Genomic DNA, 144,179 nt, shown 5'->3' on the forward strand with positions numbered 1-144,179 from the left:
TACCCGTCCCCGTTAGTAGAGGTCCTGGATTCGGAGGGGGCGGGTGTTATGTTCCGTTATTAAAGTTGATCTTATAGGATATTTGTTTTAGGTCCCGGATTATTATTTCTTCAGAGATTATTATTGGTCTATGTATGTTTATTGATCTCATTGCTAGTTTCTCACTGGTTTCTAACCTAAATTTTGTGCGTTGTTTGCCTATTATTATAGTGTTTTCAAAGGAAGTTAGTTTTTAAAGATTGGTAGCTCACCAGCTTTGTCTAGGTGGTGAGCTACCAATTCAGAACTATTATTTTTTTCCGTTCGGTCGATTTTTACTTTATTATTTTCGGCTACTTTTGACTTGGATTATTTGCCGCTACTTTTGACTTGGATTATTTGCCGCTACTTTTGACTTGGATTATTTGCCGCTACTTTTGACTTGGATTATTTGCCGCTACTTTTGACTTGGATTATTTGCCGCTACTTTTGACTTGGATTATTTGCCGCTACTTTTGACTTGATTATTTGGCTGACAGATTGTACTAGTTCCTTTATCGTTATGCAGGGTTCGCCGCGCGAGGCTAACTAGCTTTTTACCCCTGGTGAGAGAAACATGCTTATTTGAAGAGCAAGTGTATTTGGTATGGCGCTGAATTTGAGTTTTGATAAGTCGCTTGCTTGTATACGTCAGAAGTTAAAACAGTTACAGTATCCATATCTTGGGAATGGAAGTGATCACTGGCTTGAGGAAATATTATTCTCACCTGGCGAAAACAGAGCTTTGCTGTTATACTGGCTATTGTGTTATGTTAAAGATAATATTAACGTTAGTCATCTTAACTATTCACAACTATTCGAAAATGCTAAAAGTAAGTATTACTAATAAAATAAACGCAACAAGGCGGAATAAGTTACGGATTGGTAATATTTATACTATAAAGATAGCAGTGATACTATAAAGTCACCATATATTTATCCGTAATGGAAAAAAACTACGAAAGTATAAATGGCGTTGATTTATTTGTATCTCATGGGTTGGTGTGATTGCAACACCGGGGTTGCTACACGCCGACCGAGGATAGGCCAACTAGCCTTGAAACGGTATCGCCTGGGTGGCGGTCTCCTCCGAGAATAAGTGACAATAGTCTTCTCCGCTATCCTCAAAAACATGGTGCACCTTCGGACTGCCATGGTCTTGGGGTGTTTATTCCCCCTCTTCCAGCTGTTTTAAAATAGGAAAACGAGTTCCTGATTTTAAAACAGCGGCAAGGATGGGATAAACACCCTAACTAATGCTAACCATAGCAGGTTAGGCACGTGATTTTCAAAGGGGCACCGTGTTCTGGAGTTTTACCGTCTTCTCTATTGGTGAAGCGTTACTTATTCGAAGTAGTGCAATACAATACATTTATCGTTATCTAGGGTTTGCCGCGCAAGGCTAACTAGCTTAAGGTTTGAAAATGGCAGAAGGTTATCAAATTGTAGCAGGGTGCTTAATATTGTTCAAGGTTTTGGGCCTAAACGGTTATCAAATGAACTAATGAGCTCGTGACAGAACAAAAATGCATGGGTTGTATATAAATTATCAAGCGACTCAGAAGCCTATGGCAGGTATAAGCTAGTCTGTAATCAGGTCATAAAGGAGGTTAGGCAGGCGAAGGCAGATTACGAGAAATCTTTGGCAAAGGATGCTAAGAAAAACAGCAAGGATTTCTTTACTTATATAAACTCTAAAAGAAAGGGGATGAATCTCATTGGTCCACTTGATATCGATGGTTTTACTGTTGATGATCCTGCCCAGATAGCAAACAAACTGAATGAGTATTTTGCATCTACATTCACACAAGGAATTATTAAGGTTTGAAAATGGCAGAAGGTTATCAAATTGTAACAGGGTGCTTAATGATTTTGTAATAACTGAGAGCAGAGTGGAGGAGAAATTGTTGAAGTTAAACATAAGAAAGGTACCTGGGATATCTATCCAGTTTTGACACTGTTGTGCATGGAAGACGATTGTACAAAATGGTATTAAGGGCAAGTTGCTACAATGGATAAAAGGATGGTTGAGTGGGAGAAGACAGAGGGTGGTAATCAATGGGTGCTGCCCTTCGTGGATTAATGTTATTAGTGGAGACCCACAGGGTTCGGCGTTGGGTCCACTGTTGTTTTGTATATTATCAATGATATTGATGAAAGTATATCAGGCTTAGTGTCGAAGTTTGCAGATGATACAAAGGTTGGCAGGGTTGTTAATGACAGTGTGCTACTGCAACAGGATCTAGAAAATTTGGGCAGATAGGCTAAGAAGTGGCAACTGAAGTTTAACCTTGACAAATGCAAAGTACTGCATATGGGTAGAAGTAACCCCAGAGAAATGTAACAACTGTGTGGTACTACACTTAAGGTGGTAGAAAATGAAAAAGACCTGGGCGTAATTGTGCAGTCAGATATGAAGTTTTCTGAGCAATGCAGTCAGGCTGCCAGGGCAGGTCATGGGGTTTTATCAGTGATATATAGGAATTTTGCTAGCAGGGAAAAGGAGGTGATTGTCCCTCTGTATAAAGAAATGGTCAGGCTACACCTTGAGTACTGCGTACAGGTCTGGAGGCCTCGTTTTAGGAAGGATGTAGATTTGCTTGAGCGTGAAGGGCAACAAGATTGGTGAGGGGAATGAAGAGATTCTCTTACCAAGAGAGGCTTACCAAGGTGAGGGGAATGAAGAGATCCTCCTACCAAGAGAGTCCTGCAAATTGCAGTGGCTGGAGACTAGGCACCATCACGTGCCACTACTACATGGTAATTCGTTTTGAAGGAGTAGTCAGAATATGAGATAATTAAATCGATGCCATTTATACTACTTTCGTAGTATTTTTTCATTACGGATAAATATATGGTGATATTTCACTGGTATCTTTATAGTAGAAGTAAGTAAGGTGAATTAGGTGCAGCAGTCTTCCATGTGCAAGTTTCAAAGGCTTTTCTAAGATCCAAGTATATGATATCCAAGTTATTCTTTGCATCCAGTTCCTTTGTGACTACATCATAGTATCCAATCAAATTAGTCAGACAAGAATTACCCTTAACAAACCCATGCTGTGTCCGAGCTATAACTGAAGTCTTGTCTAGATGATCCTGCAATGCTTCTTTAACCAGTGCCTCCATTAATTTCCCTGGAACAGAAGTTAAAGTAACAGGTCTGTAATTACCTGTGTCTCTCCTTGATCCTCCTTTGTGGATTGGGGTCACATTTGCACAACTCCAGTCAATCGGTACTTTCCCTAAGTCCAGGGAAGCTCTCATAATTATGGCTAAGAGTTTGTTTACTTCCTTTGCTGCCTCCTTTAATATAATTGGATAGATTGCATCCACCCCAGTGTCTTTCTTGTGTTTATCTTCAACAATTTCTCCTCCACTTTACTCTCAGTTATTACAAGATTATCTAGCTTACTGCCAGAATTGAATACACCTCTGGCATTCCCCTCGCTGAATAATTCCTCATGTGTGAATGTGGATGCAAAATATTCATTTAGTTTGTTAGCTACCTGAGCAGGATCATCAACATTTGAACCATTGATATCAAGTGCATAAAGGTCTTCTAAACAAGCTTCCACCTTATGGTTTGCCAACTGCTTTTTGTAATTGGTTATCCAGTTTTCTCTCTGATCATTCATTGAGGGTATGGTAGACGGCTCTCTGTCTTCTAACTTCTCCATTAATGCCGGTGTCCCCCGAGGTTCAGTTCTTTCCCCCACTCTTTTCCTCTTGTATATCAATGACCTTCTTCCATTGACTGGAAATCCTATCCATAGTTTTTCTGATGATAGCACATTGCATTCCACTTTCCATTTTCAGAAACCTTGCCCTGCTCAATGAGCTTCAACTTCTCAAAAACCTGCTACGAATTCCTTAAATGCCGATCTTCAGATAATTCTTCAGTGGGGCAAAGACAACTTAGTTGATTTCAACCCTTCTAAAATTAAGTCTTATCTTATATCTCTCAAAAAGGATTCTTCTGCTCCTATGCTTATCTTTGGTGACACTCCGATTTCTAGGCAAAATGATATATCTCTTTTGGGGATTACCCTGACTTCTAATCTGTCTTGGCACAAGCACATTACAAATATTGCTTCCTCTGCATCTAAAAACCTTGTTTTTCTCTTTCGCTCTCGACATTACTTTTCATCCAAACAGTATAAATCACACTCTCTGTATAAATACTTCACTCTGTATAAATCACAAATCTCCCCTACCATGGAATATTGTTCCTACAACTGGGGTGGTGCCCCCAGAACCTCTCTCAGGCTTCTTGATTCCATTCAGAAGAGGGCAGTTAAGTTACTTAATGATTCGATTCATCTCTAACAGTCTCTCCACTTGCTGTCTCATAGACGTACTGTTTTTGCTGCATGCCTCTTCTACAGATACTTCCATGGGCACTGTTCTTCTGAATTGGTTTCTGTAATTTCCACTCTCTCTTTCAAAACAGTTCGAACATGTGCAGCCACCAGCCATTTACTGTCCAACTTCAAACTCACAGAACCAACTTTTCATCTCCCTCGTTTATATGAATCAACTGCTGTTTTCTTGAACAACCTTCCTTCATATGTATTTCCTGAAAATTACGGTGTACAGAAGTTAAAGTCCAATGTCAACAAATATCTTCTTTCGTCCTTTCAACCTCCAACCCAAGCACGGTACTAAGTACTATAGGTTCTAATACCTCTCGTGTTTGGGGTTTTCATAAAAAAAAAAAAAAAAATAGACCAATCTGATTCATCCCCTTCCTTCTAGAGTTTACATATGTAAAGAACTCTTTGCTGTTTTTCTTTGCATCTTCTGCCAAAGATTTCTCATAATCTGCCTTCGCCTGCCTAACTTCCTTTGTAACTTGGTTACAGACCAGCTTATATCTGTCAGAGGCTTCTGTGTCACATATTAATTTATATGTATCCTATGCATTTTCCTTCTCTGTCACATGTCTAGTTAGTTCATCTGACATCCATTTAGGCCTCAATCTTGAACAATATTTCTTTGTTGGTCTGAAAAGATTGTTGGTAGCACAAAGATTAATTCTTTGAATGCTTCCAATTTTGAATTTTCCGTTGGTAACATCATCTGTTGGTTCAACTGTATAGAATTTAAATACTGTCTCAGACCACTGTAAAGCAAAAACCCTTCCCTTAACCCCTGATGGTAGTTACCTCTTGAAGTAAATCCCATTTCAGCACACTGTGATCACTGCCACCTAGTGGTTCCTTTATCTGCAGATTCTTGATGCATGAAGAACCACTACTGATAATCAGATCAAGAGTATTACTCTCTAGTTGCCTCCCCAACATGCTGCTGTAGAAAACAATCATCCAATAAATCCACAAAAGCCTTGCTACTCTGTGGGAGTGACCAACCCACAAATTCCAGTCAATAACTGGGAAATTAAAATCCCCCATTTATAAGACACTCTAATTTACTGGTCCACTCTATTTCTCTGCACAATTGCTCATTATACTCATCAGATTCATTAGGCCTATAACAGACACCTACTCTCATTTTTCCTTTCTCAGTGCTTATGTCACACCAAACAGACTCAACATTGCATTGTCCACCAACATTAATTGGATGCACTTCCATAGATTGTATGTTTCTCAACTAACAGCATAACCCCTCCTCCCTTCCTGTCCTGTGTCTCCTTTTTGTACATATTGTACTCCCCAAATTCCAGTTCTGCACTGCTTAATGCTGTGTGACACCACATCTCTGATATCCCAACAATATCTGCCTTTGATGTCTTGACTAGCACTTCAAGCCCATCGAATGTATTAACTATGCTCCTAGCATTGGTGTACATGCAAGTATACATGCACCTGTTTCTACTATTATAAGAATAGAAACAGGTGCATGTATACCTGCATGTACACCAATGCTAGGAGTTTGGTAAATAAATTTGATGAATTTGAGGTATTGCTCAAAACATCAAAGGCAGATATTGTTGGGATATCAGAGACGTGGTGTCACACAGATATAAGTAATGCGGAACTGGAATTTGGGGAATACAATGTGTATAGAAAGGATAGACAGGACAGGAGGGGAGGAGGGGTTATGCTATTAATTAAGAAACACATAAAGTCCAAGGAAGTGAAGCCAGTCGACATCGATGGACAGGGCAGTGTCGAGTCAATTTGGTGTGACATAAGCATAGGGAAATCAAAATTGAGAGTAGGAGTGTGCTATAGGCCTAATGACTCTGATGAGTATAATAATATATTGTACAGGGAAATAGAGTGGGCCAGTAAATCAGAGAGTCTTATAATGGGGGATTTTAATTTCCCAGATATTGACTGGAATTTGTGGGTTGGTCACTCGCACACTAGCAAGGCTTTTGTGGATTTATTGGATGATTGTTTTCTACATCAGCATATTCGTGAGGCAACAAGAGGGAGCAATACTCTTGATCTGATTATCAGTAGTGATTCTTCATGCATTAAGAACCTGCAGATAAATGAACCACTAGGTGGCAGTGATCACAGTGTGTTGAAGTGGGATTTACTCAAGGAGGTAACTACCATCAGAGGTAAAGGGAAGGGTTTTTGTTTTCGTAAAGGCGACTACGATGGTCTGAGACAGTATTTAAATTCTATACAGTGGGACCAACTGATGATGTTACCAACAGCAAACTCAAAATGGGAAGCATTCAAGGAACTAATCTTGGAGGCTACCAGGCGTTACATACCAACTAAGAAATATTGTTCAAGGTTTGGGCCTAAATGGTTGTCAGATGAACTAATGAGACATGTGGCAGAGAAGAAAAATGCATGGGATACATACAAATTAATGGGTGACATGGAAGCCTATGATAGATATAAGTTGGTCTGTAACCAAGTCACAAAGGAGATTAGGCAGGCAAAGGCAGACTACGAAAAATCCTTGGCAAAGGATGCAAAGAAAAACAGAAAAGAGTTCTTTACATACTTGAACTCGAGAAGGAAAGGGATGAATCAGATTGGTCCACTGGATATTGATGGTTCAACAGTTGAGGATCCTGCTCAGGTGGCTAACAATCTAAACGAGTATTTTGCATCTACATTCACGCATGAGGAGTTATTCAGGAAGGAGAATGATGTAGGTAAAGTAAACATTGGCAGTGAGCTGGATGATTTTGTAATAACTGAGAGGAAAGTGGAGGAGAGATTGTTGAGGATAAACATAAAAAAGGCACCTGGGGTGGATGGGATCTATCCAGTTATATTAAAGGAGGCAGCAAAGGAAGTATGCAAACCCCTAGCCATAATTATGAGAGCTTCTTTGGACTCAGGGGAGGTACCCATAGACTGGAGATGTGCAAATGTAACCCCAATTCACAAAGGAGGATCAAAGGCTGACACAAGTAATTATAGACCTGTTAGTTTAACTTCTGTTCCAGGTAAATTAATGGAGGCACTGGTTAAAGAAGCACTGCGGGATCATCTAGACAAGAATTCAGTTATAGCTCAGACGCAGCATGGTTTTGTTAAGGGCAGGTCTTGCCTGACCAATTTGATTGGATACTATGATGCAGTCACAAAAGAACTGGATGCAGGGAATAACTTTGATATTATATATTTGGATCTTAGAAAGGCTTTTGATACTGTTGCACATGGAAGACTGCTGCACAAATTGGAGCAGTGTGGCATTGGAGGCAAATTGCTGCTATGGATAAGGGGATGGTTGAGTGGCAGAAGACAGAGAGTGGTAATCAATGGACACTGCTCAACGTGGACTAATGTTATTGGTGGAGTTCCTCAAGGTTCAGTGTTGGGTCCATTGTTGTTTTCGGTGTTTGTGAATGATATTGATGATGGGATATCAAGTTTAATGTCTAAGTTTGCAGATGATACAAAGGTTGGCAGGGTCATTAAGGACACTACTGACGCTATGCTGCTGCAACAGGATCTGGAAAGGTTGAACAGATGGGCTGAGAGGTGGCAAATGAAGTTTAACATTGACAAATGTAAAGTACTACATATGGGAAACAGTAACCCCAGAGCAATGTATCAACTCTGCGGTACTACACTGACAGTGGTGGAGAATGAAAAGGACCTGGGGGTAATTGTGCAGGCAGATATGAAGTTCTCTGAGCAGTGCAGACGAGCTGCAAGAGTAGCTCATGGTGTCTTGTCAATGATATACAGGAATTTTTCTAGCAGGGATAAGGAGGTGATTATTCCCTTGTATAAGGCAATGGTTAGGCCACATCTTGAGTACTGTATACAGGTCTGGAGGCCTCATTTCAAGAAGGATGTTGAACTGCTGGAACGGGTACAGAGAAGGGCAACAAGATTAGTAAATGGAACAAAGGGTTGCTCTTACGAAGAAAGGCTTAAATTTTGCAAATTACAGAGTCTGGAGACTAGGCACCGGCGAGGTGATCTGATAGAGGTGTATAAGGCTTTAAATGGTTTGAGCATGCTCAATGCCAATGGGATTCTTCATCTTTCTCAGAATAATCACCTCAGAGGGCATAAATTCAAATTGAGGAAGGACGGATGTCGGATAGATGTGCGGAAATTTGCCTTTGGCCAGCGGGTGGTTGGTTGGTGGAACCGACTTCCATCACTTGTTGTTGAAGTTGATAGCCTAAACAAATTTAAAGCTCAACTGGACAGGTATTTCGAACGAACGGAGGGGTGAAATGGGAGAGAGGGTTTTTTTTTTTTTTTTTTTTTTTTTTTTGGCTGATGCTGAATAAGCTTGCTTTCTTGCATCATATGCCTCTACTAATGCTAATGCTAATTAGTTACCCTAACACAGCCCATGTATTTACTTGTTCCACTATGACTCCCAGCAGTCCTGAAAATTCCTCTTGCCTTGCTTTCCAGGCTGCTGCTCAATTGCATTTCAGTAGAAGTAGTGCAAGAATCACTTTTACCTCTGCCAGCGGCTACTGTTAATCTATTAATCTGTGTATCCCCCAAAGTTAGCAGTTTTCCAACCCACCTAACTCTGCCTCGATAGCATCAGCAAATATTCTTACACTCTTTCTATTTAAGTGTATTCCATCCCTGTTGAAGCAGTCTCTCCTGTTAACAAGCACAGACCAAGCTGAGAAAAATTCTACTCCTTGAGCCTTGCACAATCTCTCCAGGGCAGAATTGATCGACAAGGTTCTCATCATATACTCCCTCCTATCATGTCTGGTCAGAATTGCAGACACTTTCAAATTCAACCCTAGCTCACGGCTTTTTTTCAGCATTGTCTTGTACTTGTTAAGTAATTCTGTCGGGCTCCTACTCTTAATATCATTAGTGCCAACGTGTACAACAATATCACCCTTTGTGCCCTTAAAGGATGATATCTGCCCTACAACGTCATCAACCTTTGCCCCTGGCAGACATACCCTGGTGTTTATTGTGGTGCCAGCCTATATGATAGCTATGTATTATTATAATAATAATATAATAATAACTAGGTATTATTAATATTATTATTGACTGTATTACAGTAATTTGACTTGACTGTATTACAGTAACCGAAGTAAAGAGAAATAAAGAACAGTTCACTGTTCTCTTGGTGGAGCTTATAGCACGGATGATGGCATCAGTAGTCTATCCTACAAACTTACCTTCTTTTAAAATAATCCCTATATATAAAAAGGGACCACCTGATGACTTTTGTAATTATAGACCAATAACAATACAGTCAGTTATAAATAAGATAATAGAAAATTATATATTTACCCATATAAGTAAATATCTACATCAATATGGACTGTTAAATAACTCTATTCTCATATCAGAAGGGTAAGATCACACAGACTTTGAGAGTTTAGTAGACTCTTTTAACTTACATTTGAACAACAATAATTTCATAATGATCTTATTTATAGATTTGACCAAAGCATATGACTTAATTTATATCTCAATCTTGAAACAGAAATTACTGAAATATGGTATAAAGAGAACAGTCAATCAACTCTTAACATCTTATTTAACCAAAATAAAACTAACAGTACAAGTAGAGAATACAAAGGGAAAATCATATAATGTAAAGAGAGGAGTACCTCAGGGCACTCATGCAGGGCCAATCACGTTCTACATCTATATAAATGACATATTCAAAGAAATAAAGAACTCCTTTTTAAAAATTTATGCAGATGATATAATCTTATATACAATTGGAAAGAACCTGACAAAAATGGCAAAATATTTACAGCAGGATGTAATAAATTTACAAAATTGGTTGCATGACAATAAATTAGCACTCAGCTTTGAAAAAACAATTTTTGGTAATTAGACTTCCTCATCAAACCCTGGACATTCATTCCTCTATTAAATTACACGAACATAAATGCCTACATGTTCAGGATTTCCAGAATTGCAAATGGCTAACAGTGGAAGAAGTTTCAAATCACTGTTACCTTGGGTTATGGATTGACTATAGTCTAAGTTAGGCAATGCATATAACAAACTTGTACAAAAAAATGAGATTTTACGTTTACTTTTTTTATTACATTAAAAATAAGTTAAATCTAAGAACAAAAGTAACCTTATATTATGCATTAGTGGACTCCCAACTCAATTATTTAGTAAATGTATGAGCACGAGCAAATATAACTGAAATAAGGATAATAACTTACTTAACAGGATTCTGAAACTTTTAATGGGGACAAACTCTTGGAATGATCTGAATAAGAGAAGGCAGTTTTTGTTGAAATATAAAATACTTTATCCAAATCAAAAACTGAAATTAAATTTATTCTTGAAGAAGCTTAACACTATTTATGAAGAGTCAAATCTTCAAAGGAATGTATCACATAACTTTAGGAATCCAAAAGCAATTGTTTTGCCTCACCCTAGGGTACTAAATAGATTTGGAGATAGGCACACAATGAACATAATAAATAACTTGTTGGCTAGCGTTGATTTCAGGCTCAGGAGAAGTTATTCTATCTCCAAATTAAAATTCCTAATAAGATTTTTGATACTCAATGATACAGTAGATTAGACCTGATATTCAGATAAATTACTTTCTCTGTTTGCAGGGTGGAATTTACTATGTGTAATGACTTCATTGTCTTTTCTGTTATTAACAAATCTGTATGCAAAAACTGTTGTAAATGATGAATTACAACTTGTTGTCAAGAAATTCACTTTTCTTAACAAGTTCTTTTATTGTAAACAAATTCTCTTGATAAAATTGTATTATATTATATAATAATAATAACTAGGTATTATTATAATAATAATACCTAGCTATCATCAGGTGGTAGATGACTTTCATGAACCGGTGAAATACCACCACTTTGCTTATTGGAGGCTTGAAGTGGTGAAACCCAAGTTTAGTCTCTAGAGCAAAGTTTCCGGCATCCCCCTCCCCTCATACTTCTCCTTCAACCCATGCATGGTACTAAGTACTATAGGTTTTGATATCTTTCGTGTTTGGGGGTTTCATAAAAAAAAAAAAAAAAAAAAAAAAAGACTAGTACCACAATAAACACATGTGCTACTAAACTCATGTTTAAGGTCAGTTGACTATGGTTCTAGCCCACATGATTGATAAATATAGTAATAAGTATCTATGTTGAAATTACTAGTTGTAAACTCCTCTGACTTGGAAGTTGTACCAGATTACCAGATAAGTAATTAATAGTACCTCAATAAATTTGGTAATGATTATATCTGCTGCTGCTGCATTGCTAGTAGTAGATATAATCCTGTCTATCCTTTCTGTACACATTATACAGCAAGTAGTAGATATAATCATTACTTAGGTAATGATTATATCTACTACTTGCAACTTAGCTTCTGTGGACATGGTGTTTTCTACAACACAGTGCCATGCCATGTACAGCTAATGTACAGCTAATGTTGCATTAGACATTTTTTGCAAATTTGGCTCTTGCATTGTCACAACTAGTGATAATTAGGATAACAGTATGAGTATAATGAGTGCCAAAAATAATGCTCCTTCGGAGTCCAGCCTTGAACCTATGTGACTATTTCTTGTGGAATTTTTTGAAAGAACCATGATTGTTCATTTTTGTTGTAAAATTGATGAAGATGTTTTGTTGCATCATGACAAACTGTTGTATACTTGTTTGTCAAAATGTCAAACATACTGAACACATTCCAAGAATATGAGTGTGAAAATTCATAATGCTTGTAACAATTAATGAATAAATGAATCACTTAGGAAACATTTAAAAATGTCATCCTGTTCGCACATACACGATGTTTCTAAATTACACCAACAAAATTGTACGGATAGGTCTAAGTGCAAAAAAAAAAGTAAAAACTTGCTTAGAAATATGTTGGATTCTGAATGGTTATAAAACTATGCGTGTTTGAATAATAATAAAAAAGACTGCAATTTTGAATGGTTAAAAAATAATTTAAATAAGAATAAACAGAACGTGTGCCTGGTAAAATATTTATTCACATTAAGTACTTGTCTGATTATCTTTTTTTTTAATTTTTTTATTTTCCATTCAGAATTTCATTTGTGTTTATTAAAATTCAAATTGCTATAGTTGCATAATCATTCAGAATATGATGCAGATTTATACAAACTTTAGTTGTTTTGGTGCATAGAACTACATAATTTTCATTGTAATTTACAAAAACACACTCATTATTATGCATAAATTTTGGTATATTTACAAAAAAAAAAAAAAAAAAAAAAACCATCTGAGAAATGTGAACTGTATTAATAAAAACCTTTTTTGGGCAGGGAGTGGAGGCTAAAATTTTAATTGTGCCTCAGGCTTTCCTGTTCTTTAATCCTGTACTGCAGGTGATATTATGCAGTATGATTGAAATTGTAAATGTACATAGAAAATCTGCAATAAACAACGGCGAAAAAGTATATAACGTATATAAAAAGTATATAAATTCATCAAACATCAGATGGAACAGTATTTACTCTCACCTTTCTGATTATGAATGTGATTTGCAATTATTTTGGCTTGATCATTTTTATATGCATAATGATTACTTGCCTTATTACTAGGAAAAGCTAATAAAATCTCTCAATGTGTATTTATTGTTTGCTATATTTTTGGAATAAAATGATTCAACATTATAGTATGAAGCATTTATAAATTATAATTGCTTTGTAGAAAAAATTCGGTATTCCCGATCAGTGTGCAAACTCCCATAATTTGGCAAGTTTTGTTAAAAACATTTTTATTACAAATTGTATGGTTTTTTTATGAGCTAAAAAAAAAAACTGAGGGCTGGCTGAGGGGAGCAACATTGTTTATTATCTTCAGATATATTATGAAATGTATAGTTGATTGATGCTAACAATCATCAGTTAAATCCAATCATTAATTTTTTTAATCAGTTACTATATATTAGTTAATGTTTATTTTTAAGGGATGCAGGTAGATCTGATGTCTTTAGGTTTCTGTTCAAAGGATGAAAATTTTCTGAAGGTAAGCCCATAAAATTTTGAAAGTAATGACAATATTAAGAATTAACAGAAATTATTGTTGACACTAATTAAATTATATAATGATTGTAAAATGAATTTGGGGAGGAAAAATGTTTACCATTAGCTAATTAAAATATTCACACAATATAACCACTAAAAGGTTGCTAATGTTTGTCTATTGTGTGTTGAATTCTATTATATTAGCCTTAGGCTAGAAAGATGGATGTCTGAAACTATATGCACAGGGGTTAAAACATAAACAACAATATCCTGTCAACTCATCATTGCAAATATTCTGTATAGTAAAATCCCTGGACTTATCAGTGATGCTTGAATCATTTTGTTGTACTGAAATTTTGTATAATGAATTTTGGGTGATTCCATGTCAAGTGGCCTAATTTTGAAGATGGTACCTGCTCGACCATCTTAAATTTTGTTGAAACTTGGTGTAGATGTTTAAACAGGTTTCCAAAGAAGCTGTGCAAAAATTCAGTTCAAAATATAGTATATTATATATACTATATTTTGGTGCTGGTGCCTCTATACTACAAAATATAGTATAGAGGCACCAGCACCTATTTTGTGGAGGTCACTTGTGTTACGCAGAGCAAATCACAAAAAATTTTCAAAGTTTTAGGTGTTACAGTTGCACAACATTGAGAGGTAGTTGCACAACATTTGATACTCTGAAAACACGAATCTGTCTTGCATCAATAGGAATGAAGTGATGATTTTCTCTTGTTCCAGCAATAGTATGACCATCTATGAATCTTTTCTCTTGAAATGGCCTTACTTGCTCAAAACAAAACAGAATTTTATTCCAATCGCATGCCGGTCACAAAATTCAAACAAGTTTCTTGGTGTGAGGATTTGGTTTTAAATTTGGTGTTGGAGACTTGCATGTGCTGTCAATTGTTTTATTGTTCCATCAATTCCTCACATTGTGACTTGCCATGGCTAGTGCCAAAGAAATTCCATTCAGCACTGATATCAAAATCCTTCTAATGATGACACAAGTTAATAAAATTCTTGAAATTCTTGTATTCAGCTGCAGAACCATCACTGAAGTAATAAATGTGCCTGATTTTTGTCATGAAATTCTTCAAATATTCAATTAAGTTGGTTAGAAAAACATGCACTGCAATTGTGTCATGTTGAAGGCCATCACTGATTATGTAGAAACTTATATTCTGAAGTTCAAATGGATGCAATGTAGCCTGGCTATTCTCCCAGTGGAACTCTTGAACAGCATCTTGCACAACAAATGAATAATTTTCTGCAAAATCTATCAAGATGACCAATTCTCCTGTCATTAGGCCTTCCTTTGTTGGTTTCAGATGGTAGCTTTGATGTTTAGCAATGTAGTGATGATATGAAGATTAAATATCTTTGTACTCAACTCTTCAATAAAATCTTTTTTGTTAATTGCTGTATGTCCAGTGTATCTCTGGCAGTGTGTATCCATTGCTTGAATTCAATAATATCTTCTGGTTCATTGGTTTCAAAAATATTCTCTAGAAACTTTTAGTTTAGTTTAGTCTGGAGGCCTTGTTTTAAGAAGGATGTAGAGCTGTTGGAACGAGTACAGAGAAGGGCAACAAGATTAGTGAATGGAACAAAGGGTTGCTCTTACGAAGAAAGGCTTAAGTTTTGGAAATTATAGTGTCTGGAGACTGGGCACCTGCGAGGTGATCTGATTGAGGTGTATAAAGCCTTGAATGGTTTGAGCATGCTCAATGCTGATGGGATTCTTCCTCTTGCTCAGAATAATCACGTGAGAGGGCATAAATTCAAACTGAGGAAACAGTTTTAGGATAGATGTGCAGAAGTTTGGCTTTAGCCAGCAGATGGTTGATTGCTGGAATAAACTTCCATCTGTCGTAGAAGTTGATAGCTTAAACAGATTCAAGGCAGAACGACAAACATTTGGACTGAGTGGATGGGTGAAATGAGAAGGGTGTTTTTTTTTTTGGCTGATGCTATATTAGCTTGCTTTCTTGCATCATGTGACCTTGCTAATGCTAGTTCAAAAAATAAGATTCTAATTGCTCAGGAAAATTTATGCCGTCCTGTATGCTTTTTAGTGTAAAATTTAGAAGTTTAGAATTTTCATCTGTGCTATCATCCTCTGAATTGATTTGGTTTTACCTCCATTGTCATTTCCCCCAAATCCGCTTTGCCAGCCTCTTTTTCTACCAGTATTCTTGAACATCTTCAGTAACCATATCTTTTTTTATATTTTTAGGAGCATCGGCGACTAAAGTCATGTTACTCTCTATATATTGTCTGTAAATTGCGTGTGTTCTGTAGTCGATTTTCTGTTTTGATGGACGAAAAACCATGCTACCCTTGCCCGAGCCCGACTAACTCAGCTATTTTTTTAAAGGAACCCATAAAAATTCCTCCCATCATCAACTGGATTCAAACTTAGGTCTTTTCCACTCAGTGTGGGAAGAAGGGTGATTCTATCAACTGTGCTACCCACGAGGGCTTCAATAATCATATCATCAAAACCTTCACCTCCTACTGACGTAGCAAGTTCTGCTATCTCACCGATTCCATTTTCTGCTGGTTCTACCATATTTCCTGAATGAACTGACTCACATTTTTCCACATGCATTTAAAGTTGATTGTTTTACTTCTTTCAGCGATAAAGCTATGATTCTGATATAGTCCACAATTGAGAAATGTTTCCATGCCTCCATTCAATAGATTTGGAATAAATCTTTTCCAAAAGCCATTGTAATGATTTTTTGATGTAATGAGTTTTAAAGGTGGATATAATGCCTTGATCTAATGGCTGAATGAAAGAAGTATTAACCTAGTGCAACTGTGGTTGTAGGAACATAACTTGAACATTTGGATGACTTAAATCTTTTGGATAGCCTGGTGTTGCTATCCAAAACTTTGAAATCTAAATTTTTCCACAAGTTCAACAAGCCGAGCATTCTGGTCTCTTGCCAAAGCTATTGGCCGCAACTTTTGCCCATCTCTGTCCAAACCAGATGGTTCTGTTGTCACTTCAGCCAAGGATAAAGCTGACCTGCTAGCATCCCATTTTTCTTCCAACTCGTGTATTAATGATCTTGGTAAAACACCTCCCAACATTCCCAACATGCTCCATTCAATGCCTCCTGTTGTCTTCCGTCAAAAGGATGTCAGAAGGATTTTGATGAATCTTGATGCTAAGAAAACTCCAGGTCCCGATGGTATTTCTCCACTTGTTCTCAAAACCTGTGCTCCTGAAATTACTCCTATTCTTTGCCGCCTTTTTTCACTTTCTTATTCCAAAGGTGTTTTTCTTTCTGCTTGGAAATTTGCTCATATCCAGCCAGTTCCTAAAAAGGGTGACAAATCCCTCCCATCCAGTTATCGTCCCACTGCAATTACTTCTACTCTTTCTAAAGTAATGGAGAAATCAATTAACCGCCAACTCTTAAACTACCTAGAAACCTTCCGTCTGATCAACGATCGCCAGTATGGATTCCGTCAGTGTCGATCCACTGGTGATATTCTGGCTTATGTTACCCCATTTATGGACTAATTCAATGGAAAGGTTCGGTGAAACACAAGTAGTTGCTCTTGACATCTCAAAGGCTTTCGATTGTGTTTGGCATAAAGGTCTTCTAAACAAGCTTCCATCTTGTGGTTTGCCAACTGCAGTTTTCTCTCTGATCGCTCACTGAGGATGATGGTAGATGGCTCTCTGTCTTCTAACTTTTTCACTAATGCGGGGGTGTCCCCCAAGGTTCAGTTCTTTCCACCACTCTTTTCCTCTTGTATATTAATTACCTTCTTCCATTGACTGGAAATCCTATCCATAGTTTTGCCAATAATAGCACATTGCATTCTACTTTCCATTTTGAGAAACCTTGCCTTGAATGCTCCCATAAATTTTCTGCAATTATAGTATGTTCCCATACTTTTAATGTAAAAAAAAATTTAATTATTAATGGGGATTTTTATCAAAAGAAAAGTTAAAGAAGCTACGTATGCAAGACACTTTAGATAAGTCAATAAACAGAAATATAGGAAGGGAAATAGATACATTGTGGATGCAACAATTCCACAACAAAATAAATTGATAATAAAAAATCATTTTTTCTCCCATTTCGTTTTTAATTTTTTTCATGTTTTTATTTATTATTTATTTATTATTTTTTTTTACTCAGTGTTTCACATCATTACATATAAATACAAGAGAATTGATCTTTAAAGGGAAAGAGAGCTGACTGGGCCACTCTGATTTACCAATCAAGTTCATTTGCTCTCTTATGACATTGTCTCCCTTCTGTTACTTTCCTGGACAACCTGACTACAAGAGGAGTTATGATCAAAGAACCGTTATAAGTTTTGGAAACACTATACACTTTATAAAGATAATTATCGTGGTGTAACACTTTAAAGTGTAAGCTCTTAAATGGAAATAACATGCAAAAGCAATGATTGTTTACTTCATGCGTTATTTAAAAAAAGAGTTATGATAAGGGTTTTATTTTATTTTATTTAGTTTCTTAACATAATATCTGGTTTCTAGCCTGCATTCAGCCTTGCAAGTCGTATATCAGAGTTAGTTTTGTTTTCCTTTTAGGGTACAGCACTTAAAGAAAATCAGTTAGAAGATTGGAATTATTTGTTAGATATTGCACTGATGGTAAAAAGTTACTGTAAAGATGTTGACAGTAGTGCCAGCAGGTAAGAATCACCTTACTCACCTTGATTGTTCCCCATTCATTTGATTTACTTTGAATTCTCCTCTTATCATTTTTCTCAAAAAAAAATTACTCCCATTATCATGTCAAGTAGTCATATAAACCTAATGTCATTGTGAAAAGGTTGTGCCATACAAATTTCTGTATGTGTGTGTATTCATAATGATAGTGAATCTTTTCTTAAGACAGAGTCCATTTAGTCTAACAGTTATGAGTCGCTGGCTTCCAGCCACCCATTTACATTGCTTGAAAATTTCATGTCAAGTTGAATCAAAACATCTAAGTGTTTTTATTGTTGAATCACTTTTAGCTCCTTCCAGCTTATGCATGACTCCAGTTAAAATTTAATTACTATTTTTCAAACCATATATGAAACCAAACCAAGTCTTTTTGAAAAATTATGGCCTATCTCCAATTGTTAACCACCCTTCCCATTTTCAAATCAGCAGACTTTGACAGCTTCTTGTGGATACCCTCATCAGTATCACTTATGAAAATTGGAACTAGGAACGGATCAAACAATGAGCCAACGAGCAACACCACGTTCATGTTATGAACAACTTTTCTTTCAACATATTAGTTTTATTTTAAGCTTTAAGAACACATTTCTTTGTAAATAGAGTGCTACTACCAGCATTTCTGAAATAAGAATATGTGGAAAGAAAATATAGTTTTTCTTTAGCACTTTGTGAAATACACTCGGTGATCACTGAACTGTGACCACCTACCTAATATCATGACTGTTCACATGAATAACAGCTGCTATTTGCCTAGATATTAACTCCACTAGATGTTTGAAGACAGCCGTCGGAATCTGTAGCCATGGGTGTGCAAGGCCTTCACAATGTCGGAATAGATGACAGTTACAGGTCCATATGCATCACTTCCTGTTTCAAAATGTCTCACAGATGTTCAATTGGATTGAGGTCAGGCGAATTTGGAGGCCAATCAAGATGGGTGATATCTTCACTATGTTCCTTGAACCACTTGGAACCACAGTGCCGTACCATGTCCCGAGCACAAGGCAGATATTGTCTTGGAAGATCCAAGAACTAGAATCCACACCAGGGATTCTTGTTCTTTCCAGCAAAACATGCCCTATATTAAGCAACCGCTGCCACTTGCCTGGGTAGTGTATACCATACACTACCCAGGCAGTGTATACCATACATGATGGGTCCATGGACTTTTGTTGCTTGTGTAACATACGAAGGCATATTTTGGCTTGTCGCACCAGGTATTTGGACTCGTCCGGCCAACATGTCGACACCACAGCATTCGCTATTGACACTGATCAGCAGTAAGGAGAGGATGTCTCTTGGGTCATCTGCTGTGGAACCCCCATACATCTGAGTGTGTGGTGCATCGTCATTTGGGATTTTTTTTTTTTTTTTGCATTTCCCATATTATATTGCAATATCAACTGTTGCACAATGACCTGCCATTGAGCCCACACAACATGCTGCACCCTTTGCTCCCCACAAACATACATCTTTCATAATCCTTTATAGTTCTGTCGATTGGAGGTTTTTTGACCCATTCAACACCATTCGTTGTACACCTTAACCACAGTGGGCCCTTGAGCAACTGACAATCACAACCTTTTGAAACTCTATGATATCTTTACTGTGTCCCACAACTGCTGTTTTATCATTTTGACTTGCATGACCACATGCAAATTATCACTGCTCTAGCATATGAAGCCATTTGGCTTTTTGTACTGTGAGCTTTGTGACATACTTCATTATGAATAAGATGGTCACAATTCAGTGATCACTGAGTTACCCACAAATGGCTTTGCCAATAATCAGGATGATTAAAAAAATTTTAAACAGAACCGGTTGGTTGGGATTCCTTTATACATGAGCTACTTTAGTGATAGTGTGCCTGTATAAGTGTTTGTTCTTAGGTTGATTTGCATGCTGTGCAAGCTGAAAACCAGATAGGATTATTACAGCTCTGATTGAAGGAGATTTTAAGAATTCTCAGTTTCCAAAAATATTCAAACCCAAAACTTGCCATGTGACAACATGTATTATTAACACACTATTCTTCTGATTGTAGCTGTATCTTATGTAATTATTTGTATGCATCAAGGCTTTTCAAGAGAAATGTTGATAAAACACATCTCTTGAAAGTGTAGACACAATATAATTCTTTATATTGTTATTAAATTACAATTGGAATTTATGTACAAAGTATGGCAATTGGAAAACAAGACTGATGTTAGAAAAAAATAATGATCCCATGTATGAGTAAACTAAATCTTGGTTTATTCAAAGTAACTTCCTCTCACATCCACACACTGCATGCAGTGATCACGAAGTGAGTGGAACAAAATTGGTGGAAGGCTGTGACTGGTATACTGTTCAGTGTTCTTGTCACAGCTCTTTGAATGGTGTCGACGTTATCAAAATAATAGCCTTTCAGTGGTACCTTGAGCTTTGGGAACAAAAAGAAGTTGCACAGTTGATAAAACATTTCTCTTGAAGGTGCCTCCGTAGCCAGGAGGGCAGGAGCAGTAGTGCGTAGCACACGCTTCTTGATTAGACCGGGGTTCGAGCCCGTGACCACCAAATACGGAGGATGCGGAAGGTTCAGGGAATGACCACCACATGTCCACGGAGCAATATGGCCTTAGTTGCTAATGCTCCTAAAAACCAAATAACAACAACAATTTCTCTTGAAAGTGCAGGCACTTTAATATAATATTCTATATTGTTATTAAATTGCAACTGGAATTATATACAAAGTGTGGTAATGTTTGTCAGCACTTGTCTTATACGTTTTCTGGTGAATACGTGGGTGCAACAGTATGCAGACTTTTTTGCTAGCTAAAAACTCCTGAACAAAGAGCTTTGTGGCTTGGTGTGTTGTTGTGCAAGGGAATTAACTGCTTGCTTTTCCATACCAAGGCTGCACATGATGGATTCTCTGCAACAAATGTTTCAAAATGTCCAGATAGCAGGCAGCAGTAACACTTGTGCCATTGGGCACAAACTCTTTGTGCACAATTCCCTTGCTATTGTAGAAAGTAGTGATCGTGGTTTTGATTTTTGACCTTTCTTAATGAACTTTTTTTGGCTTTGGGAGAATTTGCCCACTTTCGCTATGCACTTTGTCGCTTTGTTGTGGATCATACTGAAAACACCACATCTTGTTGCCCAAATCGAATTCAGGAAAGTTGAGTTTGCTTTCAGTGGCCTCAGTGAGTTCTTTTCAGTGTTCCACATGTGCCTGTCATTGACTGTCTGTTAACAAATGTGGAATAAACTGTGCACAGACCTTTGCTTTCTTCAAATCCTGTGTTATTTGTTGAACGAAATCTTTTGAAATCATTGGAGTGTTGCACATTGGTTATGATTTACCTACAATTTTTCACTCAACTCTGGCGTTTGAACCGTTTTTACTAGGCCCAGTTGTTTGTCAGTTTCCAGTGATTCTCTTCCGTGGGTGAAATGTTTATACCACTCGAACACACGTGCACAAGACAGGAAATTCTCTCCATACACTTGCTTCATCATTTGAAATGTTTCCATGGTGCTTTTGTCCAATTGAACACAAAACTTGGATATTTGGTCTTTGTTCCATTGGTCCTCCACAACACAGACACAGGAGAGATGCTGTTCAGCTCATATTGCTGCCATTTCAGAATGTAGGTCACATTACGTTCTGAAATGGTAACAATTTCCACTGACCTTGATTGTGGTGCTTGAGGAACAATCACTCTTTCATGTTTACTTCTAGTAGATGGCAGCACCAGCACTCGTTTTATAAAGTGTGTCATTTTCCAATTGCCTTAGTGTGTGTGTGCGTGCGCACGCACGCACGCACTTTTCTTTGCTTAATAACAACAGTTTTATTTTTTAAGCCTATATTTTTTTTTATTTGTAGAGTCTGCTTGAAGGACACATTTGGAATTGACTGCCAGTATATTAAAGAAATAGCTAGGGATGCTGATGTGAAGTCCCTCTTTAATGGAAAAATAAATCTGATACCACCTGATATCCAAGAATGCATTAAAAATATGCATTTGCAAGAAGAAAAAGGAGAGACCAGGTGTAGTTTATTTATTTCTGTCTTCCCGCCTTCTAGTTGTATGATAATGAGTGTAACTCATAGTTCTTATGGCTTAAAGTTTTTTTTTTTCCATTTTTTTATTCTGTTTCTTAAAAATATAGTTGATCTTATCTTATATCTGATTCAGATAATAGAATTTTTGTATAGTAATCATTGCTTCATAATTCACCTCTCACCAGAAGACAGGTGTGACTTCTAGTGACTTCTGGTGGTTAGTTAACATTGCTTTGATAACAGGTTGATTTATTACACTAGCAGGTAATTAAATTTTGAAGAAATGTTAGTTTCCATGAAAGCTGTGGTAAATGGTAAATTTTAGATAAACAAACCACCTTACAAAAACGAGGAAGAAATAATGTTGATGTCAAACAAAAGTCAGCAAAAAAAAAAAAAAAAAAAAAAATTTTTTTTTTTTTTTTTTTTAATGTTATTTTTGATGTCTTTTGAGGTTATTTTTGAAAAATAACCTCAAAAGACATTATTCATACAGCATGGTGGAAGGGATTTGAATTGTTGGATTTTTTCTCTGGAAAATAAACATAGGTTTCACCACTTCAAGCCTCCAAATAAGCAAAGTGCTGGTATCACACCAGATGATGATCACTATCCCCTATTTCATGGTGACACAGAGAGGGTGTGGTGTGTCCTGCTTGTATTGGTTTACACCTAGGTTGTCACCTCCAGTATTCTGCATGCAATGTTTTTAGCCCTTGCACATGGGGAGTATTCCATTACTACAAGGGAAATTTGAAAAGTTCGTGGCCTTTCCGTTTATATGAGGAGTCTTGTAACATGTTGAAAAGTAACATGATCTTCTTTTCATTCAATACACTTCTGCCACAGATGCTCCTATACGTTGATTCCAGTTAAAGTTTTCTCTAAGGCCTCCAGTAATGCATCCACTGCAGCAGTCATATCATCAGTGGGATGATGACATCACTGCAGCCAGAGCAATGATAGACTATTGTTTTTCAAATTAAGAAATGGATGAAAGTTTGATGCTAGGTCTGGTGAATATCAGAGATGGTCCAAGATTTCAAAGCTGCACTCAGTGCAGCCATGCCAATGACAGACTTGTGAGCAAGCATGTTGTCCTGGTGGAACAAGACTCCTTTGCTGAGTTTTACTTAGTGTTTGTCTTTGGTGTTTACATGAAAATGCTTCACAATGTCTGCATAATATAACCATGTGATTACCTAGCCTTTCTGAAGGTAATCCACTAGCAACACTCCATCAGCAACCCAAAAAAACAGTGCCACCACCTAGCCTGCATAAAGAATCAACTTGGCTTTCTTTGGAGGTTGCTTTCTGTTTTGACTGCTCATTCTCTCTGGCTGAAATTAATGAACCCACGTCTCATCCATGATCACAAACTTTGCAAGGAAATTTGCTGGATCTGCTTGAAAACAATGCAGATGTTCACTTTACTTGAAAACTCTTGTAATTTTTGATCTCCTGTCAACACCTTTGGAATCCATCGTGCTGGCACCTTTTTAAATGCAAGAACCTCTATTATTATGTGGTTCATGTGAGATGCCCAAGATGTTCACATTGTACCGAACTGTCACTTGTCAATCACACATCACCAAATCATGTACTCTGCCAACAGCTTCTGGAGTATTGGATGTTGTAGGTCTTCTACAGCATGGACCATCTTCCAGGTTCTCCTTCCCTCATTTAAATTCTGCTGTCTACTTCTTCACCATAGAATAGCTGAAGTAATGTCTCGAACCATGGATATCCATGGTTAAGAAGTTACTTCTTAACCACGAACATCCTCCCCCAGTGTTGTAACTATATCCTCTTGAATTTCCTTTAACATTGATCCTTTTTTCCAATATTGGATGATTGCACGGTGACTGATGTTGTCTATCCCTCATCATTCACACAATTTTGTTGAATTCAGGACCTGCAATTGAAAGGAGACATTTAAACTGCATAAAACTTGGTGGGATACCATTTGAAATGTTAGTTAAGTTACAGAAATTTTTAACACTGTAGTGCTGTCCTTTCATACTTAGGCTACAAACTTTTCAAATGCACCGTCAAACAGTCCCACTATCATGGTGCAAGCAGAGTATTTGGTTGCTGTAGAATACTTAACTCTCATGAATAACGCTTCCATAAGTGTTTTAGACTCTCAGGTAGCAAACCTAGCCTGTCACATCTAGAAAAACGTTTATGACAAGTCTCAAGCACCGAATGTAATTTTGATCAGTCCCAAAGGCAGTTGCTTTCAACTTTGATTTAATTTGATTTTATGTTAAAGATTTAAATGTTCTGTTGTTAGTAGTAGTCAGTTTGAAAAAGTGTGTGGAATGATCTGTTCAAATGGGGGGGGGGGGGTTGTATCATCTTCAGCCATTTTCGATCCACTGCAGGATGAAGGCTTCTTCAACATGTTTCCAGCAACTGTGGTCTTGTGTTTTTTGTTGCCATTGTATACCATCAAATTTCATTGATCCACCTCATTTTGATCTTTTTCTGGGGCGTTTAGAGTCAAGTGGTTCCATTTCAAAATTCATTTGGTCCATTTGTCTTTAGTTATTCTTGATATGTGACCTGCCCATTTCCATTTTAATTAATTTGTCCTTTCGCTGATGTCACGGACCTTGGTTTGTTGCCACTCTGGCTTAGGTGGTAGATGACTTTCATCAACCGGTGAAATACCACCACTTTGCTTATTGGAGGCTTGAAGTGGTGAAACCCATGTTTAGTCTCTAGAGCAAAGTTTCCGGCATCCCCCTCCCCCCATACTTCTCCTTCAACCCATGCACGGTAATAAGTACTATAGGTTTTGATACCTTTCTTGTTTGGGGTTTTCATAAAAAAAAAAAAAAAAAAAAAAAAAAAAAAAACACTTGTTTGTTTGAGACAGAGTGGCAAGTTTGTATTGAAAAGTGTATAACCTGTGTTTTCTTCATATTCATCTTCAAACCAAACTTCTTGCTTTCATGCTGCAGTTCAATGTTTTGCTGCAATTCTTCTGGATCATTGACAAAGAGAATGATATCATTTGAAATTGTGAGTGATTCAGGTAATCTCCATTTATCTCGAGTCTTTTGTTACTCCATTTAGCTCGCAAAAAATTTCTTCTAAACAGATATAAAATAGTTTTGCTGAGATTGTATTTCCTTTTCTGATGCTTTTTTCTATGTTGATCTGAACTTTATCATTGTTGACCCGTACTGATGCAGACACCTTTTCATATATTGATGTAAGCTCTGTGTACACCTTGGTTGTTTAGGGCGTTGATTATTGCTTATTTTGTGATTGAGTTAAATGCTTTTCCATAGTTGATGTTGATGAAGGCTATACATAATGGAAGGTTGTATTCATTGTACCCTCTGTAACTTGCTGCACTGTTGGGTTTTATCCATTGTACTAAAGCTGCTTCTGAAACCTGCTTGTTTTCTCAGGATTGTGCCACATCAAGTATTGTGCCTATTCTTCTTGAAAGTATTTTTGTGAAAACCTCGTAGACTGGCAATAGGCTTATTGGTTAGTAGTTTTTTAAATCTGCCCTCTCACGTTTTTTTTGTGCAGTAGCATGGCTTCTGCAGTTTTCCATTGCACAGGTACTTTGTTAATTAGAAGGTATTTTTTAAATAATTTGGCTGGAGCTTTACATACAAGCTGGCCTCCAGCTTTCAATATTTCAACAGGGACTTTATCAGGTCCTGCCACTTTGCCATTTTTCATTGATTTTCTGGTATCTTCTGTTGTGTCATCCTCAAGCTTCGAAGCAAACATTTGGCTGTTGTGTGTAGCCATTTTTCATTTTGCTTTCTTTAGCCCTGAATGTTCTCATGTTCTTCTGATGAGATCAATGTTGAACTTGTGCATTTCTTCTTTTGTATGTCTTCTTATGGTCTTGCACATTTCTACATATTCTACCTTGTTTCTTATGTTACCATGTTACTTCATTTCTTGTTTCTTTTTCATCATGGCAATTGTTTTTTTTTTTTTTTTTTTTTTTTTTTTTCGATATTTTGATTAGTTTTTCTTGTTTTATAGTAGGTGCAAGGGCATAGGTAGTGTCTGCAATAGTTTTAATGACTTTGTCATTATCGCTTGAAATATCTGTTTCAAGAAGGTCTTGCAGCACATTGACTGGATAGTTCTAATTCAAAGTTTTGATGATTTTTCATTAGTTGGTTAGTGTCAATCTTCTTCACTTTAGTTGATTTGACCAATTTGTTTTGTTCTTTCTTGCAATCAATTTTGATTCTTTACTGTCAGTAAAGAATGGTTGCTTCCAACATAAAATTGGTTAAGACTGAGTGGTCAGCCAATATTGTTATTGTTTGTCTTAGTATTTCCAAGAGTGCTCTTCTACATCCATTTTTGATGGATCTTTTTCTTGAAGAATAAGATTGTGATGAACAAATTTTGTTCCTCCACAAATTCAATCAGTAGATTGCCTTTTTCATCCCATTTTCCAGTTCCATAAGGGCCAACAGATCTCTCCCCATTTTGGACCTTACCAATTCTCGCATTGAAATCTCCCATTACAGTTTTATAGTGGTAGTTACCCTGGTTGTAAAGATGCAATATATCTTCATAAAATTCTCCAACTTCATTATCACTATGGCTACTTGCAGGAGCATAGCATTAGGAGAGGTATATGATGCAAGAAAGCAAGCTTATATAGCATCAGCAAAAAAAAAAAAAAAAGAACCTTCCCATTTCACCCATCCATTCACTCCAAATGTTTGTCTAGTTCTGCCTTGAATTTATTTAATCTATCAACTTTTAAAACGACAGATGGAAATTTGTTCCAGCAATCAATTTTTCCCACTGGCTAAAGGCCAATTTTTCCGCATATCTATCATTCCTCAATTTCAATTTATGTCCCCTCAGGCGACTAATCTCAGCAAGAGGAGGAATCCCATCAGCATTGAACTTGCCCAAACCATTCAAGGCCTTATACACCTCGATCAGATCACTTTGTAGGTGCCTAGTCTCCAGACACTGCAATTTGCAGAACTTAAGCCCTTTGTTCCACCAATCTCGTTGCCCTTCTCTGTACTCGTTCCAGTAGCTGTACATCATTGTTTCTCAACCTTTTTTTAATTATTACCCCCAAAGGGCTTTTTTTAACAATTTTCTTCCTAATCGCCCCATATGAATGTGGGATCCCTGAGCCTGATGCTTTTTAGCTAATATTCAATGTTCAGTTATGATGTTAGTAAGTTTATTTCTAATGTCTCCTCTTGAACATATCGATTCTGTTTCTTTCCTTTGTTAATATTTTATTTACTGAACTAAAACCACCTTCAACCATATAAGACATTGAGGAAAAAAAAACAGTACTTGGCCATCACATTGTTGGATAAAGAAGTTTAGTTGTTTTTGATTTCCACAACTCAGCCATTCCACCTTTTTTGAATTTATATTTGCATTCTTCATTACATTTTAATTCAATGAGTTCTTGAATTTCTTCACTAGTAGATCCGGCATCACATCCAATTGGATCTAATGTCCATGGCTTCACTTCAAAAGAAAATAAATCTGAAAATCTTTTTTCATTTCACCTTTTAAAGAACACAAATGATCTGAATAATTCTTAAGATCATTCTCAGTGAGAGATTCATTGATTTCGTCTCACACTTGCATACCATGAAATTGTTTTCTCATTGAATTGCTTTCAAATATTTCCAGTTTTTCAGTGAGGACTTTTAATATGTGTTTGCAGTCTATCGCCGTAATTAATTTCCTTTGAAGACGAAGTGATACTTCATTAAGTTTTCAAAAAATCAAAGCCATATAGTATATGTTGTTTTTGTTTTTGTGGATCTCCTTCGCTTTCTAAAAAACTAATTTCTAAAAGAAGCCTCGCATATTGTTCTTCATTGTCAACACTAAATTTTCTGAAAAGGTGATTGTATTTGCTGTGGGTCTTTATTTTATTGATGGTTTTAATAACTATACTGAGAGATTGATAAAGAACTGGACTAATATTTTTTGCAACCAGATGATGTCGGTGCACAATGCAGTTTATTGCAAGAACTTTGGGACATAGTTCCCTTTAGGTGGGCTATAAAACCTTTTTCTTCCAGCCATGGAGGTAGCACCATTTGGCGTCATGGCACAGGACACCAAATTTTCCAATGGTACTTGTTTTTCATCAAACCATGTTTTTACAACAGCAAAAATGGATGCTCCAGTACAGTTTCTATAGATTTTATAAACAGCATCTCTTCTTGCAATTTACAATCATCATTGAAATAATGAATGTATGCCATTAGAAGGGCCTTATTGTCAGTAATTGTGGATTCATCAATCTGAATAGAATATTTTCTCGTTTTTAGTTTGTCAATTAGCTGCTCTTCAATGTTAACTGATATCTCATCGATTCGTCTTTCAATTGAATTGTTGCTCAATAGCAATGGTTTTAAAAATACTGGAAGGGGTTTGATGCATCACTGTTGAAATTAGCAACTGTATGAGCACTACCAGTTTTTGCAGTGATTTCTGCAATTTTATAAGATGAAATCATTCCATCGTCATTTGTTTGTGTTCTTCTTAAATAAGGAAATAACGGTGTTATGTTGCTCAAATTTTTGTTTTAAATTTTTAAAATATTCCATATGTTTACCAACTTTATCAGAATGTTTCCTTTTTAAATGATCTAAAGTCTTGCTGGTTTCATAACCTCATTTGAAAAAGAATTATTACACATAACAGACATGTTTTGAGTCGAATGGACTTTCAATAAAATCGTAAGCTACATATTCATCCAGATACTGTCGACACTTTTTCTTATTAGTACTTGACATGATTGATGATGGGTTGAATAACTACAAAGAATTAAATAATAAAATATAAACTATTTTTATTTAACTCTCATAGCCCATTTCACTCACAAAAGCACTGTGGATTAAGAATAAACAACTTCCACATAGAAACAATAAGGTAAGGTAATATAAGCAGCAGCTGTTATCAATCCACTGCATTGTTGAAGCCTCCTCAACAATTCATGTTGAGGGAAATGGACCGTAATCTACCATGCTGGGTCACTGCGGGGTGGCGCCTCCGTAGCCAGGTGGGAAGGAGCAGCAGTGCGTAGCACACGCTTCTTGATTAGACTGGGGTTCGAGCCCATCACCACCAAATACGGAGGATGCGGAAAGGTCAGGGAATGACCACCGCATATCCCGGAGCAATATGACCTTAGTTGTTAATGCTCCTAAAAACCAAATAACTAACTAACTAACTAACACTGCGGGGTTGGAATATCTACAGTATTTAGCAGTCAGGAGCTTGAACCAGGGCCTACTCAAAGAGCGTGTGCTACTGCAATCTCGCTCTTGACCACTAGGCTACATGGAAACAATAAATCAATACTAATTGTCGCTTAGAAAGTAGAAACAATAGACTGAAATATTTCCTCATTTTATTCATGCCTCATATATTTATTTATTCATAAAAGAATAAATAAACAATGCTAACCATGCCACTGCCAAGGTTGCAGTGGTCGGAAAAGTGCAAATGCTAAGGATTGCGGAGACATTACCTCTGAAAGCACTTAGGCATTTAATGCCTATGCAAAAGTGATTGAATTAAATCACGCCCACTATCTTCCTTTTATCAAAATTTCTAACTTACACCTAATATAATATACCTATATATTAAAAATCAGTTATCTCAGGGGAAACGAAAACCGAATAAGAGAAATTAAATATTAATTTCTCTTATTGGGTTAATAATAAGATGTCGTCGGGTAGGGTTGAACTTTGGAGAGCCACAAACCATTGTAATGCCCATGATTTTTTCTCCTGCCAAAACCAATTTTTGCCCCCGTTGAGAATCACTGTTCTACATCCTTCCTAAAACGAGGCCTCCAGACCTGTATACAGTACTCAAGGTGTGGCCTGACCACTGCCTTAAACAAGGGGATAATCACCTTCTTATCCCTGCTAGAAAAATTTCTGTATATCATTGATGAGCTACTCCTGCAGACTGTCTGCACTACTTAGAAAACTTCATATCTGACTGCACAATTACCCCCAGGTCTTTTTCATTCTCTACCACTCTTGAGTGTAGTACCACACAGTTGATATGTTACTCTGGGGTTACTGCTGCCCAGTGCTTTTTTTGTGACGGTACGCAACGGTACGGCGTACCAGCACCTTTATTAACATTGGCGTGTGACATTTGGATGCAATGCACTTCGAAATTTATAATATTCCGTAAATTTTTTCACATGTTTACCTACTATTCAAATAAGCTTAAAATGGTTTAACTAAATTTGCATTTTTTACTGCCTATTGTTAAGATATTTTCTATATAAAACTGTATAACCATTTTTATAATTCTAAATTACTCAGTCGGACCTCTGTTTAATTATTTTGAATTCCCCTTGGAAGTTACATTTAAAATAGTTTCGGTTGAGGGAAGAAAATTTTCATATAGCGAATGGATTAGGAGAGAATTAACTTGGTATGGCTTGTTCGCATTTCTGACCTTCAAGCAATTAGTGCTGCTGCGCGAATTAAGAGAGCTAAAGTGATTAGTATTGTATAACTTAGCGGTACCTGGTAAAACCTATCTGACCACCTGTCCCACATACGGAGAAGTCGTGCTGGTCAAGAGTGAGCAGATCAAGAAGCAGATAAAAATTTTAATTTAAGAACTAATGACAATACCTATGACTAGAGAAGGAAAACGAGGACAACATGAATTGCCGGCGTTTGGTGAAAATGAAGTTAGAAAATTGTCAATTAGAGTTAAATGCAATTTGTGGATTTCGGGGATACCTAATTGATAAGAAGGTTTCCGAAGAACTGAAGCATTTGATAAACGCTCTGAGTACGATACCAATTTCACCAAGTGAATGTGAACGATTTTCAGAAATAAATCTGATCGCCAACCAGCGCTTCGTTAATGACAAAAACAGTTTCTTCACTGCTGTTTCTTAAAATTGTGGGCCGTCTGCTGACCTGCTGCGATCCAGCAAAATATGTCGATTCGTGGCTGCTTTGGAAACGTCATTCAGCAACCAATACAAAGAGCAGGAAAAGAAGTCAGCATAGAGTGTCGGATGAGAACTTAATAAAAATTTGGAATATTCTACAATATCGGGGGGGGGGAGAATTAGAGTACTTTTCATATCCTTTTAATTTTAAATTTTTCCCGATAGCAAAGAATGAGTACCGGCACCTATTTTTTTTTTTTCAAATAAAGCACTGCTGCTACCCATATGCAATTCTTTACATTTGTCAATATTAAACTTCAGTTGTCACTTCTCAGTCCATGTGTTCAACTTTTCTAGATCCTGTTGCAGTAGCTTACTGTCATTAGTGACATTAACAACCCCGCCAACCTTCATATCATCTGCAAACTTGGACATTAAGCAGTAAGCCTGATATGCCTTCATCAATATCATTAATAAATACAGAAAACAACAATGGGCCCAACACCAAACTCTGGGGACTCCACTAATAATATTAGTCCACAAAGAGCAGTGTTCATTGATTACCACTCTGTCTTCTCCCACTCAACCATCCCTTTATCCATAACAGCAATTTCCCCTTAATGTCATACTGCTTCAATTTGTAGAGTATGCAAGAGTATCGAAAGCTTTCCTAAAATCCAAGTATATGATATCAAAATTTTTTGCGTCCAGTTCCTTTATGACCACATCATAGTATGCAATCAAATTGGTCAGACAACACTTCCCCTTAACAAACCCATGCTGTGTTCGAACTATAACTGCCGTCCTATCAGCAGTGCTTCTTTAACAAGTGCCTCCATTAATTTCCCTGGAACAGAAGTTAAACTAACAGGTCTGTAATTACTTGTGTCACATTTGATCCTCCTTTGTGAATTGGGGTCACATTTGCACATCTCCAGTCCATGGGTACCTACCATGAGTCCAAGGAAGCTCTCACAATTATGTCTAAGGGTTTGCTTACTTCCTTTGCTGCCACCTTTAATATAACTGGATAGATCCCATCCACCCCAGGTGCCTTTCTTATATTTAACTTCAACAATTTCTCCTCCACTTTGCTCTCAGTTATTACAAAAATCATTGGTGCCTCCGTAGCCAGGTGGGCAGGAGCAGCAGTGCGTAGCACACGCTTCTTGATTAGACTGGGGTTCGAGCCCATGACCACCGAATATGGAGGATGCGGAAAGGTCAGGGAATGACTACTGCATATCCCCGGAACAATATGGCTATAGTTGCTAATACTCCTAAAAACCAAATAACAATAACAAAAATCATTTAGCTCCCTGTCAGAGTTTAATAGACTTCTGGCATTCCCCTCCTTGAATAATTCCTTGTGTGTGAAGGTAGATGCAAAATACTCGTTCAGTTTATCAGCTACCCGAGCAGGATCCTCAGCAATCAAATGATCGATACCAAGTGGACCAATCTGATTCATCCCCTTTGTTCTAGTAAAAAACTCTTTGCTGTTTTTCTTTGCATCCTTTGCAAAATATTTCCCATAATCTGCCTTTGTGGCTTGATTACAGACCACCTTATATCTACCATAGGCTTCTGTGTAACCTGATATTTTATATGCATCCCATGCATTTTTCTTCTCTGCCAAGCATCTCATTAGTTCATCTTACATACATTTAGGCCTAAACCTTGAACAATATTTCTTAGTTGGTACAAAAAGCCTAGTGGCTTCCAATATTAATTCTTTGAATGCTTCCCATTTAGAATTTGCTGTTGGTAACATCGTCAGTTGGTCCCACTGTATGGAATTTAAAATCCGTCTCAGACCACCATAGCAGTCACTTTACAAAAGCAAAAACCCTTCACTTTACCCCTGACGGTGGCGCCTCCGTAGCCAGGTGGGCAGGAGCAGCAGTGCATAGCACATGCCTCTTGATTAGACCGGGGTTCGAGCCCGTGAGCCACCAAATACGGAGGATGCGGAAAGGTCAGGGAATGACTACCGCATATCCCCGGAGCAATATGTCCTTAGTTGCTAATGCTTCCAAATAACAACAAACCCCTGACGGTAGTTACATCTTTGAGTAATCCCACATCAGCACACTGTAATCACTGCTACCTAGTGGTTCCTTTATCTACAGATTCTTAATACATGAAGAATCACCTCTTTTGATCAGATCAAGAGTATTATTCCATCTGGTTGCCACTCGAACATGCTGCTGTAGAAAACAGTCATCCAATAAACCAACAAAGCCTTGCTAGTGTGCGAGTGACTAACCCACAAGTTCCAGTCAATATCTGGGAATAGTGACCATTTAGATTACTAGCACAGGAGGCAATTCTTTTTACTTTTATGGTTGAATCTGTTAGTCTTGTTGATCAGGAACCCAATTGCACTATACCATCCATTATTTATTCCTTTGTAGTACAGTCAATGTTAGTCTTCTAGTTTAGACCGGGGTTCGAGCCCGTGAGCCACCATTTACCCTTTCTTTTAATCTCACATAAACTGCTGATGTCTCAGTTTATGTTTTTCAGTTCTTGTAATAGTTTGTTGTGAGTCTGTACTCGTAGACCGTGAAGCATTCCAATTTTCTGAAGTCGAAAAACAGCCTGATTGAGCCTGGTGATTCTTAGCATCCTCTGCCATTGAGCTGGTCTTCCCACTGCCATAGGTAGTAGCTAGCATTCCTCTGGGGAATGAGGACTGTTTATTTTGTTTTGAAGCCATGTTGAGGGACTGGACCATAATTTGACACACTGGTCTAGTGCAGGTTGGCAGCTATTGGACCAGTTTCGTCTGTTGTCTTAGCTTTGATCTGTCCATCATGGGTAATCCTGCTTGGAGTATATGTACCAATGGCATAGGTTGATCCATGGGACTGCTATATGTTTGTGTCTGATGTATGCAGAGTGTATTAATACATGGAGAATTAGATTTTATGATTAAAGGCTGTGTGTGCTGTAGATATTTGAGCCCAGCAAATATTAAAGCTCTAAAGTTACAGGGGAAATGGTAAGGGTGCCTTAAGTTAAAACCAAAGAGAAAGCTTTAGGAAAAAAAATTATATATGCATAAAGTTAATTAAATTTTTGCCAATTTTTAGTATAAGGATACATTGAATCGTACATTATTAAGGGCTAGCATTTAATACATCCCAGTAATAATTAGCAGAAGCTATCCATTTCTGATTGCTATCTGCAGAAACTTAGAACCTAAAGATAGGCTCTTTAGGTTCTAAGTTTCTGCAGATAGGCTCTTTCCAATTTCCAGTTCCTTCTTTGCAACTTTCCAGTTCCTTCTGTTTTGTGCAATGGCCATCCATTTACTACCCACAAACTCACGAATTTCATCTATCCATCTCCGCCGTTGCCTTCCAGGTTTTCTTCTAGCTCCTCTTGGGTAGCATTCTGTTATTTTCTTAGTCCATCTGTCATCATGTCTTTGAGCTGTGTGTCCTGCCCAAGACCATTTTAGTTCTTTAGTTTTGATAAGAATGTCCTTTACTTGAGTTTGCTGCCTAATCCATGTGTTTCTCTTCTTATCTAACAGTCTGATTCCCATTGTAATTCGTTCCATTTTTCGCTGTGTAGTTCTCAGCTTCTCTTCCATTCTTTTGCCGAGTGCCCAAGTTTCACTTCCATAAGTCATGGTGGGGAGTATACATTGGTTCATTATTTTACGTTTCAGACAAACTGGGATATTGCTCTTTAGTATGTGACTATATTTCCTGAATGCTATCCATCCAAAATTTATTCTTCTCTTCACTTCAATCCATTTATCATTATTACAGCTAATAACTTGTCCCAGATAAGTATATGACTCCATCTTTTCAATTACTGCTCCTTCAATCATTATATCCCTTTCTATGGCATACTTTTTCATCATTACTTTTGTTTTAGCCATATTCATCTTTAGTCCGAAATCCTTACTAACTTTGCATAATTGATTAAGATTTTCCTCTAATTCTTTGGGATCGTGGCTTATGACCACAGTGTCATCTACAAATCGTAAATGGTTTAGGTACTCTTCATTCACATTGACTCCATTCTGCGACCAGTCTGATCTTCTGAAAGCTTCCTCAAGGGCAGCAGTAAACAACTTTGGAGATATTGTGTCTCATAGTCGAACTCCTTTCTCAATTTTAATCTAGTCTAATAAAGGAGGTAGCGTTCTCATATATTTTCTTCAAAATCATAATATATGGGGTATCTATGCCTTGTCTTTCCAGTGCCTGAAACATTGCCTTATGCTGTATGAAATCAAATGCCTTCTCATAATCCACAAATGCCAGGCATAATGGTGTTTTATATTCATTTGCTTTCTCCATTAGCTGTGATAAAAACAAATTTATTTACTTATTTATTTTACTTACAAATTTATTTATTTATTTACTTTACTAGAAGTATAGTAAATAAATTCGATGAATTCGAAGTGCTGGTCAAGACAGACATCAAAGGCTGATATTGTTTGGATATCAGAGATATAAGATATCACACAGATATAAGGAATTCGGAATTTGAGGAGTACAATGTGTATAAAAGGAACATGTATGTGTACCCTGTCTGTGGTGGCTCTCAGAGTAACATCCATCTCCACCTAGTGCTGTGATGAAATACAGAAACTCTGTAAAACCGGCCTGACATGTGGCTAATGACTGTATATGCAGTGTTAATGAATATTCTGTAGTATGTGTTGTGAGTGTCAGGCCTCTTTTTGTCACCAGGGAGCAGCCATCACCTGGACTACTGCTGCCCAGTGCCCATCCTCGGCACGTGGAGCTGAACCTGTTTCCTGTCTTTTATTGCATCCACTGGAGGTAGTGCAAAACCTGTGGATATGTTGACCCCAAACTCAGGTTTCCCAGTCTTGAATGCTGCACTGTCTTAGCACCATCTTAGTATTGAAATGTATGGGGTGCTGTTCTGTTTTCTAGTGCAATAAAAACACCACATCCATTGGAGGTAGGGCAATATCAATGGATGCACAAGTATAAAAGGAACAGACAAGATAGGAATTGAGGAGGGGGGTTATGTTGTTAATTAGAAAACATGTAAAATCTAAGGCAGTTCATCCAGTTGACATGGATGGCCAGTGCATTGGCTATCCATGTCACTGGGAAAGCATAAATGAGAGTAGGTGTATGTTATTGGCCTAATGATTCTGAGTACAACGAATAACTGTACAGAGAAATAGTGCACCAGTAAATCAGAATGTGTTATAATGGGGGATTTTAACTTTCCACATATTGACTGGAACTTGTGACTTGGTCACTCGCACACTAGCAAGACTTTTATGGATTAACTGGATGACTGTTTCCTACAGCAACATGTTTGAGGGGCAGATAACCTTGATCAGATTTATCAGCAGAGGGAGCAATAACCTTGATCAGATTATCAGCAGTGATTATTCATGCTGAATAATTAAGAATCTGCAGATAAAGGAACCATTAGGTGGCAATGATCACAGTGTACCACTGTGGGATTCACTTAAAGATGTAACTATCATCAGGGGTAAAGGGAAGAGATTTCATTTTCATAAGGGTGACTGTGGTTGTCTCAGGCAATTTTTAAATTCTATGAAGTGGTACCCACTGATGATGTTACCAACAGCCAATTCTAAATGAGAAGCATTCAAGAAATTAATCTTGGAAACTACTAGGCTTTTCATGCTGACTAAGAAATGTTTAGAAATGTGTTCAATGTTTAGGCCTAAATGGATGTCAGATAAACTAACGAGACTATTGGCAGGGAAGGAAAATGCATGGGTTGCAAATAAATTATCAGGCAACACAGAAGGCTATGGTACATATAAGCTAGTCAGTAATCAAGTCACAAAGGAGGTTAGGCAAGTGAAGGCAAATTACAAGAAATCTTTCGCAAAGGATGCAAAGAAAAACAGCAAAGACTTCTTTACTTATATAAACTATAGAAGAAAGGGGATGAATCAGATTGGTCTACTTGATATCGAGCATTAGTATTAGCAAAGGCACATGATTCAAGAAAGCAAGCTTATATAGCATCAGCCAAAAAAAAAAAAAAAAAACCACCCTTATTTCACCCATCCACTCGCTCCAGATTGTCTAGTTCTGCCTTGAATCTGTTTACGCTATCAACTTCTACAACAACAGATGGAAGTTTGTTCCAGCAATCAACCACCCGCTAGCTAAAGGCAAACTTCTGCACAGCCATCCTACAACTGTCCTTCCTCAATTTGAATTTATGCCCTCTCAGGCGATTATTCTGAGCAAGAGGAAGAATCCCATTAGCATTGAGCATGCTCAAACCATTCAAGGCTTTATACACCTCAATCAGATCAACTCGCAGGTGCCTAGCCTCCAGACACTGTAATTTGCAAAACTTAAGCCTTTCTTCATAAGAGCAACCCTTTGTTCCATTCACTAATCTTGTTGCCCTTCTCTGTACTCATTCCAACAGCTCTACATCTTTCTTAAAATGTGGCCTCCAGATCTGTATGCAGTACTCAAGGTGTAGCCTGACCATTACCTTATACAAGGGGATAATCACTTCCTTATCCCTGCTAGAAAAATTCCTGTATATCATTGACAAGACACAATGAGCTACTATTGCAGACCATCTGCACTGCTCAGAATACTTCATATCTGCCTGCACAATTACCCCCAGGTCCTTTTCACTCTCTACCACTGTCAGTGTAGTACCACAAAGTTGATACGTTACTCAGGGATTACTGCTTCCCATATGCAGTACTTTACATTTGTCAATGTTAAACTTCAGTTGCCACCTCTCAGCAACTTTTTTAGATCCTGTTGCATCAGCGTACTGTTATTAGTATCATTAACAACCCTGCCGACCTTTGTATTGTCTGCAAACTTGGACATTAAGCCTGATATTCCTTCATCAATATCATTAATGAATATAGAAAACAACAATGGACCCAACACTGAACCCTGGGGGACTCCACTATTAACATTAATCCACGAAGAGCAATGTTGATTCGACTGTTGATGATCCTACTCGGGTAGCTCACAAACTGAATGAGTATTTTGCAACTACATTCACACACGAGGAATTGTCTAGAGAAGTGGAGGCCAGAAGTTTATCAAACTCTAAGAGGGAGCTAATGATTTTGCAATAACTGAGAGGGAAGTGTAGAAGAAATTGTTGAAGTTAAACATAAGAAAGGCTCCTAGGGTTAATGGGATCTGTCTGGTTATATTAAGGAAGGCAGCAAAGGAAGTAAACAAACTCTTAGCCATAATTATGAGCATTTTTGGAATCTGGGTATGTCCCCCACAGACTGGAGATATGCAAATGTATTCCCAATTCACAAAAGATGATCAAAGGGTGACATAAGTAATTACGGACCTGTTAGTTTAACTTCTGTTCGGGGGAAAATGGAGTCACTTGTTAAAGAAACTTTGCAGGATCATCTAGACAAGACTGCAGTAATAGTTCAGACACAGCATGGGTTTGTTAAGGGGAAGTCTTATGACTAATTTGATTGGATACTATGATGTGGTCACAAAGGAACTGGATGCAAACAATAATTTTGTACAGTAGACTCTTGATTTTCTGGATAGGGGGTAAAAAAAAACCCGGATAATTGATTTCCCGATTAATTCAAAAATACAGAAATCCCCGACATACATATGTACGAGATACGTTCCAGGACTTCTTACGTAAGTCGAGTTTTACGTAACTCGGGAATGACTAATAACATATTTCTACTATATTATTAATGACAAATCTTAATTCAGCGTGATACTTATTAATGTTTGCATTTTTATACATCCTTATTGTTTTAATGTTCTGATCCAAATCAATTGCTTTTTTTTTTTTTTTTTTTTGTAGATTTACTAGTTGTTGTTATTTGGTTTTTAGGAGCATTAGCAACTAAGGCCATATTGCTCCAGGTATATGCGGTGGTCATTCCCTGACCTTTCCGCATCCTCTGTATTTGGTGGTCACTGGCTCGAACTCCGGTCTAATCAAGAAGCATGTGCTACGCATTGCTGCTCCTGCCCACCTGGCTACGGAGGTGCCAAGATTTACTAGTACTACTGTTACTTATTCTTAGTCGGCACCATGATAACGGTCAAAATGAAATTTTCTGAAAAGAACTTCACAGGGTTAAAGTGAAATCTCACTATTATCACCCCACAAGAGCTCACATTTCTGGAGGTCACTACCATAAAAACAGTTTGCACTTTCTGGTTTATTGGGCTTTTCTGTTAGCGCAATCTATTGTAAACAGGTAACTCGATCTTATTGCATTTGCGATAAAACCGATAACTATTTTATAACCGATTTTATGTTATTATGGTAAAATGTGTTCCCTTCACTGAAATCTTCAAAAAAACAAATAAATTTTAAGAATCTTCTCTTCTTTCCTATTTTCTTCCTTGTTACTCTGTATCTCACTTGTGCAGTTTGTGTTCTGATTGCTTATTATTATTTTTTTTTGTTTGTTTTAAATTTTACAATCATAAAAAAAAAATTTGAGTGAAATAAAATTTACTTAAGTATGAAGTTGCGTAAGTTGTCGGGGATTCACTGTAACGAAAAATGTTCAGCAACCTATGTAAAAAATATAGCGATAGATGAAAAAACTTACCACGCACTACTCTCATGTCCAATATGATGCTTCCCTTTATTTTTTATGATGTCCATTTTAAATCTAATATTTTTTACGATGTTGCGTATGGTTTGGTCACCAACATTATTATTATTAGCCATATGGTGCAATTAAGCCTGAGGCTACACCAGTCAAAAAAAAAAAAAAAAAAATCTGAATTACCCTTGAGAGAGTTAGTCACAAGTAGAACAGAATCTTCAAAAAAGAGAAGAATGATGATGATATCCAGCTCAGAACCCCGTTTTCAAGATTTTGAATAATTTCAAGTTTTGGTTTAACTGGAAGTGCAACTCTTTTGCATTTATCCACAATTTTTGCGATTTATAAACAAAAAATATATATATTTACTATAAAAAAAAAATTGACTTTCCTAACATAAATAACAAAACAAAAGTTGTCTTTTTGGGGTGCAACGGAACACAACAATCGACGTGATGCACTAAAACAAACTAAACATTTGTTCTTTTGTTCATTTGTTCATTTGTTCATTTTATTTTTTTATTTACTTATTTTTTTTGAGCGGCAGGTATGAAGACAGCAGAGGTTGCAAGATAATAGGCACACTAATCTCCCAATGACGACTTATAACATAAGTTGTCATTGGGAGACTAGTATACTTATAACTTACACCGCTTCTTGTTGCTTATTTACGACTTGCAAAACGTCTGTTTATATCTATTCTAGTTATTACTTGAATTTTATGATTTCCGGTTGTGTTTTTTTTTTTTTTTTTATTTGGAGTCTTGAACTGTCCCGGCTAATCAGCTTCCCGGTTAAATTGATCCTGGTAAATTTAGAGTCTGCTGTTCTTGGATTTCAGAACAGCTTTTGAGACTGTTGCACATGGAAGACTGGTGTGCAAATTGGAGCAGTATCGTGTTAAGGGCAAGTTGCTGCTATGAATATAGGGATGGTTGAGTGAGAGAAGATATAGAGTGGTAATCATTTAGCACTGCTCTATGTGGAATCCCCCAGGGTTTGTTGTTGGGCCTATTCTTGTTTTTTATAATTATCCATGATATTTGGCTTAATGTCCTATTTTGCAGATGATACGAAGGGGGGTAGGGTTGTTAATGACAGTATGCTACTGGAACAGGATCTAGAAAAGTTGGGCAGATGGTCTGAGAAATGGCAAATGAAGTTTAATATTGACAAATGCATAGTACTGCATATGTGTAGCAGTAACCCCAGAGTAACGTACCAACTGTGCAGTACTACACTCAGGGTAATGGAGAATGAAAAAGACTTGGGGTAATTGTTCAGTCAGATATGAAGTTTTCTGAACAATGCACACAGGCTGCCAGAGCAGCTTAAGGGGTCTTGTCAATTCTATACATGAACTTTGCTAACAGGTATGAGGAGGTAATTATCTCTTTGTGTAAGGCAATGGTCAGGCCACACCTTGGGTAGTGCATACAGGTCTGGTGGCCTCATTTTAGGAAGGTTGTAGAGCTTCTGGAAAGAGTACAGAGAAGGGCAACAAGATTCGTGAGGGGAACAAATGGTCGCTCTTACCAAGAAATGTTCTGCAAATTGCAGTGTATGGAGACTAGGAATATACGAGGTAGCTGATTGAGGCCACTCATATATTCCTATTCCTTATATAGGAATTTACGAGGTGGCAATTTATTACTTATGCTCAATGTTTTCCCCTCATCATATATACATAATTGTCCCAGTTGCTATCTCTTAGTTAGCAGTTATGCTTCCAGTAAGCTACCAAATTATTGAAAATATGTTTCATTTTCACTTTGTGGCCTGTCTTTAAGTTTTTTGTAAATTTCTGTTTTTTGTAAAACAGATTTCTTCTGTTAATTATTATTGGGATGTATTGAATGATGGTAGTCTTTGATAACATAACCATTAAATGTATTCTTATACTAATAATTAGCAATAATTTTAATTTTATTAAGTTTGTGTATATAATTTTTTGGTTTTAGTCTTCTCCCACTCAACGATCCTTTTATCCATAGCAACTTGCTTTTTATGCCATAATGCTCCAGTTTGTACAGTAGTCTTCCCATGTGCAATGTTTTACTTTGCATTTGTCAATGTTAAACTTCAGCTGTCACTTCTCAGCCCATCTGCCCAACTTTTCCAGATCCTGTTCAGCAGCATACTGTCATTACTGTTATTAACAACCCTGCCAACCTTTCTATTATCTGCAAACTTTGACATCAAGCTTGATATACCTTCATCAATATCACTGATAAATATACAAAACAACAATGGGCCCAACACTGAACCCTGAGGGACACCACTAATAACGTTAGTCCACGACGAGCAGTGTTCCTTCATTAACACTCTGTCTTCTCCCACTCAACCATCCTTTTATCCATTGTAGCAACTTGCCCTTAATGCCATACTGCTCCAATTTCTACAGTAGTCTTCCATGTGCAACAGTATAAAAAGCTTTCCTGAAATCCAAGTATATGATATCAGAATTATTTTTTGCATCCAGTTCCTTTGTGACCACATCATAGTATCCAATCAAATTCGTCAGACAAGACATCCTCTTGACAAAACCCATGCTGTGTCTGAATTATTACTGCTGTCTTGTCTAGATGATCCTGGAATGCTTCTTTAACCAGCGACTCCATTATTTTCCCTGGAACAGTAGTGAAACTAACTGGTCTGTAATTACTCGTCACCCTTTGATCCCCCTTTGTGAATTGGAGATACATTTGCACATCTGAAGTACGTGGGGGATTCTCTCCGAGTCCAGGAATGCTCTCATAATTATGACTAAGCATTTGCTTACTTCCTTTGCTGCCTCGTTTAATGTAACTGGATAGATCCCATCCATCCCAGGTGCCTTTCTTATGTTTAACTTCAACAATTTCTCCTCCACTTTGCTCTCAGTTATTACAAAATCATTTAACACCCTGTTAGATTTTGATAAACATTTGGCCTTCTCCTCCTTGAATAACTCATGTGTGAATGTAGATGCAAAATACTCATTTAGTTTGGCAGCTCTCTGAGAATGATCATCTGCAGTCAACCTATTGATATCAAGTGGACCAATCTGATTCATCCCCTTACTTTTAGAGTTTATATAAGTAAAGAAGTCGCTGCTGTTTTTCTTTGCATCCTTTACCAAAGATTTCTTTGGCAAAGGATGCAAATCTGCCTTCGCTTGCCTAACCTCCTTTGGACTTGATTACAGACTTGCTTATATCTTCCATAGGCTTTTGTGTTGCCTGATAATTTATATGCATCCCATGCACCTTTCTTCTCTGCCACAAGTCTCATTAGTTCATCTGACATCCATTTGGGCCTAAACCTAGAATAGTATTTCTTAGTTGGAACAAAAAGCCTAGTTGATTCCTTCCTTGAATGCTTCCCATTTAGAATTTGCTGTTGATAACATCATCAGTGGAGCCAACTGATGTTATCATCAGTTGACTGCAGGAAAAAAGTCAGAAGAAAGATGACTGCAGGAAAAAAGGTACTTCAAGGAAAACAGTCTGGGCAGCCTCACAAATTCAGGAATATGTTCAACGTCACATTCCTGAGTTTTGTTTACAGAATTTAAAAACTCTCTGAGACTACTGAAGTCACCTTTATGAAAGCAAAAACCCTTCTCTTTATCCCTGATAATTACAACTTTAAGTAAATCCCACATCAGTACACTGATCACTGCCACCTACTGGTTCCTTTATCTGCAGATTCTTAATGCATGAATAATCACTTCTGATAATCAGATCAAGAGTGTTACTCCCTCTGGTTGCCTATCTAATATGCTGCTGTAGAAAACAATTGTCCAATAAATTCACAAAAGCCTAGCTAGTGTGTGAGTGACCAACCCACAAGTTCCAGTCAATATCTGGGAAGTTAAAATCCCCCATTATAAGACACTGATTTATTGGCCCACTCTATTTCTCTGTATAATTGTTCATCGTACTCATCAGAATCATTAGGCCTATAACAAACTCCTACCCTCATTTTTGCTTTCCCAGTGTGTCACACCAAACTCAACATTGCACTGTCCATCTGTGTCAACTGGATGCACTTCCTTAGATTTTGTGTTTCTTAATAACAGCATAACCCCTCCTCCCTTCATAACCTGTCTATCCTTTCTGTACACATTGTACTCCACAAATACCAATTCCGCATTTCTTATATCTGTGTAACACCACATCTCTGATATCCCAACAATATCCACCTTTGATGTCTTGACCAGGGGATTTCAGGAACTGCTGGGAGTCAAGAAACAAGTAAATACATGGGCTGCATTAAAGTAACTAAGAGTAAGAACAAGTGCATGTACACCAATGCTAGAAGTATAGGACTATATTCCTAGCATTGGTGTACATGTACCTGTTCTTACTCTTAGTTACTCTAACCCAGCCCATATTCATATATTCCTATACTATATTCCTAGCATTGGTGTACATGCACCTGTTCTTACTCTTAGTTACTCTAACCCAGCCCATATATTTACTTGTTTCACGACTCCTAACAGTTCCTGAAATCCCTTGCAACTTGCTTTCCGGGCGGTCGCTGCTCATTCCAATAGAAACAGCAGCCAGGAAAGCAGGTTGCTGGGGATTTCAGGTCCTGTATGCATTATTGTGCATGCAGGACATCACCCTCAAATTTGTATGTAGCTGTGAATAATGAGTTTATGAGATATATCAGTGTTATGTATTGTATGCAAAACAATTTATGATATTTTATGAATGTGAAACTTTTTATAAAAGTAAATGCAATATAAATGCTAGCATTTATTGGATTGGAGAAGAGAGGAATGGGTGAATGTCACAGCTTTTTATTATTATTATTATTTATTTATTTATATATTTTTTCCAACATTCAGAAAAGAATTATCTACAATTATGGAATTACAGAAAATATTCTCTGAAGTTGAGATAATGACTGAAAGGAAGAAAGAACTGATATCACAGAAGGTAATGTTATTCTGCTTTAAGTAAAATGTCATTCAGATTTAAGCCTCAAACTGAGGATTTGGTTGGCATCAGTTCATATTTTATAATTGAAATTTTCATTTCTAGTCAGATAATAAAGAGATACTTAAAAAAAATTAAAAACACTAATTGAACATTACTTAATTGCATCGATATTTACAAATGAAAAGCCTTTTGTGGCAATGGGAAATTGTGGGAGCGAAGTTAAAAAAATATGTAATTAATGATATTGAAATTTCGCAAGATTATTTAATGAAAAAAACTTTCGAGCCTACAAACCAGTAAGTCTCCTGGAGTTGATGGAATATAATCTATAATCTTAAGGGAGGCAGCAAGCGAGTGCATTGAACCATTGAGGCTAATTATGCGAGCATCACTAGACTCTGGGGAGATTCCCTTAGATTGGAAAAGTGCAAATGTATCTCCCATACATAAGGATGGCTCTAACAGTGAAGTTGGAAATTATCGACCTGTCAGTCTGACTTCATTAGTAGGGAAAATCATGGAGGCAATGATCAAGGGTGGAATTCAGGATCATTTGGATCGAATTGAAATTCTCAAGGATACTCAGCATGGTTTTGTAAAGGGAAAATCATGTTTAACAAATCTGGTTCGCTATTTCAAAAGGGTCACTCACGAGCTGGATTTAGGGAATAATTTCGACATTGTTTATTTAGATTTCAGCAAAGCTTTTGACTCAGTCCCACATGAGTGGTTGCTTTATAAGTTGGAACAGGTTGGAATCACTGGGAAAATCCTTAGATGGATAGAAGGATGGCTTCAGGGCAGGAGGCAGAGGGTTGTGATAAATGGCTATTCCTCAGATTGGGTTGATGTAAGAAGTTGGGTTCCCCAAGGATCAGTATTAGGCCACTGTTGTTTTTAATTTTCATAAACGACATTGATGAAGGGATAGATGACGTGATGTCTAAATTTGCAGATGATGTTAAAATTGGTAGAGTAGTTAATGATCACCGTCAAGCTGAGCTTCTTCAGAGAGAGACCTAGATAGACTTCAGTAATGGTCAGAAAAATGGCAGCTATGCTTTAATCCAACAAAGTGTAAGGTATTACACCTGGGAAACAGTAATCCCAAAATAACTTATTCACTTGGTGGAGTTCAACTAAACCCAGTACTGGAGGAAAGGGACTTGGGTGTTACGATACGGTCACACATGAAATTCTCTGAGCATTGTAAACAGGTTGCAAGGAAGGCCCATGGTGTCCTATCGATGATCTATCGAACATTTGCAAGTAGAGATAGGGATGTGATAATCCCATTATATAAGGCTTATGTTAGACCACACTTGGAATACTGTGTTCAAGTATGGAGACCGCACCTAAAGAAAGACATCGAGCTTCTTGAAAGGGTGCAAAGACGGGTAACTCACCTGGTGAGATCGGCAAAAGGGCGTCCTTATGAAGAAAGACTTCGAATATGTGGGTTGCAGAGTTTGGAAACTAGACACCTTAGAGGAGATTTGATTGAGGTGTTTAAGGCTCTGAGAGGCATCAGTAAAATAAATGAGGACGAAATTTTCAAGATTATAAATGATGCTAGAACTAGGAGACATAAATTCAAGTTACAGGGGGAAATGTTTAGATTTGACTGCAGGAAGTTTTATTTTAGCCAGTGAGTTATAAATTACTGGAATAAGTTGCCTTCATGGGTGGTAGAGGCCGACAGTTTGGGGAAATTCAAAGGTCATCTGGATAGTACTTTCGGGTAAGGGAAGCACATAGGATGATAGGTTTAATTTCCTTTTTTTTTATTAATTATTATTATTTATTATTTATTTTTTTTGTTTTTATCATTGTTTTGTTCGGATTTTTTTTTGGCTGGAGCAGCATAAGCTATAGGCTTTCTTGCACCATGCGGCCATTACTAATACTAATACTAATTGAAATGCATAGTAAGATGTAGAGAAACTGTCATACACACAAAACGAGTGTCTTGTCTGTTTTAAAAATGCCCACTTACCAAAGAAGTAAAGAACTACCCAAAACTGTATAGAAGTAAATATTCCAGAAATCAAAAGGGTTGTAGAGCTTTTTTGGAATGAGGAACCTCAGAACAGAGTCAAGAAAGAAAATTAAGTTTTGATTAAAAGGAAGGAATAAATACACCTTACTTCACATTGAAGTAATACATAATTTAAAAAGTTTAAAAATCAATAAATATTTGAAAAGTTTGACTCTTTTCAAATTTTTATTGCCTTTCACCCTGCTATATTTGTGTTAAAATGTATTTCCAGGCAAGCATATCATTAAACACAATAAAGAATCAAATTGAAACTTCATCTGATTTGTCATAAATCAATCATGGTTTAAGTTACATTCACTGAAACAAGCTCTTCCATTGAATTAAAGTTTTAATCACGTGTAAGCCAAATAAATTTGAGGTTATTTTTTAACTCAGATCCCAATCTGCTCTCGCTCTCTCTCTCTCTCTCTCTCTCTCTCTCTCTCTCTCTCTCTCTCTCTCTCTCTCTCTCTCTCTCTCTCTCTCTCTCTCCATCCCCCCCAGATGACGTTGAACACATTCCTGAGTTTGTGAGGCTGCCCAGACTGTTTCCCTTGAAGTACCTTTTTTCCTGCACTCTTCCCTGGTTGATAACATCTGCCACAATGGATTTTGGGAGTTTTACGTGAGTTGCAATTTCATGAAAAGAAAGATTAATGATGTGATATCCCACCATGTGCTATATCTATGAAATCTAAATTGCAGTCCATTACCTATACTGGCTTCTGATGCATTGCAGCTGTACAAGCAGACCCACAAGATTTATATTGCTGTGTCTGCACATGTGTGGAGATTTATGGCACAGTACACAATAATATTCCTGGAGTTTCTCAATATCTGAATATTTTTGGTCATATAAGGTATACCAATGGACTCGATGATTATAATTTTTTCCAGAGTTCATAATAATACATCACTGCAGCCGAACATCACTATGGACATTTTTAATGGGTATAAATTTGCTTTCCAAAGTTAAAATTTGAATGAAGTTGTAGTTCTATTTGCTGCCGATAGGGATATAAGATAAAATAAGAGAGGAATTCATGTGTTGAAATAGTTGAGCATTATTAAAAACATGACCACTGTAGAGGTTGCACCATATGAATTAAAATTTTCCCTATATCTTATTTTATTATCTCTAAATATCAGTTAAACCAGATTAATTCAAATTTCAAGGGAATGAAATATGTCCATTTCAGTTAAAACAGGTTTTAAAGTATGCATATAAGTTCAAAACATTTAACTAATCAAGAAAAATTTTTTGTCATATACCCTTATTAACACTGTGTGTAGAATTTTTGTAATTTTCATTTAAAATATTGATCATATTTTAGTGTAATTTTAATTCCTGAATGTTAACTTAGTCAATATATAAAAGATAACAATTGTGCTGTGTAGAAATTCAATAAATTTTTTGTAAGCAATAACAAGATTTTGTTACTATTACTAGTCATTTAGTTTGATGTTTACAATCTGTATAATAAAATAATGTATTATGTATTTTTGTCATATAGGGTATATCAATGGACTAGATGATTATAATTTCTTCCAGAGTTTGTAATAATACATCACTGCAGCTGAACATTATCATGAACATTTTTAATGGGTATACATATGCTTTTCAAAGTCAAAATTTGAGTAAAGTTATGTAATTTATTGCGTGTAATTAGAATACCCGTGGTGAATATATTGCCAAAACTATTCTAGAGAAGTAAAGATTAATGCTGAAGTAATTACAAAATGTTTTCCTCAGCTCCCTTTGCTTGCCAGCTAAGATGTTGGTGGGACAGACCTTGTGTAAAAATGCAATTTGATCATTTTTTACGTGTATGACTATATTGTCCTTTAAAAAAATTACAATTATTGCACAAAGATTATCTCGACCTGGAACTGCTGCATAAAGTTGTCCATTAGCAAAAGTGCCAACTTGGTTGAAAGTTGGACACTGAGATTTGATGATTATGATGACAAAAGCTAAGAACTTGTTTTCTCTTTAAAGTAAATGACAAGTTAGTTTCACTGGGAGCTAAATCAATTCTTGGGATTTGAAAATCAGTTGGGAAAATTTTTTGAAAAAAAATTTTTTTTTCTCAATTTTACTGCTAAATAAAACTTATTGCAAAAGGAATCCGATTAAAAGCTTGTTTATTATTTGAGTTCAAAGAGCATTCCGGACAGATGAACATCAAGAATTATTATATAGATTATATATACTTCTTTTGGTGTGGGGTTATCCATGCCTTGGGATATTTGCTGTTTAATACTTGTGATCTGTGCAAAAGTGTCTCTGACATTTCTGTCATTTTTGTGTTATTATGTTCAGTAAACTTCACGAACTAAGTTCATGAATAAACTAAGCATGAACTGACCTTGCTAATTACACTATGTGAACTAGTGACCAGCTTTATGTCACTTTACAATAGCTGAGAGCAGTAGGCAGAAAATGTTTAGTGCATGAGTATAACAGAAAAAATATTTGATTACAGTTGCAAAATTTTACATTGGTTGTGTGGAATTATATCTCTTTATATGTGCATATTTGCACACACAGACTTTGTGATAAAGATTAACCATGGAAGCTGCTTATTGAAAGGAAAGCATTACATGCAGCTATATACAGTCGGACCTCTATATAATGAAATCGATTGTTCCCTTGAAAAATTTGTTAAACAGAAATTTCGTTATAAAGAAATATGACCTTTTCAAAAATAAAAAATTCTGTAAATTCATGAAAATAGTAAAAGATGGGAAGTAAATCAGAAATAACTGGGAATGAATAAATTTTCTAACATTTTAAAACAAATTAATTTATTAATATATACATATTAAGAATTTACTAATTACATGATGCGCACAATGTTTTAGTACACTTTTAAGAATTATGTAATAAAATATTTAGTTATTTTTTGTTGTACACTGAATTCTACTGTACACCATTCATAAAAATGTTCGCATTTGTTTAAACACTCAAATATATTTTGTTACATTTCCTTCCCAATGAAGGCCTTGATGCAAACTTTCAATTGCTGCCAACATTTCTTGTTTGGATGGATTAATATTGCCCTCATTTTCATCCAACTTATAGTCGATATTGTCACTAGTTCTTTAAATACGCTCCAAAATGTTGGAGTCACTCGGATATTCAGCTAATATGACATCATTATCAACTCCTAAAAATTCGTTAAGAACAATTTCTCCACTGATCAAACCTTGCTTGGAACCCTTCCCAAGATTGCTCACAATGTCTTGTAGTAGTTGATCCCTCTCATCGCTGTTAATTAAGTGTTTTAGCAAAACCTACTTTTGGGAAACGATTCTTAATCGTTGTTTCTGTCACATCTCGACTCCACACTTTCGAGGGTTACTCATGAACTGGATTTAGGGAATAATTTCAATATTAATTATTTAGGTTTCAGCAAAGCATTTTACTTAGTTCCACATGAGCAGGAACTTTAAAGCTGGAACAGATTGGAATTGCAGGGAAAATGTGATGAAGCCATCCTGCAATCCTTAGATGGATGGCTTCTGGCAGGATTCAGAGGGTTGTGATAAATGGTTATTTCTCAGATTGGGTTAATGTAAGAAATGAGGTTCCCCAGGGATCAATAGGGACCACTGTTGTTTTTTATTTTCTTAAATGACATCGATGAAGGGATAGAAGGCGTGATGTCTAAATTCGCAGATGATGTATAGATTGGTAGAGCAGTTAATGATCACTGCCAAGAAGAGCTTTTTCAGAGTGACGTAGCTACTTCAGGGATTGTCAGGCTTTACTTTAATCCAGCCAAATGCAAGGTCTTAAACCTGGGGAACAGTAACCCCAAAATAACATATACACTTGGTGGAGTTGAAATAAAGTTAGTGGTGGAAGAAAGGGACTTGGGAGTTATGATATGGTCAGATATGTTCTCCGAGCATTGTAGACATGTTGCAAAGAAGGGCCATGGTGTCCTATCGATGATTTATCAAACATTTGTTAGTAGAGATAAGGTTGTTATAATTCCATTATACAAGGCTATAGTTAACCACACTTGGAATACTGTGTGTAACAAATGTGGAGACTGCACCTAAAAAAAAACATTGAGCTCCTTGAAAGGGTCCAAAGATGGATAACTTGCCTTGTGAGATTGGCAAAAGAGTGTCCACATGAGGAAAATCTTTGAATATGTGGATTGCATAGCTTGGAAACTAGGGGCCATAAATTCAAGTTGTGGGGAGAGATGTTTAGACTGGATTGCAGGAAGTTTTATTTTAGCCAGAGTTATAAATTACTGGAATAAGTTACCTACCTACATGGTAGTGGCTGACAGTTTGGGGAAATTCAAAGGTTAGCTGGATAGTTACCTACAAGAGGAGGGAAACACATGGGTTGTCTATTTCCTTCTATTTTATTATTATTGTTATTATTATTATTATTTTACTCTTTTTTTTTTTCTTTTTCTTTCTTTCTTTTTTTGGCTGGTGCAGCCTTAGGCTTCCTTGCACCATATGGCCATTACTAATACTAATCTCCTGTCCAGAGCCTTTACACTGAAGCTCACAACCCTCCACTCTCTCTATGACAACAGATTTTATTACTAAATTATGCTATCAAAATGAAGTCAATCCATGCATCCAGCTTGGAAACATCTATTTACTCCAGATTGGGAGAACTTGTATGCCATTTATCCATCAATAAATTGACCTGCTGGCAATGTTACTTGATAATTTCATCATTGCTCATTACTTGATAATTGTCAATTGGACCTTTTTAAAATAGCTACCACTAATCTAAACATATTTCTTGGCTAAATGCTAAGAGTATGAAGAAGTTGGATTTCTACTACCCAGGTAGTATGAATGCATTGTTTAATTACATCTCATATTGTGAATACCTTCTCAACAAATGGCCAAGGTATTGCATTACTTTGAATAAGTAACACTTAACTAGTGGAGAAGACTAATGTTACTTATTCTTGTCAGATACCACCATCTAGACAATGTTTTGAAGCTTGATGGCTTACTCATTGGTATCTGCCAAGAATAAGTAACATTAGTCTTCTCCACTGGTAAAGCGTTACTTATTCAAAGCAGTGCAATACTTCGGCCACTCATTGTGAAGGTATTTACAATATGAGATATAATTAAACAATGCATTCATATTAATATATGAATGCATTGTTACCTGGGTAGTAGAAATGATGTATGTGCAGCACCATGAATGAACCGACTTATTCATTCTCTTAGCATTTAGCCAAGAAATAGTTTTAAATTAAACCCCACACACACACACACACACACACACACACACACACACACACACACACACACACACACACACACACACACCTCTCATATTGTGGAGCTATACTTCATAACTGGGTGGTTGCTATTGCAACAACAGAGTACCTGCCCACCCACCAAGAATAAGTACTTTTCCACTGTTGAAGTGTTACTTATTCAAAGCAGTGCAATACCTCAGCCACTCGTTCTGAAGGTATTCACAATATGAGATATAATTAAATGATGCATTCGTTTAATTTCCTGGGTAGTAGAATTTTTTTCATGGGTAGTAGAAATGATGTATGTGCAGTACCTATGCATAAACCAACATCTTCAGCTACCACTTGTTCCACTGCTCCTCCATGGGCTTTTTGTCCTGCAGCATGTTTTCTGACCCTTCAAGAATGGGGAAAAACTACTCTTTCTCCACAGAATATAAAACAGCTTCATAAATCACTATTTGCAAAGTATGAATCTTATACCCAGGTATACCCAGATGGCTCCAAAACTGACCATGTTGTCGGTGCTGCTGTTGTTCTTCCATCCTCTATGATCTCCAGTCAGTTACTTGTAGAGTGAAGCATCTTTACTGCTGAACTACATCATGCCATACAAATGCCTTATAAAAGTATAAAGGAAACTATAAAATTGCAACAGTTTACTCATAGTGTTATTTTCATTGACTCTCTCATTGCCCATCTCACTTTACAGCAACAAAAGAAACATCACAACTACCTACTTAGTCATATCAGGAACGGGACATGATATTGTCTTTGTGTGTGCGCAATGTAAGAAGTGCAAGGAAATCAGGTGCCAACTCAGCATTGTTATGGGCTTATATGAGAGCTTGAAGGATAGGATGGATTCCCTTGAAGGATTTAAATTGAGGGGCCCATCAAGCTCTCAGCTGCCCACATCAATGCCAGAGCTTGCACTTGAACATCATGCAACACAGCGGCAACCCCCAAGACAGAATGTGCTGATCCCAAAGGAACTAGTTGTTGTAGGTGACTCTATTGTCAGGGAAACAGGAACATATTGTGCAAAAAGGATAGATGGAACAGGACCAGGGTATGTCTGCCAGGGGCAAAAGTTGATGACGTAGAGCAGATATCATCCTTTAAGGGCACAAAGGGTGATATTGTTGTACACGTTGGCACTAATGATATTAAGAGTAGGAGACTGGCAGAATTACTTAACAAGTACAAGACAATGCTGAAAAAAAGCTGTGAGTTAGGGTTGAATTTGAAAGTGTCTGCAATTCTGCCCAGACACGATAGGAGGAAGTATATGAAGAGAGCCTTGTCGATCAATTCTGCCCTGGAGAGATTGTGCAAGGCTCAAGGGGTAGAATTTTTCTCAGGAGAGACTGCTTCTACAGGGATGGGATACACTTAAATAGAAAGGGTGCAAGAATATTTGCTGATGCTATCGAGGCAGAGTTTGGTGGTTCGAAAAACTGGAATATACAGGAATTTTTATAGCAGGGATAAAGAGGTGATTATCCTTTTGTATAAGGCAATAGTCAGGCCACACCTTGAGTACTGTATACAGGTCTGGAGGCCTCATTATAAGAAGGATGTAGAGCTGCTGGAACGAGTACAGAGAAGGGCAACAAGATTAGTGAATGGAACAAAGGGTTACTCTTACAAAGAAAGGCTTAAGTTTTGCAAATTAGTGTTTGGAGACTAGGCACCTGCGAAGTGATCTGATTGAGGTGTATAAAGCCTTGAATGGTTTGAGTATGTTCAATGCTGATGGGATTCTTCCTCTTGATCAGAATAATCACCTGAGAGGGCATAAATTCAAATTGAGGAAAGACGGTTGTAGGATAGATGTGCGGAAGTTTGCCTTTACCCAGCGGGTGATTGATTGCTGGAACAAACTTCCATCTGTCGTTGTAGAAGTTGATAGCTTAAATAGATTCAAGGCAGAACTTGACAAACATTTGGAGCGATTGGATGGGTGAAATAAGGGTGTTTTTTTTTTGGCTGATGCTATATCTTGCATCATGTGCCTTTTCTAATGCTAATATTCATAACTTACTAGCTGATCTAGCTAAGGATATGAAAGTAGTAAAATTTTGTTGAGTCCTTAGCCATGTTGGCTTATCTGGCGATGACCATTCAGCCAAATTTTCTGTGGAACCAGTTGACATTTCTTTCAAAATCCCTTTCACTGTCTATAAAAGTCTTGTAATAAGTTGAAGTATAAATCACTGGCAAAACCAAGAAGTCAACACACTCCTTGTCACTTCATTTAAAAAACACAAAACATAGAAGTTATAACAGGTCCAACACCTCAATACCTGATAATTCACTCTACTAGTGAGAAGCTCTTAGGGAAAATGTTACCCTTTATTCAGAAGAGTTTGGAATGCTTGGCAGGCTCTCCTAAATCTGTCGAATGGCTCTACTCTAGCAGTATTCTTGTAGAGATCAGAAGTGATAAACATTCAGAACAGCTCCTCCAAGCTACATATATTGGGTAATGCCAATCATTGTTATCTGACACGTTGAAATCATCCCATGGGGTCATTACATAACGGATCTCATGGAAGTGTCTGAAGAGGAAACCTGTTCTGTATTAAAACACCAAGGAGTGATAGCTGTGAAATGAATATTCAAGCATAGGGATGGGAAACTTGTTCCCACAAGAAATATCATCTTGACATATAATTTGTCAACGTCTCCTGATGAGATCAAAGCTGGCTATATCAATTGTCCAGTGTGTCCATATGCCCCAAATCCTTTATGGTGCTTTAAGTGCCAGAAGTATGGACACTCACAAATAGCCTGTTGTGGAGCCCTGTCATGTGCCGATGTTCTGCAAAGGACTATGAAACTACATCCTGTTCAGCTTCAAAACCAATATGCATTAACTGCCAGGAGAGCACCCTGCTTATTCATGAGCATGCCAGAGGTGGAAAGAAGAAAAAGAAATTCAAAGACAAAGCAGAGCTGAACATATATCAGGAGGCAAGAAAAGCGGTGAAACGCTTGAATATAAACAGTGGTGTAGCTAGGGGGGGCGGCCTGCCCTGGGTGGCACTTTTCACATGAGACACACTTTTATTTTTCGACGATTCTTTTATTTATGTTAACTTAGTAATTTTTATTACTTAATTAATAATTAGTTTTTAACAACTATACTCACAACTAAAATAAATAAAATATAAATTAACAAAATCGTTACATTTCCCTATCATACTATAATTCAAATTCTTAAAAATAAAACAATAAAATGCATTGCACGGTGATTGGTTTATTGCTTATACCGAGGTGGCTGCGTCTCAGCAGTGGCACTGCACAGTCAGTACACATTTGCGAAAACGTATTGTTTTTTTTTTTCTTCTAATTTTGCGTATAACTGAGGCCATCGACAAGATGGCCTTAGTTATACACAAATGAAATGTGGAAGCAAATGAAACACCATTATCGCTTCGACGTAAGCAGTTGTCTCTAAAACTAAAATCTCTGAGAGATCATTTTATTTGGACATCCATTTTTGAGCCACATTGGGAAAATTTGTATGACACCAGTCAGACTGCCAGTCGTCCTTTCAGTATTTGTGCCCAAGGGCTTAACATCATGGTAGACAAGGTTGCCCAATCACCAAAACAGCCCCTTCCATTCTAGCATGCTCACATTCCAGCATGTAATTTCTCCCTTAAGCACTGGGTAAAGTCGGGTACATCTATCTGCCTGCAGCTCTATTTACACTGAGCCAAAAATTATTCTGACTGCTTGCTCTGATTCTGACTCATTCAGTTTATCAGCTACACGAGCAGGATGATCAATAGTCGAACCATCTATGTTAAGTGGACTAATCTGATTCATCCCTTTCTGTCTAGAGTTTACATAAGTAAAGAATTCTTTGCTGTTTTTCTTTGTATCCTTTGCCAAAGATTTCTCGTAATCTGCCTTTGCCTGCCTAACCTCCTTTGTGACTTGATTACAGACTAGATTATATCTGCCATAGGCTTCTGTGTCACCTGATAATTTATATTCATCCCATTGCATTTTTTCTTCTCTGCCACGAGCCTCATTAATTCATCTGACATCCATTTAGGCCTGAACCTTGAACAGTATTTCTTAGTTGATATGAAAAGCCTAGTAGCCTCCAAGATTAAGTCCCTGAAGGCTTCCCATTTAGAATTCACCGTTGGTAACATCATCAGTTGATCCCACAGAATAGAATTTAAAAACTGTCTGAGGCCACTGTAGCCACATTTATGAAAACAAAAACTTTTCCCTTTACCCTTGATGGTAGTTATTTTTTAAGTAAATCCCACATCAGTACACTGTGATCACTGTCATCTAGTGGTTCCTTTATCTGCAAATTCTTAATGCGTGAATAAACTCTTTTGTAGTAATGGAGAAATCAATTAACTGCCAACTCTTAAACTACCTAGAAACCTTCCGTCTGATCAATGATCGCCAGTATGGATTCCGTCAGTGTCGATCCACTGGTAATATTCTGGCTTATGTTACCCATTTATGGACTAATTCAATGGAAAGGTTTGGTGAAACACAAGTAGTTGCCCTTGACATCTCAAAGGCTTTCGATCTTGTTTGGCCTAAAGGTCTTCTAAACAAGCTTCCAACTTATGGTTTGCCAACTGTTTTCTGTAATTTGGTTATCCAGTTTTCTCTCTGATTGCTCACTGAGGGTGATGGTAGATGGCTCTCTGTCTTCTAACTTCTCCACTAATGCCGGTGTCCCCCAAGGTTCAGTTCTTTCCCCCACTCTTTTCCTCTTTGTATTTTAATTTTGTATAATACAAATTTTTGTATACTCTTTGTATATTAATGACCTTCTTCCATTGACTGGAAATCCTATCCATAGTTTTGCCGATGATCGCACATTTCATTCCACTTTCCATTTTGAGCAACCTTGCCCTGCTCAATCAGCTTCAACTTCTGAAAAATCTGCTACCAATTCCTTAAATGCCGATGTTCAGGTATTTCTCCAGTGGGGCAAAGACAACTTAGTTGATTTCAACCCTTCTAAAACTCAGTCTTGTCTTATATCTCGCAAAAAGGATTCTTCTGCTCCTGTGCTTATCTTTGGTGACACTCTGATTTCTAACAAAATGATATATCTCTTTTGGGGATTACCCTGACTTCTAATGTCTCTTGGCACAAGCACATTACAAATATTGCTTCCTCTGCATCTAAAAAACTTGGTTTTCTCTTTTGCTCTCGGTGTTACTTTTCTTCCAAACAGGTGCTCACTCTGTATAAATCACAAATCCGCCCTACCATGGAGTATTGTTCTCACATCTGGGGTAGTGCCCCCAAAACCTCTCTCAGGCTTCTTGATTCCATTCAGAAGAGGGCAGTTAGGTTAATTAATGATTCATCTCTAACAGAGTCTCTCGACTCGCTGTCTCAGACGTACTGTTTCTGCTGCATGCCTCTTCTACAGATACTTCCATGGGCACTGTTCTTCTGAATTGGCTTCTGTAATTCCCACTCTCTCTCTTTCAAAACAGTCCGAACATGTGCAGCCACCAGCCAACATCCATTTACTGTCAAACTTCAAACTCACAGAACCAACTTTTCATCTTCCTCGTTTATCCATTCAACCGCCGTTTTCTGGAACAGCCTTCCTTCATATGTAATTCTTGAAAATTACAGTCTACAGAAGTTCAAGTCCAATGTCAACAAATATCTTCTTTTGTCTTCTCAACCTCCAACCCACGGTACTAATTACTATTAGGTACGTTCTAATACCTCTTGTTTGGGGTTTACATATAAAAAAAAAAAAAAATCACTGCTGATAATTAGATCAAAAGTATTACTTCCTCTGGTTGCCCTTTGAACATGTTGCTGTAGAAAGCAGTCCTCCAATAAATCCACAAAAGTCTTGCTAGTGTGCGAGTGACCAAACCACAAGTTCCAGTCAATATCTGGAAATTTAAAATCCCCTAGTGTTCCCTGTTAAAGAGGAAGTTGTTCTTTCTGTTCCACATAGGACACAGTCATTTGACACATTCTTTTTTTGCTGAGGGCCACTGATCCTCCTATATGAGTCCTGTGGCACCATTTTATTCATTAAGCATATTTTAATTGACTGCACAGATTTTACCACTTTTTACCATATGATTAAGCCTTATACACTCAGTCAGATTTTATCCAACAAAGACAATGCATCAACTATTTTAAAATTTTTGTGTCTTAATTTGTATACATGTATTTAAAATATCAAATACAGGGTGTTTCAGTTAAACGTTTCAGAACTTCTAAGAGGGGTAGGGTACATCCTGACAACTCGAAATCATATAGCAATGTGGGGTCGGAAATGCTTTCCTGAAGCGGTCTTGTACACAGAAGCACCATAAAGAAAAGAGACCGTAAGTGAGAAATCGTTTTAATAATACATGAAAAGAAGCAAAAGGTACATGGATTAAAGTAAGTGTTCGAAGTTTCTTCCACGGGCTACAATGCACGCCTCACATCTCCGACGCATGGACATCCGAACATTCTGGAATACTCCAGGCGAATTTCGAATTTCTTCGGCAGCTACTGCGATTCTTGCAACCAGCTCCTCAGCATTGTCAACAGGGGTGTCATAAACTAGCGATTTCATATGACCGTGAAAATTCCTTCACAAGGGAAGGAATTTTCAACACGCATAACGACCATATCTGGGCGGTCGAGAACCCGCATGCAATACGACGTCGTGCAGCACAGATTCGATTTTCGGTCAATGTATGGGCCGGTATTATGGGAGATCACCTCATCGAACCTTACCTGTTACCGTGCCGTCTAACCGGACCTATCTACTTGATCTTTCTGCAGCAAGTATTGCCACAACTTTTGAGAGATGAACAGATTTCTGCATCGACGCAACAGACAATGTGGTTCCAACACGATGGAGCCCCTGCCCATTATAGCGGAGATGTTCGTAACTACCTGGATGTCACATTTGGTCAACAGTGGATCGGACGTGGTGGTCCCGTGCGTTGGCCTGCTCGGTCACCCGACCTATCATGTCTTGATTTTTATTTCTGGGGTCATATGAAATCGCTAGTTTATGACACCCCTGTTGACAATGCTGAGGAGCTGGTTGCAAGAATCGCAGTAGCTGCCGAAGAAATTCGAAATTCGCCTGGAGTATTCCAGAATGTTCGGATGTCCATGCGTCGGAGATGTGAGGCGTGCATTGTCGCCCGTGGAAGAAACTTCGAACACTTACTTTAATCCATGTACCTTTTGCTTCTTTTCATGTATTATTAAAATGATTTCTCACTTACGGTCTCTTTTCTTTATGGTGCTTCTGTGTACAACACCGCTTCAGGAAAGCATTTCCGACCCCATATTGCTATATGATTTCGAGTTGTCAGGATGTACCCTACCCCTCTTAGAAGTTCTGAAACGTTTAACTGAAACACCCTGTATATATTTTCATTACATATACTGTGTTTTCTCCTTTTAACTATATAACCTTTTGAGGAGGTTACCACAATTTATTTTTAACTCTCTCTAAACTTGACAGTGCATAATAGCTTATGTTTCTAATGGGAAAAAAAAAAAATCGTAAACCTAGTGCAAGCACGCACACAGCTCCATTATAGCGCAGCAGACATTCATGCACCCGAAAAACATACATATTATCACATTTATACCTAGTCATGCACATATATTCAAACTCATGTGTTCATTTATACTTATAATTTGTATACTCAGGATAATAATATTAGTATTAGTATTGACTATATGATGAAAGGAAGGCTTAAGCTGCACCAGCCAAAAAAAAAAAGAAGTAAAATAGTAATAAAACAATTAAATAAAATAAATAAATAATTAAAGAAAAGGAAATAACCTATGCATTTCCTTCCTCCCTTTGGGTAAATTCAAAGGTCAGCTGGATTTTGCTGACCTTTGAATTTACCCAAACTGTCAGATTCTACCACCCATGTAGCTAACTTATTCGTCGCTAGCCCGGTGAGTAAAGTGCCTGCCTGGCAACCCAAAGGTCACAGGTTCGAATCCCGCTTCTGGCTTGGATCACAGTAAAATGCAAAAGCTTTGAGAGATGCATTATGGCCACAGAAGCTGATGCGCCAACAACTAACAAAAAAAAAAAAAAAAAAAACTTATTCGTCATTTATAACTCATTGGCAAAAATAAAACTTCCTGCAATCCAGTCTAAACATCCCCACTCCCAACTTGAATTTGTGGACCCTAGTTCTATAATCATTTATAACCGTGAAAATTTCGTCCTCATTTGTTTTACTTATTACCATTTATTTTGCTCAGTGGAAAGACAAAATGTGAACTTCGTGTGTACTCTGCTAAAACTAGGTGAGTAGCTATGTATGTTATGATAAAAATATGCTTTAAATTCCTTGTATTTTGCTCTTGAATTTTCTCTTTGTGTGTGTGTGTGTGTAGTCTGCTAAAACTATGTAAATAAGTTAAAATTAATTACTTAAATTTAACATCACTGTCTAATTTCATGTATAATTTTTTGAGGAATTCAAAACTTTTTCCATACTGTAAACAACTGACAAACACTTTCTTGAACTATACTTGAAGACTTCATATGGGAAATGAAAAAAAAAAAAAAAAAAAAAATCAATAGATTGTCCTCATACTCATAATGGTATGTTATCTGAATTGAGAACTTTATTATTTAGTGAAGACTGACATTGAATTACCTTTAGAATGATATTTTCTCTTTAGAATTCAAATAAGACTTTCATATGTTAAAATTATCTTTAAGGAAAATTTTTGAATTGTAACCAGAATAATAACATAGTTACAATGTTTACTTTATAATTTTCACACATGGGTTTCAAACTTTAACCACAGTTGGGAAATTTTGTTTAACTTTTTAATTTCTCCTTAGAATTTAAAATTCATCTCATTGAAATTAATTTCAAACTTTATAATTTCACATAATATTAATAACTTGCAGGTACATTATAATTTTAAGAAGTGAACATTTCTAAGCTTTAATCACAGTGTGTGTTTAATAAATAATTGTTTAATTTAACTTTATAATTTCTCTGTGAAAAGTGTTATCTTTGGTTGTGTAATGGAAAAGTAAATGAAAAAAATACTGCACATTAATTGTATTCAAATAATAACACTAATTAATTTAAAAATTGTGTTCAACATAAGTAATGTTCATTAAGCACTTTAAAAATGATTTATTTGTTACTAAATACTTTTAATTAAAAAAATTTGTGTTCAAAATTGCATTCTAATTGCACATTTGCAGTGTTGTAAATATATGGGTAGCCCATTGGTTAAGGCACTTGCCTCTTAGGCTCATAGATCTGAGTTAAAATTCCACAGAAATTGTTTTTGTGAAAAAATACCTGTGGCGGCATCCTTTAGCAAAATTTAAAATAAAAAAAATTAACTGAGTTTGACCAGCACAAAGCATCATGGGATGGAGTTCAACCCATGCAAAGGGTGGTTATTGCAAATGAAGGCATGTGGTAGCTGTTTTTAGATACTATATGTGCTTATTGCTGACCATCACTACAACAGAAATATAGTACACTGAAAGGACAGAATTCATGGGATACCTGGTTCCTGGGCAACATGATGCTGTCACCCCTCTCGCTAGTGGACAAACCCACTGCTTGGCAGGTATATAGGTACACTGCATTACTGCATTCATGTAAATGGTAATTCAATGTCAGTATGGATAAACATTGTGAGTTAACCACAACTTTGAAACAGAGATGATAGTTGGTGCCTGATGCAATGGTTATTCTATTGCAGAGGTGATACCGAAATTGCATTATCCCTGTTCGACAGTACTAAGAGTGGATCAGGAATACCCCATTTCTGGAATTACATCTCATCGTGGACAGAGAAAGATGGTGAATGAGCGTGGCCGTCGACGTCTGTCTCGCATTGTTTCGGCCAACCAGAGAGCGACAGTGGCACAAATCACTGCCAACTTCAACAAGGGTGGTGCCAGAAACGTCTCCACCAATACCGTCTGGCGATCATTAGCTGCAATAGGTTATGGGAGCCGCCAACCCACCGGAGTCCCATTGCTAACATCACGACACAGGACTCTATGCCTCATCTGGGCGAAAGAACATTGGCACTGGACCTTGGATGATTGGAGACATCTCCTGGTCCAGTGAGTCCCGTTTACAGTTATTTCGAGCAGACGGGAGGTTGCGTATCTGTCAGAAACTGCACGAAGCTATGCACCTGTCATGTCAACAAAGAACTGTTCAGGCACGTGGATGATTGGTATGCACAAGGATAGACCTTGGGCAGGTCTATCCTTGCATACCATCTTCATCCCTTCATGGTCATCAAGCACCCACAGGGCAATGGACTCTTCCAGCAGGACAATGTGCTTCCCCACAGAGCCGTGGTGACTAGAACATGGTTTGAAGAGCATTCTGCAAATTGCACTACCATGGAATGGCCTCCTTGTTCATTGGACATGTACCCTGTAGAGCATCTTTGCTCCACAAGGTCCGCTCAAGATTCTGATGGAATTGTGGACAGCGGTGCAGCAAGCATGCATGGAAATACCCGTGGAATGCTTTTGTGAACTAGTGGACTCAATTCCTTGCATGTGACTGCCATTATCTGGGTGAAAGGTGGGCCTACCCAATACTAGGTAGGTATTTCATGATTTCTGTCCACCCAGTGTAATAAAAGGGTATACTGTGGTGAATTGCTATAAAAAGGACCTGACTCATTTTGCAAGCTATGTCCAGAGATCCTTTTCTTTAACAAAAGTTATGCTGGGAAAAATAGCTTTTTTCATAACTAGAATTATAATAAAAATAGTTTACAGCGTGGTATGACACTAGACCACTTCTTCAAGGAAATCTACTCATCTGAGTTCACTGATACTTTTCTGGCTGCTGTAGTTTGCATTTGTTAGAATGTTTTTTGACCAATGTGAAAATCCACTAGATATGGTCTTGTGTCTAATAACATTATAATATTCAAGGTGCAATTTGTACCTTTTTGTCATTTTGTGATTGTAGGCATATATCTAATGCATTTTATTTCCTTTCTAGGGTGCAGAATTTAATTTCAGTGAAGAAGTTGAAAATAGTATTGCTGCAGGAGAAGAAATGTATGCTGCTGTGCAAGAATTGAATAGGCATTCTCTTTCATTTTCTGCTTTGCATGATAACTTAATGCCAAGTTTTCCTCGTTACTGTCCTCCTCCTTCACAGTTGAGTGCAGCATTCAAAGATGCCTGTCTATATCTCAAGGAACTTTCAAATGTAAGACCTGTTTCAGTTTCATTTTGTGACATTTATAAACTGAAATGTTTAAAGAAATCTCAAGGGAGAAAATATGTAATGAAATTTCAGCTTTCAAAAATGGTTTACTGAAGATAGCCATACTGCTAAAATAGCAGATGAATTACATATAATTCAGTTTAATTTAGGATAATTTAATTTAGGATTTTATAATTTTCTTTATTTAGAGAGATGAAATTGAATTTGATTTTATTTTCTATTTCAACGCTTCCCTGTGCTAAGGGACCTTTAATTTTTTTTAATTTTCACTGTACAAAGAATGAATATTTGTAAAATAATAAGAGAAGTTTTTCTCAATATAATATGTAGACACTTCCGTATGATACTCTCCAGCAATTAAAACGAAAAAATTGAAAATCTTACATTACAGTAAAAATAAATAAAAATAAAAATTAAATATCAATTGAACGCAATTAAAAATCAATCTAATGCAATTAAAAATTAAATTAATTAAAAGAAATTTAACAAAAAAATTGCAAAAACGATTTTCCTACCTGAAGCTGACAATGCTTTTCGACCATATGTCGTGATCACAGGAACGAAAATTACCAAATAGGGGTGAGCATGAAACTTAAATAGGGATTATTTGTCTTCATGCATGCATGCCCACGAATTGGAGATTAGAAATGGCTGGCGAACATTAACAGAATTCTCAATTTAATTTCAACAGTTTCTGCAATTAATAGCCTGGTATAATTATGTTGGACACTAAGTATTTTGTATTGAAATTTTAGCCTTGTTAAATAAAGTGTTTTTCATTAACAGCACGAAAGGCTAATTTTGATGCTGCTGAACAAGAAGCACGAACTGTGGCCGCGTGTTGATTTACATGAAAATTTGTTTAAGGGACAGCAGTGTTCTGGCGGCAAAAAGTCCAAAGAGAAGATCGGTAATGGTGGCTTGCAATTTGGACGGAGCTGAAAACCTTATTCATTATCGGGAAGAGCATGAATCTGTGCTGTTTTAAAAATGTAAAAAAAATACCGGTTGGGTACAAGGGAAACAAGGTGTGGATGACCGTGACAACATTTACTGCACTTTTGAATTTAGATAAGCGCTTTTTATGCAAAAAGCAAAAATTTGCCATGATTGTTGATAATTGTCCAGCTCACTCTGAAGTGAGATTAAAAGTGAGCATTTTACAGCCTTGTGATCAAGGCATAATACAGAATTTAAAATTTTATTACCGAAAAGAATTGCTAAGAAAATATTTGGCCACAATTGAAGCAAAAGAAGATTTCTCTGTCAACTTATTGGATGCATTGCATATATTGCACACTGCTTGGAATCTTGTAACACCAAAGACTATCAAAAATTGTTTTCATCATGCGGGATTTTCCAAAATGATGGATTTAATACCTACTCAAGAGTCTCAAGACAATCAAGAAGCTGAACCGACATTCAGTGAAATGTTTGGGCGTGGTTCATCTCTTTTAGAAAGTTCAGTATCTTTGGATGAATTGATGATGAATTGATGAATTGCACACTGCTTGGAATCTTGTAACACCAAAAGACTATCAAAAATTGTTTTCATCATGCGGGATTTTCCAAAATGATGGATTTAATACCTACTCAAGAGTCTCAAGACAATCAAGAAGCTGAACCGACATTCAGTGAAATGTTTGGGCGTGGTTCATCTCTTTTAGAAAGTTCAGTATCTTTGGATGAATTGATGATACTAATTTGTGTACAGCGCAGATTTTAACAGATAGTGATGTTTTGGACGTCGTACAGCTTACGAAAGTGGATCCCATGGGTGAAGATAGTGGTAATAATGTAGAGAATGACATCAATTTGTTAGTTCCTCATCAATTTGTTCCTTCCATTCATCATCAGAAATGCAAAAATTGATAAAAAGTATGCACAGATATTTAGATGTACATACAAGTGGTGAAAGGAACCTAATGATGGACGATATTGAACAATTTGTAAATAATAAGATGATAAATAACATGGTGCAAAAAAGATATCGGATTTTTTTTTTTTTTACAAAAAATAATTTTTTTAAAATTTTTACATATTGTATGTGTTTTTATCTGATGAAGTCAATGAACATGTTAAGATTTAATTGTGTTTGTAAAATTGCCCCTTGTGTAGTGTTATATAGTTCACAGAATGTTTAAATATTCTATCTTAACTCTTTTGATTGCTACGACATCAAAAACATTTGGTGAGTTTTTTTTTTGTTTACTTTTAACACGAAAAAATATTTCTGTCCCTGTGGTTTCATGTTAAACGATTTCCACTGAACATATTTTCACCACAAATAATTGGGATTCACCCAGTGCTGCTGGTAATAACTTTAATTAGCAGCTCCTTAATAATAGTCATTTCATTCATGGCCTGTCTGATTGATTTCAGGTAGGAATCTAAATGCCAAAATACATCATTGATATGAAATGTGCTTCACTCCCATTTATATGACTTCTTTATCTTCTTTTAGAAATTAAAACCCATTCTTTTGCCTTTAATGATCCCACTTCTCTTCCTCATCATCCAGCATAGAATTCCATGATCACTCCCTGCTAATGGTTCGTGTAATGTCTGTCCTATAATGTCCTCTGGTTCATGGGTGATGACCACATGTACAGTATTCTTGGCAGTTGTACTTTCCTCAGTTTGCTTTTAATCAACTAGATGATTGTTACAAATAACAATCATCTAGTTTATTAAAATAGGTTTGCTCTATTGTGCTAGCTGAAAATATTTACTGTAGTTCACAAATTGTTATTTATTATATTATTTCGTTACTCTTACTTTGTGTTCACCTGCATATAGGGGGTTTCTCTATTTTTATTTGACTTGTTAAAATAAAATATCCAAGATCCAAGATTGCAATGTGCCATGTTATGTTAATTATTTAAGGCAGTGTTTCCCAAACTGGGGTCCATGAAATGTTCAGAAGGGGTATCAAGTAATATGTGTTTATATATCAAACTTGGTTATAACGAGCATCAAGGGACTGACAAAATTTCCTTGTTACAACCATTACTTGCTATATCAGTGATAGTGGAGATGGGGAAACTCCTGGGGCTGTTAGACAATGAACACTTTATATCGGTGATCATTTATGATGCCAAATTAAAATTAATAACGCATATAATATCTCCAAACTAAAAAATAAGCTTGATGTTATCTTAAGGAGACTAAGATCTAATAAAGAAATTAATTTACACACACTACAGCAAATCGGTATATGCAACAACATTCTCCCACATATGTTTGGCGTCACCAAATTACACAAACCTGGCCACTAAGACCAATAGTTTCCTTTAGCAAATCTGCCTTTGCCAACCTATTCTCCTTTTTAGTAAAAATTATATCCGTCCCCCTCACAAGATTCTCAAAATTTAAAGTTAGTAACACAAATCAAGCATTCGAACAAATAAATACTGCCATAATTTCCAGCGAATACATCTTAGCGTCTTTCGATGTTTCTTTATATACAAACGTACACTTGCCTTTTACACACTACAAGCTTTACGAGAATTCCTAATGATGGACAATACTTTAATCAGTCGCACCTCTCTCTCCATCAATAATATCTTAGAACTTACTTCATTCTTACTGGATGCTAGACACTTCCAGTTTCATAAACAGATATTTCAACAAATATTCGGCCTCCCCATGGGTCTAGGAATTTCTGCCCCCTTATCTGAGATTTATTTAGCAACCATAGAAAACCAAATACTACAACCTTACCCTTCAGGGATTAAACTATATATACGTTATGCAGACAATATACTCTTAATAGGAAATAGAACTACAATTGATAATCTTTTTATTAAATTCAACTCAATACATGATAGACTAAAATATACACTTGAAACAGAAGTTAACAATCAAATCAATTTCCTTAACCTCACAATATACAAAAGAGGCACCAAACTGGGAACCAAGATTTTTAGAAAAAATACACTTTGAATCACACCACCCACTTAGTACAAAAAAAGCCGTTCTTTATAACCAAATTCATAACGCTATAAAATACAGTTCTTCACAAGATGACTTATCTATTGAATTACAATATCTTACAAAAAAGTTCATGTCCAGGAAATATCCGTTCCAATTAATCCAACACATAATTTCCATCGCCAAGAATAACACCAACAATTTATCCAAACACAACACAAAAGGGAGCACGCACATCATTCTCCCCTATCACGGTAGTCTCACTAGACAATTCTGTCAAGTGTTCACAGGCACTGACATCACACTTATATTTTCCTCATACAACAAACTAGGGTCACAACATATAAATACCCAATAAATGACATGATAATATTGTATATTTAATTAAATGCCAGCAAAATTGCAATGCCTGCTACATCAGAAGCACGACTACCAAATACGGTTCCACAAAAACTTCTAACACACGGGCTTATTACCATTATAACAGCTTTAGAACAGGGCAATCCAGTACCGAGCTTACACTACATTACACGTACATTCCCACAACCACACCCCTTTAGTTGATTCTGCCATTACCATCACAAAATTAAAATCTAGTTACAAAATTTTTCAATACGAAGCCCTTATTATAGAATGGTGCCGCCATCACACCAAACTAAATGTCATAAATGTGAAACTACCCTCCAACCTTTCCCCGGTCTGGAATCTCACGCACTTAAGATTCCCACGTGTCACAAATAGCATCACGGGAACATAGGTCTTTAAAAACACGCATTCTCTTCTCACTTTAGTATTGCCAACTGATGACGTTAAAAAACGAAAGTCAGTCGTTTATGACTTTTGGCTTCACCGGTTTCATATTTTAAAGTTTTTAATTAATTCTTCAATGACAACCAGGGACGAAGTTGTGCACTTCTGCTTCCTTGAACATATTTTAATTCCGTTTTTAATTTTTAATTCTGTATCCTTACTAATTAACTAATTATTTTTTAAATTCTAAATTATTCAAAACCTCCTGAACCTCAAAATTATTCATCCATCCTACTTCATGTAACAACAGCAGATTATCTAAGGTGAGTACCGTTTATTAAGCTTTGCTATTCGAAATTGATATTTACTGTATAAAAGTGTATAACCATTTTTATAATTCTAAATTAGTCAGTCGGACCTCTGTTTAACAAAGTCCTTTAAAGTGAATTATTTTGAATTCCTCTTGGAAGTTACATTTAAAATAGTTTCCGTTGAGCAAAGAAAATTTTCAAATAGCGAACGGATTAGGAGCAAATTAACTCGGTACGCACTGTTTGCATTTCTGACATTTAGGCAATTAGTGCTGCTGCATGAATTAAGAGAGCTAAAGGGATTACCATTCTACAACTTGGTGGTACCTGGTAAAACCTATCTGACTACCTGAAGTCGAATAGAAGTCACGCTGGTCAAGAGTGAGCAGTTCAAGGTGTATTCCCAATGGGCTCTGGCCCACCTTCTTCTGCAGTGGTGTCCAACCTTTTCCCGTACGGTGGCCATATTCAAAGTTAGATTTCTTTAGTGTGTTGCATTTTCCATATCTTGTTGCACGTAAAATTAAAATTGAAAATATTCAAAACTTTTATTAAGTACAATACACAATTACAATACAAATTATTTTTAAATAAATAAGATCTTTATTGTAAAGTTCACCGGTACACGCAGGTACACGACCCTACAATACCCTTCACGGCACCATGCCAGGGACTTATGTTATTATTTTTTACTTATTTTTTTATATACTTGAATAATAAATTTATGCTTAATAAACTGTGTTAATATACTTAATTTGTTGTTCTTATTCTAAAAACATTACTACTAAAGTAACAATATCAGGAAAAAAAAAATTTTAGAGTACTTTTCATATCCTTTTAATTTTCAGTTTTTCCTGATAGCAAAGAATCAGTACCGGCACCTATTTTTTTTCAAAAAAAGCACTACCTACGTCCATTGGTTGTAAAATTGGATTACACCTACGTCCATTGGTTGTAAAATTGATGTCGCATTGGGAGGCAGAAACACCAGCTTAATGTTTGACAAATTTTGAATCTGGGGACGGGCGGGACAGTTATCAACTAACAATAAAATATTTTTCTTCTTTTTGAATAGCTCCTTATTCCAATCATTTACGTATTGCCAAAAAATATCCGAAGTCATCCAAGCTTTCTCGGTGTTTCAAAAACGTAAAGAATCAGTGTAATCCACAGGAAGTGGATTATATTGATTCTTTACGTTTTTGAAACACTGAGGTTTTAACGATTTTCTGATAACAAATTTTTTTTTTTTTTATCAGTTCCTGTCATAATTGCGCATACGAGCACCATCAAGTGAGCCTTTGATTTTTTTCACCAACCCATTTTCTCCCTTTGAATTTAAATGTATTGTCAGGTGTCAAATTTATAAAAAAAAAAGTCCTGTTTCGTTGGCATTGTAGATGTCTTCGTTATTGAAATCTTTCCTGATTTCTGCCCAAACACGGTCAATCCATTCATTTGCCATTATTGGATCTCCAGATCAAGATTCTCTACTAATTTTTGCATAAACAATGTTATGTCAGTTTTCAAATCGTTCCAGCCAACCATTGCTACATACAAAATCGTTGTGTCCAAATTATTAGCAAATTTTTCCACTTCAGCCTTCAAGATCTTCAATATTATGATATTGAAAATCCAGCACTTCTTTGTAGTAAACTGTTGAAGCAATGCTTCATCAATGTTTGTAACCTTACACTTTCTAAATTTTATTTTTCCGGTTATGTTCTTTTCCAGTGCCGATATGTAAACATCTGTTGTTCTTCCATGATGTTGATACACTTTTGACTTTTTTGCAAATTGAGAGGCACTTTCTTTTTTTAGTAGACATGTTTCCGAAGGAAGGGTTCGTTTTTAACTGATTTTACTTTAAAACGGTAAACTTTTCTCCATACAAAGTTCTTACAAGCCCTAAATGCTTAGAAGAATGCCTACAACATACTTAGAAGTCCCAAAATAAATTTATGGTTCAGTGAATACAAGACAATTTGTAAATAGGGTAATGTGACAAGCAGAATGTCAATGCACTATTGTATAGCCCCTGCCCCCGGAAGGACAGGGTCATAAACTGGCTGCTAATCTGATGCAGGTGGTCATCAAGCTAAGTTGCCCTATTCATTTTCATCTGTTGGGTTTATTCGACTACCCAAGCAATTAAGAATGTTTGCATAGTTACCAAAATTTGTTCGGTATATCCATGTAGTATGCTCGTTATGACAGTGAGTGATTGTATGGGAATATGCATAAATTAAAATCATTATGGCTTTTGCTCGTTACAGCCTTGATCTCGTTATTTCTGTGCTTGGTATAACCAATTTCGACATGTATATAATATATATATATGTAGAGGTCTGCAGATCTCAGTAGTTTGGGAGCCGCTGATTTAAGGTTTGCATTGTATTTCCACATTTTATATGAGAAAAATTCATTAAATTAATCTTTTCTGCCATTTAATATAAATGGATAGTAAAATTAAAGAAATTTTATAATGTACTTTTATAAGTTTCAGTGAACTTCTTCACTGATTTAAGTGTATAAAAAACATTATGGGATTCCTATTGTCTCAACTTGATACTAGACATGTTGGACAGACAAACTTGTGCAATCAAGACCTGCTAATATAGCCGGTACATAGATATATTAGCAGGTCTCAAATATATAAGTTGTCTATCCAACATGATTTGAGTGTGTGATTAATTAGAAGCTTGAATTTTAAATTTGTCAGTATAGTACAGAATATTTTTAGAATCATCTTTAATTTTAGGTAGTGAGAAATCATTCATCCATTCGACAGGAATCCTTTTTGCTTCAAGAAAAAGAAATGAGTAAAAAGCAGGAAAATATCAACTGTTTGCTATCACGTATGTAGTTTTCTTATAAACTAAACTATAAGAATATAGATGTAAGTTACAAGTATAGAACTTTTATTTGCTAAATAGCTAATAGTAAGTTAGTAAGTAAGTTATAACAATTGCTAATAGATGTATTCATATTAAAAAATATATTTTTGTAGTTTTGATGTTGAAATCATAACCTTGCTTAATCATAACCATACTTATAAAGAACCCTCAACTATGCTTGAAACTGTGATGACATTGTGCAGTTGCTACTAGTCAAGATTATCAGTATATTAGCTTGGAGTTTTTAATTCACCAGAAACATTTATATTTACAATATATTATTGTGAATAAACATAAATAGGAATGTCATTCTCTTAAAGAAAGTTGAACATTTATTGCTAATAACACTACCTTACAAAAAAATTTTTTCGTCATAGATCTCAAACAAAAGTTGATTATTCTGAACAAAATTAATGTCCTGATTATGAAAATATCAATCTTTTACTTCTGTCATGTCTACATCAAAAGATATACGCATTTTTTAAATTCCTTGTTTTTATACAATATCAGCATACATGGTTGTAATTATTACACACATTATATGTTACTTATACATATTTCCCACTCAATGATTTCCTTTTATACTCCAGATTGCTTTCCCATTTAAGCAACAACAGTAATCTCCCATCATGGCAGAGTCCCAGCGACCTTGGTATCGTTTTTCTATTGCAGATAGCGCTCTCCTTGTTCATCACTGGCATCTGCTAAGTTTTCAGGAAAGAAATCCAGATGAGAATGAAGGAAATGCATTTTCAATGACATTTGGCACCCCATGTTCTTATAACATTTCAGCAAGTTTGTCACCAGTTGCTCATAGTTCTCTATCTGAGAAATCCGTGTACCACAGCCTTGAAAGATCTCCATTCCGCCAGTTCAACATCATTCAGGTTTCTTTCAATTTCTTCATCTTTTAGGAGCTTTCTTATTTGAGGACCTATGAAAATTCTTTCCTTCAGCTTTGCATGAGATAAATTTGGAAACATTTTCAGTAAATATGCGAATCCTTTGTTTTCTTTATCCAGTGCCTTAGTGAAATTCTTAATCAGTCCAAGCTTGATGTGTAAAGGGGGGGAAAAAACCTTTTGTGAATCAACCAATGGAACATACTTTACATTGCTTTTGCCGGGAATATATTCATCTCTCTTGTCCCAGTGTTGTATGACGTAGTGTTTGGCTGTTGCATGACTATCCCACAAACACAGGAAACAACAGTATTTAGTGAAATCACCTTGCAACCCAACAAGCAGTCCAATAATTTTGAGATCACCACTAATATTCCAACCATAGTCATTGTAACGTATAGCAGCAAGAATCTGGGACATACTATTGTAAGTTTCTTTCAGGCCAACAGCATGAACAAGAGGAATTGATAGTAAAGTATTTCCATTATGAAGCAGTATTGCTTTCAGACTTAGCTTTGACCATCAATGAGCAAACGCCATTCAGAGGTATTGTGATCAATGTTCAGTTTGTGCATAAGACCATCTTTGCAGACACACATGTTGTTTTCCATTGCAAAATATCTTGAAAACTCTTCATTTTGCTTACAGTATATTGTAATGTTTGTACCTTTGGCGAGTAAGTTCCACTATTGTTGTCTGGATCCGAGTAATTCAGCCTTCTCTTTGGGTAAGCCCAAGTCTATGATCAAATCGCTTAATTCTTCTTGTTCAATGTAGTGTAGGGCCTTTTCTTTTTCTGGCTCATAGTCGACATGTGAAGTACATGGTTCCGCGACATCTGATGAAATGATTTCTTCTGTGCCTTCATCACTACTTCCAATACCCCAAGATTTTGGTGGCACAGGTACTGGCAGTTCTTTACTATGTGGCACTGGCCTAATTGCTGATGGGATATTTGTATATTTGATGCAGTGCTTTCTCTTTTTGGAAATATCTTTTATTTTTGCCATGCAGACATAGCAGTCGTCGAAATGATTCTTGGGCTCGTGCCACACCCTAGGGATGGCAAAAGGTAATGCTCTCAGCTTTCCATATAACCACAGATCCTTGAGGTTGTCACAGACATTCTCTCTCTCTCAGATATGCCAGACAAGCTATGTACTTGCTACCTGGGAGTCTAAAACGCTAATGGAACTGATATTCGGATGACATTCAAGTCAAGTGGACCAATTTCGGCAAAGTCCGGACAGTCTGTGACAGACAAATCCTCTGCTTGCACCTTCACGATGGTGGGACTGTTAGGAATCCTGGGTATAACCTCCATGCACTAGTAGCACACTGTGGGTGACCACCCAGATGTGAACCAACGTAAGCAGGGGTCGAGGTGTGGAGTCAACACCGCATGGAGGAATGCTGCCCCTCTGTGTTATCAGGCAATACAAGGTGGTAGATGACTCTCATCAACCGGTGAAATACCACCACTTTGCTTATTGGAGCCTCGAAGTGGTGGAACCCATTTTTAGACTCCAGAGCTAAGTTCCGGTCAACCCTTCCCCATCTCTTCCATCATGCAGTATGACTGATGACTTTTGAGGTTAGGATGAACAGCATGGCAAGATCCAATCTTCTTTACATTTCGAGGGTACAACTCTAAAATGGTGTTCGCAGGCTGGCCATAGTTAGTACACCTGACCGAACCAATTGGTAACTCTTTAGGAAGCTTCTGGATCAGCTAGTGTATAATCTTGCTACCTCTACTCTGCCAGATAGTGACTGGAGGGAGTCCGAGTAGTGTGTATGCAGGGGGCATTGTCAAGGCCATGTTATGTCAATGATCTGGGTATATTCTTACCATCCAAAATTTTCATTATTTCACACAGCATGTCCCCCCCCCCCACTTTGTCTTAATATTCACCTCTGCTAAAAGATCTAAACCTCCCAAACACTTCCTAGTTCATTTCACAAATAGGAAGGGGAATGTCGTAGGTGAAGTAAACATTGGCACTGAGCTAGATTATTTTCTAATAACTGAGAGGAAAGTGGAGGAGAAATTGTTGAGGATAAACATAAAAAAGGCACCCGGGGTGGATGGGATCTATCCAGTTATATTAAAGGAGGCAGCAAAGGAAGTAAGCACAAACCCCTAGCCATAATTATGAGAGCTTCTTTGGACTCAGGGGAGGTACCCATGGACTGGAGATGTGCAAATGTAACCCCAATTCACAAAGGAGGATCAAAGGCTGACACAAGTAATTATAGACCTGTTAGTTTAACTTCGGTTCCAGGAAAATTAATGGAGGCACTGGTTAAAGAAGCACTGCAGGATCATCTGGACAAGAATTCAGTTATAGCTCAGACACAGCATGGTTTTGTTAAGGGCAGGTCTTGTCTGACCAATTTGATTGGATACTATGATGTAGTCACAAAAGAACTGGATGCAGGGAATAACTTTGATATTATATATTTCGATCTTAGAAAGGCTTTTGATACTGTTGCGCATGGAAGACTGCTGCACAAATTGGAGAAGTGTGGCATTGGAGGCAAATTGCTGCTATGGATAAAGGGATGGTTGAGTGGCAGAAGACAGAGTGGTAATCAATGGACACTGCTCAACGTGGACTAATGTTATTAGTGGAGTTCTTCAGGGTTCAGTGTTGGGTCCATTGTTGTTTTCTGTATTTATAAATGATATTGATGATGGTGTATCAGGCTTAATGTCCAAGTTTGCAGACGATACCAAGGTTGGCAGGGTTGTTAAGGACACTACTGATACTATGCTGCTGCAACAGGATCTGGAAAGCTTGAGCAGATGGGCTGAGAGGTGGCAAATGAAGTTTAACATTGACAAATGTAAAGTACTACATATGGGAAACAGTAACCCCAGATCAACGTATTAACTCTGTGGTACTACGCTGACAGTGGTAGAGAATGAAAAGGACCTGGGGGTAATTGTGCAGGCAGATATGAAGTTCTCTGAGCAGTGCAGACGAGCTGCAAGAGTAGCTCATGGTGTCTTGTCAATTATATACAGGAATTTTTCTAGCAGGGACAGGGATGTGATTATTCCCTTGTATAAGGCATTGGTCAGGCCACACCTTGAGTACTGTATACAGGTCTGGAGGCCTCATTTCAAGAAGGATGTAGAGCTGCTGGAACGAGTACAGAGAAGGGCAACAAGATTAGTGAATGGAACAAAGGGTTGCTCTTACGAAGAAAGGCTTAAGTTTTGCAAATTACAGAGCCTGGAGACTAGGCATCGGCGAGGTGATCTGATAGAGGTGTATAAGGCTTTGAATGGCTTGAGCATGCTCAATGCCGATGGGATTCTTCCTCTTGCTCAGAATAATCACCTGAGAGGGCATAAATTCAAATTGAGGAAGGACGGATGTCGGATAGATGTGCGGAAATTTGCCTTTAGCCAGCGGGCAGTTGGTTTGTGGAATAGACTCCCATCGCTTGTTGTTGAAGTTGATAGCCTAAATAAATTTAAGGCTCAGCTGGACAGGTATTTCGAACGAACGGAGGGGTGAAATGGGAGTAGTGGTTGTTTTTTTTTTTTTTTTTTTTTTTTTTTTTTTGGCTGATGCTGAATAAGCTTGCTTTCTTGCATCATATGCTAATGCTATATGTGTTCTCAATTCTGATCTCAACGATGTCCATTTTCATTTGCACTCTGCCAAACCCCATGTACTTTTTCTGACAGAATCTCAGTTATCGGTTTCAACTACTGCTCATCTCAGTTGCCCAAGTTATTCGCTGTGTGATTCCTTTTGCCTCGAAAGTGGTACTTGTGCATATGTCCGTTCCGATATTCTCTGTCAGAGACTTGGTAATTTGGAATCTCCTCTTTTCGATCTTCTCTGGCTTAAAATCTCTCTACCTCATTGTGTCAAATTGATCTGTTGTCTCTACTGTTCTCCCAACTCCACTAATCACTTGGAGCTCTTTGACTTCCTCTCTTTGCAAGTTGACTTTCTCCAGTCCAACTTTCCTAACAGTGAGGTAATTTTCCTTAGTGATTAATGTTCACAACTCCAGCTGACTTCCGTTTTCTAGTCACACCGACCCAGCTGGTCGAGATGCTGAGGCTTTTGCAATTACTAATGACCTTGCACAGATTGTTCATTTACCTGCAAGAATACCGGACAATCCTAACCATACAGCCACATGCTTGATCTTTTTCTCACAAACAACCCTTCTAAGTACATGGTCGAAGTGAGTGGTCCTTTAGGCACCTCAGATCACAACTTGGTGATTGTCTCTTCTCCAATGGAGCCTTTATCTCAAGGCTGTTCCCAACCTCGTATTGTTTGACATTACAAGAATGCAAAATGGGATGACCTGCGAAATTTCTTTTCCTTGGTCGGGTTACTGTTTCAAAACTTCTGATGTCAACGTTTGCTGAGATCATAACAGTTGAAATTATTCTTGTAGGAATGGAATCCATTTTTCCACACTCCACTTTAAAATCTCGTCCTTTATCTAAACCTTGGTTTTCCAATAAATGTGCTAAGGCTATTCAAGAGAAGAACATTGCATATTGTAATTGGCTGGTTTCCAATTCTTCAGTTTCATTTTCTGCCTACACCAAAGCTCGTAACAATTGTAAACCAGTTATAGTAATAGTAATCGGGGCATGTGATGCAAGAAAGCAAGCAAACCATTCTCTCTAAATGTTTGTCTAGTTCCTCCTTAAATTTATTTAACTTATCAACTTCCACAATGATAGATGAAAGTTTGTTCCAGCAATTAACCACCTGCTGGCTAAAGGCAAATTTCCGCACATCTGTTCTACAATCCTCTTTCCCGAATTTGAATTTATGCCCCCTTAGGTTCGTAATCCGAACAAGTGTAAGAATTCCGTCAGAATTCATCATGCTCGACCCATTCACGCCCTTATACACCTCAATCAGATCACCTCGCAGGTGCCTAGTCTCCAGCTGCTGCAATTTGCAGAACTTAAGCCTCTGGTAAGAGGATCCCTTCATTCCCCTCACCAATCTCGTACACGCTCAAGCAAATCTACATCCTTCCTAAAATGAAGCCTCCAGACCTGTACGCGGTACTTAAGGCGCCACATACCTTAAATACCTGAAGTAGTGTAAGCTCGGTACTTAAGTGTAAGTACCGAGTGGGAATGTACGTATAGTGTAAGCTCGGTACTTAAGTACCGAGCTTACACTACACGTACATTCCCACAACCACACCCCTCTATTTGATTCAGCCATCACCATTATAAAATTAAAAACTAGTTACAAAATTTTTCAATACGAAGCCCTTATTATAGAATGGTTCCGCCGTCATTCTAAATTAAATATCATAAATGGGAAACTACCCTCCAAGCTTTCCCCCGGTCTGGAATCTCGCGCACCTTAGATTCCAGCATGTCACAAAGAGCATCACGGGAACATAGAAATTCTTTTAAATAACACACGTTTCCTCCTCACTCAGTATTGCCAACTGAAACGTTTAAAAAACAAAAGTAAGTCGTTATGACTTTTGGCTTCACCGGGTTTCATATATTTTAGAGTTTTTAATTAATTAATTCTCAATGACAACCAAGGATGGAGTTGTGCACTTCTACTTCCTTGGGCATATTTTAATTCCATTTTTAATTTTAATCCCGTATCCTTACTAATTAACTCATTTAAACTCTAAATTATTTAACATTTTAAACCCCAAAATTATCTATCCATCCTACTTCAAATAACAACTGCAGATTATACAAGGTGAGTACCATCTAATTAAGCTTTGCTATTGAACTTAGTCCAATCATAACGGTATTTTAAGATATTCTATAACATATCTAATTATTAAAATCACAATTAAAAAGATTAAAAACTATTAAAATTAAATGGATTAAAAGTTAAGATTTGGATGAATACTCAAATTAAACGCAACGCACAGCTGTTTCCCTTCCTTAAACAGACCATGCTTTTCGGTTGATTGCTGTGTTCACAGGATGGGAATATCTCGAAGCGTTTGTGTGTGTATTTGACTCTGAAATATAGAGAGATGATTTATATTGGTGCATGTGCAAAAAAGACCAGAAATCCAAAATTAGATAAAGCCGTCGCACATGGATAGAATTTTCGTGTAGTTTCATTTCAAGCGTTTCAGCGATCAATAATTTTATGTAATTGTGTTGTATATTTAAAATTACCGCTTCATTGAATAGGAATATGTGACCATCACTGACCGCATGAAAGGTCAACTCCGGCACGTTTGCGGATGGAAGCAGCATGTTGCTTGACTCATAAATCTAACGTGCAACGAGTGGAACCCTCATACAAAGAATCACACTGACTACACAAAATCTTGTACACAAGCTCATTTATCTTTGCCAAGCAAGAAGGAATAATTGTGTGATTTTTTTAAAAATATATTATGGAGCTTCTGCATGGGCCTGGCTATAATTTTGAATTCAGTATTTCTAAAGAGTTTATTAAGCTGCCTGTACCATTGTTCAATGTACGGTATGGAAATAAAGTGTGTTTTATTGGTATTATTAATGGGTATCATATTTGCTGTTTTATTTTTAGCCTGTAATCTGATTTGATTTATAACAGAGTGGGGATGGCTTTATTTAAAAACCTGTCAGTTAGTGAAACAATTTCTAAGTGTAAGGAGGGTTCAGACGTGGAATATTTGTAAGCGTTGAAAACGCTTACAAATATTTGTAACAATTATTGACAATGATGATGATAAGAGATCAATAGCTGGTTGTTAGCATGTTTGTTGACATTTCTTGAGTGAAAGAACAGTGGCGTTGAATAGAGAAGTTATCTTGTTTACCCTGAACAAGTTTCGGAACTTCAGTATTGTAGTTCTGAAAAAAAAAGTTATTTAATTAAAATAGTAAGGACATTGCATGGAATACTACTGATCAAGAAAGATTTAATAAAAACACTTTTAACATGAAGTATTTTAATTAGTTTATTGGCATGCAAAGGACAATTGTACAATCATCCTTTGCATGCCAGTTAGACTTCAAACAATCCCAGTAACTAAATAAAATTGGCTGTTTTTTGGATTTCAGTCAAAATCCATCTTCAGGCCTACTTTTTTGGGTTTGGGTGGAGTTCTAAAACTTGACTGTAGGTGACCAAACTGTATCACACTGAAGAACTCTGCTAAGCCTTGAATAGTCGCCAATTTTATTTAGTTATTGGGATTGTTCAGGGTCTACTTGTACCAGCTGTCCTTTGTATACTGATAAACTAATTAAAATACAGTAAACCCCCACTATTCGTGGTATCTGTATTCGCGGTCGCTGATTTAATATAAAATGAAACCTAAAAAAATGTAAATTTTAAATCGCCTTGAACATTTTCCGCCATAAAAAAACATGGGTGTGGCTAAAATCATCTTTCCCGGCGCTCAGTGGGTGGTGGGGAGAGGGGTGACAAAATTGCGAACGTGGATGTTTCTCGCTAATCCTTGTTCAGTATGTGCTATGCACTTGTCATGGAAGGTTTCGTCGTTTCCTTTTAATTTATATGCTTATAAATTGAATAAATTTATCAATTTATAAATTGATATGCTTACAAAAGTGAAAAATCTACCATTTTGCAGTGTGTTAGTGTAAACAGACTTTTTCGAGTGTATTAACGGTAGAAAGTGACTTTATTGTGGACAAATTCTTTTCTAACCCCTACAAAAATATGGCTACGAATAACAAGGGAATTATGAAAAGATCAAAGAAGGTGATGACATTAGCGAGTAAAATTCAGTTATTAGACAATTTCTAATGGTGAAAGTGTCTCGTCAGTGGCAAAAAATTATAAAATCAATAAGTCAACGGTACGAGCAACCAAGAAATCGGAAGAAAAAATCCGCCGTAGTGTCCGTGAAAATGTGCTAATTGCTTCAAAAATTTGCTCTATAACTCGTGATTAAATAAGAAAAAATGGAAAAGGCTTTAAATCTGTGGATAGAAGACCGAACTCAAAATATAATTCCCTTAAGTTCACTCATTCGTGACAAGGCAAAACACCTTTATTAACACTTTAGTGAAACTGATGATAGCACTGGCGGGATAAGTTTTTTAGCTATAGCAAAGGTGCTGGATTGAAAGATTTGTTTTAAATTTCTAATAAATATTACATTTAATATTAAATTGTTTCTTATTTTCATTTCGATGCCTTATGCTTGCATTTCACTATGTACTGTCTAGGTACATATAATACATAGACAAAATTTTAGACCAGTTGTTCTTATATATTTCATACTTTGGAACGGAACCCCTTTATTACTATGGGAGCCATAACTCAGTATTTGCGTTTTCGGTATTCGCAGCATTTCTCAGGAACGTAACCCCCGCGAATAGCGGTTTACTGTACTTCATGTGGAAGTATTTTAATTAGTGTCTTTATTAAAACTTTCTTATTTAAAAGTGATTTACTTTCATAAACCCACATTATGACAATAAAGCTTGTTTCACGAATATGAAAAGGAAAATAAATCCAATTACAAGCAGTGAATTTTTAGTGGAAGTTTGGTTGCCAAATGATACTGTACACAATTTTTCATTGCTATTGAAAATATAGGGAGAAAAAGTTTAAAAATTAATAATAATAAATAAATAAATAGAGCAGAATTAAATTTTCTCACAATAAAAATACTTGCTAAATAGTTCGTCTTTTAATCATTGTGTATTTATATAAAAAATTAACTAGACATATATTTTATTTTTTACTATAACAAATACAGCTCGTATAACTGTTAGCTTAAAGTTGTCACCACCATTTGGATTACATTGAGGTTGTACTGTATTTATTTTATATGCAAACCAGGTATGCCTGTAAATGTTTTGGAACCAAATACGGAGGATGTTGAAAGGTCAGGGAATGACCACTGCATATCCCCAGAGCAATATGGCCTTAGTTGCTAATGCTCCTAAAAACCAAATAACAAATAACAAAATTAAGAATGTTTTGGAGGGGAAAGCTCTGTACTGAACATATGATAAAAATAAGAGAATCATTAAGGGTCTATGTGCACTTTTTTTTTGAAACAAAAATTTGCAACATTATTATCCCTGCCTCTATTACTGCAGGAGTGCTTCTGCCCCTGCTGCATAGAATTTTTTGGTGCAGGTAAATTGGCAACTGCTTCAGTTTCACCAACTTTTACATCAAATTTGTCCAAAGGTGAATAACTCATCTCCAGTATAAATCTGAGTAGGAGGGTGTAAGATACTTCAGGAACTCCCATTCTATTTCTGATGCAGTCCTGGTGGTTACCAGTGACTGATTAATGAGAAAAGTTGTCACACCTTTTGATATTTCCAGCCAGCTGTTCTCAAAAAACTACATGGCAAGAACCTGTAATGTTGAGCATGATTGTGGCTCCATGTTCATCCATATGTATCCGTAGCCAGGTGGGCAGGAGCAGCAGTGCGTAGCACATGCTTCTTGATTAGACCGGGGTTCGAGCCAGTGACCACCAAATACGGAGGATGCGGAAAGGTCAGGGAATGACCACCACATATTCCCGGAGCAATATGGCCTTAGTTGCTAATGCTCCTAAAAACCAAATAACAAACAATAAACATCCATATGCAATTCCCAGAAGAGTGTTGCATTACTTTTCCCATAAATGATTCCACTCTGAATCTTTTGATGAGGAACTGTGGATGTCCACTGCATACTGGATCACTTGAATTCTGGTAATGATATATTAGAGTTCATTGCAAATGTATTAGTAAGCAAGTTGGGCAATGGGGTTGGGGAGGTGATTTGTCTGAAATATCTTTTGCAGGCAGTTATGAGTTGTGTTAGAGTTAAAAGATGCAGTTGAAATTCTAGGAACCTAAATTAATTGCTGACCTAGAATTGCATAAAAGAATAACTAATAGTTATTCTGTTGAACAAATAGTTTGAAAAATGGTATATAACAATGGTAAATATACTTCTTGTATTTGATAGCATTAATCCTAAGTTAACATACCACTTTAGTAGCAAACAAAAAAAAAAAAAAAAAAAACAGCACCTATTGAAATATCTATAGAAAAGGCATGCAGTAGAATCTAAATGTCTTTTGAAAAAGGAGAGAATTTGTAAGAGAAGAGTTACTAATTATAGGAACAGTATTCTATTTGCATATGTGATTTTTACAGAATCAGTGGCTGTTTAGAGTTGGGAAAAAAGATAACAAAAATTTTTTTTTTGCATAAAGGAAGTAATATTTGTGATGTACTTATGCCAGGAGAGATTAGAAGTCAGGGTGGTCCCTAATAAATACATGTGATCTTGTCTAGAAATCTGAGTGTTTTCAAAGATGTACATGGGAAAGATAATCTTTCTTTTTTTTTTTTTTTCCTGCCAATAAATAATACAAGACCAAGCTTAGATGATTCAAGTTAACTAATTTTTCTTCATCCAATTGAAGAAGGCAATCCTTAAGGTTGGGAGCTTGTATAGAAGACCTTTATATCAAACATGATCAAAAGCTTTGGAAATGTCAATGGCAACTGCTTCAGTTTCACCAACTTTTACATCAAATTTGTCAGGCGCCTCCGTAGCCAGGTGGGAAGGAGCAGCAGTGCATAGCACACGCTTCTTGATTAGACCGGGGTTTGAGCCTGTCACCACCAAATACGGAGGATGCGGAAAGGTCAGGGAATGACCACCGCATATCCCGGAGCAATATGGCCTTAGTTGCTAATGCTCCTAAAAAAAAAAAAAAAAAAAAAAACCAAAAAAAAAAAAAAAACATCAAATTTGTCCAAAGGTGAATAACATGAGTCAAGATATCACCAGTGGATTGAGACTAGAATCCATACAGGTGATAATTGAACAAATGGAAGGTTTCAAGATAGTACAAGGGTTTGATTGATGGAAAAACACCAGTAAAATAATGGGAGTAAAAAGGCAACACAAAAGCTATAGAGCATAGATTTTGAGAATAAGTGAGGAAATACCGTTAGGACTTGGATTCTTCTTGCAATTAAGTTTGTTTAAAAATGTCCTTATGTTGGAAGACCACCAGAGGCATTAAATGGAGTGTTTGCTTTTGTAGGTGTGATTTACTAAGCCCATTAATGCAAGATTTGAAAGAAAAGTAAGATGATGCTGATAATTGAACTTTATCTTTAACTGAGGATACAGAAGAACCATCAGGTTTAACATAGGTGGAAGTATAGTTGGACAGAAGTTGAGCGAAAGTGGCATTAGCTTTTACTATTGTTTTTGTTTGAATCTATATAACCTTATTTTCTCGTATTATTTTTGTTGAATCATCTTGCATCACCTTACTGAAATTCTTGTAGGAGTGGAGAATATTCTCTTTACAGCCCAATACTGATATTTATTGAAACACTCTTGTCACATACCATAATATGACTATGATGGCCTTTTCACTGTGTTAAGTGTAAAATCCAGTCATAGCAGTTGTTTGCATGTATGCTCAGTGTCACTCACTAACGTACTGTTCTTTGCCTATTTGTATATAGCCCTGTATAACATAGAGCTATGTACAAATTGGCTGTACTGTGCTGTTTCTTTACTCCACATGAGGTAGCTCTTTGGATGTTTTTAAGTGTTATCACTATTCCTACACCAAATTAAGCCTTCAGCATTATTTGCTCTCTCCTATAAACAAAAGTGTAAGTGGACTTTAAGTGATTTTTAAGGTTTGTTCATTACTGATGTATTAACATTTATTAAAACATTTTCTCAGGTGAATTTCTAGAAGATGCTCTTTCATCTCTGGAACCATCCTGCAGTAATGGGACTAATACACTGTCTTGACGTTACTGCAATGAAATTCCTTGAACTTCTACGTAGGTGGATAAATTGATACATTAATCGCCATGAGGCACAGCATATGTGTTTAATTTTTTTAGTCATCAGGCCACATTACAACATTTATGTTACACTTCATTTTATTATTCAACTGGCATGACTGCTGTAACATCACAGATAGCATATTCTTTAATGTAAAATAAATTTACATAGCATTGCTGATCCAAATGTGAATTTTGATCTTTAGCACAATATATGAAGTTGAAAAGGTTTATTGTTTGTAATAATATGATTTTCCTGTTATAAAACTAAATAACATTGTTATTTTTATATTTACTGGCATAAATTCAGCATTTTTTTTTTTGAAATTTGTAAAAATAAAATTACTTAAGACTCAACTAGTAGTTTTGTAAACTGCACAAGGAAGGATGAACCTGCACTATGAATTTCATACCTGTTCATCCTTTTATGAAGTCATAGTTGAATATTGCACTTAAGTATGAAACATCCAGATGCACTAAATACTAAACACATTCAAACACATTCCACAGAATAGTAACTATACTGATCATAGCAATTAAGGGTGATACCACTTCACAGACTGTTGCTATAGAATGTATTGAACTCGGCTAAAAGATACATGACGAAGTCAACAATTAACAGTAAAAAATTAAATTTAATAAATAAATGCACTCATATTTTTCATTAACAGCACTTTTTAGATGTGTGTGTGTGCGCGCGTGTGTGTGTGTGTGTGTGTGCGCGCGTGCGTGCGTGTGCGCGCGCGCACACACACCTATTGTCATCATGTCCATCCATCAGCATGTAACAACTCTACTCCCGGTGGATGAGCTTTTGCAAAATTTTATATTAGGCCTTTTAAAAAGGTTTGTCAAGCCATTCTAAATTCCTTTAAAATTGGAACGACAGAAATCCAGCGATTTCTTTGGAAAAAAGAAATTTGTGGATTAAATATAGTTTTAATGCAGTATTGACAGCTTTAGACTGCCTGTGCACACTTTGCAGGTATTGTTACATAAGACTCGTGAACATGGTGTTGCTTGAAGAGAGAAAAGACTTAAAAAAAAAAGTATAAGAGAGTGAGTAATATATATTATACAGTTGTAATTAAACTGAGCAGCTAAGTTGAGAGAATATAGAACTATAACATTTTATTAAGTGTTCTATAAAATTATAATCTTAGTAATTGATAAGGAGATGATTATATTTACTTTTCACCTCTAATCACAGAAAATGGAAAAAAAAAATTTATTTAAGAAAAAATCAAATGCATCTGAAATACATTTCTTAAAATACATACATTGTGTACCTTAACTAACTAGTCCTTGAGGCTTGGCACAGACATTCCCTTAGGAATGACAAGCTAGGGCTTGCTACTTGGGAGAATAAAATGCTGATGGAACTGATATTCAGGTCACACTTGAGTTAAGATATTTCAGTGAAGCCCAGTCATTCTGCAACAGCCTCCACCCTATCCAACTACATGATAGTGGGACTTTTGGTAACCTGGGTATATCATTGTGTGCCAGGTCAGAAACAGTGCACCTTGTATATTAGAGGCAACTGGCCAAGCTTGAACCAATGTAAGCAGAGATGAAATTGTGACATCTACACTGTACAGAGAATTGCCACCCCTCTGTGTTTAGTCTCCAGAGCAAAGCTCCAGTAACCTCTCTCCCCCATCTCTTCCATCATGCAGTATGATTTATATCTTTTGGGGCTATAATAGGGAGATCCAATCTTCTGTACATTTCAAGGCTGTAAAACGGTGTTCACAGGCTGGCTAGTAGGTAGTCTATCAGATGGAACCTATTGTTAAATATAAATGTAAAGAGGTGACTTTTTTCCTTTAGTAGCAGTGCTACTAAAGGAAAAAAGTCACCTCTTTGCATTGAAGGCATCCAGATCAACTAGTATATAATTTCACTGCCTCTATTCTGCCAGATAGTGACTGTAAGGAGTTTGAGTATGTGAGGAGCATTTTCAAGGCCATGTTATGTCAAGGAGTTGGATATTTTTTTTGCTGTGTGTGTGTGCATGTGTACGCCTTATCCAAAAATTTCATTACTTCATACAACGTTCCCTCACCTTTTTTTTACTACTAATACATTACGAATAGTTAAACTAATAGAACAAACTTATCTGCGAAAAGATCTAATCCTCCCAAGCACTTCCTCAATCATTTCATAAATATATGTGGTCTCAGTTCAAACTCAGTAATGTCCATTTCCACTTATCAGTTGATTCAAATATTGCTCATCACAGTTGTATTAATTATTCATGGTACAATTCCTTTCGCTTTTTGTTGTATTTGTGAATGTCTGCTCTGATATTTCCTGTCAGAGCTTTTAGTAATTTGGAATCTCCTGTTTTCAACCTTTACTAGCTTAAAATCTCTTTACCATGGTGTCAAATTCATCTGTTGCCTCTATATCTCCCAGTTGCACTAATCACTTGGAACTTTTTGATTTCATTTCTTTGAAAAACTACTTTCTCCAGTCCAATTTTTCTAACAGTGAGGTAATTTTCCGTGGTGATTTTAATGTTCACAGCTCCACCTGGCTTCTGTTTTCTAGTTACACAGACTTAGCTGGTCGAGATACTGAGGGTTTTTGCAATTACTAATGACCTTGCACAGATTGTTCATTTTCCTACCAGAATACCAGACAATCCTAACCACACAGTGAACTTTATTGATCTTGTTCTCACAAACAACCCTTCCTCTTGGCAACTCAGATCACCACTTGGTGGTGGTCACTTCTCCACTGGAGCTCTTCCTCTCGTGGCTGTTCTCAGCTTCGTATTGTTTGGCTTTACAAGAATGCAAAAATGGGATGATCTTCAAGATTTCTATTCTTCTTTCACTTGGTTGGATTACTTTTTCAAATCTTCTGATGCCATTGTTTGTTCTGATTGTGTTTGTTGTGGAGAATTAAAGGTATTTTTGGGTGCCACGATCTAGTTTCACACTAGATTGTGGCACCTAAAAAATACCTTTAATTCTGCACAACCAAATTAAAATTTCACAACAGTAATCAAACACATTTTATCATCTGTAGCCATACTTGGCATTTTCTGTCTCTTTTCATTCTCAGCCAAAGTGACATCAAACTGGTCACCAGATCATAAAGCACTGTATAACCATCTTACATAATTGATGAGAGCAGTGCTACTAAAGGAAAAAAGTCACCTCTTTGCATTGATTACAAGTATTTAATGGAAAATAATATCCAAAGATCTCTCTCTCTCTCTCTCTCTCTCTCTCTCTCTCTCTCTCTCTCTCTCTCTCTCTCTCTCTCTCTCTCTCTCTCTCTCTCTCTCACACAGGTATGTACAATTATACATAATAAACAACATAGTATTCATTCTAATATGGAACTTGTTAGCTTTTAAAATCAAGCTTCTTGACTAGTTATGGCAGCAAATATGAAACTTGATCTTTGTTATTACATGTGAGAAATTAATTTTATTTCTCCACAGTACATTATTAAAAACAATATGCCACAGCAGTTCATAAAGATTGTACATACCTCATCGTAAATTTTCTTAAGAATGGTTAATTTTCTTTTAACCTTCCAGCGCAAAAGTATTTTCTCTTATTACATTCAGTGATATCTCTCTGATTAATGTTCAGACATTGCGACAAAAAAAGATTTACAGCTCCTGCATTGAAAACTATGCATATTGAATTATGAGCTGATCACAGTGTATGTTTATTTTAGTAGTGTACACAAAGTGGATGCAATATTTTTAAATGTTAATTATTTCTGCACTCACAGTGCAAGTTAGGTGTGAGTGTGACTTCCCCATGATTTTAGTTCTATTCAGTATGCAAATTTTGAGGAAGGAGATAAAAATATAAAGGTGATAGCTATTCTATAATCATACAATATACTGTACAGTAACAAAAATTTAATTATAGGTCTCCTCAATTTTATGTTTGATGGATTTTTTTGAAGTGCGCAAGCTATTCACAGGTTACAAAATCACATAAATATTAAATTTTATTGTCATTGTGTGTACAGTGTCATCTGTCATTGTACACATATTCTGAATTATACAAAAGGCATTATACTAATTATACTAACATACAAAATTCATTAAGTTGTGGTAACTTCAAATTACAGGATGCCTATAAATTATTCACCTGATTATGAAGCTCAATTAAAATTTGTTGTAATAGGTATCTTAAAGAGTTTTCAACAGGAATTCCAGAAAGATCCACCTACAAGCAATGGTTGAAACTGGCATCGTGCTGCACCAGAAATGAGCAGGTAGGCCTAGTGCATCTGCAGATAAACTTTCAGAAATCCAGGAAGTGTTTACCTGAAATCCTAAAAAATCTATCTGCTGGGCAAGCCTTTAGCTGCAAATAGCATGAGCAACATTGCACAAGGTGGTTTGCAAAAGATTGAAAATTTGTGCTGACAAAGTGCGAGTCATCCAGGAAATTAAGCCTCACGACAAACCAAAACAAGAGAGGAATATGCAGTTCACATTCTCAACTGTATAGACAAAGATGAGCACTTTCTTCTGGAAAGTGTCATTTTCAGTGATGAAGTGACATTCCTCCTGTCTGGTAAAGTTAACAGGAACAATTGTTCCTGTTAACTTTAGATTCCCATGTTTTTGCATATTGGGATCTAAAAATCCCCACTCAGTTCATGAACAAGAGCGTGATAATCCCAAGGTAAATGTGGTGCACACTGTCCTTCAGGCATTTTTCTTCCATGAAAACACTGTGCACTCTGAAAATTATCTAGATATACTCTAATTGTATGCTGCACCTCAGTTGGAGATATGCAGCCACATACGTTCTCTCAGCAAGATGGGGCACCACCACACTGAAGCCTGCATGTACGTGATTTCCTAACTGATGGATTAGGGTAGTTCCTTGTTCCCTGGCTAACACACCTATGGATTTCTTTGTATGGAGCTACATAAAGAACAGGGTGTATACAAAAAAAGTTAACATCACAGAGCTAAAAGACTGGATTGAACAAGCAGTGACTTCTGTTTCTTAAGAGATGCTTCAGAGCATGTGGAATGAAATACGTTACTGTCTTGACATTCTGCATGCTACCAAAGGTGCCCATGTGGAGGTTTATTGAAGGCCAATTGTGTTATAAGAAATTCTTGTTGCTTTATTAAGTGCTGTTTTATGATACCTATTACAACAAAATTTTAATCGAACTTCATAATCAGGTGAATAATTTTATAAACACCCTGTACGTTTCTGATACTGAGTTAATGAGAATATTGTGTAAACATTTATATGTATTCAACACACCAACCTTAGTATTAAGATAACAGTCACCTTAGTGTAGAGTTAAATTATGAGAAGTCAGTAGCAAAGAGAGCTAAAAATGGAGAGACTAAGAGTTCTCTTCATATTTGAATATAGGAAACAAGAGTGGATCAGATAAGCACCTTATATGATAGACATGAAAAAGTTGCAGAATTGGCATATGTACTCTGCAAATATTTACAATTGAAAGACCATTCAAACCACAAGGATTCAGTGGAATCAGACCACTGTAAATTAAGTGATATATCAATCTCAGAGAAGAATCTATGGGAAAAACTGCTGAAGCTGAACTACACCAAAGCTCCAGAATTGATAGGTTGCACTAGAAAATGCTGCATGTGAGTACATCATCCTATTTTAGATGTAAATGAAATCATTATATTCTGGAACAATCCCCCTAGACTGGATGGTGAAGTGCCAACATATTCCCAACCCACAAAGGAGATGCAAAACTCCTTTGTGGATATGCAACTATAGACCAGTGAGTTTGAATTCAATGGTAGGAAAAATTGTATATTCTACAGTTAAGGATAATATAATATGAGACCATCTCAATATCAGTTAGCATATGGGAAGTTATCATACTTTGTTGATGAGGTAGGAAGGGTGATTAATGACAAGAAACAAGCCATTTTGCTTTAAAAACAACATATTGGTTGTAAAAAGGGCAGAAAAATTGCAACTGAAGTTTCCATATTTCTGAATATAAGGTTTTGTACCCAGGGAACAGAAATCGAAGAGATCCTAGAAGTGGAGTTAAAAGTGGTTCAGGACAAAATTTTATGGCTTATAATTCAGTCAGACATGAAATTATTCATGCAGTGTAAATATAAGGTTTTATAACTGACTAAACTGACAAAAAACTGGGGGGGGGGAACTGACTAAAATAGAAAGGTTGGGAATAATAACATATTAAGCAGAAAGCAAAGGATCTGCAAACAATTTCTGGTGGCTTAGCATCACCAAATTTTAGAGGCATGTATTAAAATATTGTGTAAGTCATCCAATAAAATATATTTAACAAACAGAACGAAAAGGGGAAAAGAAATCTAGAAAATTTATCGATGGCCAGGGCAATGTCCAGGTTATTACAGCATGTTTGTGGTTCTCGAGCTGCAGGAGACTGGCTATTATGTCTACATCTTATCCCACCATTTTGTTGGGAAAAAACCTAAATAAAAGAGAAAAGAAACACTGATTTGTAATTCTGTGGGGGGGGGGGCTGCAAATTTCATTAACACCTAGCAATGCTGTAAAAGTATGTATAAATCATAAGCAATTCCTTTAGATAGTATTATATAAAACTATATACATTCTATCAAAGATGTCAAATTTTATTTTTTGAAAAGATTTTTAAAATCCAGACTTTGAACTTAAAATTAAATTTTAATGACAACATGCATTTTACAGCCATTTCATTAGGTACATCATCACATGTTCATAATGATCACATCACATGTACCTAATGAAATGGCATGAACTTTTCATGAATTGAACACTCCTTCAGTAACAGCATCAAATGTTCATATCATGCAAAATAAAGCAGACAGGCAGATATGTAGGGATGCTAAAGAAATTTTGAAATTTGAAGGAGATAAATGAAGACCACCTTTGTACAGAGTGAATGAAGTGACTGGACAAAGATGGATAACTATAAAATGTCAGCAGATGCTAAGTCTCCTTTCAGACAAAAATTTATCATAATTAAATTATATAACTGACTCAAAGAAAATATTCATAAGTGAAACTCCAGAAAATCAGTAAGACCATATATCTCCTTTACTGGACTAGAGATATCACAAACTGAAAAGTAATGACCTGATGGAGTGCAAAGGATTTTCTGCGACATGTATAAAGAAAATAATAGCAAAAATGCATTTTTAGTGCCTTCATCAGATTTCCTGGTCAGGAAAAGGTTTGCTTATGAATTGTAGTGTAGGGGCTACAGCTGCTCACCTCTGATGTTTCTGGGATGTGTTATCAAAACACAATATTTTTCTTTAGCCCACTGGAGTGCCATGTTGCTGTGCTTGAAAAGATGAGGCATCAGAAGCTGGCTTCTATATTTTCTTGGGTATATATTTTGTCATCCTTCCTTTTCATGGTCACACAATGTCCGTTTCCACCTCATCAGGTAGTACAGTATTAGTAATGGCAAATGATGGAAGGAAGCAGGCTTATATAGCATCAGCCAAAAAAAAAAGTTGACTAATTTTCCCTTGAATTTATTCAGCCCATTCACTTCCACAATGATCAACCACCCACTGGCAGAAGGCAAACTTCCTCACATTTATCCTGCAACCATCCTTCAGGCAAGGCTTTAGACACCTCAATCAGATCTCCCCCAGGTGCCTGGTCTCAAGATGCTGCAATTTGCAGAACTGATGCCTTTCTAGGTAAGAGCACCATTTTGTTTCCTTCACCAAGCTGGTTGCCATTCTTTGCACCCATTCCAGCAGATATACATCCTTCCTAAATTGAGGCCTCCAGACTTATATACAGTACACAAGATGTGGCCTAACTACAGTCTTATACAAAGGAATAATCACCTCCTTATCCTTGCTAGCAAAGTTTCTGTATATCATTGATAAAACCCCATGAGTTGTCCTGGCAGCATGTCTGCACTGCTCAGAGAATTTCAAGTCTGACTGCACAATTATCTCCAGGTCTTTTTCATTCTCCACTAACCTGGATGTAGTACCACACAGTTGATAGGTTACTCTGGGATTACTACTGGTTGTGTGCGGTATGTTGCATTTGTCAGTGTTAAACCTCAACTGCCATTTCTTACCCCATTGACCGAATTTTCCCAGATCCCGTTGCAGTAGCTCACCCTGATGACTATTGTTAATTACCCCACCAACCTTTGTATCATCTGCAAACTTAGATGCCAAGCCTAATTACAATACCTTCATCAATATCATTGATGAATATTGAAAACAACAATGGGGCTCAGTACTGGAACTCCAGTAATAACATTAGTCCAAGAAGAGCAGTGCCCATTGATAACCACCCAGTCTTCTTTCACTTAACCACCCCTTTATCCATAGCAGTAAATTGATCTTAATGCCACATTGCTCTAGTTTGTACAGCAGTTTTTTATGTGCCTTCCTGAAATCTAAGAACATGATATCAAAATTATATATTTTGCATCCAGTTCTTTGGTCACTGCATCATATTAACCTATCAGATTGGTTAGACAAACCACCCCTTGACAAATCTATGCTGTGATTCCAGTATAATTGCATGCCTGTTGAAATAGTCCTGTATTACTTCTTTAACCATTGATTACATTATTTTCTCTGCAACAGACATTAAGCTAACAAGTCTGTTAATCACTCATGTTGCCTTTTGATCCCCTTTTTGAATTGAGGATATATTCCTACTTCTCCAGTCCACAGGGATCACCCCTGAATCCAAGGAGGCTCTCATAATTATGAGAGCCTCCTTGGATTCAGGGTTTAATATAAATTAAACCCTAAATCTCATAATTAAGGGTTTGCTTACCTCCTTTGTTGCCTCCCTTAATTGGATGGAGTCCATCCATCCCAGGAGCCTTTTCTATGCCCATTCTCAACAATTTCTCCTTCACTTTCCTTTCAGTTATCACAAGGTCATTTAGTTCCTCATTAGAGTTTGATAAACTATTGGCATTCCCTACCCTAAAGAATTCATGTATGAATTCTTTAGGGTAGGGAATGCCAATTCGAATTAGAATTATTATGTGATACAGAAGCCTATGGAAGCTACCATAGGCTTCTGTATCACATAATAATTTATATGCATCCCATGCACTTTTCTTCTCTACCATGTGCTTCAATAGTTCATCTGACATCCATTAAGGTCTAAGCCTTGAATAATATTTCTCTGTTGGTATGAAAAGCCTAGTAGGTAGCTTCTTTGATTACTTTCCATTTATAATTTGCTGTTGGTGACATGAGTTGGTCTCACTGCACACAATTTAAAACCTCTTTGAAATCACTGCAGTCACCTTTACGAAAGCAAAAGCCTTTTCCTTGATAGTAGTTATATCTTTAATTAAATTCGACTTTAGTACAGTGATTGCTGCCACCCAGTGGGTCTTTTACCTGCAGAGCCTTAATGCATGAAGAATAACTGCTGTTAACCAGATCAAGAATATTGTTGCCTCTCCAACATACTGTTGTAGAAAACAGCCATCAAGAAATTTCACACTGGCAAGGCAAAAGTCTTTCTAGTGTGAAAGTGACCAACGCACAAATTCCAGTCAACATCTGTAAAGTTAATCTCCATTATGAGATATTCTGATTTACTGGCCCATTCTATTTCTCTGCATAGCTGTTTGGTATACTCCTCACAGTCATTAGGCCTATTACACACTCCTACTATCAATTTTGCTTTTCCACTGCTTATACCAAACTGACCCAACATTGCACTCGTCACCCATGCCAACTGGATGCACTGCTTTGAATTTTTACTTAATTAAATGTAACCCCTTCTCCTTAATTGGTTACTTAATTAAAAGTAACCCCCCCTTTGTACCCTGTCTGTCCTTTCTTTATGCGTTGTAATCCCCAAATTCAAATTCAGCATCACTTATGGCTGAGTGACACCACGTCTCCACTATTCCTATGATGTCTGCATTCAATGACTTAATCAGTATTTCAAATTCATCAGATTTATTTACAATGATCCTAGCATTAGTTGTACATGCACACTTTCTTATTCTTAGTTACTCTAACACAGCCCATGTATTCATTTGCTCCGTGATGACCAACAGCAGGGCCCGAAATTACAGACAAATTCCTTGGATTTTTAATTTTTTTCTTAACTAAGAGTAACCCCTCCCCCTTCCTATCCTGTCTTTATACACTATACTCCCTATAATCAAATTCATCACTTATCACTTATGGCTGAGTGACACCACGTCTCCACTATTCCTACAATGTCTGCATTCAATGACTTAAGCAGTATTTCAAATTGATCAGATTTATTTACAATGCTCCTAGCATTAGTGTACATTCATGTGTTCTTACTCTTAGTTACCCTAACACAGCCCATGTATTTATTTGTTCTGTGATGACCAACAGCAGGGTCTGAAATTCCAGGCTGTTGCATGTACCAATAGTAACAATGCAAGAATCACTTTCACCTCTGCCTGCGGCTCTAGTTAAACTATTAGTCTGTGTATCCCCCATGCTAGCAGTTTTCCGAACCCCAATAGCATCAGCAAATATTCTTGCACCCCCTTCTATTCAAATGTATCCCATCCCTGTAAAGACAGTCTCTCCTGTTAGCATGCACAGACCACTCTGAAAAATTTCTACTCCATGAGCCTTGCACATTCTCTCCAGGGCCAAATTGATTGACAAGGTTCTCAACATATACTCCCACCTATCATGTCTGGGTAGAATTGCAGACACTTTCAAATTTAACCTTAACAATTTTTTTTTTTTTTTCAACATTGACCTGTACTTCTTAAGTCCATTAATCTCCTACTCTTAATGTCATTAGTGGCAATGTGTGCAACAATATCACCTTTTGTGCCCTTAAAAGATGATATCTATTCTACATCATCATCAAATTTTGCTCCTGGCAGACCTGGTCCTGTTCCACAAATTGAGACACTTCTAGATGAACAGAAAACTCATTACACTATCATTACGGGGGACTTCAATGCTAAGGTTGGAAAGAGACAAAACAGCACAGAAATGGAAACTATAGGAAATTTTGGAAATGGCGAAAGAAACAAGAAACAAATTCCACAAGTCTTTCACCTCTTTCATTTCGAAAGAGGTAAAAGACTTGTGGAATTTGCAGAACCTTGAGGAATATTAGTAATGAACACTTTTTCAAAAGGGTGGACATAGAAGAGCCCAAATGGATTAACAAGTAATGAAATAGACTTCATCCTCACTAACAAGGTATATTGTGAATGATGTTACTGTCCTGAACAAGCTAAATGTTGGAAGTGAGCAGAGAATGGTAAGATACACTTAGATACACTTTGATATAGATATAAGAAAAGAAAGCAAAAAAAAAACACTGACTCGAGTAAATAATATGGTCTTTGAAATAATAGAAGAGGAGAAAAAGCAATATGTACTGGAACTTAAGAACAAGTTTGAGCTTCTACAGATATTTAAGGACCAAGATATCAAAGAGAAATACAACAAGTTTCTGAAAGTGATAAAGCCCAAGAAACCTATAGCTAAAAAGAATTCCAAAGAAGAAAACATTGGTCAAACACTTGTCATGATGAACCAAAGACGACAAATGAAGAGCAAGATAAACACTGACAAGGACAAAATTGAGTATACTGAGTTATGCAAAGCCATTAGAAGCAGACCCAGAGAAGACAAGAAAATTTCACACAAGAAAAGTAGAACAGGCATTAAGGGAAAACAAAGGAATTAAATCAGCAGTAATACAGAAAGACAAATAATACTGAATCTGAAGAATAGTGATGTTGCACTTATAAATACCAGAGAAGACATAATTTAATAGCAAAAGACTACTATAAAATATTATATAAGGAGCAAGGGAATGATGCCAGCAGTGGAGAAGATGGATCCCAAATTAGTAACATGTACAACATACCCAATATCCTTCCTAATGAGTTAGAACATACATTGAAGAATCAAAAAGCCCCAGGTGAAGATGAAGTTATTGTAGTTGTTAAAATTAGGAGGAAGAGACATGACACAGAAACTGGGAGGAAGAGACATAATTCTTCACAAAATACATTAGGAAAGGTGTGATGCCTAAGGAGTGGAATAATGTAATCATAATTTTGCTGCATCAGGAAGGAGATAAATCAGAAATTGGAAATTATAGACCGATTAGTGTATTGTCCCACATCTACAAGTTGTTTATAAGGGTCATTACTAAATTTATTACTAACAGATTAGAAAGAATACTTGATGGGAATTAACCAAAAGAGCAAGCTGGCTTTAGGACAGGATCCTCAACTATGGATCGCCTTCACATAATATCCACAGCTAATGGAGAAAAAAAAATGAATATAAAAAGCCATTATGCCTGACATTTGTGCCTCCATCGTGCACTGGAAAGATGAAGCATAGACATCCCATACATTATGATTTTGAAGAAAATATATGAGAATGCTACATCCTTTATTAGACTAGACAAAGACAGTAGCAAATTTAAAACTGAGAAGGGAGTTCAACAAAGAGACACAATATCTCCAAAGTTGTTTACTGCTGCCCTTGAAGAAGCTTTCAGAAGATTGGACTAGTCGTAGAAAGGAATCAATGTAAAGGGGAGTATCTAAACCATTTATGATTTGCAAGATGACATTGTGATCATAAGCCGTGATCCTGAAGAATTAAGAGGAAAATCTTAATGAGGTATGCAGAGTTTGTAAATATTTCAGACTAAAGATGAATATGGTTAAAAAAAGTAATGAACAAGTATGCCACAGGAAGGGATATAATCATTGAAGGAGCAGAAATTGAAAAGGTGGATTCATATACTTATCTTGGACAAATCATTAGCTGTAATAATGAGAAATGGCTGGGAGTCAAGAGAAGAATAAATTTCGGGTGGATAGCATTCAGAAAATATAGTCACATACTGAGGAGCAATATCCAAATATGTCTGAAATGTAAAATAATGAACCAATGTACACTTCCCACCATGACAAAGACAGTAGCAAATTTAAAGATATAGAAGTGAAACTTGGGCACTCACCAAAAGAATGGAAGAGAAGCCGAAAACTACACAGCAAAGATTGGAACGAATTATATTACGAATCAGACTGTTGGATAAAAAGAGAAACACATGGAATAGGCAACAAACTCAAGTAAAGGACATTATCAAAACTAAAGAACTGAAATGGACTTGGGCAGGACACATAGCTTGAAGATGTGATGACAGATAGACTAAGAAAATAACAGAATGGTACCAAGAGGAGTTTTTTTTTTTTTACCCAAGAGGAGATGAAATAAAACCTGGAAGACAACAATGGAGATGGACAGATGAAATTCAAGAGTTTGTGGGCAGTAAATGAATGATCATTGCACAAAGCAGAAGGAATTGGAAAGTTGCTGGAGAGGCCTTCATCCTGCAATGGATTGAAAATGCCTGATGATGATGATGAACCACAATGGAGTACAACTTGAAATACATTTTTTACTGCTGTATAGCAATCAAAAATAACAGTTTTCAAAATTATTGCTATGTTCTTTCCCTTTCTTTGCAATTTCAAAAAGAATGCCTACTGGTTTAGTTCTTCCACATCTGTGTTTTTGAACAATGCACTTGTATGATTGGCATAACTCAGAATAAGATGATGTTTAATGATGAGCATTGCATATAAACTTTTGGGAACATATAACAACATCATTGTCACTATGAAATGGTACATTTACTATTAAGAAGTGGCATCCACATACAGTTTTCAAATCAACTATTGTATATTTTTCCTTAATAACGTACAGTGGATGCTGCTTAATATGATCACTTTCAGACTCAGCTAAAGTGATAACAATAACCAATGAAACAAGAATGCTGGTGTGAAATGTTGTTTATTGATGCATGGAGATTTTCATGTGTACATAAAAATGTGATAGGACACTGTTGCGCATGGAAGACTATTGTACAAATTGGAGCAGAATGGTATTAAGGGTAAGTTGCTACAATGATGGTTGAGTGGGAGCAAACAGAGAGTGGTAATCAATGGGCGCTGCTCTTCGTGGACTAATGTTATTAGTTGTGTTCCACAGGGTTCGGTGTTGGGTCCACTGTTTTGTATATTTATCAATGATATTGTTGAAGGTATATCAGGTTTAGTGTCGAAGTTTGCAGATGATACAAAGGTTGGCAGGGTTGTTAATGACAGTAATGGCAGTGTGCTACTGCAACAGGATCTAGAAAATTTGGGCAGATGGGCTTGAAGTGGCAACTGAAGTTTAACATTGACAAATGCAAAGTACTGCATATGGGTAGAAGTAACCCCAGGGGAACGTACCAACTGTGCGGCACTACACTTAGGGTGGTAGAAAATGAAAAAGACCTGGGAGTAATTGAGCAGTCAGATATGAAGTTTTCTGATCAGTGCAGACAGTCTGCATGGGGTTTTGCCAATGATATACAGGAATTTTGCTAGCAGGGAAAAGGAGGTGATTGTCCCTTTGTATAAGGCAATGGTCAGACCACGCCTTGAGTACTGCATACAGGTCTGGAGGCCGACCGGGCTAGCCGGGTGGGTAAAGTGCCTGCCTGGCAACCCAAAGGTCGCGGGTTCGATTCCCGCCTCAAGCTTGGATCAAAGTACTGCAAAAACCTTGGGAGGTGCATTATGGCCACAGAAGCCTATGCGCCAACAACTACCAAAAAAAAAAAAAAAAAACAGGTCTGGAGGCCTCATTTTAGGTAGGATGTAGATTTGCTTGAGCATGTACAGAGAGGTTTAATTTCTGCAAATTGCAGTGGCTGACTAGGCACCTGCGAGGTGATCTGATTGAGGTGTATAAGGCCTTGAATGGGTTCAGCATGCTGAATTCTGATGGGATTCTTCCACTTGCTCAGATTATGAACCTAAGGGGGCATAAATTCAAATTGAGGAAAGACAGTTGTAGAATAGATGTGCAGAAATTTGCCTTTAGCCAGCGGGTGGTTAATTGCTGGAACAAACTTCCATCTGTCATTGTGGAAGTTGATAGGTTAAATAAATTTAAGGAGGAACTGGACAAACATTTAGAGGGAATGGTTGTGTAAATTTTTTTTTTTTGGCTGATGCTACATAACCTCATACGCTTGAATCACATACCACAATTACTAGGTGCCTCCGTAGCCAGGTGGGCAGAAGCAGCAGTGCATAGCACATGCTTCTTGATTAGACTGGGGTTCGAGCCCGTGACCACCAAATACCGAGGATGCGGAAAGGTCAGGGAATGACCACAGCATATCCCCGGAGCAATATGGCCTTAGTTGCTAATGCTCCTAAAAACCAAATAACAACAACATGCCACAATTACTATTACTTTAATTTGAGTGTCTGCTGTTTCTTCAAGAAAGTCATCAATAAGAATGAAACTTGTAATATTCTGAAAATCCATACAAACTATTAAAATCAAGAATTAAAATGGGTTAGTGTTTTGCTGTAAAGCAGTGGTTAGTAGAAATACAGGTACAGTACCTTCTGTCAAGGAGTACGTCACACAAACTATACAAAGCAAAATCAGTAACTAGCCATACAACATGTTGAAGTTAAAGAACAAATTGGGATATTATGTAATCACTTCCACTGCATGTACATAAACTGCACTATGCAAAAAAGCAATAATGATAATCAAAGCACTGATTACAATGAACATTTTTTCTATGTAATAGTATACATCTGATCGAGCCTTAAAAGTAGTAATGTTATTTGTGATCACAATAAGCAGCATGCACGATAAATCGTGAACAAAAATATTACATTGTATTAAACATTATTTAGTATTAAAGCAAGTATACTAACTGAATTCTCTAAAAAGTTGTGAATTCTCACTTGCATAGAATCTTGCTTTGTGTTCAAAAAATAATGAGAGCATCTGACATTTCTATGACAGATTAATTTAAAAGATCTCTATGGTGTAGAATGACTTAGAATTCATTGACAGGCTATTATTCCATCAATTTTTCAGGGATCATCATCATCAGCCATTTTCAATCCACTGCAGGATGAAGGCCTCTCCAGCAACTTTCCAGTTCCTTCTGTTTTGTGCATCCATTTATTACCCACAAACTCATGAATTTCATCTATCCATCTCCGCCGTTGCCTTCCAGGTTTTCTTCTAGCTCCTCTTGGGTAGCATTCTGTTATTTTCTTAGTCCATCTGTCATCATGTCTTTGAGCTGTGTGTCCTGCCCAAGACCATTTTAGTTCTTTAGTTTTGATAAGAATGTCCTTTACTTGAGTTTGCTGCCTAATCCACGTGTTTCTCTTCTTATCTAACAGTCTGATTCCCATTGTAATTCGTTCCATTTTTCGCTGTGTAGTTCTCAGCTTCTCTTCCATTCTTTTGCCGAGTGCCCAAGTTTCACTTCCATAAGTCATGGTGGGGAGTATACATTGGTTCATTATTTTACGTTTCAGACAAACTGGGATATTGCTCTTTAGTATGTGACTATATTTCCTGAATGCTATCCATCCAAAATTTATTCTTCTCTTCACTTCAATCCATTTATCATTATTACAGCTAATAACTTGTCCCAGATAAGTATATGACTCCATCTTTTCAATTACTGCTCCTTCAATCATTATGTTCCTTTCTGTGGCATGTTTTAGCCATATTCATCTTTAGTCCAAAATCCTTACTAACTGTGCATAACTGATTAAGATTTTCCTCTAATTCTTTGGGATCATGGTTTTGTTTGTTTTTGTTATAGGAGCATTAGCAACTAAGGCCATATTGCTCCGGGATATGCGGTGGTCATTCCCTGACCTTTCCGCATCCTCCGTATTTGGTGGTGATGGGCTCGAACCTCAGTCTAATCAAGAAGCGTGTGCTACGCACTGCTGCTCCTTCCCACCTGGCTACGGAGGCGCACATGGGATCATGGCTTATGACCACAATGTCATCTGCAAATCGTAAATGGTTTAGGTACTCTCCATTCACAATGACTCCTTTCTGCGACCAGTCTAATCTTCTGAAACCTTCTTCAAGGGCAGCAGTAAACAGCTTCGGAGATATTGTGTCTCCTTGTCGAATTCCTTTCTCAATTTTAATTTTGATACTGTCTTTGTCTAATAAAGGAGGTAGCGTTCCCATATATTTTCTTCAAAATCATAATATATGGGGTATCTATGCCTTGTCTTTCCAGTGCCCAAAACATTGCCTTATGCTGTATAGAGTCAAATGCCTTTTCATAATCCACAAATGCCAGGCATAATGGTGTTTTATATTCATTTGCTTTCTCCATTAGCTGTGATATTACGTGAAGGTGATCCATAGTTGAGAATCCTGTCCTATAAAGCCAGCTTGCTGTTTTGGTTGATTCTCATCAAGTATTCTTTCTAATCTGTTAGTAATGACCCTTGTGAACAACTTGTAGATGTGGGATAACAAGCTAATTTGTCTATAATTTCCAATTTCTGATTTATCTCCTCCCTGATGCAGCAAAATTATGATTGCATTATTCCACTCCATAGGCGTCACACCTTTTCTAATACATTTTGTGAAGAGTCTTGCCAGTTTTTGTGTTCTGTCTCTTCCTCCCAATTTTAACAACTCTACAGTAACTTCATCTTCCCCCGGGGCTTTCTGATTCTTCATTTTCTTCAATGCATGTTCTACCTCATCAGGAAGAATATCGGGTATGTCATGTGTGTTGCTAATTTGCGATCCATCTTCCCCACTGCTGGCATTATTCCCTCGCTCCTTGTATAATTCTCTATAGTAGTCTTCTGCTATTTATAAGTACACCATCGCTATTCTTCAGTTTCAGTATCATTTGTCTTTCTGTATTACTGCTCATGGCTGCTAATTTAAGTCCTTTGTTTTCCCTTAATGCTTGTTCTACTTTTCTTGTGTTAAATCGTCTTATGTCCTCTCTGAGCCTCTTTCTAATGGCTTTGCATAACTCAGTATACTCAATTTTGTCCTTGTCAGTGTTTATCTTGCTCTTCATTTTTTGCCTTTGGTTCATCATAACAAGCATTTATTGACTAATTTTTTCTTATTTGGATTTCTTTTTTCCTATAGGTTTCTTGGGCTTTATCACTTTCAGAAAGTTTTAATATTCTTCATCGATATCTTGGTCCTGAGCATTCTGCAGAAGCTCAAACTTATTCTTAAGTTCCAGTACATACTGCTCTTTCTCCTCTTCTGTTATCTCAAAGACCTTCGTATTATTTACTCGAGTCAGTTTTTGCCTTTCCTTTCCTACATCTATATCAAGTGTACATCTTACCATTCTGTGATCACTTCCAACATTTACCTTATTCAGGACGGTAACATCATTCACGATATATCTTCTGTTAGTGAGGATGAAGTTGATTTCATTAGGGATATAAAACTATATAATTTTTTATGAAGTTTTCTTTTTATAAATATTTCACATGATAGGAAAAGTTATACCTTTGTTTAGGAAACAAAAATTGGTGTTGGAAAAAATGGGGAAACTAGAAACTGACCAAAATAGGGAAAACAAAATTTAAAAAAAAAATCTTTTCTTGGGGATACTCGGGTAAAAAGGGTACAGTGGGTTTTTTCCCTAGATAGTTCATTAGTCAGTTCTAGACTGTAAAATCGTATACTTTGTAGTGCTTGGTTGGGTGTGGTAAAAGAGGACTTGGCAACATTTTTATTAGTTGAGATATCAGATAAATAGACTACTCCAGACAAACTAGCACCTCATGTGGCTGCCATATTATAATTACATGTGCGGTCTGTCAATAGTCATCCAGTGCAAAAATCCAGAATGCAATGGAACATGCAAAGAACTTCTTTGCATGTTGCATTGAACTCTTCCCACTTCTTTGCTATTACCTCAAAAGTTTTTCATGATATCATGCAAAAAAGTACCATTTCTGAAGTGATTGTACACTTCAGAAATGGCATAAGAGAGAAGAGAAAATAAGTATAAAACTTGTTCTTTTACTTACCTTGCTTAATTCTTCTGAAGAGAAACCTGTTACTAACTTCTTAGTGCTGGTAGTATAATCCATGAAGTGGTTCACTATTGCAAATTCCATAAGTGACATAAACACAAAAACAGTACATGAGGACATCCAGACATCAATAGCCTTCATGTAAGAGACTGGTGGAAGTGATGACTGAGACTGTGTATTTTGGGTAGCTAGGGTTAATAGACTTGTGACTCCTAATGTTACACGAGCTGGTATAGCTTCTGGGCGGATCCAAAAAGATATCCATGACATTGTAACAATCAAGGTGGTGGGAACATAAGTATGAAATAAATGATAACCAAGGCGTCTCTTGAGATGAAAAACCACTGCCAAGCAGGTAAAAGTTCCTGCAGGATTAGAAATTTCATATATAAGTTAAGATACAAATGTGTATGTTATATACATACAAAGTGACCAGAATTAAAGTTAGCCTATTGAAGAAAATACAAATTAATTTCACATACTTGTATATATAATATTCAAAATGTGGACATTTCAGTTAGCAAGAAAGAAGCCAATAAAAAGAATAATAATTCTACCTGTTGACATGAGATTAAAAACTATTTTCTTATTAGAGGCATCATAAATTTTTCACTACCAAGATCATCATGTTATTATAATTTATCTGCTGACAAAACAGTGCAAGTTAATTAAAAGACCAGATAGTTAAAACATTCTGAGAACAACAGTAACACAGCCAGAAATAATATAAACCAAATAAGTCTGCTCACTACACAAAATTTTTTTTTACCACAACATGCAAAGCTTGAAGAATAAGCTTGATACATTGGAATAAATTTTCTGGTGCTGCTGACATTGTCTACATAACTGAGACCTAACTCATACTTAGAACTACTGTAGCAGTATCCCACTGCCACACAGTGTTATGTGAAGCACCGATTTGTTGTTTTTAAAAAGTTTATCCAGATGGATTCTAAACAAACTTCAAACAAGTCAGATGGTCATCTAATATGTACAAATTCAACCTTCCTCCACTCCTTTTAAAGCAGTCCCACTCCTACTGGAATGTTTGTTTGTTAATGAAGGCCCAAAAAGAGGTGTTAACTGCTTTGACATATTTTCATCTGCTAAATAAAGTATTGATACTACACCTGAAACCTATTTCACCTTGAATCATAATCCCTTCCAATCTTGTTACAGCTTCCAATGCAAAATTTCCACATTAGTAACACCTGTAATAAAAGGCTCTATGTAGCTAAATGTTCCATTAAAAATTCTTGGTCCTGTGATCTTGTAACAAGATGACTACATTCTGTAGCAGTATCTGTTACAGCAAAGGCTCTTACAATTTTCTGAAGCCTGTTGGATTCCCAACCTCTCCAAGCAAAAACAATTGCTTCACAAACAATGGAAAATATCAAACCTGCCCCCTGACTGCTACTCTAAGGCACAAGCAGTGTTTAAGAGAGAGAAAAATCAACATGTATCAAGAATTATACCAAAGATACAATGGGTAACAGCAAGCTGGCTCACTAGTCTGCTCAAAATTCAATACTTATTCATTCTGACTCTGAAAAGTAGCCAGACTACATAGCTTGCTTCTTTGCCAAATTTCCAGATAATTACAATGATTGTGTGGATTGGCATCCAGTTAATCAAAACAAACTAATCACAATCACTAAGCAATATCTAATTAATGTCATCAATTTTCTCAAGCCCTCAAAGACAGTAGGAGCCAACAAATTGACAATGCAGGAGCCACTAATTGATGTGTTGCTTGTATATAAAATAATATATTGGCTAACCAAATTTTCCCCTCAAATTGGAATAAATATGATATAATTACTTGACTGAAAATTCCTAATACCACAAAGCTAAGACATTGCAGACCAATCACCACAAGGACCTGCTAGGAGGATGATAGTGTCTGGTTATTATATGTTGTGCTCTCTAAATTTTTCTTGATTTTTGTAATTAAAATTGCAGTATTAAGTTCTTTTTAATGTTAACATATTAAGATCAACCCTTGGAAATGCCAGATGCAAGTGAAGAATAATGAGAACAGACAAAATATAAGTTATGGATGAATTTCTTCATGTTCATTGCTGCTACTTACATGCACTTGGGCCATTGTTCATTGTCTTTCAAGCTCAATGTGACCTTGACCCGGCATTATTATTATTATTATTATGCCATATGGTGCAAGGAAGCCTGAGGCTTATGCTGCACCAGCCAAAAAAAAAAAAAAAAAAAAATTCTGAACTACCTCGAGAGAGAGAGAGATATAAAAGGGAATCACCAAGGAAGAGAAGAATGATGATATCCAGCTCAGGACCCTGGGTATGCCAAGCCCATACTCACCAGATGTGAGCCCCTGGGGTTAATAGTGAGCTGCTAAGCTGTTATCCCCTCACTTCTCACCCTTGCATGCCGTTGAATAACAGCATGTGTAGTGACAGCTAAGGAAGTAAGACTAATGACTGAATTTTAATTAAAATTTTAATTTATCAATTTAACATGGATGACAAACTGTTATCACTGATACTAGCATTTCAAATGAGGATTTTCCTCCTTTGGGACCTACACAGGACACAAATTCAAATCAACCAGATGCCAAATTAAAGGCATCCTCTATGGTATGTTTTGTCAGAATGTTTTCTTCTCCTAATGATAATTTTCAAAATCAAGACTGTCAGCAAACAAAAACTGCTGTTTCAATAACTGATGCTCCAGTTGATGCTAGAGCTCAGGTTCATAAAATACATAAAGAAATTGTTGAATTTTTTACTAATAAAAGCAATAGATTTACTAAAGCAACTACTAATTTTCTTTATGAAAAACTTGGTGACTTAGAATTTATTCTTAACAGTTTATTTATAGACAATGAAAAACTTAGAAATGAGGAACTGTAAAATACCATCGATATTCTTTTGTCTTCAGCTTCACATATCACATCTTATGCAGATGCCTTAAAGAATTCAAGAGACAGTACTGTGCTGTGCTGCCTCTATACAAGTACCAAACTGTCCAATTACCAACACAAAACCTGGATATTGCTATTTCTACAGATTCCGCTCAATCAAAACCTAATCTTAAATCCAATATAACCTTATGTGAGGCTACAGATTCTAGTACTTGTTCCACCAGTAAAGATGTTTTTGATAACAAAGCTAAGACCTTCTGACAATTATTAAAAAAGGTCAAAATAAAATCTCTAAAAATGATAAACAAAAAGTGTTGCTGTAGAGACAGTCACCTCAGAAGATATTTGTAAGATAACTTTGTTAATTTCACTGACTGATATGGGAATTAAGATGAAACCCCCTAAAATTCTAAAATCAACCTTTTTAATTTATGATGTAGACAGAAATTCCTCCAAGGAAGAAATACTCGAGGACCTGTTTTATAAAAACTTGAGCGAATAGCGAACAAGGTTTTACTTTTGATGACTTCACTAAGGAAGTTACCTTTCATATTTTAGTATTAAATCAGCTCACACCAACCATAAGAATAAGTATTTACTGTAACTAGAATATTTATTTACATATTAAAATAAAATATATATTTACAAAAACTGCTATTATATTAAATATACATGTAAAAACATTAAAACTGTGATAAAATCCTTGAGATAAAATACACTAAAATAAACCGGATTAAAAGCGATAAAAACGATAAAAAATCTCTGGAGCTTTCGGAAGCTTGCGCTCCCTTCCTCAGCAGTAACAAAACTTCCTGCAGCACGTCCATATATAACAGGCTCACGGTACCTATACACGTGGTGCAGTCGGCGCATGGTTTGAACTGGAAGCGGAAATAGCTCGGGAACGTGTTAAGCAAAACCGTTCATCCGTACTTAGGATAATAGTTTCAAACAGAGGATGCATACGCATACCTCTGTCCCTATTCATAATATTGTGGTCGGATGAACAGATTCGTAGGCTCTCGAGCCATTTACGGTTCCAGAACCCATGCGCTCGATCCATGATAACCGCATCCTCTGAGGAAATTTGATGCTGCTTCTCCCAAAAATGTTCGGCCACAGCAGACTTATTGTAATCAGCGGTTTTTATAGCATTTGCATGCTCCCCCAGACGATCCTTGAGCCGTCGTTTTGTCTCGCCCACATAACATTCCCCACAATCCGGGCATTTTATCCTGTATACTACTCCACTACTCAGGTCCTTTGCTATTGGGTCTTTTACCTGAGACAACACTGTGTGCAACCTCCGCCCGGGAAGCTGCACACAGCGTGTTTTATAGCCCCGCAAAATTCTAGCGAGATGCCCAGTAACGCCCGGATAGTAAGGAATGTATGCGGTAGCGACAGGAACAAACGGTTCCTGACGGTTAGACTCTACTCCTCTACTAAATCTGTCTATGATCCTCTGGGGGTATCCGCATTTTCTAAGGTCTGCTGTGACCCGTCTAATTTCACATTCTTTGTCCTCAGAGGTGGTGCAGTGTGACCCTGCTCTATCTAGTAGAGCTTTCACTACACTATTCTTATGCTGCCCAGCTTGTGCTGAACTATAATGGGTGTACTGGCCTCTGCACATAGGTTTTTTAAACACAGAAGTTTTTAGCCTAGGGCCTACCCTAGAGACCAGTACATCCAAGAAAGGAAGGGTACCTCCTGTTTCCACCTCTGAGGTAAATTGTATAAATTGGGAGAAGCTATTAAGCCAATGGAGTGCATCATCCTCTCTCCCCTTCTGGACCACGGTAAAGGTATCATCAACATACCTTTTCCATTTCTTTATGGGAAACTGACATCCACTAAAAACCCTCTCCTCTAACTCCTCCATGGCCAGATTGGCCACGATGGCGCTAATAGGAGATCCCATGGCTGTACCGTGAACCTGTTTGTACATAACACCTTGGTACACCATAGTGGTGCTGGCCAGACAAAGTTCCACACCCGAACAAATATCCTCTACGTTTAAAAGCGATCTACTACCCAAAGAGACATCATTACTCAAAGATCTTCTAACACAATATATTCCATGTTTAATTGGAATGCATGTGAATAGTGACACCACATCAAAAGAAATCATGCTCTCGTTTTCATTTACAGTCAAATCTTTCACAAGAATTGTATAAATTGGGAGAAGCTTAATAGCTTCTCCCAATTTATACAATTTACCTCAGAGGTGGAAACAGGAGGTACCCTTCCTTTCTTGGATGTACTGGTCTCTAGGGTAGGCCCTAGGCTAAAAACTTCTGTGTTTAAAAAACCTATGTGCAGAGGCCAGTACACCCATTATAGTTCAGCACAAGCTGGGCAGCATAAGAATAGTGTAGTGAAAGCTCTACTAGATAGAGCAGGGTCACACTGCACCACCTCTGAGGACAAAGAATGTGAAATTAGACGGGTCACAGCAGACCTTAGAAAAGGCGGATACCCCCAGAGGATCATAGACAGATTTAGTAGAGGAGTAGAGTCTAACCGTCAGTTCCTGTCGCTACCGCATACATTCCTTACTATCCGGGCGTTACTGGGCATCTCGCTAGAATTTTGCGGGGCTATAAAACACGCTGTGTGCAGCTTCCCGGGCGGAGGTTGCACACAGTGTTGTCTCAGGTAAAAGACCCAATAGCAAAGGACCTGAGTAGTGGAGTAGTATACAGGATAAAATGCCCGGATTGTGGGGAATGTTATGTGGGCGAGACAAAACGACGGCTCAAGGATCGTCTGGGGGAGCATGCAAATGCTATAAAAACCGCTGATTACAATAAGTCTGCTGTGGCCGAACATTTTTGGGAGAAGCAGCATCAAATTTCCTCAGAGGATGCGGTTATCATGGATCGAGCGCATGGGTTCTGGAACCGTAAATGGCTCGAGAGCCTACGAATCTGTTCATCCGACCACAATATTATGAATAGGGACAGAGGTATGCGTATGCATCCTCTGTTTGAAACTATTATCCTAAGTACGGATGAAAGGTTTTGCTTAACACGTTCCCGAGCTATTTCTGCTTCCAGTTCAGACCATGCGCCGACTGCACCACGTGTATAGGTACCGTGAGCCTGTTATATATGGACGTGCTGCAGGAAGTTTTGTTACTGCTGAGGAAGGGAGCGCAAGCTTCCGAAAGCTCCAGGGATTTTTTATCGCTTTTAATCCGGTTTATTTTAGTGTATTTTATCTCAAGGATTTTATCACAGTTTTAATGTTTTTACATGTATATTTAATATAATAGCAGTTTTTGTAAATATATATTTTATTTTAATATGCAAATAAATATTCTAGTTACAGTAAATACTTATTCTTATGGTTGGTGTGAGCTGATTTAATACTAAAATATGAATTTTCCCAACCTCAGAGGCCTTTTTCAGGATATAGTTACCTTTCATTTTATACTTCTTCAAAGTCTAGACAAACTGAATTAGATTCTAGGCTTTTCTCCAAGAATATATAAATTTGCTATCTCCTTAGAATGTTATTGGTTGGTCTTCTCATAGATGTAGGCCTTTCACAGTGGTTACCAAGTGTTTTTCATATCCCACTTACAGACACACTACTTCCTGTTTTCAAGATGTTCCATCTTGTGGTCACTGTGACCTTTATTAGTATAGTGCTCTTCGAGCACTATCCCAATGAAGGTCAGCCCCCTTGTTGCTGCAAGTCAACATAAAAGGATCATAAACATTCAGTCCAAGATGTTGCCTTGTATGTAGTGAATACATACAAGCTTTGGAAAATGTAAGGAATCATACTCAATATGAATAATATATCCTTAAACTCAAATCATAATTATAGTTCTAACACGTACAATTCTTTTTTTAAAATTCTTCAGCTTAGTGGTCAAAAATCAAAAACTGTTGCAGATTAACTTTGGCAGGTCTCTTTAGAGAAATCTATTGATATTTTGTTAATTCAGGAGTCCTATTATTTGCATGGAATAATTACTGGTTTTCCTACAACCAAAAGAGTCTTGTGTGCTGAACATCCTCATTCTGCTGTTGTGCTTTTGAATGATGTTTTGGAGGTTACTTTGATTGGCTACGTTCCCAATTTATTACTTGCGCATATATCTCTATTCCCTTTGGAAGTATCTATTTCTTTTCAGTTTATTGCCCTCCTCAAGTTGAATTTGGATGGAATTCTTTTTTTTCTCAACCATGCATTCAGAATCTTGTGCCCCACAAATTTTATTGTAGCTGGTGATTTTAATGCCAAGTCCTTGACTTGTTCTGTTCTTCTTCCAGCCCTCATGATCATCTTGAAGATTTTATCCTGCAGCACTGTTAATGTTCTTAACAAACCTGATTTACCTTTTATTTTTTCTTCTTCTATTGGTCAGTCCAATATTAATTTAATGCTCTGTTCTTGGACAATTTGTGTTGATTGGACTAATTCTGATCATTGTGCAATTTTCCTTCAGATTCAACCTGTTCCTTCCATTTCTTCCTGGTAAACTTCCACCTCCTCATTTTTCCTTCTGAAATGCTAATTGACAAAAATTCCCTAATATTTTGATTTCTGAAATTTGTTGTTTTTCTGAAGTTTCTGAAAATATGCCTCCAGCTGACTAATGATACTCTACTAATAGGAAAAACATGTTACCACTCCTTGGTGGAACAGAGAATTGAAAAATCTTGTATTGTGAATTTTTTCATGCTTGAAAAATTTATCAAAGGCATAGATGTTCTTGGCCAGCTGATGATGTTAACCAACTGTGCACAATCTATCTTAGGAAAAAACATCAATATGTCAAACTTATTACTAAATCCAAATTTGACACCTGTAAGAAATTTGTTCATCGTCGGTAATCAAACAATCTGGAACATTGTTTGCAAAATTTCTAGAAATAAGCTACATGCTCCTATTATCTATAATACTGTTATAATAATACTATAATTATAATACAGGTTGACCATCACTAAACCGGCCACCGCTAATTCAGACAATTTCCGCAAATGTAATTTCAAATTTCCCGTGTCAGTGCACCGACCTGCCGCTACTGTGCGCCTCCGTAGCCAGGTGGGCAGGAGCAGCAGTGCGTAGCACATGCTTCTTCATTAGACCGGGGTTCGAGCCCATGACTACCAAATACGGAGGATGCGGAATGCGGAAAGGTCAGGGAATGACCACCGCATATCCCCGGAGCAATATGGCCTTAGTTGCTAATGCTCCTAAAAAAAAAAACAAAAAAAAACCAAACCAAAAAACCACTACGGTTTTGGTGGCATTGGTTGCAGCATCAGCTGTTGGTGCAAACTTGTAAACACTGGCAAGCCATTCCCACTTGTTTTTCTGCATTTATTATTATACCCTGCTCACATTTAGCCCCAGCCATGGTTCCAATGCATAAAGGAAGTGCCTCTCATGGTGTAAAGCGCAAACACCATACATTGTCCATAACAGATAAAGTTGAACTTCTGAAAAAACTCGACAACGGTGTGTCTGTGAGAAGTTTAACTCTGCTTAATTGTAAATTCCAGCAATTTCTCTGTTTTTCTTATCTTAGTAATTTTCGGTTAAAGTTTACAAAAGGGTACGCATACCTTGAATTTTCCGAGGGCATGGCCCGACACCGTGTTTGACAGGCATTGCTTCCCAAAGAGGTCACATGATGTTTATGACGCCACTACATCACTCCTGATCATGTGACTTATGATGTAATTTGGTCATGTGACATGTGTGGAGACAACGGGCGAGACTGCGCATTGCCGTAGTAAGCTGGTCACAGCTGCTAACCAAAATGGTTAAAAGTTCTCTAACAGAGTCCACTCTGTCTCATCGACGTACTGTCTGCTGCATGCCTTTTCTACAGGCTCACATCTGGTGAGTATGGGCTTGGGCTTGGCACACCCAGGGTCTTCAGTTGGATATCATCATTCTTCTCTTTCTTGATTTCCTTGCAATGTGCAGTCTCGTCCGTTGTCTCTGCACGTACGAGACTGCACACTGCCATAGTAAGCTGGTCACAGCTGCTAACCAAAATGGTTAAAGTTCTCTAACAGAGTCTCTCCACTCTGTCTCATTGACGTACTGTGTGCTGAATGCCTTTTCTACAGGCTCACATCTGGTGAGTATGGGCTTGGCACACCCAGGGTCTTGAGCTGGATATCATCATTCTTCTCTTTCTTGGTTTCCTTGTAATGCGGTCTCGTCCGCTGTCTTCACACGTATGTCACATGACCAAATTACGTAACAAGTCACATGATCGGAAGTGACGTCATAAACATCACGTGACCTCTTCGGAGAAGCAATGCCTGTCAAACACGGCGTCAGGCCATGCCCTTGGAAAATTCAATATATGCGTACCCTTTTGTAAACTTTAACCCTATAATACTTTAAAGAGATTCAGTTTTAAGTAATAACATTGAATCTCTTTCTTGGACAGATACTGTAAATTCAATTCTGGATGCTGTCCTTTTAGATTGGCCCTGTCATAAAGATATTCAATCACTTAATCTTACTTACTTTACTTCCTTGGTTGTTGTTCCTTTTACCCCCATTGAATTATCTTCTGCCAATGCCAGGATTAAACCTAATCAGTGTCCTGGTGAAGATCTTATTGAAGGGAATTCTTGATAAAACTTCACTCCTGCTATCCAAATGCTCTTCTAAATTTATATAATGTCTGCAATGATCTGTTTTCCCAAATTCCTGGAAATCTGCCATCTTAAGAATTCTGCTGAAACCTGGCAAATCTTCTAAACTTCCCTGGTCTTACAGACCCATCGCTTTATTATCTAATTTTGATCCTAGAACATTTAACCTCATATAGAATCCTGGCTTTGTTTGAGGACACAGACAGCTATTCTAGTAATAAATATGGTTTTTGTTCTGGAGTTGGTGCTGAAGATGCCCTTGTTACCCTTCTGAATTTCATTAATGAATCTTCTTCTAAATACATTTGGGCAATTTTTATCGACTTCGGGGGTGCCTTTGACTCTCTTTGGTGGGAGAGTGTCCTCTTAGAACTCTGAACTGCCCTGCTAACCTATACTATCTTATTAGAAATTATTTTTCAGATAGATCTGTTAAGGTTATATCAGATTTTCACACAGTTTCTCGGTTTACGTGGATGTTTGCAAAGATCTATTCTTGGACCCTTACTTTGGAATCATGTTCTCAACCAATGATTGCTAAAGGTTTTCCCAAATTATTCATCATTTGCATAAGTGGATGATTTAGTTCTTTATGGAAATTCTTGCCACTCATTAGGAGAAAACACGAATTTTGTTTTTCAACAACTTTCTTATTGGTCAACGCTTAATAAACTTATTGTTTCTCACAGTAAAACTTGTGCAATGGTCTTTAAAGGTACCCTTTGAAGCACCCCTTTTGGATATACTGCCAAAACATGTAGCTGATGAGATCCTATATGTAGCCATTGTGATGGGAAAGGCCATACATATAAAAATTGGAAAGACATTAACAAAGAGGCTGTGTTCAAATTGCACTGCTAGAAATCATGTGGGAGACCATTCTGTTTGTGATGTAAAGTGTCCAGAATATCAAAGAGTGCTTAAACTAATTAAATTGTGTACAGTTAATTCTTTTTGTAACTATGGCCAATAGTCTAAATTACTGTAACTCAAATCAGTACACTCACAATGTTTGTTTAAAGGTTTGAAAATAATGCAGCGTTCTCGATCTGTTGCAGATGAAATAAAAATTGTATGCGATGTTACTTGCATCCAAGAACCTTATTATGTGAATGATAAGATAGTTGGTTATCCCCTTTCCTGTAGGGTCATATAAAATCCTTGTCCAGAAGTGAGAGCTGCAATAATTGTTTTTAATTCTGATTTAGTATTAACCAAAATTGAATCCTTATGTAGCAGTCATGCAATTTGTGTTATCATTCAGTCTGGTGTTGGTGTATTTGCTATTGTTTTTTAAACAACTCTGACATTCGGCCATATTTAGTTTATATTGATAGTGTTTTATGTATATCTTAGTGTATTTGCATCATTTATACACAGCCAATTAGATTAGCAAATTTGCAATAGCGGCATCGTTTTAAGTTATATCTCATATTGTGAATACCTTCACGACGAGTTGCCATAACATTGCACTACTTCGAATAAGTAATGCTTCACCCGAAGGAGAAGACTGTTTTTACTTATTCTCAGTGGATACCACCACTCAGACAGCACTGTTTCAGGGCTATTTGGCCCTTCTTCGGTGGGTGGGTAGATACCCAAGTGATGTAATGATGACAAAACAGTTGTGAAGTATATCTCCACAATATGAGAGATGCCTGATGGTGTGTGATATAAGTTAGGACTCTAATGCATTAAGGGCTTATGCCTCAAGCTGCAAAAGAGTTAGACCATGTATATCTTATTATTATTATTATTAGCCATATGGTGCAAGGAAGCCTGAGGCTTATGTTGCACCAGCCAAAAAAAAAAAAAAATTCTGAATTACCCTGGGAGAGAGTAGAAGGGAATCACCAAGAAAAAGAAGAATGATGATGATATCCAGCTCAGGACCCTAGGTGTGCCAAGCCCATACTCACCAGATGTGAGCCCCTGATTTTAGTGCATTTGCATCATTTATATACAGCCAATTATAGATTAGCAAATTTGCAATAGCAGCATCGTTTAAGTTACATCTCATATTGTGAATACCTTCATGATGAGTTGCCATAACATTGCACTACTTCGAATAAGTAACGCTCCACCCGAAGGAGAAGACTGCTGTTACTTATTCTCAGTGGATATCACCACCCAGACGGCACCGTTTTAGGGCTATTTTGTATTTGTGTGGGATAATAACTCGACTATCCAGTTGTCCCTATTAGACTTAGAAAAGCAAAAAGGTAGAGGGAAAGTAATAGTAGGAGTGGAAGAGGAAAAGAAACGGTGTAGAAGAATGAAAGGGCCAGTAACTCCTTCAACTCACACCACTCAAAAACTCATAAACTCCTCGAATAGGCAACGCTTCCCCAGTGGAGAAGGCTGTTGTTACCTATTCTTGGAAACTCTGGACATCATCAGGCTACCCCTGGTGCCGTTTCAGGGCTGTTTGGCCCTTCTTCGGTGGATGGGTAGGTAACCAAGTGATGTAATGATGACAAAACAGTTGTGAAGTATATCTGCACGATATGAGAGATGCCTGATGGTGTATGATATAAGTTAGGACTAATGCATTAAGGGCTTATGCCTCAAGCTGCAAAAGAGTTAGACTATGTATATCTTAGTGCATTTGCATAATTTATACACAGCCAATTATAGATTAGCAAATTTGCAATAGCGACATCTAAGTTACATCTCATATTGTGAATACTTTCATGATGAGTTGCCATAACATTGCACTACTTCAAATAAGTAACGCTCACCCGAAGGAGAAGACTGTTGTTACTTATTCTCAGTGGATACCACCACCCAAACGGCACCGTTTCAGAGCTATTTGGCCCTTCTTCGGTGGGTGGGTGGGTAGGTACCCAAGTGATGTAATCAACAGACAGGAAAACAGTCTTGGCTTGATTCAGTTACAGCACTTTGCTGTTAAATATGCAAACTGGGATAACTTTGAAAAAAGTCTTCAGCAGGCTATGATCACAGCCTCAGAGTTAGCTAACATGACAGGTGGGAACTTTGTGGAGTTTTTGCAAAAAGTTATCTATGATGTGTGTGTAACTACTATAAAATGGAAACAAATATAATATAGACCGGTTAAGTGGTGGACACCTCAGCCTTCTCTGAAAAAAACAAGTTAGAAAGAAATTCAGAAGAGCAAACATAGGGAAAGTGCCTTGGAAGTTATTCGATTAAAGAGTCACGTGATTTTTTTTTTTTTTTATGAAAAACTCCAAACACGAAAGGTATCAAAACCTATAGTACTTAGTACCGTGCATGGGTTGAAGGAGAAGTATGGGGGGAGGGGGATGCCGGAAACTTTGCTCTAGAGACTAAACATGGGTTTCACCACTTCAAGCCTCCAATAAGCAAAGTGGTGGTATTTCACCGGTTGATGAAAGTCATCTACCACCTACAAATTTACTGTATTTGTTTACATTCACCATTTTGAAAGCGAATTCTGTACTGATATCACAGATTATACTGCTGTTTTACATTTATTTTAAATTAAAAACCCCTCACTATGGCCCCTAAAGTTAATAACCCTCATATAGAGAAGAAAAGAAGAACAACATTAAAGTTTAATTACAAACTTGATATATCCAAACTATTACATTAGGGTCACCCGGACAATTCATATACCCTTGAGTATTGTTTGTAAATTGTGTGTGTTCTCTGGTTGATTTGCCTGTTTTCCTGGACAAAAAAACTCCAGTTTCTGGGGGAGGGGAAAACCTTGCTATCCACAGTATGAGTTTCCTGGATAGCAAGAACATCTATGTGCTCCTCCTCCTCCATTTTAAGTATGATTTGCTCTGCAATGGCATGTTCGGGCATTTAATTGAAGAAATTTTAGTGCTACACAGTTTTCAGTCCTGGTTTGTAGATTATCCATAATTTATTTTCAATGTGTATTGCCATACAGTGCATTGGTATATTTGGCACTGTGGGTCCCTTATAGAATTATTGTGTTCCAGGTATGCCACTGTACAATTGACACACTTGAGTTGTGCATTTCTACTTTGACATTCCTTGTATGTGTGACCCTTTACAGCACAGTACCTGCAGGTGCTGTGCTGGTCAGTGCATACATGTGATGTGTGCCCAAATTTATGACACTTAGTTAATGAATAATGTTCTTTAATGTGGTGGCTAGTCCACCCTATATAAACCCTCTTGGTTTCTTAGTATGCTCTGTATATGGGGAAATACAAGAGGATTGCATAGTGATGGTGAGCTTTTATTTATTATGGTTCTACATTGAAATTCCTGTTTTATTTTCTCCTTTGACAGGTATTGTTGCAGGTTTTTTGGTATGGTTTTTTTCAACATGAAAGATGATTATGGAGGGGGCCCTGGCTTTGGGGGGGTTCAGCCATAAGTCCCAAGTTTTGGACCTTGAGGTGCTCCATAATTGTCTTGGCATGCATCCTCAGGAGTAGCTGCTTCAATAATTACTCCATTTGTCCTGATATTTCAGGAGGATTTAACTTTGCTTGCTACCACATGGGGTTACAGCTTAGTGGGGACAGTTTTTCTCTGCCTCACTTGAGTCTATTTTGGTTTCTGGTTTTGGTCTAAGAATGACCAGGTTATTTTACTTTCTCTGATGTGTAGGTCTGTTTAAGCTTTGTAGACTGCTTGTGTTCTTTCATTTCTAGTCTTAAGTGCCTGCACGCAACACTTTTCTCTTATTTTGTTCTGTTTATCCACTTCTGAAATGACTTGAAGCTTGGCTTTCAATATTTCATTTCTACATATAGCTATGTCAACATTTCTTCTAGTTTCAACCAGCAGATTTAAAATCAGAAGCCTGTAATCCTGTAAGCAGCAGTAATCCTGACAGTCAGAGTAATCATAATGCCCTAAAGTTTGTTCCTTTTGGCAGCAAGGTGTTTATAGGGAGTCTTAGGTGTCTTTTTATTATTAGCTGGTCTTTCAGTTGTTTGGAAAAGTTTCATTATCTCTGTTGATGGTTCCTCTTGGAGTTGGGGGAGGAGGAAGAGGGATTAATGTCCCAAAATGGCAAGTGTATAGTTTTAAATTCTATACACTGATGTTAGCAACAGCAAACTCTAAATGGGAAGCATTCTAAATTAGGAAGCTACTAGGCTTTTCATACCAACTAAGGAATGAAAACATGTTAGTTTTCATTCTAAGTTAGTAGTAGTAGTAATGGCAAATGCTACAAGAAAGCAAGCTTATATAGCATCAGCTAAAAGGGAGGGAAAAAAACTTACAAGAGGTAAAAAAAAAAAAAAAGAAAAAAAAAAGCTCTTGGGTTATTGCTACCCATATGGAGTACTTTGCATTTATCAATGTTAAACTTCAACTGCCACTTCTCAGCCCATTGACCTGATTTTCCTGCATCTTGTTGCAGTAGCTCACCCTGATGACTGTTGTTAACCATCTTGCCAACCTTTGTATTATCTGCAAACTTAGACATTAAGCCTGATACACCTTCATCAATGATTGATAAATATTGAAAACAATGATGGGCCCAGCACATAACCCTGGGGAACTCCACTAATAACATTAGTCCATGAAGAGCAGTGCCCATTGATAACCACTCTCTGTCTTCTTCTACTCAACCATCCCTTTATCCATAGCAGTAACCTGCCCTTAATGCGACATTGCTCCAGCAATGTGGCATTAAGGGAAAGTTACTTGTACAGCAGCCTTTTAAGTACAACAGTATCAAAAGCCATCCTGAATCCAAGTATATGATGTCAAAATTATTTTTTGCATCTAGTTCCTTGGTCACTACATCATACTAACCTATCAGTTGGTTAGACAAGACCACCCCTTAACAAATCCATGCTGTGATTTCAATATAATTGCATGCCTCTCCATATAGTCCTGCATTACTTCTTTAATCAGTGATTCCATTATTTTCTCTGGAACCGATGTTAAGCTAACAGATCTCTAATTACTCATGTCGCCATTTGATTCCCCCCCCTTTTTTGAATTTGGGATTTTGCACATCTCCAGTCCATAGGGACCTCTCATTGCGTACCTCCTTAGGCGTCTCCATAGCCAGGTGGGAAGGAGCAGCAGTGCATAGCACACGCTTCTTGATTAGACCGGGTTTCGAGCCCGTCACCACCAAATACGGAGGATGCGGAAAGGTCAAGGGAATGACCACCGCATATTCCCGGAGCAATATGGCCTTAGTTGCTAATGCTCCTAAAAACCAAACAAACAAACAAACAAACAAGCTTACCTCCTTTGCTGCCTCCTTTAATATAATTGGATAGATTCCATCAACTCCTGGTGCCTTTTTATGTTTATATTCAACAGTTTCTCCTGCACTTTTCTTTCAGTTATCACAGTCATTTAGGTCCTCATTATAGTTTCATAAACTTTTGGCACTCCCTTCCCTAAAGAATTCTTCACGAGTGAATGTAAATGCAAAATAACTATTCAATTCATTCACAACCTGAGCAGAGTCATCAACAGTTAACCCATAGACTTAAGTGGCCTAATGAGATTCAACCCTCTTCCTTCTGCTGTTAATATAAGCATTACAGAATAAAAGCTTAGAAGTGTTTGCTGTTTTTCTTTGCCAGAGACTTTCATGATCTATCGTAGGTTGCCTAACCTTATTGATGAATGATATTGTAACATCCTCATCATTTGGTCCCACTGCAGAGTATTTAAAAATAGTCTGAGATCCCTGTAGTCACATTATGAAAGCAAAAGCCTTTCCCTTTACCTTGACAGTAGTTATGCCTTTAATTAAATGCCACATTAGTTTACTGTGGTCGCTTCCACCAAGTGGGTCTTTTTACCTGCAGATTTTTAATGCATGAAGAATCATTGCTGATAACCAGATCAAGAATACTTCTTCCTCTTGTTGCTTCTCTAACATGCTGCTGTAGAAAACAGTCATCCAAGAAATCCACAAAAGGCTTGTAGTGTGTGTGTGTGTGTGTACGTATGTATGTATGTATGACCAACTCACAAATTCCAGTCAACATCTGGAAAGTTAGAATCCCCTATTTTTATAAGACATTCTGATTTACTGGCCCACCCTATTTCTTTGTATAGCTGTTTGGTATACTTATTACAGTATTTCGACCTATAACGCACTCCTACTCTTGATTTTGTTTCCCCAGTGCTTATATCATCACACCAGACTGATGTAACATTGCACTAGTCACCCAAGTCAACAGGATGCACTGCCTTAAATTTATTATGCTTTTCAACTAAGAGCGTAATCCCTCCTTCCTACATTGTACTCCCCATATTCAAATTCAGCATTACTTACGGCTGAGTAACACCATGTTTCCACTATTCTTACAATGTCTTCATTCAATGACTTAATCAGTACTTCAAGTTCATCAAATTTATCTACAATTTTCCTAGCTTTAGTGTAAATGCACTTATTCTTACTCACCTCATGTATTTACTGGTTCCATGATGACCCACAGCAGGACCTGAAATCCCCGACATCTTGCTTTCCAGGCTGCTACATTTTCCAATAGAAGCATTACAAGAGTCACCTCTGCCTGTGCCTCTGATTAATCTATTAGTCTGTGTGATAGAAAATTTGCTTTCAGCCAGAGCATGATTGATTGTTGGAACAAACTCCCATCTGGCATTGTGAAATATGGTTTGAATGATTTTAAGGAAAATTAGATAAACTATTAAAGGGGATGGAAAGAATGTGAGTGTTTTTTTTTTTTTTTGGTGATGCCACTACTAATGCTATCTTATTTTATGGAATGATGAAAGATAACTACCTCCATCTCTCTCTCTCTCTCTCTCTCTCTCACACACACACACACACACACACCTAATTTTAGCTACTTAGATTAAGTCATTTTGAATATGATAATAAAGAGGTCTTACCAGTGGAATATTCTAAAGTGCAGTCTTCTGTGGAATTTTCAACAATATCTAGCTGGGGAAGTTCAATATTAGCACTTACCACCAATGGAGTAGTAGTATTCCAGCGAAAGATCAAGTCATCAGTTGTATGTGACACTTATGAATGAAAGGATAATTGATTGTTTTCAACTGTTGTTTAAAAGTATATTATTATTCAATAATAATAAACTTATTCAAATAATATATCAAATGTAATATTTAATAATTTCATCTTCAAGCATATAAAATGCAGAAAGTATGTGGTTATCTTTACATATTAGAAAGGAAGAAGAGATAATATAACAAGCTTTTAAGATTTAATGAGAATAAACATATTAGGGAAACAGGCAAAAACAAAAGAATGTCATAGAGATATGGATTTTTTTATTTTATTGTTATGGTACATCGGTGATACTCAGATAATAAGTAAACACATGCACATACATGTGTAACATAGTATTTTTAGAGGTTTTAAGTAAGAATGCTAAATGAGGTAAAAAAAAATAAGCTAAAAATGATAAGGCTGTGAAATTAAAAATGGAAGATGGAGGAAGGGTATTGCTGATGTTTCGAAGGTCACTTTGCCTCCTCCTGGATTGGACAAGGTTTATATAGTACAACCCAGTTGATCTCTATATGTGTACAACCAAAGTGATCCCTACATGTGTACAACCAAAGTGATCCCTACTTAGGCAAGCAAACCCTCCCCAGAAGGAAGAAGAGGCAATGTTGCCTTTGACATGTCAGCTATTTTCCTCCTTCCCTTTTCAGCTTAACAACCCTACCTGTTTTTAACCTGGAAGTTCTCATGCAAAGACCCAACAGAAGTATTAATGGTACATTGATAATTGGTTCAAGGTTAATGGCAAAAACATTCACTATACCTTTTTATATATAGACAAAGCTATTTTGGAAGTAAATAATTATTGTTTACTTGAAAATATACATGGAAAGAACCAGTCAGACATGCAACATTTCTAGTTTTGGTTTCAACATAATGCATACAAACATGTTTCTCACTTGTTGGTTGATGCATCCACTTAAGAAAGATACTCTTTGTTTTATGTGTAATTATTGTACAAATATGTTTTTTTCTCTCTCAATTATTATTCAACTGTTTCTTTCTTTACTTATTTGACAAATCATAGTAAGTGCATGTGCGTAACTTGAATTTTCATGCATTTAACAGTTTTCTGAACTTAAAAATGTAAGCAACTAATAATTCATGTTTATATTTTGTTTATGATGTTCCTCTATATTTTTAACAGAATTGCTCAGGGAATCTGTTCACTATTCTTTTCAAAGTCATTTTATGTTTTTCCCCCATGATAAATGAACAGCTTTTTGATACTTTCATTCAGCTGTATAAGGTGTAAAGAGTTTTCATTAGATTATTCACACTGTAATTTGACTAAAAGAAGGGGGGAGAGGCTTGTGGTTAACCAATTGTAAGCATGAGGTAGAAAAGTGTTACTGCTACAGCATTTATTTCTATTTAAATTATAATACTAATTCTGTATACACGATTCCAAAGTGGTGTGCACATAGTGATTCTGTTAAGCAAAAAAACCTTGTTTACTCACATGCTCTACTTTATTAATTCATAAGTATGGCTCTTCAAACACAATCCACCTCCAGGGCAGAATGGAACACTCATTAATAAATTATCTTATCCTTAATAATTAAATATGTACACGACATTACCAATGCATGTGACAAAGTGGAATAGCATTCCAGTGTGCTCCAGTCCATTCCGAGCTCTGTCTAGTTCTTATTGTATAGGGTTATTACAAAAGAACCGAACACTTTAAAAATTATTATGAATAAACTAATGAATGTTCCCTATATATTTTTATAGATTCAGAAAAAAAATCTTTCTTAATCTATAAACATATGGAGTTCTTGAAGCTACATGAGGAGCACTTCAAACATAAACTGTCAAAATGGAAAACCAAGTAGAGAAGTATGTGGTTTGCAGATGTGGTCAAGGTTACTTATGGAGCCAGTATCAAACACTTATAGATTAACATAAAACTTTTAGTTATCCTTTCAAGAAATGTAACTTCGGTTTTTGTATCTCATTTAGTTTAATTATTATAAATTTTTTAGTTTTTCAGTCCTTTTGTAATAACCTTGAATATTGCAGTAAAAATATTATTTTAAAATTTTATGGTTATAAAAAGTTTAAGTTTTATTTAGATATACATCACTCACAAATCATTTGGTTATCCTAGTTGTCATGCATTTTTGGAAACATATACTCTTGTTTTATCTTTGCACCTATCAAAATCTGCTCCCAATTTATAAACTTTTACTTTACAAACCACTTTTGAAGAATGTATGATGTTCATAAATCGGGGAGTAGGTATCTATATGTGTTATATAGGAGGTTACTCTATATATCTCATCCAACAATGCCATAAGCAGTAAAAAAATATTACATTCATGATGGTAGTAATTATTAAAAAAATAAATGTAACATAAGTATGCAAAACTAAATCACAAGGGTATCTTGAGCTAATGTATATTTTTTTATACATGTAAGAAATAAATATACTATGCATATATAAATATGCATGACAGTAAGCATGGTCATTAACTATGGAACTGTGAACACAAAAAAGATGCACCACTTGCTTAATGGTGGCTTGTCACATGCAACCTTTAAAAAATATATAATCACTTTATGAGAGTTTCCAAAGTCACCCCTATGAGAATGCAAGGTGTTAGTGTACTTGCAGCTCCCCCTTCCCCAATAGATTTTTTGAACCTTTCCTGAACTTATGATTTTTGTATTAGTGGAAAATATGCCTGGCTATCATGACTAAAGAAAAAAGTAACTTTCTGATTAATGCAAGAGACTGTAATATTCTTGAGACAATTTTTAAACCTCGTGTAAAGTTAGGTACTGAAAAACTGAACATACTCCTTGAAATAAATGTAAAATGAATTTTGATAGCACCAATAAAAAAAAAAACATAGACACCTCCTGAGACAATACTGTTTCTTCTGTTCAGCTTATAAATTCATGAAAATGATAAATAAGAAAGCACAGGCAAAATATCTCAAGAAACCTAATACTTTTCTGTTTACTGCTGATAGTTTATGTCTACCCTGCCAGTTTTTAAAAAGCATCAAAGCACGTGATGATTATTGAAAATTCTAACAAAAATATAAATGTCAATAAATCAAACAAGAAATTTTGGAGCATTATGCTCCAACTGATCAGGTGATAAACCACAACACATTGACAGGTGAAAAGACTTAAACCCCCTAAATGCAGACAAGCTGAGATAAGCAGCAGATCTCCAGTGACAACACTTCTGATAATTAAATAAACATTATTTGATGAAACTAAAAAGGGCCTGTAATAATGATACTGTAAAAACTGCATAAAACATTAAAACTGGATATCATCATTCTTATCTTTCTTGGTGATTTCCTTCTACTTCTGACTCTTGTTTTTTCTCTCTCTCAGAGTAATTCAGAATTTTTTTTTTTTTGGCTGGTGTCTCAGGCTTCCTTGCACCATATGGCTAATAATAATAATAAAATCTGTGGCTGAAAATTACATGGAATTCCACTCTGGTAGTAAAGGAAGTGGCTACAGTGTATATAGTGGCTACAGTATATATATAAAGGAAGTTGCTACAGTGTGTTATATAGTATGTACGGAGGGTTGATTCAGCCTTTTGATAACGATTTTGACAGTCCTTTAAAACTACGAAATTCTGTGCCGCCACCACCGGTTGTGTTCTATTTGTTTTCCCTGCTCATGGACTATAGCACGGCATTGCAGTTTCCATTGAAGTAAAGTGCGCTGCAAAACTGCCAAGTCGGTCTTGTCCCATTCCTGCTGGCAGAATTTCCACAAACCTTCAACAGTTCTGGGGCGGCGGTTTCCGAGAGCTCTTTTCAAAAGTCCGAATGCACAAAAATCCATGGGTGCAACATACCTGTTATATCACCTATCAGGTGATTTAACAGGTATATCTTCAAATGGGATTGAACGAACACCTGTTGCCGCTTCCATTCTCCACAAAAAAGCGTGGGTGGAACGTGACGTGTGGCTGGATGCCTTATCCTGGAGCACCCAGACCTTTTTCATTGTTAGAACCGTACAATGTGAGTATTTCATGTTCAAATAATGGCTGTAGAACTTCAGTCTAGTAATACACTGAGTTGACTTTCACGTTTTTGGCGACTCTACGCAACTGAAATTTGCCGTTATAACAAAAACCGGCTACAACCATAAAACCTTGGCCAAATGCACTGACACACCTATGTTGGACAGGCCTTGTCACCCTGTGGATGTTGTTGTTATTTGGTTTTTAGGAGCATTAGCAACTAAGGCCATATTGCTCCAGGAATATGCAGTGGTCATTCCCTGACCTTTCCGCATCCTCCGTATTTGGTGGTGACGGGCTAGAATTCCGGTCTAATCAAGAAGCGTGTGCTAAGCACTGCTGCTCCTACTTGCAGCAGCTTCGCAGAATTTTCCTTTGCCATTCAAAACCTTATGAATACGAAATTTGATATACTAAAATTTTTCGACTTGCACCTATCAATAATTTTCGCATAACTGAACTCTTCTTCAGAAAGTGCGGTTATGTAACCTTCCAACTACGGGACCAATTTCCGAGGCATGTCAACATTAAAACAACTTCTACAACTGATGCACCTGTTCATAAGATTTGGGACTGTGCCTGTGCGAAAAAAAAATTTACATTGCTGCCGTACGTCACAAGCAGGATTAATTTCAAAATCGTTATCAAAAGACTGAATCAACTCTCCGTATATGGGAGCAGTCCGTGGCCAGTGGATGAAACAAGCAAAAACAAATAAGTCAGGAAAACGAATAGCGTTATTCAGCATAAACTGAACAACTAAGGAGACACCATTTCAGGGTTTGAAATAATTCTGTTCATATCTTTCTTTGTTTCATTTGGTTCCAGGTCTGATCAAAGTAATATTTTGATCAGAGTGGAGAATGGCACAGTATATACCATAGCTGCTCAGGAAGTTAGGCAGGCGAAGGCAGATTACGAGAAATCTTTGGCAAAGGATGCAAAGAAAAAAAGCAAAGAGTTCTTTACTTATGTAAACTCTAGGAGGAAGGGGATGAATCAGATTGGTCCATGATATCGATGGTTCAACTGTCGATGATCCTCCTCAGGTAGCTAACAAACTAAATGAATATTTTGCATCGACATTCACATGAGGAGTTATTCAACGAGGGGAATGCCAGAGGTGTATTCAACTCTGGCAGTGAGCTAGATAATCTTGTAATAACTGAGAGTAAAATGGAGGAGAAATTGTTGAAGATAAACACAAGAAAGGCACCTGGGGTGGATGGGATCTATCCAGTTATATTAAAGGAAGCAGCAAAGGAAGTAAGCAAACCCTTAACCATAATTATGAGAGCTTATTTGGACTCAGGGGAGGTACCCATAGACTGTAGACGTGCAAATGTGACCCCAATTCACAAAGGAGGATCAAAGGCTGACACAAATAATTATAGACCTGTGAGTTTAACTTCTGTTCCAGGAAAATTAATGGAGGCACTGGTTAAAGAAGCACTGCAGGATCATCTAGACAAGACTTCAGTTATAGCTTGGACACAGCATCGTTTTGTTAAGGGAAAGTCTTGCCTGACCAATTTGATTGGATACTATGCTGCAGTCACAAAAGAACTGGATGCAGGGAATAACTTTGATATTATATACTTGGATCTTAGAAAGGCTTTTGATACTATTGCACATGGAAGACTGCTGCACAAATTGGAGTAGTGTGGCATTGGAGGCAAATTTCTGCTATGGATAAAGGGGTGGTTGAGGGGGAGAAGACGGAGAGTGGTAATCAATGGACACTGCTCATCGTGCACTAATGTTATTAGTGGAGTCCCTCAGGGTTCAGTGTTGGGTCTATTATTGTTTTCTGTATTTATAAATAATACTGATGATGGTATATCAAGCTTAATGTCCAAGTTTGCAGGCGATACGAAGGTTGGCAGGGTTGTTAATGACACTAATGACAGTACACTGCTGCAACAGGATCTAGAAAAGTTTAGCAGATGGGCTGAGAGGTGGCAAATGAAGATTAACATTGACAAATGTAAAGTACTACATATGGGAAACAGCAACCCCAGAGCAACGTATCAACTCTGTGGTACTACACTGACAGTGGTAGAGAATGAAAGGGACTTGGGGGTGGTTGTGCAGGCAGAGATGAAGTTCTCTGAGCAGTGCAGACGAGCTGCAAGAGTAGCTCATGGTGTCTTGTCAATGATATACAGGAATTTTTCTAGCAGGGATAAGGAGGTGATTATTCCCTTGTATAAGGCAATGGTCAAGCCACACCTTTAGTACTGTATACAAGTCTGGAGGTCTCATTTCAAGAAGGATGTAGAGCTGCTGAAACAAATACAAATAAGGGAAACAAGATTAGTGAATGGAATAAAGGGTGGCCCTTACAAAGAAAGGCTTAAGTTCTGCAAATTACAGTTTCTGGAGACTAGGCACCGGCAAGGTGATCTGATAGAGGTGTATAAAGCTTTGAATGGTTTGAGCATGCTCAATGCCGATGGGATTCTTCCTCTTGCTCAGAATAATCACCTGAGAGGGCATAAATTCAGATTGAGGAAAGACAGATGTAGGATAGATGTGCGGAAATTTGCCTTTAGCCAGTGGGTTGGTGGAACAGACTTCCATCCCTTCTTGTGGAAGTTGATAGCCTAAATAAATTTAAGGCTCAGCTGGACAGGTATTTCGAACAAACGGAGGGGTGAAGTGGAAGTGTTTTTTATTTATTTTTATTTTTTTATTTTGGCTGATGCTGCATGCTGGACTTAAACATGAGTCAGTGGCACTCATTAGTGATTCGTTGTGTTGTACTTTTCAATTTACTGGCTCAGAAAAGTACTCACCACTTTTACCCTCTTCTTTGACAGACTTGTCAAAAGCAATTTCTTTGTCATTGTCAACTATAAAGTAGACTAATGTATTAACTTACCCTTATATTTTATTTTTCTCCATTTGATATAGGGACTCTTCCCCTATAAATTTATTGTTTGTGAAACACTCATCATATTTGTCATTATTATCATTGTTATTAACTGAGAGGAAAGTGGAGGAGAGATTGTTGGGGATAAACATAAAAAAGGCACCTGGGGTGGATGGGATCTATCCAGTTATATTAAAGGAGGCAGCAAAGGAAGTAAGCAAACCCTTAGCCATAATTATGAGAGCTTCCTTGGACTCAGGGGAGGTACCTATGGACTGGAGATGTGCAAATGTGACCCCAATTCACAAAGGAGGTTCAAAGGCTGACACAAGTAATTATAGACCTGTTAGTTTAACTTCTGTTCCAGGTAAATTAATGGAGGCACTGGTTAAAGAAGCACTGCAGGATCATCTAGACAAGAATTCAGTTATAGCTCAGACGCAGCATGGTTTTGTTAAGGGCAGGTCTTGCCTGACCAATTTGATTGGATACTATGATGTAGTCACAAAAGAACTGGATGCAGGGAATAACTTTGATATTATATATTTGGATCTTAGAAAGGCTTTTGATACTGTTGCACATGGAAGACTGCTGCACAAATTGGAGCAGTGTGGCATTGGAGGCAAATTGATGCTATGGATAAGGGGATGGTTGAGTGGCAGAAGACAGAGAGTGGTAATCAATGGACACTGCTCAACGTGGACTAATGTTATTAGTGGAGTTCCTCAAGGTTCAGTGTTGGGTCCGTTGTTGTTTTCGGTGTTTATGAATGATATTGATGATGGGATATCAAGTTTAATGTCCAAGTTTGCAGATGATACAAAGGTTGGCAGGGTCGTTAAGGACAATACTGACGCTATGCTGCTGCAACAGGATCTGGACAGGTTGAACTGATGGGCTGAGAGGTGGCAAATGAGGTTTAACATTGACAAATGTAAAGTGCTGCATATGGGAAACAGTAACCCCAGAGCAACGTATCAACTCTGCGGTACTACACTGACAGTGGTGGAGAATGAAAAGGACCTGGGGGTAATTGTGCAGGCAGATATGAAGTTCTCTGAGCAGTGCAGACGAGCTGCAAGAGTAGCTCATGGTGTCTTGTCAATGATATACAGGAATTTTTCTAGCAGGGATAAGGAGGTGATTATTCCCTTGTATAAGGCAATGGTAAGGCCACATCTTGAGTACTGTATACAGGTCTGGAGGCCTCATTTCAAGAAGGATGTAGAGCTGCTGGAACGGGTACAAAGAAGGGCAACAAGATTAGTAAATGGAACAAAGGGTTGCTCTTACGAAGAAAGGCTTAAGTTTTGCAAATTACAGAGTCTGGAGACTAGGCACCGGCGAGGTGATCTGATAGAGGTGTATAAGGCTTTGAATGGTTTGAGCATGCTCAATGCCAATGGGATTCTTCATCTTTCTCAGAATAATCACCTCAGAGGGCATAAATTCAAATTGAGGAAGGACGGATGTCGGATAGATGTGCGGAAATTTGCCTTTGTCCAGCGGGTGGTTGGTTGGTGGAACCGACTTCCATCACTGGTTGTTGAAGTTGATAGCCTAAACAAATTTAAAGCTCAACTGGACAGGTATTTCGAACGAACGGAGGGGTGAAATGGGAGTGGGTTTTTTTTTTTTTTTTTTTGTTTTTTTTGGCTGATGCTGAATAAGCTTGCTTTCTTGCATCATATGCCTCTGCTAATGCTAATGCTAATGCTAATTAGTATTAGTAGTGGCAAATGATGCAAGAAAGCAAGCTTATACAGCATCAGCCAAAAAAAAAAAAAAAAACAACCCTTCCCATTTCACCCTTCTATCCCCTCCAATAGCTTATCTAGTTCTCAAATATCTTATTGAGTCCTTGAATTTATTTATTCAAACTATCCACTTCCACAACAGCAGATGTAATTTTGTTCCAACAATCAGCTATTCACTAAAGGCAAACTTCTGCACATCTATTCGGCAACCATCCTTCGTTAGTTTCAATTTATGCCCCCTCATGTGCATAGGCTGAGAAAGAGGAAGAATGCCATCAGCATATTGCTCAATCAATTCAAAGCCTTAAATACCTAAACCAGATTACCTTTTAGGTGCCTAGTCTCTAGACGCTGCAATTTGCAGAACTCAAGCCTTTCATGGTAAGAGCAACACTTGTCCCCCCCCTCACCAATCTCATTGTCTTGCTCTACATCTTTCCTAAAATGAGGCATCCAAACCTGTAAACAATGCTCAACTCAATATAACTGGATAGCCTGACCATTGCCTTATACAATGTTATAATCACCTCCTTATTCCTGCTAGCAAAATTCCTGTATATCATTGACCCCATCAACTGTCCTGCCAGTCTGTCTGCATTGCTCAGAGAACTTCATATCTGACTGTACAATTACCTACTTTTCTATTTCATTTTCCGCTACCCTGAGTACAGTACCACAGAGTTGATATGTTACTCTGGAGTTACTGCTACCCATCTGCCTAATTTTTCTGGATCCTGTTGCAGTAGTATCCCGTCATTAACCACCTTTTTTCTTTTTTTTTTTTAATAAAAGATTACCAGAATGGGATATAGCTTGGACTCACTTTGATTACTGCCATGAAAAATGGCCCATTTTTTCCAGAACCACCACTACTCTTCTTTCCCAATCCATGCAATTTCACTAACAATACCTGCTGTTTTCGTTCTTCCACAACTATATTTTTTTTATTTCGATATTGGGAAAGATATTTCTGAACAATATGCCTGCATGATCAGTTCAATTGAGAGGAAGGTGCAAATAAACATTTAATAAGCATGACATTGTCACAATGAAATGCAAACATCTTTTTCAGCTTTTCTGCATTGCATCATTAATGCTTATTTGTTTGTAAATGTCTGATTATGTTTCCCACTACTTGAAATTGAAAAATTACATTTACATACAGTACTCAAGGCAAATGTGTTACCTTTTTTTCAAATTTTACAGCACAAGGATAATCTTGCTTGTGTTCTGAAATTTTACATTGTATTTTTTTTTTTTAGCATTTTACTGAATAACATTATTAATTAGCTTTGCACTACCAAGTACTGCATAATGCTATTATTGTGCATTTCTATTTTGAAGAATAAAAGAATACTACAGCACACCCAATGGCCAATTCATTAATGAAACTAACAGCAGTCCTTAAATTTAAAAAAAAAAAAAATCCAATTTTAACATAATTTTTTTACATTTTTTTTTTTTTTTTTGTGAAAAGAAAAAAGATGGAGAAAAGCAAAGTTTTGTCAAAAAGATAAAGAAACTCATTGTTACCAACTACACTACAATGGTGAGACAGACAGTTGTCAAATCAAGTCAAAAAGACCAATTCTCCATCATAAATCTAGAGAGTTGGCAGTTATGTAAACTTTCAGTAATCCAGCATCACAGTTGTCCAGTAGGTACCTAATTATCATACTTCTGCTGAACTTGTTTGCTCAATTAAAAACCATAAAAAATGACCAGTGGAAGATTTTAGAAGATTTTACTAAAGTAAATATTAGTTAATAATTTTTTCTAAATAAGCATAAAACAATTTATTGCTTATGCACTTGAAAATGTTGTGGAACACGTAAATATTTGGGCTGTGTTAGGATAGCTAAGAATAAAAATAGGTGCATGTATATTCACGTGTACACCAATGCTAGGGGTGTAGTAAATAAATTTGATGAATTTGAAGTACTGGTCAAAACATCAAAGGCAGATATTGTTGGGACATCAGACACATGATGTCACACAGATATAAGGAATGCAGAATTGGAGTTTGGGGAGTACATGTGTACGGAAAGGATAGACAGGATAGGAAGGGAGGAGGGGTTATGCTATTAGTTAAGAAATACAGAAAATCTAAGGAAGTGCATCCAGCCAACATGGGTGGACTGTGTAGTGTTGAGTCAGTTTGGTGTGACATAAGCACTGGGAAAGCAAAATTGAGAGTAGGAGTATGCAATAGGCCTAATTACTGATGAGTATAATGAACAGCTGTACAGAGAAATAGAGTGGGCCATAAATCAGATTGCCTTATAATAGGGGGACTAAGGTAAAGAAAGCCCACACGAGAAGCATGCAAAAGTTCGATGAAATTTGCCAGTAAAAGTACTTTGCTGTAACGGCATTTGTATTGTTGCTCGCTCGGTAAACAAATGGTGGTTGTTATCAGTCTGGAATAGAAGTTGAATCCCATGGGAGCTTGAAACCCTCCCGAAGTGGAGGGGGGTAACCTGACCTTTCTTCTTTAGAATCACTAATTGAATTAACTAACTGAATCACGAACAGAGTCATATTGGAAGTTCTGGCGTCGTAAAAAATGTTCGTAACGTAGTTTCACCAGTAAACTGTTTTGAAGTTTGCTGTGCTTCTCGTGTGGGCTTTCTTTACCTTTGCCTTTTTTTTTTTTTATTAATAAACAATTTATCCACTAGTCCTGACTGATAACACCCACTGTATGTTTACTGAGCGAACAACAATACAAATGCCGTTACGGCAAAGTACTTTTACCGGTAAATTTCATCGAAGTTTTGCGTGCTTCTCGTGTGGGCTTTCTTTACCTTCGCCAATAGGGGATTTTAATTTCCCAGATATTGACTGGAACTTGTGGGTTGGTCATTCGCACACTAGCAAAGCTTTTGTGGATTTATTGGATGATTGTTTTTCTACAGCAGCATGTTTGGGAGGCAACCAGAGGGAGTAATACTCTTGATTTGATTATCATACTGATTCTTCATGTATTAAGAATCTGCAGATAAAAGAGCCACTAGGTGGCAGTGATCACAGTGTGCTGATGTGGAATTTACTTAAAGATATAATTACAATCAGGGGTAAAAGAAAGGATTTTTGCTTCCGTAAAGGTGACTACAGTGGTCTTCGACAGTTTTTAAATTCTATACAGTGGGTCCAACTGATGATGTTACCCACAGCAAATTCTAAGTGGGAAGCATTCAAGGAATTAATTGTGGAAGCTACTAGACGTTTCACCTATTAAGAAATATTGTTCAAGGTTTAGGCCTAAATGGCTGTCAAATGAACTAATGAATATTCGTGGAAGAGAAGAAAAAAGGCATGGGATGTATATAAATTAACAGGCGACACAGAAGCCTATGGCAGATATAAGCTAGTCTACAATCAAGTCACAAAGCAGATTAGATAAGTGAAGGCAGGTTATGAGAAATTTTTGGGAAAGAATGCAAAGGGTAAATCAGGAATTTTTTTTTTTTTGGCTGGTGCAGCACAAGGAAGCCTCAGGTTTCCTTGTGCCATATGGCTAATAATAATAGTAATAAAGAAAAACAGCAAAGAGTTATTACTTATGTAAACTCTACAACGAAGGGGATGAATCAGATTGGTCCACTTGATATCGATGGTTCAACTGTTGATGATCCTGCTCAGGTAGCTAACAAACTGAATGAGTATTTTGCATCTACATTTACACATGAAGAGTTATTCAATGAGGGGAATGCCAGAGGTGTATTAAACTATTGTAGTGAGTTAAATGATTTTTTAATAACTGAGAGAAAAGTGGAGGAGAAACTGTTGAACATAAAATGGGCACCTGGAATGGATGGGGATCTATCCAGTTATATTAAAGGAGGCAGCAAAAGAAGTTGTTGTTATTATTTTGGTTTTTAGGAGCATTAGCAACTAAGGCCATATTGCTCCGGGATATGTGGTGGTCATTCCCTGACCTTTCTGCATCCTCCACATTTGGTGGTGACGGGCTCGAACCCCGGTCTAATCAAGAAGCGTGTGCTATGCACTGCTGTTCCTTCCCACCTGGCTATGGAGGTGCCTAGCACAAGAAGTAAGCAAACCCTTAGCCATAATTCTGGAGCTTCCTTGGACTTAGAGGAGGTATCCATGGACTGGGGATGTGCAAATATGACCCCAATTCACAGGAGGGGAGGGGGGGGGAGGGGGGGGAGGAGGGGGGGGGGGGTGACACAAGTAATTACAGATCTGCTAGTTTAACTTCTGTTCCAGGAAAATAATGGAGGCGCTGGTTAAGAAGCACTGCAGTATCATCTAGACAACACTTTGATAATAGTTCGGACACAGCATGGGTTTGTTAAGGGAAATCTTGCCTGACAAATTTGATTGGGAACTATGATGTGGTCACAAAGGAACTGGATGCAAAAAATAATTTTAGTGACAAATGGGCCTGGAGTACTGGGGTCCATAGTTTAACAGATATTTATTTAAAGTATACCCAGTATAAAATAAAATAAAATAAAATAAAATATTTCCAGAAGCTTTCGGAACTCGTGTCCCTTTCTCAACTGACAGAATTTTTTGAATACATTACAAACAAAGTGTGGCACGTTACTCATTCGTCATTGTTGTAGCACGGACGTGTGCTGCCTTGCGCCAGTGATCATCCATCAATAAAACGGTTGTCTCCAGGATTGGATGTATACGCATGCCTTTCTGGCGATTTAATGCCTTAGGGTTGTTCATTATGTTTAGTGACTCTAGCCATAGGCGGTGGCGAAAGTGTCGCGCGTGGTCCACTATCTCAAAGTCGCGCTTGGGGTCAAGATCGTGGTTGGTAGCCCAAAAATGTTCTGCAAGCGCGGACTGGTCAGTTTCGGCAAGCCGGATTGCTCTGTCGTGTTCCGTGAGGCGATCCTGGAGACGTCTCGATGTCTCACCTACGTAGCAACTGTTACAGGCCCTACAGGTGATACGGTACACTACATTGCTGCGTAAGACAGGTGTGACAGGGGTCTTCACACTGGAGACAAGTGAACGTAGGTTCCTACCTGGTAATTGTACACATTTTATGTTGTAACTTCTCGGGATCTTCGAGATACGTCCTGACACTCCTGGATAGTACGGAATGTAGGCGGATGATATGCCGACTTGCTTCGGAGGTCTTGGGTTGGAAGTAAGTTCTTGTGCCTGTAACAAGCATCTGTTTAGTACATGGGATGGATAACCGCATCTGGTTAAGTCCGCCTTCACACGGGAGATCTCGTTACGTCTAATTGTGTCGGTGCTGGAATGGCTCCAGGCCCTGGAGAACAGGGTGCGGGCAGTGCTATTGAGATGGCTTGGAGCGTGGCCGGACCCGTAGTTGGTGAATTGACCGCACCACATGGGTTTGCGGTATACTGAGGTCTCTAGATGTGGGCCTACGCGATGCACTAGCACGTCCAGAAACGGGAGCGAACCGTCCACCTCTGATTCTACGGTAAACTTGATGAAATTGGATAGAGAGTTGAGGTATTCTAGTAGTACCGTTTCAGAACCACGTGGTATTATGGTAAAAATATCGTCGACATATCTACACCACGTTGTAATAGGTGTAGGTGGGTTCTGGTGTATCTGCTTCTCCAGATCTTCCATGGCGATGTTAGCTACTACGGAACTGACAGGGGCACCCATAGCAGTGCCATGTACTTGTTTGTAGAGTGAGTCTTCAAAGGTGAAGATGCTGCTAGAGAGGCATAGGTTGAGGGCGGTACAGATGTCATCAGTGGATAGTGACGTCCTGGATTGGAGGCTTAAGTCGCTCTCAAGGAGCCTTCTGGCGCAGTGCACGGCCTGTTGGACGGGAATCGAGGTGAATAAAGAAACCACGTCAAATGATGCCATGACAGAGTTATCAGGGATTGAAATGTCCTTAATGGTGTTAATGAATTCACTGCTGTTTTTAACGGTGTGAGATGTATTACCTATAAGAGGCGAGAGGAGGCTCGCGATGTGTTTGGACAGTTCATACGTTGGGGCACTGCAGCAAGACACTATAGGTCTGAGAGGAATACCCGGTTTATGGATCTTTGGTAATCCGTAGAATTGTGGTAGTTGGCAGCCAGTAGCACGCAGAAGATGGTGAGTCGCGGTCGGGATCTTCTTATCTTTAAGCCATGCGTGGACAAGTTTATTAACATTTGCTTCCAGACGTTTCAAGACTTTAACGGGAGGATCAGGTAGAGGTTCATATACGTTAGGATCGAGTAATAGGGCCAAGGCTTTCTCTCGGTAGGCTGATCGGTCCAGCACAACAGTCCGGCGCCCTTTATCCGCAGGAAGTACAACGATGGAGTTGTCTTTTCTTATAGATGACAGGGCGGCACGTTGGCGGTGGTTGAGGTTTGAGCACGTTTTTCGAGTGTTGCGGAGGACTGCGGCAGTCTTGAATCGGATCTCGTTGGCAGTTTCTTCGGGAAGGTTGGTAATACTGGCTTCTATGCCCATAGCGAGCTGTGTGATGGGAGGTTTCGATGGTATAACGGCGAATTTCATACCGTTTGATAAAACACTCAGCTGTTCGTTGGACAGTTGTTTGTTACTTAGATTCAAGACGAAAGAAGTCGTGTCGTCTGAACGAGTGTTCGTCTTTAAGGAGTTAGTTTCTATGCTCAAGTTTATGAACTTGCGCTGTTGGCGTAAACGGTAGGTATCCGAGGTCTGACTAGCCCGATGGCAGATGGTATGTATAAGGTTTGTAAATACAATAGGCGAGACCTTACCTTGTATATGTTGTAACAGTCTGGACTTGTTGTAGTCAGCGTTCCTGATTTCACGGTGGAGATGGGATATCCATAAATTTAACGTGCGTAGGCTGAAGTTAAAGCAGGCACGATCCATATGAGAGTTGTGGAACGGGGCTTTGTATCGGAACCCTTTAGGTATAATACTATATATTACATGGGATGGATAACCGCAATACTATATATTATACCTAAAGGGTTCCGATACAAAGCCCCGTTCCACAACTCTCATATGGATCGTGCCTGCTTTAACTTCAGCCTACGCACGTTAAATTTATGGATATCCCATCTCCACCGTGAAATCAGGAACGCTGACTACAACAAGTCCAGACTGTTACAACATATACAAGGTAAGGTCTCGCCTATTGTATTTACAAACCTTATACATACCATCTGCCATCGGGCTAGTCAGACCTCGGATACCTACCGTTTACGCCAACAGCGCAAGTTCATAAACTTGAGCATAGAAACTAACTCCTTAAAGACGAACACTCGTTCAGACGACACGACTTCTTTCGTCTTGAATCTAAGTAACAAACAACTGTCCAACGAACAGCTGAGTGTTTTATCAAACGGTATGAAATTCGCCGTTATACCATCGAAACCTCCCATCACACAGCTCGCTATGGGCATAGAAGCCAGTATTACCAACCTTCCCGAAGAAACTGCCAACGAGATCCGATTCAAGACTGCCGCAGTCCTCCGCAACACTCGAAAAACGTGCTCAAACCTCAACCACCGCCAACGTGCCGCCCTGTCATCTATAAGAAAAGACAACTCCATCGTTGTACTTCCTGCGGATAAAGGGCGCCGGACTGTTGTGCTGGACCGATCAGCCTACCGAGAGAAAGCCTTGGCCCTATTACTCGATCCTAACGTATATGAACCTCTACCTGATCCTCCCGTTAAAGTCTTGAAACGTCTGGAAGCAAATGTTAATAAACTTGTCCACGCATGGCTTAAAGATAAGAAGATCCCGACCGCGACTCACCATCTTCTGCGTGCTACTGGCTGCCAACTACCACAATTCTACGGATTACCAAAGATCCATAAACCGGGTATTCCTCTCAGACCTATAGTGTCTTGCTGCAGTGCCCCAACGTATGAACTGTCCAAACACATCGCGAGCCTCCTCTCGCCTCTTATAGGTAATACATCTCACACCGTTAAAAACAGCAGTGAATTCATTAACACCATTAAGGACATTTCAATCCCTGATAACTCTGTCATGGCATCATTTGACGTGGTTTCTTTATTCACCTCGATTCCCGTCCAACAGGCCGTGCACTGCGCCAGAAGGCTCCTTGAGAGCGACTTAAGCCTCCAATCCAGGACGTCACTATCCACTGATGACATCTGTACCGCCCTCAACCTATGCCTCTCTAGCAGCATCTTCACCTTTGAAGACTCACTCTACAAACAAGTACATGGCACTGCTATGGGTGCCCCTGTCAGTTCCGTAGTAGCTAACATCGCCATGGAAGATCTGGAGAAGCAGATACACCAGAACCCACCTACACCTATTACAACGTGGTGTAGATATGTCGACGATATTTTTACCATAATACCACGTGGTTCTGAAACGGTACTACTAGAATACCTCAACTCTCTATCCAATTTCATCAAGTTTACCGTAGAATCAGAGGTGGACGGTTCGCTCCCGTTTCTGGACGTGCTAGTGCATCGCGTAGGCCCACATCTAGAGACCTCAGTATACCGCAAACCCATGTGGTGCGGTCAATTCACCAACTACGGGTCCGGCCACGCTCCAAGCCATCTCAATAGCACTGCCCGCACCCTGTTCTCCAGGGCCTGGAGCCATTCCAGCACCGACACAATTAGACGTAACGAGATCTCCCGTGTGAAGGCGGACTTAACCAGATGCGGTTATCCATCCCATGTACTAAACAGATGCTTGTTACAGGCACAAGAACTTACTTCCAACCCAAGACCTCCGAAGCAAGTCGGCATATCATCCGCCTACATTCCGTACTATCCAGGAGTGTCAGGACGTATCTCGAAGATCCTGAGAAGTTACAACATAAAATGTGTACAATTACCAGGTAGGAACCTACGTTCACTTGTCTCCAGTGTGAAGACCCCTGTCACACCTGTCTTACGCAGCAATGTAGTGTACCGTATCACCTGTAGGGCCTGTAACAGTTGCTACGTAGGTGAGACATCGAGACGTCTCCAGGATCGCCTCACGGAACACGACAGAGCAATCCGGCTTGCCGAAACTGACCAGTCCGCGCTTGCAGAACATTTTTGGGCTACCAACCACGATCTTGACCCCAAGCGCGACTTTGAGATAGTGGACCACGCGCGACACTTTCGCCACCGCCTATGGCTAGAGTCACTAAACATAATGAACAACCCTAAGGCATTAAATCGCCAGAAAGGCATGCGTATACATCCAATCCTGGAGACAACCGTTTTATTGATGGATGATCACTGGCGCAAGGCAGCACACGTCCGTGCTACAACAATGACGAATGAGTAACGTGCCACACTTTGTTTGTAATGTATTCAAAAATTCTGTCAGTTGAGAAAGGGACACGAGTTCCGAAAGCTTCTGGAAATATTTTATTTTATTTTATTTTATTTTATACTGGGTATACTTTAAATAAATATCTGTTAAAAATAATTTTGATATGTATTTGGATCTTAGGAAAGCTTTTGATACTGTTGCACATGGAAGACTACTGTACAAATTGAAGCAGTATGGCATTAAGGGCAAAATGCTGCTATGAATAAAGGAATAGTTGAGTGGGAGAAGACAGAGAGTGGTAATCAATGGAAACACTGCTCTTCGTGGACTAATGTTATTAGTGGAGTCCCCCAGGGTTCAATGTTGGTCTATTGTTGTTTTCTGTATTTATTAATGACATTGATCAAGGTATATCAGGCTTAATGTCTAAGTTTGCAAACTATACGAAGGCTGGCAGGGTTGCTATTGATACTAATCACAGTACATTACTACAAGAGGATCTAGAAATGTTGAGCAGATGGGCTGAGAGGTGGCAACTCAAGTTTTTAGCATTAGCATTAGTAGAGGCATATGATGCAAGAAAGCAAGCTTATGCAGCATCAGCCAAAAGAAAAAAAAAAAAAACACTCCCATTTCACCCCTCTGTTCGTTCGAAATACCTGTCCAGCTGAGCCTTAAATTTATTTCGGCTATCAACTTCCACAACAAGGGATGGAAGTCTGTTCCACCAACCAACTACCCTCTGGTTAAAGGCAAATTTCTGCACTTCTATCCTACATCTGTCTTTCCTCAATTTGAATTTATGCCCACTCAGGTGATTATTCTGAGCAAGAGGAAGAATCCCATCGGCATTGAGCATGCTCAAACCATTCTAGGCTTTATACGACTCTATCGAGGTAGTGTTAGGTGGGTCGGAAAACTACTAGCTTTGGGGGAGACAAAGACTAATAGATTAACAGTAGCCACTAGCAGAGGTGAAAGAGATTCTTGCACTGCTTCTATTGGAATGAGCAGAAGCCTGAAAAACAAGATGCAGGATATTTCAGAGATTGCTGGGAGTCATTGCGGTACAACTAAACACACGGGTTGTGTTAGGGTAGCTAAGAATAGAAACAGGTGCATGTATACTTGCGTGTAAACCACTGCTACGAGTTTAGTAAATAAATTTGATGAAATTTGAGGTATTGCTCAAAACATCAAAGGAGATATTGTTGGGATATCAGAGACGTGGTGTCACACAGATATAAGGAATGCAGAACTGGAATTTGGGGAGTATAACGTCTACAGAAAGGATAGGAAGGGAGGAGGGGTTATGCTATTAGTTAAGAAACACATAAAATCCCAGGAAGTGAAGCCAGTCGACATCGCTGGACAGTGCAGTGTCGAGTCAGTTTGGTGTGACATAAGCATTGGGAGATCAAAATTGAGAGTAGGAGTGTGCTATGGGCCTAATGAGTTTGATGAGTATAATAAGAAACTGTACAAGGAAATAGAGTGGGCCAGTAAATCACAGAGTCTTATAATGGGGGATTTTGATTTCCCAGATATTGACTGGAAATTGGGGGCTGGTCACTCACACACTAGCAAGGCTTTTGTGGATTTATTGGATGATTGTTTTCTACATCAGCATGTTCGGGAGGCAACTAGAGGGAGTAATACTCTTGATTTGATTATCAGTAGTGATTCTTCGTGCATTAAGAATCTGCAGATAAATGAACCACTAGGTGGCAGTGATCACAGTGTGCTTAAGTGAGATTTACTCAAAGAGGTAACTACCATTAGGGGTAAAGGGAAGGGTTATTGCTTTCGTAAAGGCGACTACGATGGACTGAGACAGTATTTAAATTCTATACAGTGGGACCAACTGATGATGTTACCAACAGCAGATTCAAAATGGGAAGCATTCAAAGAATTAATCTTGGAAGCTACTAGGCTTTTCATACCAACAAAGAAATATTGTTCAAGATTTAGGCTTAAATGGATGTCAGATGAACTAATGACACATAAGGCAGAGAAGAAAAATGCATGGGATACATACAAATTAACACATGACACAGAAGCCTATGATAGATACAAGTTGATCTGTAACCAAGTTACAAAGGAGGTTAGGCAGGCGAAGGCAGATTACGAGGAATCTCTGGCAAGGGATGCAAAGAAAAACAGCAAAGAGTTCTTTATTTATGTAAACTCTAGAAGGAAGGGGATGAATCAGATTGGTCCACTTGATATCGATGGGTCAACTGTGGTTGATCCTGCTCAGGTAGCTAACAAACTAAACGAATATTTTGCATCGACATTCACACATGAGGAGTTATTCAGGGATGGGAATGCCAGAGGTGTATTCAACTCTGGCAGTAAGCTAGAGAATCTTGTAATAACTGAGAGTAAAGTGGAGGAGAAATTGTTGAAGATAAACACAAGAAAGGAACCTGGGGTGGATAGGATCTATCCATTTATATTAAAGGAGGCAGCAAAGGAAGTAAGCAAACCCTTAGCCATAATTATGAGAGCTTCCTTGGACTCAGGGAAGGTACCCACAGACTGGAGATGTGCAAATGTGACCCCAATTCACAAAGGAGGAACAAAGGCTGACACAAGTAATTATAGACCTGTGAGTTTAACTTCTGTTCCAGGAAAATTAATGGAGGCACTAGTTAAAGAAGCACTGCAGGATCATTTAGACAAGACTTCAGTTATAGCTCGGACACAGCATGGTTTTGTTAAGGGAAAGTCTTTCCAAACCAATTTGATCAGATACTATGATGCAGTCACAAAAGAACTGGATGCAGGGAATAACTTTGATATTATATATACTTGGATCTCAGAAAGGCTTTTGATACTGTTTCACATGGAAGACTGCTGCACAAATTGGAGCAGTGTGGCATTGGAGGCAAATTGCTGCTATGGATAAAGGGGTGGTTGAGGGGGAGAAGACAGAGAGTGGTAATCAATGGACACTGCTCATCGTGGACTAATGTTATTAGTGGAGTCCCTCAGGGTTCAGTGTTGGGTCCATTATTATTTTCTGTATTTATAAATGATATTGATGATGGTATATCAAGCTTAATGTCCAGGTTTGCAGATGATACAAGGTTTGGCAGGGTTGTCAAGGACACTGCTGACACTATGCTGCTGCAACACGATATGGAAAGCTTGAGCAGATGGGCTGAGAGGTGGCAAATGAAATTTAACATTGACAAATGTAAAGTACTACATATGGGAAACAGCAACCCCAGAACAACGTATCAACTCTGTGGTACTACACTGACAGTGGTAGAGAATGAAAGGGACCTGGGGGTCGTTGTGCAGGCATTTATGAAGTTCTCTGAGCAGTGCAGACGGGCTGCAAGAGTAGCTCATGGTGTATTGTCAATGATATATAGGAATTTTTCTAGCAGGGATAAGGAGGTGATTATTCCCTTGTATAAGGCAATGGTCAGGCCACACCTAGAGTACTGTATATAGGTCTGGAGGCCTCATTTCAAGAAGGATGTAGAGCTGCTGGAACGAGTACAGAGAAGGGCAACAAGATTAGTGAATGGAACAAAGGGGTGCTGTTACGAAGAGAGGCTTAAGTTTTACAAGTTACAGTTTCTGGAGACTAGGCACCAGTGAGGTGATCTGATAGAGCCTTGAATGGTTTGAGTTTGAATGGTGTATAAAGCCTTGAATGGTTTGAGATGCTCAATGGTGATGGGATTCTTCCTCATGCTCAGAATAATCACCTGAGAGGGCATAAATTCAAATTGAGGAAAGACAGATGTAGGATAGACGTGCGTAAATTTGCCTTTAGCCAGTGGGTGGTTGGTTGGTGGAACAGACTTCCATCCCTTGTCGTGGAAGTTGATAGCCTAAATAAGTTTAAGGCTCAGCTGGACAGGTATTTTGAACGAACAGAGGGGTGAAGTGGAAGTGGGTTTTTTTTTTTTTTTTTTGGCTGATGTTGCATAAGCTTGCTTTCTTGCATCAAATGCCTCTACTAATGCTAAATGCTATCAGATCACCTCGCCAGTGCCTAGTCTCCAGACACTATAATGTGCAAAACTTAAGCCTTTCTTCGTAAGAGGAACCCTTTGTTCCATTCACTAATCTTGTTGCCCTTCTCTGTACTCGTTCCAGCAGCTCTACATCCTTCTTAAAATCAGGCCTCCAGACCTGTATACAGTACTCAAGGTGTGGCCTGACCATTGCCTTATACAAGGGAATAATCACCTCCTTATCCCTGCTAAGAAATAAGGAGGTGATTTTAACATTGACAAACGTAAGGTACTGCATATGGGTAGCAGTAACCCCAGAGTAACATATCAACTGTGTGTACTACACTCAAGATGATAGAGAATGAAAATGACCTGGGGATAATTGTGAATTCAGGTATGATGTTTTCTGACAGTGCAGACAGTCTGCAAGAGTAGCTCATTGTGTCTTATCAATGATATACAGGACTTTTTCTAGCAAGGATAAGGAGGTGATTATCCCCTTGTATAAGGCAATGGTCAGGCCATATTTTGAGTACTGAATACAGGTCTGGAGGCCTCATTTTAGGAAGGATGTAGAGCTGCTGGAATGATCAGTGAATGGAATAAAGGGTTGCTCTTATGAAGAAAGACTTGAAAGGATATGCAAATTGCAGTGTCTGGTGACTAGGCACCTTCCAGATGATCCGATTGAGGGGTGTAAGGCCTTGAATGGTTTGAGCAAGTTCAATGCGGATGGGATTCTCCTCTTGCCCAGATTAATCACCTGACTCGGACATAAATTAAAAAGAAGTTTGCCTTTAGCCAGCATCTGGGTTATTGCCGAAACAAACTTCCATCTGTTGTTGTAGAAGTGGAAGCTTAAATAAATTCAAGGCAGAACTAGACAAACGTTTGGAACGAATGGACTGGTGAAACGGGAAGGTTTTTTTTTTTTTTTTGGCTGATGCTGTATAAGCTTGTTTTCTTGCATTATATGCCTCTACTAATGCTAATGCTAAATAGGTCAGTTTGACAAATTTAAGACAGCTTCCTCACAATTTGTATTAGTATTAGTATTAGTAACGGCCGTATGGTGCAAGAAAGCCTATGGCTTATGCTGCACCAGCCAAAAAAAAAAAAAAAATCCGAACAAAACAATGATAAAAACAAAAATTTAATAAATAAATAAATAATAATAATTAATAAATAAATAAAAATAATAAAATGAAATTAAAAATTAAATAAAAAGGAAATTAATCCTATCATCCTATGCGCTTCCCTTACCCGAAAGTACTATCCAGATGACCTTTGAATTTCCCCAAACTGTCGGCCTCTACCACCCATGAAGGCAACTTATTCCAGTAATTTATAACTCGCTGGCTAAAATAAAACTTCCTGCAGTCCAATCTAAACATTTCCCCGCGTAACTTGAATTTATGTCCCCTAGTTCTAGCATCATTTATAATCTTGAAAATTTTGTCCTCATTCATTTTACTGATGCCTCTCAGAGCCTTAAACACCTCAATCAAATCTCCTCTAAGGTGTCTAGTTTCCAAACTCTGCAACCCACATATTCGAAGTCTTTCTTCATAAGGACGCCCTTTTGCCGATCTCACCAGGCGAGTTACCCTTCTTTGCACCCTTTCAAGAAGCTCGATGTCTTTCTTTAGGTGCGGTCTCCATACTTGAACACAGTATTCCAAGTGTGGTCTAACATAGGCCTTATATAATGGGATTATCACGTCCCTATCTCTACTTGCAAAAGTTCGATAGATCATCGATAGGACACCATGGGCCTTCCTTGCAACCTGTTTACAATGCTCAGAGAATTTCATGTCTGACCGTATCGTAACACCCAAGTCCCTTTCCTCCAGTACTGGGTTTAGTTGAACTCCACCAAGTGAATAAGTTATTTTGGGATTACTGTTTCCCAGGTGTAATACCTTACACTTTGTTGGATTAAAGCACAGCTGCCATTTTTCTGACCATTCTTGAAGTCTATCTAGGTCTCTCTGAAGAAGCTCAGCTTGACAGTGATCATTAACTACTCTACCAATTTTAACATCATCTGCAAATTTAGACATCACGCCCTCTATCCCTTCATCAATGTCGTTTATGAAAATTAAAAACAACAGTGGTCCTAATACTGATCCTTGGGGAACCCCACTTCTTACATCAACCCAAT

The 144,179-nt window shown here is 37.5% G+C and overlaps 1 protein-coding gene across 1 annotated transcript; it reads left to right on the forward strand.

Moving 5' to 3' along the window:
- The first annotated feature begins 603 nt into the window (after positions 1-603).
- LOC150078570 (uncharacterized) lies at positions 604-83,863 on the forward strand. The gene is made up of 8 exons (XM_090385054.1): positions 604-851; positions 13,332-13,390; positions 17,981-18,084; positions 21,996-22,160; positions 44,529-44,619; positions 62,943-63,155; positions 70,929-71,025; positions 83,649-83,863. The coding sequence occupies exons 1-8, from the start codon at positions 626-628 to the stop codon at positions 83,717-83,719; spliced, it is 1,026 nt and encodes a 341-aa protein (XP_090241180.1). The 5' UTR covers positions 604-625; the 3' UTR covers positions 83,720-83,863.
- Positions 83,864-144,179: the final 60,316 nt, after the last annotated feature.

The sequence above is a fragment of the Mastigoproctus giganteus genome, chromosome 11, assembly GCF_048544385.1.
Source record: "Mastigoproctus giganteus isolate SK-2022 chromosome 11, ASM4854438v1, whole genome shotgun sequence".
Taxonomy (NCBI): Eukaryota; Metazoa; Arthropoda; class Arachnida; order Uropygi; family Thelyphonidae; genus Mastigoproctus; species Mastigoproctus giganteus.

Coding starts and splice junctions, on each gene's coding strand:
- LOC150078570 (XM_090385054.1), top strand. CDS start 626: ATGGCGCTGAATTTGAGTTTTGATAAGTCGCTTGCTTGTATACGTCAG. Junction 63,156..70,928: donor ATCTCAAGGAACTTTCAAAT/GTAAGACCTGTT, acceptor CTTTAATTTTAG/GTAGTGAGAAATCATTCATC. Junction 71,026..83,648: donor TATCAACTGTTTGCTATCAC/GTATGTAGTTTT, acceptor ACATTTTCTCAG/GTGAATTTCTAGAAGATGCT.